Source organism: Carya illinoinensis, chromosome 2 (genome assembly GCF_018687715.1).
Source record: "Carya illinoinensis cultivar Pawnee chromosome 2, C.illinoinensisPawnee_v1, whole genome shotgun sequence".
NCBI lineage: Eukaryota > Viridiplantae > Streptophyta > Magnoliopsida > Fagales > Juglandaceae > Carya > Carya illinoinensis.
In genome coordinates this window covers 24,814,754-24,935,679 of record NC_056753.1, presented here as the reverse complement: position 1 = coordinate 24,935,679, position 120,926 = coordinate 24,814,754, and the positions used below count along the sequence as shown (strand labels likewise).

The window sequence follows — 120,926 nt, the reverse complement described above, 5'->3', positions numbered from 1 at the left end:
TCGAAAGTTGTGTTCAAATAAAAAATTGTGTTCAGTTTGTAGCATATCAAATCACTAGAGTTTGAGTATTGTAGGATGTTAGAGTCTAGGGTGTCAGGTGAAGTGAAATTCATAAATATTATATTAATTTTTTTTAAAAAATTTGGGGGCTACGTGAGTATTGGGGGGCAATTTTAGTAAAAGTTTTGGAGGCTACTTGAGTTTTTTTTTTTTTGGGGGGGGGGGGGGATTTCATTTATACAAAGAAAAATTATAATTATTTATATAGTATTAGCTCCCTAGTTCTGTCTTTGCTTCTACTCATCATTCATACAGTACACACTTGTTAAAGAAAAAAAAATAAAAAGATAAAAAATAAAAGCATGTATGTTGTGTAAGGATAATGAATAGAATTTTTCCTTTTCTTTCTTGTTACTATTCTTCATGGAATTTACTTCCAAACGTGAGTGGTTTTCTTTTGGCGAAAATTTTAATGATAGGTTTTACTTAATACCAATTACCTCAAATAGTGTTGTAATTATAATTTAAGATATATGCAAGAAAAGATAGAAAATAAAATATCATAAGCTTGGGGTTGATTTGAGGCAACCCGACCTCTAAAAGTTCAAAGATGAAAATTATGCATAAGTTTTTCCCAACTTCAAATGCTTATATTCGGGACAAATGGTTCCCTCCAAATGAAAAATAACATAAAATAGTAAATGGAAATTTTCATAGCTAGAAAAGAAAATAATTAAGATCATATATGACGTATGTCCAATACAGTGAGAGAACACATAACAGGCTGTTGCTTCTAGAATCCCTTCCAAAATGACCGAATCTTGAGCTACCCATAATTCCGTAATCCTAATTCATGAACATTGCGTTGCACACTAGAAATACAATGCTCTTCTTCAAACGATATTGTATCATGTCAGGTTTATAACAATCATTTTCCCTTAAAGAACATTGCCCACAAAGTGTGAGTAAAGTTCTTTCATTTTGCAGAGGGTGGATCACCCATGTGTTGTTTTCCGAAGTTGTCCCTGCCTACTTGATTAGTATTTTTGTTACTGGTCGATTCCCACATCAAACAAGGCATTTGTCGACAATGAGCTTTGGTTCAAGTCATATTTCCCCATCTTTGTCCATTGGTGGGAGCGTAGGAATAGGCTAGATGTTGTTCCCAAGTTTTCTCTTGAGATAAGAGACGTGGAACACCAGGTAAATCTTGGCTTCAAATGGTAGATCCAGACGACATGCAACCAATTTGAGCTTCTAGAAGAGTTGGAAGGGCCCATAAAAACATGAAGATAGCTTTAGATTGAGATGGAAGGCCATCGAGTTTTTCCAATAAGGTTGCAATTGCAAATACACCCAATCCCCCAACGGCAAAGTAGCGCTCAGTTCTCCTCTTATTAGCATAAGTCTTCATCCTTTCTTGAGTTGTATGAAGGTAATCCTCTGATTAGTTCCCTGGTTCTTAAGGTTTGGTCTAACACTGCATTAGGGAGGTGCTTGAGAAACAACTCAACAATTTTGGGGGTGGATACCCATAACAAGCCTCAAAATGTGAGATATTTGTCTATGTATAGAAAGAACTATTATACAACCATTATGCCATTGTTAGCCACTGACTCAATTCCTTTTGTTTTCCTCCAACATATCAACGTAAATTCCCTTCCAGACACCTATTTAGAGCCTTGGCTTGACCATCCGACTATGGATGGTAAGTCGAGCTAAAGTTCAAGTTGGACCCTTGCAAGGTAAATAAGGACTGCTAAAAGTTACTTAAGAAGTTCATATCCCTATCAGACACAATAGTTTTAGGTAAACAATGGAGTTTGTGAAGGAACAAGCAAGGTTTGCAATAAACCCATGGGCAATAGAGTTTTATCACTTGGCACATATAAGAGTGTAACCAGTTTGGTTCAGTCCTACACTGGTTTTGAAAATTTAAGAACGGAACCGAACTGCTTCACTACCAAAATCGAGACTTCTAGTTTTTCTGGTTTCAATCATGTTCGGTTTTTTTAATTTTACGGATGAACAAAATCATACTCTAACAAAACTTTAGCAAGTGATTGACCCATATCTCTCATTTTATGTTATGTTGATTTTATGTTATAAAATTAAAATTTATATATTGTAAAATTAAAATTTATATGTTATATCAAAATTCAAATGTTATATTAAAAATTATAAGATTATTTTATGTTATAACATAATCAAATATTATATTAAGATTTATAAGATTAATTTAATGCTATATCAAATGTTATATTAAGTTTATGTTATAAGATTAATAGATATGAATAATAATAATTTAAAATCTCATGTTATATTAATTAGCAATTTAGCATATAATATATATGATATAATATAAAAAATCATATAAAGATATTTTTATATATAATATAAAAAATTATATATATATATTTCCTGGTTCGGTTTGGTTTAAACCGGTAAATATATATATATATATATATATTTAATGCTATTTACTGGACTGATTCTCAATCGATTTTGCTAAATAGGAATTGGACCGGTTCACCAGTTTCCCAATTTTTTTTAACAATCCTAGGCATAGATCACACTCTTTCATTGATTTTTGATATCTTTTTTCATGCACACATAGAAAAAGTCTTTTTTTGCTCACAAATTTTTTTTTTTTTAAAAAAAAAAAAACCCTACATGGCCAGTTCCGGGGTCTCCATGTATAAACTGCAATGCCTTTTGTTTAAAAGCTGAATTTGATACTATTACTAGTATACTCTTTTTTAGGATCAGGTTGTTGAAAAGGGAGTGCATGCATGCAGGTTGCCTGCAATACCTTTTGTTTAAAAGATTTTTAGTAAGCACAAATGATAAAGGGGTCAGTTGGTTAAGTGGGCATGATGGGCTGGGCGCTGCTTCAAGGAGGCCTGTGAGTCCTAAACTGATTCATGGGAGGGCTGGGTTGGTTTCTAAACTGATGAGCCCTATCTTGCAGAGGGAGCTCGTTTGCCCTTACGACCTTAATCACGGGCTGCTACCCCATGGGCCTTAGACATGTCTCTGGTCGTCTGCCCCTTGGCCTTAGATAGGCCTCTTCACGCAAAAGGGCAGGTCATATGTCTAGAGCCCTCGAGCTCTGGCTTGCTCAAGGCTTGCTTAGGCACCTTCATAGAGATCTTCAAGGGTCGCTGATGAGCCTTCTAATTTGGGTAGGGAGCACCCGGAGCTTTTGCTACAACCTATGAATGACTCCGGAAGGGCTGTGAAGGACATTGCCAGCTATTCCTAGGCCACCGTTAACTCACGACCATCACAAAGTGGGTTGATGGCCTCTGTATACCCTAGTGTTTAGAGCATATTTTGGTCACAGCTAGCAAGCTTTGTGGCATAGGGGTGTCGTCCACACCTAGCCCAACCACGGGGGCAGCTCCTGAAGCTCTTTATCTTCTATTAAGTCTCTCGGAGACCTTATCCAAGGTTCTATGCACTAAGGTGGAAGAGTTAGTTGACTCTTCTCTGGACTAGGGGTCATCAGATGTAGGGTCCCCTTATGGGTCTGATTTACAGCTAGTGTGCAAGGAGCTAGGGGTTGACACTTTGTTAACTGATCCAGATGAATCCGAGGATGTGCGTAGCCCCCTTTAGTCATTGCCACCAACATATTCATAGGCTGATTTGCATCCGAATTAGGTACTCCAGAAGGTCAACGATATGCGTCATTGCTTGGGTATGTCATGTGAGGGTTTTGAGGAACAGATGCAAGTTGGTCAGCCTTCTCTTGCTAGATCAATAGTTAAGAAGGACATGGCACTTAAGAGATTGGCCTGTTCCATAAACTATGATGCAAGGAAGAGTAGTGCGAGTAGGGGGTGACATAAGGATAGGGTGAATCTCGGCAACCTATGAAGCCAAAGATTCTAGCATGGAATGTTTGTAGCTTGAATGACCCAAAGAAGTGCCCCACTGTAAAGAACTTATTACGAGAATAGAATGCAGATGTTATTTGTTTTCAGGAAATAAAACTAAAGTTTATTGATAGGCACATCATCAAAAGCTTGTGGAATTGCTTGTATGCAGGATGGACCATGCTTGCTTCTAAGGGTGCTTTAGGGGGTATTCTGGTGATGCGGAATAAGAGAGCAATTAACTTTGTGGAGGAATGCATTGGGGAATATTCAATAGCTTTTTCTTTCTTGAATGTGGACGATCGTTTTTTATGGGGGCTTTGCAGGTGTTTACAGGCCTAATGATGATAGTAGTAGAAAACTTCTCTAGGATGAAATAGTTGGCCTTTGCAGTTGGTGGGATATTCTATGGTGTATTGGGAGTGATTTCAACATCACTCGGTTTCCAAGTGAGTGGTCAGGGGTTTATAGCACGGGTTCAGCCATGGTTGATTTTTCCACCCTCTTGTTTAATTTAGACTTGGTGGATCTCCCTTTGGCAGGGGGAGACTTTACTTGGTCAAACGGAAAGGCATGGTCGAGGTTGGACAGATTCGTTGTTTCTTCTTCTTGGGAGGCTCATTTTCCCACTTTATGCCGAAAACTGCTCCCCTGGCTTTGCTCGGATCATTTTTCCCTTTTGCTAGATTGTGGGGGCCTTCATGAGGGACTGTAATATTTAAGTTTGAGAACATGTGGTTGAAGGTGGATGAATTCGTTGAGAAAGTTAGCGCGTGGTGGGCCTCATATTTGCTCACAAGCACCCTAGTTTTGTTCTAGCTGGAAAACTAAAAACTTTGAAGAATGATCTAAAAAAATGGAATTTGGAAGCCTTTGGGAACATCAATGACCAACAGAACAAACTTTTTATAGAGCTGCAGCAACTTGATGAGAAAGAGGTGGAAAGGGTATTGTCGGTTGATGATAGGGCAAGAAAAATGACTATTGTCGCTGAGTTGGAAAAAATCAATCTTATGGAAAAGATCTCGTGGAGGCAAAAATCACGGACTCTTTGGTTGAAGGAAGGGGATAGGAGTAAAAAGTTCTTTCATAGAGTTGTAAACTCTCACCGAAGGAACAATGCCATAGGGTCCTTCATGAGGAGGGTAGGGTTTTATTGAGTAGATATGTTATTAAGGAGCATATTGTCCATTTTTATTATATGCTTTTGACAAAGTAGTACCACTAAAGACCCAAGATAGACAGACTAGTCTTTGATTCCATTGACCAGACAAGCGTGCCTTGGTTAGAGAGGCCTCTTGACGAAGACGAGATGCTTGGTGTGCTAAAAGGTATGAACAAAGATAAAGCTCCAAGGCCAGATGGCTTTCCAATGGCTTTTTTTTTTTTCACGCTTTTTGGGACATTGTTAAGGAGGATCTAATGATATTTGGAGCCAATCGATCCTAATGGCAAAGGCTACTCGATCCAAACAGCAACAGGAAAACTTATAAAGGCAAGTGGATTTTCACAAGGAAAACATACAAGAAATCAGGAAAAGATTGAATCAAATGGCACAAATGATGCGTACACTGGTGGGGATCCAAACACATATTGTTAACATAGATCAAGAGTGGAAGGTTCATGACACCAAGAGAATCACCACCAGAGGAATATGCTTGGAATTTCCTCACTTCGACGGGGAGAACATAGCAGGATGGATCTTCAAGGAAAACCAGTATTTTGAGTACCACCAGACTCCTCCTCCACTGCGTCTACTCATGGCATCATATCACTTAGATGTGAAGCTTTTGTGTGGTATCAGAACGAAGTAGAGAATGCATTGTTCAACAGCTGGGATACCTTCATCCAAGCCCTCCAAGTCTGCTTTGGCCCTATAACATATGACAACCCCATGGAGGCACTCACTCGGCTAAAACAGACATCCACGATATCGAGTAACAAGGCCTAATTCGAATCTCTCTCTAACAAATTGAGGGGCCTCTCTGAGCACCACAAGCTGAGCTGTTTTCTTAATATATTGAAAAATAGAATTTGTCTTCCAATTCGCATGCTCAACACCATCAATCTCAATGCAACTTTCTATCTTGTTAAATTCTAGGAAGAGTACTTGCTGAGTACTAGAAAAACCTTCAAATTGAATAGAGGCAAGTCGACCATGAGTGCACAATAGACCTACATGGTGACCCAGGGGGAAGGATCTAACAAAGGACATAAAAATTTTGTGCTACAAAAGAAGATCGCATCCTTGCAAATGGATGAGAAAAGGAAGAAAGGATTGTGTTACCACTGTGATGAGAAGTGGAAGCCAGCCCATGTTTGTAAATCCCTAAAGACCTACTTGCTACAAGGAATTGAGGATAAGTTAGAAGATAAGGGTGAATAAATCTTTTATGATTCTACTGAACCTAAAGACACTCACACCAACCAAGATCAGATAGATCTCAAAACCTCAATTCATGCAATGTTGGGCACCCCTTAAACCAATATACCATGAGATTGTTAGGGCATATAAGGGCAAACCTATGGTGATTTTAGTGGATTTTAGCAATACCTACAAATTTTTGGATCCTTCCATAATGTCTCAATACCAGCTTTCAATGGATCCTGCCAGCAAGCTGGATTTTAAGGTAGCCAACAAATAGGTCATCAGAAGTGAGGGTCGTTGTAATGAAGTCACTCTACGTATCAAAGGTAACTCGTTCACTACCTCGTTTTTTTTTTTTTTTAGAGAAAATCTAGTTAGCACACATTTTTTTTAACACACCCAACACATCGTTGATGTGGAAGCCATCTATGTTAACTATGCTAAAATATGATTGGTCCTTTTTTTTTTTTTTAAGTTATAATGTGTTTCACTATAAGTGGTGTGTTGCATACGAAGCTTCTTTGTAGTGAAACTCCATTTTTAAGCCTAGCACTTAGAGGTTGTGGGTGTTAGGAGTGCAGTGGCTTAAAACCTTGGGCCTTCTAGTTTGGGACTTTAATAAGTTTCTTATAGAATTTGAGCATGAGGGTAAACAAGTGAGGTTAAATCTATGGTGACATCAGTAGGCCAGGGAAGGGGAATATTCCTCCAAGTGGAGGTAGTCCAGAAGAAAAATCCCATAGAGGTGCCACCAAAAGACCTTCAACATGTGTTAAATAGGTTTCAGGGGGTATTTGAAGAACCTATGGGTCTACCACCCCTTAGAACCCATGACCACAAAATTGGGTTAAAAGAAGGAACTTCTCCTATCTCCACAAGACCACAAGACCGAGATTGAAAACATAGTGAAGGAGTTACTAACCTGTGGAGTTATTAGGCTTAGCTTAAGTCCTTTTCAGCCCCAGTGTTGTTAGTAAGAAAGGTGGATGGGAGTTGGTGCCTTTGTGTTGACTATAGGGCTCTTAATAAGGAGACAATTAGGGACAAGTCTCCATCCATTGATTGATGAACTTCTTGATGGGTTACAAAGGGTTGAGGTATTTTCTAAGTTGGACCTAAGATCTGGATACCACAAAATTCGGATTACGCTTGGGGACATAAGCAAAAAAGCTTTTCGCATCCATGAAGAGCATTACGAGTTCCTAGAATGCCCTTTAGCCTAACTAATGTCCCTTCCACCTTTCAAAGACTAATGAACGACGTGTTTAAGCCTTTTCTTAAGAAGTTTGTCCTTGTTTTTTTTTATGACATACTTGTGTACAATCGAGGTTGGGAGGAACATTTATCTCACCTCCAGCAGGTATTACAAATGTTGCAGGACAATACCCTGTATGCTAAAATGACCAAGTGAAAGATTGGGGGTGAGGGAAATGGACCATTTGGGTCATGTGAGATCAGTTGAATGGGTCATAGTTGACGGGACCAAAATCAAGTCCGGCCAATACCTTCTAATATCAAGGCTTTGAGGGGTTTCCTAAGCCTTATGATGTACACAACTATGGGTTAATAGCAACTCCCTTGACTACCCTATGAAAAAAAAAAAAAAAAAAAAACTCTTTCTAGTGGATTGATACAACAACAAAAGCTTTTCAAGCTCTTAAGAGAGCAGTCACCAATTCTCCAGTCCTCAAAATGCTTGATTTTTCTCTACCATTCACCATAGATTACAACACAAGTGGGATAGGTGTGGATGCAGTCCTTATGAAAAATTTCAAGCCCATAGCTTATCTAAGTAAGGCTCTAGAAGGGAAAGAACTCCTACTCTCTACTTATGAAAATGAGCTTTTAGCTCTGGTCACAATTATCCAGAGGTGAAGCCCTATTTGTTGGGGCAAACTTTCATTGTGAAGACATATTAGCAAGCACTAAAGTTTTTACTAGAACAAAAGATAGGCAAAAAATCCCAACAAAAGTGGATAACTAAACTAATGGAATACAATTTCTATATCCTATAAAAAGGCAAAAGAGAACAAGGTGGCAGATGCTTTGTCTCAAAAGGAAGAAATGAGTACAAAGACTTAATCTATGATTACATTCCCTACCCCTAAATGTATTGATGAGCTAAAATACAATAATAGTACTTCTAGGACTCCGTTGGGATAGTGAGTTTAGATGAGATGGTTTATAAATAGTAGTGAGATTGTTGAGTTGAGATAAGATGAAATGGTTTTTGAAAATTTTGTGTGTTTGGAATTGGAAGTGAGATGAGATTGTTTTAACTTTTTGGAGACTTGATAGATGTGGGTCCTACCAAACATTGCATAGTATTTATAATGATTTTGTTTATTTATAAATAAGTAATAGTAATTAATATTAATTACCTAAAATTTTATTTTTATAATATATTTCATAATAATATTATAAGATGACATTATTTTTAAGAAATATCTTATAAAAATATTTTTTTATTTAAAATTTAAGTAATTAAAATATTATTAAAAAAATATGCTTAAAAGATGTGGGTCCCTTATTTTACCCCACAAGCGAGAAGGGGTTGAACTTCAGTTGGTGTTTTTTGCGAGAGAAAAAGCAAAAACTTTTGTGGTGTCAAAAATACATGTGGGTGAAACAGTAATGAAATCAGTTGAAATTGAAATCAAAATAACCCTCTTGACCGTTTGGATACAAGACCATTTCTCCGTACGAAACAAGTTCAAACCAAACCGCATTTATCCTAGTAGCTATTGTTTGATCTGTTACAATCTAGGGCTAGTGCTAGTCGAGAGTGGCGAATGATGTTACGACTGATGGACGTACAGCCAACCTCTGCAGTGGAGGTTGTTGTGGTCTGTACGTGAATTGGGTACTCGTGTTGTTCTTGGGCTCGTGATGCCAATGCCTGTACTGGGTGTGTTGTCGGGGCTCATGCCAATGCTTTGTGTTTCTATTATTTTTGTTATTGTTTGTAGTGTAGTTTTATGTAGTTTTATTAGCAATATTGTAGTAATAGGCTTTTGGACATAGTGTCCGTAACAGTATTGTCCCATACTTTGCCTTCTTAGGAGGATGGAGGGGCCTTTCCACTTTGTTTATACAGAGTACTCTCTCTCTCTCTCTCTCTCTGGAGATTTTTAAAAGTTAAGACAACGTCCGCTGCTTTGTGTGAGGGGATGCTCCAGAGCAGATGCATAGGTTAGCTTATAGTTTGGATTTTTCTATATTGATAAGTTACAATTATAACTTCAATATGATGAATGAATTCACCATTTCAAAAAAAAAAAAAAAAGGTACTCCCAAGAGTCTTATACAAGTTTATAAATTTTTTTTTTGTGATATATTTTTATGAATTAAATATTATTTTAATATTTTCAAAAACTTTTAAAGAGAAAAATTCTCAATTCTTTTAATCATTTAAAAAAATATATAAGATTTGCATATCTTAAAATTACAAACATTTTTCTCAAATCAAAATCCTGCCATTATTGAAGTTTTGGCACCCATTCACTCAAATAACAGAAGGTATATAAAATATATAAATATATTCTATTATAATAAATAGTTATCAAACTGTTACAATAATTTTTTTTTTAATTTTTCTGTTAATTTTTTGTTAACTTTTATTTATTTATTACATTAGGAGAAGAGAAAGATGGATTCATGCCAGGATTAAAGTTGAAAAGAAATTACTGTTCATTTAAGCTAGCTAGTATGAGGGGATGGCCGATTGATTATAATGGATATCATGGATGCTATCATGGATGTCATGATCCAACAAATTAATCATATAGATCGTCTCATTTTTCACATGCCTTTTGCATTGGGATATACTTCTTTCTTTAAAGGAACGACCACATTCAGAGAACTAAGAAGATTAGAGCATTGAGAACCAAATTTTCTGGCTCGGAGCCTCAGAGTACTTATAATTAGATTAGAGCATTCATGTTATATATTCATCTTTAAATATAATATAAGTCTCTTAGATCATTTTTTATTTATAGAGGTTCACTTTCTGGATCTTAATTTGTAAACATAATGATTAAGAGAAAGTGATGTGCTTTTACTTTTAAAGTCAATGGGTATCTCTCTTTTATATATTTTGTTAAGAAATAATAGAAAAGGGTAGAGAATAATTTGATCTCGTTGTCCATAATTTGTATTGATTTATTATATTTTGAATTTTTTGCATTTATATTCTTTATTTTTCTATTGATCATACACAAGTATTAAATTCATATCATATAAGAGCATTTACTATATTTGGATAACATTGCAACATAGACTTCACAAGAAGGTGATTCAAATTGGTGCATTAATTAGTTCTTTTTTTTTTTTAAATCATATTATTTTTATTAAAGATTTTATTTCATCCAATTAGACAAACGTGCTTCACATGTTACTCCAATATGGTGTGTGTATATATATATACTAGTAGAGAAAATGTCCATTGGATGTTTGCCTAGTGGGGGCATAATTTATATGCTAATTATATAAATATAACAAGATAATAGTTTTTAAAATTAAAAAAATGTGTTAAAAGAAATTAATATAATGAGAAAAGCAAATATTGACACAACAAAGATATAATATCAATAATTAATCTTAATTCAAGTGCATATATATGAATATGAAAAAATTGAATAATATTTTTTTAAATGAGATAGAAAAGAACATACTAGGAATTAGAGGAGAAACATAAGTACAATGCGAATACAAGAAATTGATAACAATCAGATTGATGAAAAATAAAGCAAAAGCAACAAATCTATAAAAAAAGAAAGTACATAAGAAAAAATATTTTAACAATAATAAAAAATGATATAGATAAATTCAATATTTATAAAATACAAAACTTCTATATAAGCTATTGCAAATCGATTACACGGTCAAGAGTCTGAGAACTCTCAAGATTTCCATGCAGGCCATTCTCATGCAAATATAATAAAGTAATGTTACTCATCGTCCTAATTTTCATCATCATCTCATCATCTTATGATTTGACATTATATGATTGAAGAATATTTATTATATTTCATTTAATGCTACATCATAAGATGATGAAAGAATGATGAGAATTAGAATAATGAATAAAGTTTTTTAATATAATAATATTATCATACCAGCTGGCATAAACTAATGTTTAAAATTTTGTTATATTTTTTTTATATAAAAAAATATTGACTGTATAGACAAATGAAAATATTAGAGGAACAATATTATTGTCTAACATTTTTGTATGCCACAATTATTTGTATTTTAAAAAAATTTTTAAAGTATTTTTTTTTTTTTAATCTTCTTCTGCATTTCAATTTAGCCCATTTATGAATTTTTTTTCCCCATTTTCCCCTACCTCACAGCCAAACCCAAGCAATGCATCATTTTTTATATTTTTCCATAGAACATCACTAAATGGAAAATTTTTTATAAATATTTTTATTAAATTTGCAATAATTATTAATGTATAAATTAAAATAATTAAAATTTTACAAATGAACTATGTGCTAATAGCTAAGTAATGATTTTTTTTTAAAACATTATCATCAAAGTTCCAATAATTATTAATGTATGAATTAAAACAATAATGAAAATTTTTTATAAAAAATATTATTAAATTTGCAATAATGATTAATGTATAAATTAAAGCAAATGAAATTTTACAGTATTTTTAATTTTATTTTTTATATTTTAAATTCTTAATATAATTTTTTGTAAAATTCATATATTAAGTAAAAAAATTTAAATAAATTATGTGCTAACAACTAAATAAACAAATGCAAATATTAGAGGAAAAATATTTCCGCCTAACATTTTTGTATGCCCTAATTATTTGTAATAACATCTAATGTTCAAAAATTTTTTTGAACTATTTTTTTTTTTTTTTTTGTATTTTCTTCTATATTTCAATTTACTAAATATCCTCAAGTAGAGCAGTAAATTCAACTACCACCTTGTTAATTAGTTTATTTAATATTAGTAAATATGATTGATTACTTTATTTAATCTTAACGTAAGAGTGATTGATAGGGTGCAGTAGAGTTATGACACTTAACATGAAAAAAACTTATGATATAAAAAGAATTAATTCATTGTTAATCCATTGCCCCACAACAAACTTTAATTTATTATTGTACTTCAGCATATTTAATCATACAGATGTAGAAACAAACTTTATGATTCTTAGAAAGATAATAACATGATATTTATCATCCATATATTCTCAAATTTGTATGAGATTTTTAAAATATAAGCACTGATAAATTTAAATGGCGTATTTTCAAATCAGCTCGCTAATTACATATAATGAGTTTCATAATTTTCTTATGAAAATGTATAGCTCATCACATGTTCATTTAGATGAGAAATTCAATTCATGATTTATATAATATATGTTGATCAGTCCAAGGGTCCTAGTTAACGCACGCGCAAATGCCCATTTCAAGATTCTAAAAAAAGAAAGAGAATTCAGGATAAAGATGTAAAACAAGGTGAGTTTTGCTAATCTCTAGACTGGTCAGGCTGTATATATATTATATAATATATATAATTGAGAAGAGACAACTAATTTGTTCATTTATAGAATGGTTTATTTAGTAGGAATTATATATATGAGAACAAATTGTTTCCCTTATCTATACTTACATATATATAGATATCCCATAAAGCGTAACCCTTCACTACCCGCACCCTAACAATATATTTCCCCCCTTCTCTCTCTCTCTCTCTCTCTCTCTCTCTCTCTCTCTCTCTCTCTCTCTCTCTCTCTCTCTCTCTCTTCCTAGACTGTCACCACCAGCAAGCCCATTGTAATCTGCCAGTCACAGCCTCGCCACGGCCATGATCTCCTTGCTCTCATCCACACCCCTCGCTGCCGAGACACTCCACCGTGTGCCAAACTTACCCAACAAGCCACTGTCTTCGACGGAGACCACTCGACGTTTCTTCTTTAGTACTTCTTCGCTGTCATTCAATTGCGCCATCCCTAGGCCAAGCCTCCGTTGCATTTATTTCCGTCGGTGAGCAATTCTCCTTCATGCCAATCTCTCCTTCTATGTTCGCTCATCTCTCCCACTACCAAACCCTTCCTCCTCCCCAAGCCTGAGGCCCGTAGCCCCTTTCTCTTCCCTCACACGGACGACCTCTCTCTTTACATCTCTTTTCTCTCTTTCCTCCCTCAGATCTGCCATCGACAACCGCTCGCCATCACCCACGTGCACACCGGACCTCCATCCCTTGGCCATATCCTCATTCCCCAGCCAACGCTGACTTTTCTCTCTCCCTCACGTGCCCTCTCTCTCACGGTCTCAACCACCCCGCCACTACCATGCTTCTCAAAGGTCAGATTTTTATTTTTTCAAAAATTTCGGAAGATTTGTGCGTGGCATGTATCATGATGGATTTGAGTGTTTTTGGTTGGTGTCTTTGTAGATCTGGACAGATTCCTTAAATCTAGTTATTTGATGGCGATGGATTTTGGTGTTCCAACCACGGCTGGGTTGATGTTCATATTTGGTGGGAAGTACACATGTATTACACACTGTTTTTTAATTTGGTTTGGTTTGTATATATGCGTATGATTTTTTTTTTTTTTTTTAACTCAAGTTGTGAAAATTTCAACAAGTTACAAATTGTATTTGGGTATGATTTTCTCTTATGCATATGCATATAATCTGTTTGGTTTTTTTTTAGCTGCATCTATATACCCATGATGTGATTATAGAGTAAGAAATTCACTCATGCAATACTGAGAGAATGGAGGAAGAAGAAACATACCAAGAATGTCGAGATTCACAAGGAGATTCAGGAGGAGGAACAATTCGAAAACATTTTTTTTTTGCAAGCAAGCAAGAGTAGACAGAAATAGAATAAAATGGAAGGAAAATATTAAGAGATTGACAGAGAAAGTGATAAGATTCAAATGCAAAATGACAATGATAGGAAGGCGATGAAAGAAAACAATAAATAAAAGTGACCGAATTTGAATACAAAATCAGAGATAAAAGTGGAAAGAAATCGGCAGCTCAGAAATATAAAATGAAGGAATGACAATTTCGTAAAAAGACAAAATTAATAATTAGTAAAAAAAGAATAGAAACACTAAAGACGTAATTTAAGAATATAACTAAGGGCAAAATAGGAAATAAAAAGTTAGAAAAAAAATACTATAAATAATAGATTGGCACTTTATATATAAGTATAGATTTGTGATTTTCATACCCATATCTATCTATCTATTATCTGTTTATCTATCTTTTGTCTATCCAGTTTCTTATTTCGTATAACGTGGACCAATGAGAAATGGCCCTACAATTTTTTGTCTATCCAGTCTCTTATACGGAGCTGAGCTTGTTTCGAAATAAATTTTATCCTAAAATTTTTATATCATTCAATTCTATCTCATTTTCAAATATAATTAAAATTTTCAAAATTTTAAATTAATCATTTAAATTATTTATTAAAATTTTTCTAAATTTTTAAATAAAAAATAAAAATAATTCAATTTTTTCAATTCTTTAAATAAAAAAATATTATAAAATAATATTTTAATTTTATAATATTTTTTTATTCAACATTTTTCTCTCTTCTCTACACTTTTCATAAATCTAAAAAATATTTAATTCAAATTATCTTATTATTATTTACAAACTGTCTTACTATCATTATCGTTTTTCAAATAAAGTTTTATTATGTACAAGTAAAGTCGTATACTAATCTGTGTGTTAATATTTATACTTAAAATTTAAATTAATATTATTTTTAATAAAATTTATTTTTTAATTAATTATATTAGATTGATAGAGTTATTAATCACCAATAAAGGTTGTAACTATTTTTCCAAATATGAATTCGGGTCGTCCTTAGGCCTATTTGGTCGTGCAGTGTACAGCGTTTCACTTCCACTCACTGTCTGTCGACCACAAAGCGCCAGCACTTCGAACCATTGAGAACGCAATTTGATTCTACGGGTCCACGTTTACTTTTCTGGGTTCATGTTCTGAACTCCAGGCAGTCTCTTGAACTAGCTGTGTTATTTTCTGTGTTTTTGTTCTTGTTGTAGTTGCAATGGCTCTCTCTGCATTCTCATTTCCTGCCCATGTGAACTGGGCAACTGCTTCTGATGCTCAAAAGTCTTCTTCCTTCTCATCTCACTTTTTAACCTGGGGGGGAACAAATCTGCTGTGCCCATCTCAGCACAAGCTCAACCAGGTATGAATTTATGTTTGTATATTGTTTTTCGGTAAAGCATACTCACTACGTATATGACAGAATACCCATGCTGCCGAACTGAGTTCGGAAAAATGGGTCTTGTTCATTTTGTGAAATAGTTGAGTCTTTCTTCTTGTTCTTCTTCTTTTAAGGTTGGTCAAACTGTAGTAATGTTTTGTGGGTAAGGTTATGATCTAGAAGAGCTCCCCATTCGATTTGATTTTGCTAATTTTTTTTTCCAAGTTTTCAAAACAATATAAACTTGCTGAATGAAACCTTAATTTATTTATTTTTATTTTTTATTTTTTCACTCGGTACAGGTCAGGAAAAGATCAGGTGGGGCGTGTGCCTCACTATCGGAGATGGGGGATTATCATTCACAGAGACCGACGACGCCTCTCTTGGACACCATAAATTATCCAATCCACATGAAGAATCTATCAATAAAGGTATAACTTAAGCATACGTCTTGTCGTCTTCTATAATTTCGTTTCAAGAGGAACTTCATATGCTAGTACATAGTTTTTCTCTCCAAATCTTCACACGGAAGCCATGATGCAGGAGCTGAAACAACTTGCAGATGAAATCCGGTCCGATGTCATCTTTAATGTTTCCAAAACTGGAGGCCACCTAGGCTCGAGCCTGGGTGTTGTTGAGCTCACTGTGGCTCTCCATTACGTCTTTAACGCCCCTCAAGATAAGATATTATGGGATGTTGGTCATCAGGTCCTAATCTCACTTCCCTGGTGTTTTCCTTTTGTTGTATAGCGCTTGTTTCTTGTGAAATTAGTCCTACTAGCAAAACATAAAAATATGAATATGGTAATTGTTCTCAATCTGAATGTATTTTCTATTGGTTTTCAGTCTTACCCACACAAGATCCTGACTGGGAGAAGAGATAAGATGCACACTATAAGGCAGACAAATGGGTTATCAGGTTTCACAAAGCGCTCGGAGAGTGAATTTGATTGCTTTGGCACGGGTCACAGCTCTACCACCATCTCAGCAGGACTTGGTAATTCTCTGCTCTGCTCCAATCAAGCTCTAGAAACTTCTTGTAACAATTGCATTTACTGCATAAGAGATCCATGATATTATGTGACAACAATTCTATGATTCTTCAAAAAGAAGGAAGGTGGCTTTGTTCAATGGTACTTAGTGATATGCTGATTGATTTACACACCTTCATCGTACACATTCAAACAATGCACATTCTCCCCAGAACATGCTAACTTTAGTCATAATATCAAGCTAACCGTTCCTTGAAAATACAATTCAATTGATTGTCAACTAACCGTTCCTTGAAAATACAATTCAATTGATTGTCAATGGCTTATTAATCTCTCAATCTCAGTTGAATTTCATGAAGCATAAAGTGTTGATTCTCTTTGTTGTTTAACCCTTGGATGTCATTGGGCAAACAGGCATGGCTGTAGGGAGGGATCTAAAGGGAAGGAAGAATAATGTAGTTGCTGTTATAGGTGATGGTGCCATGACTGCAGGGCAAGCTTATGAAGCCATGAACAACGCTGGGTACCTTGATTCTGACATGATTGTTATCCTCAATGACAATAAACAGGTTTCATTACCTACGGCTACTCTAGATGGGCCCATACCACCTGTAGGAGCTTTGAGCAGTGCTCTCAGTAGGTTGCAATCTAACAGGCCCCTTAGAGAATTAAGAGAGGTTGCCAAGGTATGCAACAGTAAACACGAGCAATAAGAAGAAAATATCAATTCTAAAATCTGACCGAAATTGAGATTCCTTCATTCTGACTGAGATTGTTGCAGGGAGTTGCAAAACAAATTGGCGGTCCAATGCATGAACTGGCTGCTAAAGTTGATGAATATGCTCGTGGGATGATCAGTGGTTCTGGATCAACTCTGTTTGAAGAGCTTGGATTATATTATATAGGTCCTGTTGATGGCCACAACATTGATGATCTCACTGCCATTCTCAAAGAGGTCAAAAGTACCAAAACAACAGGTCCAGTTCTGATTCACGTTGTCACTGAGAAAGGCCGGGGATACCCATATGCAGAGAAAGCAGCAGATAAGTATCATGGTAAATACAGAACAAAAATCGACATGTTGCGAGTGAAAAACTATGAATTGTTTTTTTTTTGGGGGGGGGTGTAAGTGTGAGGATCTTGGTATTTTTCATGGGAATTATGTCTTATAATATTATTCTATTAGATTCTCTTTACACTTGGGGATTTTCTTAGCACACGAATTCTCAAATTTGTGAATTTTATTTCTTACCTGTTATAAAAAAAGTCTTCACAAACAGAATGAGAGATATAAAGGGACTTTTAAAACACGGCTGTTTATGCCAAATAATATGCAAAGCAAAATTGAAGTCCTTTAAAAGCCATGTAAAAGATCTGTCATGAATATAGTCAGATGAGTGAGTTATGATTAATTTTTCTTGCTTAGTGATTAAATATGCTACATTTCTCTTTACAGGAGTGGCTAAATTTGATCCAGCAACTGGAAAGCAATTCAAAGCCAAGGCTCTTACACAGTCTTACACAACATACTTTGCAGAAGCTTTGATTGCAGAAGCAGAAGTGGACAAAGATATTGTTGCAATCCATGCTGCAATGGGAGGCGGAACGGGCATGAATCTTTTCCTTCGTCGTTTCCCAACAAGATGCTTTGATGTTGGGATAGCCGAACAGCATGCTGTTACTTTTGCTGCAGGTCTGGCCTGTGAGGGTCTTAAACCATTCTGTGCAATTTACTCATCTTTCATGCAGAGGGCTTATGACCAGGCAAGCCTGGACACTTAAACTTTCTCCTTACATTGCTCAGTTGAGAACTTGATATGATAATATTTAAGAATTGTAAACTTGGAATGTCATGTCAAACTTCGGATTAGATAGTAAAAACTTCATGCTGTGGAATCCTATACAGGTTGTACATGATGTGGATCTGCAGAAGTTGCCAGTGAGATTTGCAATGGACAGAGCTGGACTGGTTGGAGCGGATGGTCCCACACATTGTGGGTCTTTTGATGTAACTTTCATGGCCTGCCTCCCCAACATGGTGGTCATGGCTCCTTCTGACGAGGCAGAGCTGTTTCACATGGTTGCGACTGCTGCAGCAATAGATGACCGGCCTAGTTGTTTTCGCTACCCAAGAGGGAATGGGATTGGTGTTCAGCTACCGCCAGGGAATAAAGGCATTCCTATTGAGGTACTTTCAACTGAGTCTTTTGCTGTCTCGATAGTGAAGAAATACCTCAATGCACATTTAAACAGATTTGAAACGTTGGCACTTTTATAATAGGTTGGAAAAGGCAAAACACTGATAGAAGGGGAGAGAGTGGCCCTCTTGGGCTATGGAACAGCAGTTCAGAGCTGTTTGGCTGCGGCATCTTTAGTGCAATCCCATGGCTTAAGGCTAACAGTTGCAGACGCACGCTTTTGCAAGCCATTGGATCGTGCCCTTATACGCAGCCTTGCAAAATCACACGAGGTCTTGATTACAGTTGAAGAAGGATCAATTGGAGGATTTGGATCTCATGTTGCTCAGTTCATGGCCCTTGATGGCCTTCTTGACGGAAAACTAAAGGTATGAATTTAAACAATTTTGTAGAACTCTGCCATGATTAAAACTGGATAGGAACACCAAAGTTATGATATTTCTATTGGCTCACTAGTGATGGACTGAGTTTCTGATAACGGAATTTGTGCCCTAAATAAAACCTTTGCAGTGGAGACCTCTGGTACTGCCTGATCGGTACATCGACCATGGATCCCCTGCTGACCAATTGGCTGAAGCTGGTCTCACACCGTCTCATATTGCAGCAACAGTATTCAACATACTTGGACAAACAAGAGAGGCTCTGGAGATCATGTCATAAGAAAACTTGTGAGGGGATCCAGCAGCTCGCTTTTCCAACAATGTACAAATTAAAGCAACCCCAATTTATCATTCTTTGTAAAATAGTATTGTCATCATATAAATGTAAGTTAGCCAAGCCAATACATAGAACAGAATCGAATATCTTTAAAGAAAACAGGGTTTAAATTTTTACGCGTCTCATGCACATAATCAAATGACGTGTTGAAAGGCTCTTGATGTTGACATGAAGTAACGATTTACTAACATAATAAGGGGGAAAGAAGTGATTTGATCACTTTCAAAAGTTGGAGTTAAAAACTTTGAAAGTACATATTGAAAGCACATTAACTGATATTGGCTGTAATGTGCGCCTGAAATTGGAGCAAATAACAAACTTCGTAGGCCTTAATACTACTATGGCTACTTCAGAACTTTCCGTATCTTGGTGATGGCTGAAGCACTGGTGATCAACCAACAAAATTTGAAGCCATACAGACCAGTAAGTTCTATTTTGTGAACTAATGCATTGCTCCTCAAAACAGCAAAATTCATGGTTCTCTGAAACAAAGTTTCCATACCGACATCCCTCTAAACCATCAAAGAAATAAACAGAAGCAAATTGCAGCAGCATGGATCTAGGAATCTTTTCTTGCTTGTGTATCATGATTTCTCCAAGGATTGAGAGCTTCTCTGATTGCCTGAGATTCTGGTGAAGTCTCCCAAGCCCGTTTCTCTGACTCCAGAACAGTCACTTTGTCATCTGTACAATAATAAAACAATGAGGCATAGAACTTATAGAAGTCAATGACTTAAGTGGGTCAGGTGCTCTTTACATAAGGGTTCATGGAAGGAAAAATTAGATGATACGAAACAATATATGAGAATGGTAATGATAAGACTAATGCTAGCTAGCTTTTCTGAGAAAAGGCAGTTGGGCACAGTCAGAAAATTTTAGTCGATTGGCTAAGATAAACCTTTTCATGAGTGTGAACTAGTGCGACGTCCTATCCAGTTTCTTTTTCTTCAGCCAATGAGACCATCTAGCTTAACGTCCAGACCTAAGTTCAGTGGAAATGATTCTTGTTTTCACTTCATAATAGTATCACAAGAAGCTCTACTAATTATTCAAATCTTTGGATTTGTATTATACAACCAAAATCTAACCTACACTCGGTAAAATTACATTCAAACTCTAATTCGGTAAGATTCAAAATACTAATTAGCGAAACAGGCGAGGTCTGCACTGATGCCAGCATGTGTTGGGAATCAATTATGATCTATTGATTTAGCAACGTCATCCATCCCATACAAGTGTTATAAAAACTAAGTTATCAACATACGATGAATGCTAGCAATTAAACTACTCTAAATTTGGAAATAAAGCACAACGTCCCTACAGGTGCTCATATTTACCGTACCATTCTAGTCAAAGGGTCAAGTACCCAGGAAATATTTCATTATTCCTCTCATCAAAACCATATTTCTTAAGAATTGGGTGCAAGAATATTTTTGGATGTAATTCAATGGATACATAAGGGGAAATTAAGCAGATTTGCTTGATCAAGCAGGATATAGACTGAATAATATACATCTGCAGCCAACTTTCACACGATCCTTTCAAATTCATACAAAATTCGCGTCTCAAGAAAAAAAAAAGTTGATAGTTCCATTACGCATGAAGAAACACCCATTATCAGAAAGCTTAGGTACCATTTGGTTAGCATTAAAAAAAGAAATTGCTTCTCAAAAAACTATACACCTATAAAAAGATCACTGATAAACCTCACCCCCTTTTCTCCCTTTTACCGTGAATCAATAGTCAAGGCAATAAATATTAAAAAGATTGCTTAGCATAATAATTTGTTCCAAATTTGAACAAATCCCATTTAAATTCATACAATAAAGTTCATAGACGAGAAAGAAAACAAAAGGGTAAAATTTCAAACGATGGATGAGCCAAAAAGGAGGGTTCTCACACAGAAGCCAGTTTTGATCATAAAAAACTCCATGGAAGCTCCGACCAAAGCTGAGACTACCGAAATCTTCAAGTACCAATCCAGAAACTTCATTTCACTGCATACAAGGAAAACAAATTATTTTTGAAACTCTGAATTAGCACAACCCCTCCGGAGTTCTGCTCGTAAATCTATAAAACGTAGAGGAGAAAAATTTGAAAAAAATCAAACCTTTCGGTGCGAATCGGGAGGGAGTTGCAGCTGCCAATGGAGATCGCTGCGAAATGTGTAGAGGTAAGAAATTTAGGAACACTTGCGCCTTCGTAGTCTGTACTGTGGATTGTGCGTCGTAGTTCGTAAAAGGTGCCTAGATACGTCACGTCGTTTTTATAAGAAAAAAAGGAAGTATGAGCTACATACAAGTGGACGTCGTTTAGAATTGTGCGAATTGTCCCATTAAAATAATGAGCATTGCCATTCATCATTCTCGTTTAACATACATCACACTTATTTTTATTTTTTTATATTTTATTCTTCTTAAACTAATTTATTTTTCTACTCATCATTCATATATTATATATTTATTAATAGATAAAAAATTATAATATATGATACGAAAATGATGAGTAAAATTTTTTTAAAATAATACATTTGCATGTACATATGTAATCTTGATCAAGTTGGGTGTGATTAAATTCCATTTGTCAATAATTGCATCTTGGCACTGTCAAATTGGCTAAACTTATGATTGAGATTCTCTTTTCATTTTTTATTCATATTAAATGATGTACTTTTAAAGGAAAAAAAAAACACACACACACAACTGAAATAAAATCCAATCTTCTCTGTTCTCTGATCTGAAGTAGAGGTGGGTTTGGCAATATCAAATAGTGATTAAATAGTTTGAGTTAAAATATTTTATTAAATTAAAAAAATTGAATAAAAATATTATAAAATTAATAAATTGTTTGAATAATTTTTTTAAAGTTTAAAAAAAATTTATTAATTTATTAATTTTGTTTTTTAAGTTTGTAAAAGTAGTAATTATTATATGAAAAAAATTAATATTTAAAATTAAAAAATATTATATATTTGAGTGACGCTTAAACAAAAATTATAAGAAATTTTAAAAATTTTTCTCTCTATCTCATTTACCAAACGTAACCATATAATGATCACTGAAAAACAGACTTTGCAATATATGATGAGCCTACCTATTTAACCATGTATGATTAGTAAAGCCATAACACTTGAGAGGAAGGACCAATGAGTGGGATCTGGATCCTCTTTTGTTAGGTTGTTTCATAATGAAGTTTTAGTTAGAGTTCATTCTTCCCTCTCTACTATCTGTAGATCACAACCACCCTCTCAATACATTTTTTTTTTTTTTCACTTTTTTCCTTTGACCGTATCATTTTTGGACTCATATCTAAAATACGGTTTGGATAATGAGTTAAAATGAGATGAATTAAAATAAAAGTTAGATTAAATATTATTAAAATATAATTTTTTAATATTATTATTATTTTAAAACTTAAAAAATTAAATTATTTATTATATTTTATATAAAACGACATTGCATGTGCCAACCTCATACGACAATGCCCACAACATATATCTTAGGGGTGGGCAGCGGGGCCCCGTTACCCGCTGCCCTGCCCCGTTCGGCCCGCCCCCGCATAGGGCGGGGCGGGCCATCCGCACCGTCAAGGCCGGGGCGGGGCCCCCCGGCCCGGAAGTGATAACCCCATGCGAGGCGGGGGACGGGGACGGACCCTCCCCGGTCCGTTTTTCCCCCGCCCCGCCCCGCATCATATATAATATATATAATATATATTATATATTATATTATATATATATATATGTTTAAGTATAAATATATATGTTTAAATATAAATAATATATATTATATATATATATGTATATATATATATACATTGCCAAAACGGCGTCGTTTCACTTAAGTGGCACCCCTTACCCGTAACACCCCCCCCCCCCCGGTTCGAAACCCAGAATTCAGAAACACTTCTTCAAACCCTTCTCCGGTTCTCCCGACTCCCTCCCCTCCCCTCCCCTCCCCTCCGAAACCCCCAATCCCCTCCCCTCCGAGCCAAAGTCGCCGTGCCGCACGCCGTCCCTCCTCCCTCTGCCACGCACGCCGTCCCTCCTCCCTCTGCCACGCCGGACGCACACCGGACGCACGGTATTATTTTCTTAATTTTTCTCCGTTAAATTATATATATATATATATATATTTTTGAGTTTTGATCGGAGATTGGAGGAAGGATGGGGTTGAATCGGAGATGGAGGATGGGATTTGTGGATTGTGTGCTGTGGATTCGTTGATTTGTCAAATTGTGTGATTGTTTCGGATTTCAACGATTTTTTTCACTTCGGATTGCCCATTTTTTTTGTAAATTTCATTGAAATCATAACCCCTAAATTGATTTAGGGGTTTCAATCATGAAACTCCTAAATCAATTTAGGGGTTAGGGTTTCGGATTGGGACCCTAAATTAAATTAGGGTTCCAATCCGAAACCCTAATTTTTCAATCTAAATCATATTATGGACCCTAATTTTGATTTAGGGGTTTCAACCTAAATCAATTTAGGGTTTCGGATTGGGGTTCCAATCCCCAATCCGAAACCCTAATTTTTTTTTAGGGGTTTCAACCTAAATCAATTTAGGGTTTTGGATTGGGGTTCCAATCCCCAATCCGAAACCCTAATTTTTGTTTAGGGGTTTCAATGATTGAAACCCCTAAATCAATTTAGGGGGACCCTAATTTTGATTTAGGGGTTTCAACCTAAATCAATTTAGGGTTTCGGATTGGGGTTCCAATCCCCAATCCGAAACCCTAATTTTTTTTTATGGGTTTCATGGATTGAAACCCTTAAAAAAAAAACCCTAAACTTGTTTGAGATAATAATCATATACATATATATATTTATATACATATATAAATTATTTATATACATATATATAAATTTATGGAGTTGTGAAACTTGTTTGAGATAGTAATCATCATGGACTTTTTGGCTATATCAGGGTTTTTGGCATCTTTCTTGTCATTGGCTAGGGTTTTTGCTCTTGAAAGTATGAAATGGGATTTTTGGCAAATTTGCACTTTTTGATCTTTTTTATTTTTCATATTTTTTAAACATCTTTCAAGATTTTAAAAATTTTAAAAATATACCAATATACTAATATTAATGTCAGTAACTATTAAGAAAATAATTTTATAAAATTAAATATATGAAAAGTAAAAATGAGAGAACAAAATTATGAAGCATATTATCATTTTTTTTTGTTTTATTTAAAAGTTTTAAATAATTATAACTATTAGATAATTAAAATTCAAAAAAACTCAATTTGAAAATAGTATAAAATCAAATATGGCCTTCATGAATGTCTTTTTTTATTCAATCATTTAAGTACATATCATTTAATTGAATGATATCATTGGGTGATTTTTGACAATGATATATTTTGGGTGATTAAAATTATGATAATTTTTTTTATTCAATCATTTAAGTACATATTCAATCATTTAAGTACATGTCATTTTGCCTATTAAAAAATGTCTATTAAAGTGGCCTATTAAAATAATGCCTATTAAAAATATGAAGCATCTCTCTTCGACTCTGATTGTGTGTAGTTTTTATGTATGTAGTTTTTAATAATGCCTATTAAAAGTTATGTATGTAGTTTTTGCTGATTGTGTTGGATTGCACTTTGAATTTTTTTTTTTTTTTTTGTTGGAAAATCAGGAATGTCTTCGGATTTCAGTGATAGCTCGCCTTCCCCAGCCAACACCCCTACCCCAGAAACTAACCCTACTCCTACCCCTATAACGAGTACACCTTGCCCTGCTCCGAAGCCCACACAGGGCAAGAAACCTGTATCTATAGTTTGGTAACACTTTACCAAACTAGAGGGTGGGGACCCCAACAACCCACAAGCTAAATGTAATCACTGTGGGAAAATGTATGGATGTCACTATAGGAAACATGGTACATCCCAGCTGAAGGTACATCCCAGCTGAAGGTCCATCTAGAGGAACAATGCAAGAAGAGTCCAATTTTAAAATCCTTAGTAGAGAAGGGCCAATCTAGACTAGATTTTAAAATGGCTGATGGGAGTAGTGGGGCCGGGGGGCCAACATTAAAGGGGTATACGAAGTATAACCTCGATGAGTGTAGAAGAAAGTTAGCTCGTATGATTATCATGGACGAGCTGTCTTTTCAGTTTGTGGAGGGTAAAGGGTTCCAAGAATTTGTCCAAGAGTTGGAACCCAGATTTGTACTTCCTTCTCGTCACACCGTGGCAAAGGATATTAAGAAGATGTACCTTCGTGATAAAGATGTTTTGAGGGGCCAACTCGCGGGTTTGGTAGTTTGCCTCACTACCGATACTTGGACTTCTATCCAAAATATGAATTACATGTCGTTGACTGTGCATTTTGTTGATGCTGATTGGGTTCTGCACAAAAAGATTATTAAATTTTGTCAAATAACTGATCATAAGGGTGAGACGATTGGGAAGGCATTGGAGGCCACAATAAAGGAGTGGGGGTTGGAAAAGGTTTTGTCTGTGTCAGTTGATAATGCGTCGTCTAATGATGTCGCATTGGGATATCTAAAGAATTATCTTAATGATGCAAATAAGACATTCTTGGGTGGTGAATACTTGCATGTTAGATGTACTGCACATATTTTGAATTTAATTGTGACTGAGGGGTTGAAAGATGTTGATGACTCGGTTGCACGAGTTAGAATGGCTGTGAAATGGGTGAGGTCTTCTCCTTCTAGATTGGAGAAATTCAAAGTTGCTGCAAAGGCTGCGGGCATAACATCGAAGAAGGGTCTTTGTACTGATGTTCCTACCAGATGGAACTCAACCTTCTTGATGTTGGAGGCGGCCCAGGAATATAAGGCAGCCTTTCAATTATTGGGTGATGAAGACATCCAATATGTCAAATACTTTGATGAGCACGGGGGATCACGAAAGCCTAATGATGATGATTGGGTGGTAGTTTCTACTTTCGTTGATTTTCTTGGATTATTTTATGATGTCACGTTGAATATATCTGGTTCTTTGTACCCTACATCCCATGGGTTTTGTCAACAAATATGTAGGGTAAAAGAAGAATTAGAAGATATGCGTAGGGGTTCCAATGAAAGGATGAGGGGGATGGTAGTGACCATGATGCTAAAATATGACAAGTATTGGGGAGATTTGACTAGAATGAATATTTTCTTATATGTGGCTGTTATTCTTGATCCCCGTTTGAAAGTTTCAGGCTTGTTATATGGGTTGGAACTTGTTCACGATCAGGTATGGACTGACATTATTGGTGAATTGGCCCGAGATACCCTGAAAAAATTGTATGACGAGTTTATGGCAATTAAGGGTGGTACTACATCGAAGACACATACACCGACCCCAACTCCTTCCACAGACACTGTGACCGGGCCTCCTACAAAGAAGCGCAGAATGCCGTGGACTAAGACCCTCGCACAGAATCCCACACTAGTCCAGCAATCTACGGAGGTCGTTTCTGAGTTAGACAACTATTTGTCAGTGGATATGGTCCAAGATGATGATGATCATTTCGATATATTAGGATGGTGGAAGAATGTCTCAAAGAAATATCCCATCATTTCTGAGATTGTCCGCTGTATTTTGGCCATCCCTATTAGCACCGTTGCCTCAGAGTCAGCCTTTAGTACCGGAGGTCGTATATTGGATCCTTTCCGTAGTTCATTGCCTCCTACAACTGTAGAGGCATTGATATGCACACAGAGTTGGACGATAGGAAAGGATATTCATGTTTCGGATATTTTAGATTTTAAGGAGACCGATGAGGGTGGTGATCAGTCTGGATTTGGACCACCTGGTAATTATTTTTTATTTTATTATTTTAATTTTTTTATATTCATTTCCATTTCATTGTTATTAATTTTAATATTAATTTTTGTAGTAACACATGAGACGTCTAGCACCTCTGCAACATAAAAATGTGCTCAAGCCCGGGCCGCTCCAACTGTCACACCCCTTGACTCAAAGACAAGCCACAGCTGACAAACCTCTTTAGAATGATCAATTTTTATTGATTTGTAAAAATTTTGTATTCAATAATTTGTAATGTTGATACAATGTCATTTGGACACTTTTATGTTTGTAATTTTGTAATTGTTTAGCCTTTCAATTTTGTAATAGTTTAGTTATTATTATTAGCTTATTACGTATTAGACTCTTAGACATAACACTTTTTTTTTTCTTTTAATCTGGGTTTTAAATTTTTTTTCCTTTTTTACTTATAATTTTATGGGCTGAAAAATCAAAATGGCCTACAAGGTATTTTTGGGCCAAAAATACATACTTGTGAGCCATTTTGGCCCATTGCTGAGATTTCTGGGCCCAAAATGACCCAGAAATTGCTTCTGGGCCCAAGGCCCAGAAGGGGGATGCGGGGGGCCGGACGGCTTGCCCCCCACACCCGTACCCCGTCATGCGGGACGGGGTACCCCGCCCCCGCACACCGGAGGTGGGGGACGGGGAGGATTTTCCCCATCCGCCCCATGCGGGGGAGGGGGGCGGGCGGGGGCTACCCCGCACCGTATGGTGCGGGTAGCACCCCTAATATATCTATCTCTTTACCATTCTTTTCAATTTTTATTTGACTCTCCACAATAGAAATTAATCAAAATGCATAATTTATATAAATTATACTCACAATATTATAAAACACTATGTTTAGATTTTGTTTGGATAATGAGATGAGATATGAATAGTAATTAAATGTTTGAGTTAATAAATTTCATGAGATTTTGAGAAATGAGAGATAAAATATTAAATAAAAATATTATAAAATTAAAATATTATTATAATATACTTTTTTCATATTTTTATTTTTAATAATAGAATAATATATCGTCATTGTTTTTTAAAATGTAGTGGTAGGTACAGTTTTAAAATATGTAAATTTTGCAGACTTTCTTTAAAAAAATGTGTTATATACACTTAAAAAATAAATTTTTCATATAAATATCATATTTATTTATTTTTTTAAAAAATGATACGTGAGACTTATTGACTTTTGAATTAAAAATATTATTTTTTTTAAATTCAAATAAATCAAATAGAATAAAATTCAAATAAATTTGAAATTAATAATATTTTATAAAATAGATTTATCTATATGATTCTTGTCATAAATTAATATTATTATAAGTAGTACACTTGGGATGAAAAAACAAGAGTCCTGTTATAAACTATCTTGAATTGTATGACCACATTTATCTAGTCGTCAAATGCATAGTGCATAGTGCTAGCATAGTACTGGCATAGTAAATGGCCGACATATGCACAGTGTATAGTGTCAGCATAGTACTAGCATAGTAAGCTAGCATAGTTCCCTTTGTAAACCTATATATATCGCTGTATCCTTTAAGTAATTCATAAGTTTGATAAGAGATTAATAAGAGAAATCCTCTCTCTCGTTCTCTCTCTGTCTAAAGGCTCTCTATTTTCAACAATTTATAACACGTTATCAGCACGATTGCGATTTTTTTTCTACCACGTTATCTGCAACCTTCTCCTCTCAAATCTGCTCAGCCTTCTCTAACAAAGCTGATGCAGTCTTCTGGTGATTCTCTTGGATAGATCTCATCAACTCCAGAGGCGCGGTCAGAGAGAGAGAGTGGAGACCTGGCTTGCAGCTTGTTGAGCACCATAAAAGCTTTGGCGTCTACTTTCTTTTTGGGCCTTCTGTACTAACTATCAACAACCTCCATGGAAAGCAAGCACAGTAACAGCAAAGCAAAGAATGTTGTTCTCGAAGACGATGGTAACCACCGCCGACGGCTGTGGCAGATGCTATGTTTCAGAATTGCCGTGGCATATCATGCTAGAAATCTTGCTCAAGCTCCACATCAAAGGCAGATCTGGTGCGCCGAGCTGTCGAGTCGGCGGCAGCACCTGATCCGGACATCCGGCGGAGCCTCTGAGATGGGATCCTTGGGATTTGAATCTTACTCTGTCTCATCGTTATTCCATGGCCATCGCAGCCCAGCATCCGAGCTCTTAACAATTGGTTAAAATTAAATCTTATCCCAGTTGAAAGCAGCTTAAAGGAGGACAACGGCCCCGCCAAAACGATGTGGGAAATTCATGAAGAGATTTGAGCGATCGTTGCCTTTGTAGATCATTTGCATGGTGTTTTCTGGGCTTACCAAAGGGGCATAGGTATTACGATACACCTAGAGTAGCTTTTGGGTAAATCCAATAGCTCTAAGTCCAGCTGGGAGATTAAAAATTGGGTAGATGAGCTAGAAGAAGAGTCCTAGCCATTGGATCAAGCACATCGATGCACGATCAACTACCTGCAAAAAGATCATCTCATAAATTAGATGCAGCTGGAGATATCTGAGGACATCCGGCTGAGTTCCCCAGACGATGGGTCCAACAATATGGACTCGGATTTTCACGTTCTTGGCGTGATTCTTGGGTTTTGACACCAGAGGGTTGTCGGCAACATTTGAAAAAAAAAAAAAAAAAAAGTCAGCAAAAGGGGCGTTTGTTGATGAAAATAAAATAAAAAATGATAAAAGTTAAAAATGGGTGGGTGGAAGAAGACGCCCATTATAACTCCTCTTTTCTTATATTATTATATTTTTTTATTTTATATTATTATATCTTGAAAAAGTATAGATATAAAAAGAAAAGTTTGATTTATTTAGTGCGGTGGATACCTACGCATGCAACTTAGTGTTGTGAGGTGAGTGTTGCTATAAAGTTTTCCTACTCAGTTTTGCAAGTTGCTAGCAAAGGACAGGCAGCCTGGTAAATCATGTGGAGTGGGGTCCAGATACCATCAAGCCAATTTAAAATCCTTTTCGGTGGAGTTCAAAGTAAACCTATATGACAGAGTTCGAACATGATTCAGTGGGCATTTTTACTTCAAGTAAGTTTTTCAATATATTATTTGAAATCTTTAAAGTAAATATTGGTGAATTAAAATTTTCATAATTTACATATCAATTATATCTGTGAATAATTTTATTCACATAGTTTAGATACAAGTTTTATTTATTCTTTTTGTACTTGTTATGAATTATTGATGATATAATTTATCTTAGAATGGAAATGGAGCATCTCTGAAGGATCGCTCTAAATCAATAATTTTATTGAGTACCTCATAGTTTAAATGAGTAATACGTGTACCAAAAACTCATTATGATTTATGCACCTGAAGTTGCATAATTGAAATTGTGGAAAGAATATATATTTAAATGAACGTCCCGAATATGCTCCTGAAGTAGCAATATCGAGTATGCTCCTGCAATATGAAATGCAAACGTTCCCAATATATTCTAAATTTAAATCTGGTCTTTCAGTGACTGGACAAAATAATGAGTTTTTTTAATAAGAATCATTATTCACGTCTTACTAGATCTACATCATTCTCTGAAGTGAATAATAATGAATTTATATCATTTTATTCCCTGAAGTGAAAAGAATAATGCGTTTCATTCAAAGAAACTAAGAGATTGGACGTGATAATGAATATCTTTTCGGGCCAGAAGCTTGTATTGGAAAAGCTGTAAGCTTTCTCTTTGAGATGATATTATACAAATTATTAAATCAAATATTATGATGTATTAAAAGGTGATATGATTCAAAATATTTATATCTTTTCATGGTTATCTTGATCATCCAAAATCAATTACGATAAGTCGAATGATTTTCATATGGACGTCCGTAAAAGAACCAGAAGATTCTTTTACTATAAAGTCTTACCACCAGAAGTGGAAAGAAAAATTTGCTTGAAGCAAATAAGATGAAATTATTCAACGTTATCTTGATTATTATATGTGAACCAGAAGTTCAGATAATAATTAAATTTTGAATGCAATAAGATAAAAATGTCTCATATTCTAGCTGCTAAAATCCCAGCGAGGATTGAAGTCCCTGTAGGACAATTAAGAAATTCAGCAGTCTAAAAACATGTATAAAGGCATGTGAGACTTATCGATACAAAAAATAGAGTATCTCAAAAGAGAAATGCACAAATAATTTGGTGCTCCTGAAGAGGCCATACCCATAAAACAAGCAATAAAGTCCATCCAAATTTTTTGTATAAAATTCTCCTATATAAACTCTTGAAGAGTGCCTCCTGAAGAGGTTTTTCATGAAAATGTCTTCCCTTGAAGAGGGACAGGTACCTGAAAATAACGAGATCTCGTTACATTTAATGAATAATGGAGAAATTATGGATAGAAATAAAATCGTTGTCGACAACGTATTTCCATATGAGATGGTAATTGACATTACCAGAAGTAATGGAGAAAGTGAATCAAGAACCGTCGAAGAATACGACGTAAAATATTGGCCAAATTTGAAAGAAACAATTCATGCAGAATTGATTCACTAGTAAAATATGATGCATCGGGACTTATAGTCCAAATACCTAAAATAGGTGATGCTTGTTGAATGTTAGTGGGTATTTATGGAAAGAAAATAAAAATGTGATATATAAATCAAGAGTCAGTTTCTCAATTCCTGCAGAATTGATATCACTAAGTAAAATGTGATAAATATGGACTTGAATTCTAAACACCTAAAGAGGTGATTTTTGTTAAATATCAGTGGATATTTATATACATGATATAAAAAGCCTGAAACTTTTAATATGAAAATGTGATATAGAAACCACAAGTTAGTTTCTCGAAGAAACAATATTGATATGATTTTAAAGTGGTTGAAATCATATTGAGATTTTTATTAGCTTGAAAGTTACCGAGAGTTTGGATATGCATGATTAACTGCATATTTATATGGATCATTGGATCATGATATATATATGAAAATCCCTGAAGGATAGAAAATGTCTGAAGCTTCTAATATGAATATATCTGGAAATATGTATTCTATCAAGTTTCAAAGATTCTTATATGATCTAAAGCAATCCAAACGCAAATGGAAACAAGCTATTATTGCAGTTTATATATATGATTTAAATGTCATTAAGGCTCCAGAAGAGCTCATGAAAACTGCACATATTTGAAATATAAATCTGAAACCCTTGCGGCTTCAAGGGGAATATGGATGATGTTATTAATCATGAAATACCATCTTTTAATACAATTAGTATTTCAGATTCATATTATGGGTTTGATATGAAGTGTGCATTATTAAAGAAGAAATAAAAGGGAGCACACAGAACATCTACCAAAAGATAGAAACACAAATATGAATATTTGTGAAATATTATTATCTTGAAGCAAGAATTACAAAAATTTGAGACACTTTGCCTCATTCTTCAAACGCTTTTGTTCTTCAAGAATCTGCATAGCATTCCTATCTAAAGGGGTGGGCAATCGAAAAGAAGATTTAAGCAAGGATTTTAAATTCCTATTCTCTTTCTTTATTGATTCTATCTTCATGTTGGATTCCAGAAGAAGTCGTTGAAGTATAGCAATATTCTCGTGGAGATCGTCAACTCCACAAGTTCTGGATTGCAGTCGCTGAGAAAATGCGACAATGGATGATGAGTATCGGGTACTGAGACTTACAAGCTCATAGATAGCTTCATTATCTGCCCTACGAGTCAGATCATTATATTGCATGATAGCACCTGTGGTAGAAGCAGGAACAGCTGATGAATGAGGTGCCGAATACCTCATATATTGACCCTGAGAAGATTGCTGAGCCATTGCAGAGAGAGATTGCAGGATAACAATGCAGAAAGAAATTACAGAGTAAAAATGCAGTATGATTACAGAAAAGTGAAGAAGATGAGATGTGAATGAAGATGAGCTGAATATCTCTTTTATTGAGAAAATCATGATACAACATCTCTCGTGAAGCAAGAGAAAAGAGATGGAATATAGCTTCATAGCTCTGTGGCGCCTGACAGCACGCCTGACAGCTGCGGTGCCTGACAGCACGCCTGACACCTACAGAGGAGTTGAAAATCCGCGGTGATTGTCTGATCTTAAAAGGCTGGCCACCGTTTTTATTAAAAAATGAGGTTAGCGGTTTAATGTTGATGAATTCTCCACTAACTGTGTTATTTACAAGAACTCCAGAAGAGTACAACTCCAGAAGAGTAGTGATGAGCAGAAAGATCCAGTTGAGATTATTTTATCAACATGGATTCCATAGTTAGTTGGATGTACAAATGCGAGTTATTTTTCAGATACACACAAGAAGATCATTGCAATTCATGAGAAGAAAGTTGAAATTGATATCAAGAAGGTACGGTCAAGTAAAAATCTGGCAGATTTATTCACTAAAGCATTACGAACTTCAACATTTAAGAAGATTATGCAGAACATTGGAATGCGGAGGTTTGAAGACCTGTTATCATGCACTTTTCAGGGGAAGTAATGTCTTGAAGACTTGTGCTGATTGTACTCTTTTTCCTTCGCTAAGGTTTTATCTCACTGGGTCTTCCTTTGCAAGGTTTTAATGAGGCAATCCTAAAGCACTCGGCGATACACATGAATACTGTACTCTTTTTCCTTCGCCATTGGTTTTTTCCCACAGGGTTTTTTCTTGGCAAGGTTTTAACGAGGCATATTCTTTAAATATGGTCATCCAAAAGGAAAATGTTATAAACTATCTTGAATTGTATGACCACATTTATCTAGTCGTCAAATGCATAGTGCATAGTGCTAGCATAGTACTGGCATAGTAAATGGCCGACATATGCACAGTATATAGTGTCAGCATAGCACTAGCATAGTAAACTAGCATAATTCCCTTTGTACTCCTATATATATCGCCGTATCCTTTAAGGAATTCATAAGTTTGATAAGAGATTAATAAGAGAAATCCTCTCTCTCGTTCTCTCTCTATCTAAAGGCTCTCTATTTTTAATAATTTATAACAAGTCCAATATTATTATGTTATTAGTACGGCAAACTACTCTTATTTTATTATTATTATTTAATAATCGAGACCCAAAACGTAAAGAGGAAGAAGGTTGACACGTTGCGGCTGGAGATAGCGAGTAGGTAGGTGGTAAAAAAAAAACGAAGGGGAGAGTGAGGCCAAACAGTAGCAATGGGCAGTGACAGCTGCAAGTGGGCACAATGCTGCAAATATACGATAACTTCGTGATGGTCTTCAGACACAGCTTCAGATCATCTTCCACGCGACCCCGACCCGACCGGACCCTCATCCCATTTCTTTCCCAGTCTCATCTTTTCTCATCAGTCATCCAAATTAGAAATAATTACTTGGAATGAAACTTCTTCCCAACTCTTTCCCTATTAATTCCACCTCCAAGTTTGTGACTTTTTAACTTACTAGTCCGTTTTCAAATTCTGTGGGGGTGGGGGGTTTGAACAATAATGCAAGCAGCTGAAGCTGTCTCCACTGCAGTTGCAGAAACTTCTCCTCAGGTTGCTTCTTGTAGTCTTCTCTTCCTTGTCTCTCTTTTTACATTGGAAGTGGCTATGTATATGGGTGTGCATGTGTAATTTTTGCTTTGGGAGCATTAATGGTGGCGTGGAGCTTCTAGGAGCTCATGGTGTCATGGGGTGATCTGTGTCTCTTTTTAATTGGTCTTAAGAATTGGAGATCCATATTTACAGCTCTTGTGAGCGTATGCAAGTTTTTAGATTTTTGGTTTGAGATTGAAAAACCTCCAATCTCATCTTTCAGATTACCCGTTAAGAGATTCTGGCTTCTATAATGCGGGGGTTCAATAGATATTATCCGGCAAGCCAGAACAATCTTAGAGCTTTACAGGAAATAGCGAGGAAATCTCATGATCCTAGATAGATCCAAATTTTTTTATTTGATTCTTAACAAAAATCTGTGATCCTAGACTATGTGAAATGCCCTTCAAGGCCATGCTTTGGTGTTCGAAAACACTTGAAGTTAGGTTGCAAATTTAAGAAAGTAGTTTAAACAGGCCCTTTATTCTCACCCAGTGGGCTATAGTGGCACTTTTAATTTAGAATCTGAACTCACCCAACACTTTATTACTATATTATGACTAAATGTTATTTTATTTTGATAAGGATAAAGCTAAAGCAAATCAAGATATAGATAAACTCTAGTTTATGAAAAACTGTTGTTTATATTTATCTTCTGTAATTATCTCAATCTTATTGTACTTATCTAGTGTAACTGATGTAGTCTATAAATACAACAGTGCCTCCCACAAATCTGTCATGGGAGATTTCCTCAACTTTGTGTAAAACTTATCTCTTGTCTTCGTATCAGAGCCAGGTTCTCATGATGGTGTCTTTCCTTTTTGTTATATTGCAAAACAACCTGACAAATGAAAACTGGTTTAAGAGGAACCGGAGACACTAGGGGCAGCAAAGTATACCAATTACCCATGACCATGAACCGTTACACAAAATAGATGTGCCCAGTTTGGTAGGATTTTCCATCATAATCCACTTTCCAAACATGAACTGGTATGATCTATATGCGTGTGAAAATTTTTCTGGATGCTTACAGAGAAAATGACGTGGAGTCTTTTAATTCATTTGTTTCTTACATGCAGATTGATATTGAAATAAACAAAGGAGTTTCAGATCCAGGACCAAGTGGGAGGCGTCCAGATATTTCACTTCAAATACCCCCTAAGCCCATAGTTTTCGGTAATAGCCAAAGTGGAAAGGGTTTACTTCAGTCTCAAGGTTCCTCTAAAGGTACTTCATCACCAGGAGGCTTCTTGCGGGGTTTAAGCTTCAAGAAGAAGGGAACTGGAGCTGATGGCGAGAGGAGTTTCCTCCTCAATTCAGAACCAAAGGCAACTCCTGAAAGTCCTATTATGGTCAACCTCAAGTCTGCATTTTCGAAAAGATGTACCTCTCTTCCTGTAACACCTGCATCAAACTTATCACCTTCTGTTTCCACACCTGCTTCAGCAAGGGCATTTAATGAACGGCAAAATGCACGTGTGAGTTATCGTTCATTATGCAATTCTTTCTGATTGATGAGCTCTCAAGATCAAGTTTTATGCACATCTGGAGCTATAAAAGGAAGATCAATGTAGAGAACGGATCTTGCTTGGCCACACAATGGTTGATAAATTAACAAAATGGCAAGACTACACTACCATCATACTGATGTGTTCCCTGGGTGTTTTTAGATATAAATTTACCAAAACAATTGGAGATTCTTTTGCGACAGGGTTGAAACATACTTCTTTATGCTCTTCACTATTTTTAAGGGTAGCTGCTTCTAATTTTAAGGTCAATTTTTTGTTTTTGGAGACGGCATAGCTATACAGTTGTTGATGTATAAGTGCGTTATTGTCGATTTTGTGCAGAAAGCAGCTGCTGAAGCTATGGTTTCAAGGTCTCTATCTGTGCCTGGCCAAAACATTGTCATTGTAAGATCGGTATCATTCGCTATCCATAATGAGCATGTCCCAACAGATCCTGGTGATGGTATGTTGTAAAAGATGTACTCTATTCACGCGGTTACTTATTTATGCTGTGCAACTCATAGACTCACAGACAGTATGACTTCAGACGTCATTCAGTGTTAGAGTCAAATCATCTACTTGGTTTTGGTTTTCAGATGTCAGTTTTTTGAATGAGCATTGCGGTTCCATGTTTTATGTTATGAAAAGCTGTGTATTCCACAGGATTTTTATGCACACGTGTGCTTGAGCTTAACATTCGGCTTTTAATGTGCATTAATTCTACAATTTCACTGGTCAGTACTTCAGTTATGTTTGAGCAACAAAAGATGACCAAATATTTCTAAGCAACAATAGAATTTTTTATGTTTATAGTTGCCTGATTATTGTCCCTTTTACATTATTTAACTTTTCTAAGTCCATTCTTGGTCACATACAGATCAAACAACTTGCGTTCCTGTGGAAGGTCATGATGAAGAAATTCCTGAAGAGGAAGCAGTGTGCAGAATCTGTCTTGATGTATGTGAAGAAGGAAACACACTTAAAATGGAATGCAGTTGCAAAGGTGCGCTCAGACTTGTGCATGAAGAATGTGCAGTTAAGTGGTTTAGCACTAAAGGAAACAAGACTTGTGAAGTATGTGGGCAAGATGTTCAGAATTTACCCGTCACTTTGCTTCGTGTGCCTACATCCCTTCAAAGGAATTCTAGGCAGGAGCATGGCCAACAGAATTTGCATTCACAAACGATAAGGTATTATTCTCGAGTTGTTTTTAGAGAGAGAGAGTTTCCCTGCTGGGCAACTAATATTTTCTTTGGCATAAATCTGGCCTCCCTTTATTTTTCTGCTAAATTTTTATGTTTAACTTAATTCTTGATTTTGGCAGTGCCTGGCAGGATTTTGTAGTGCTTGTCTTGATCAGCACAATATGCTATTTCTTCTTTCTTGAGCAGCTACTGGTAGGTCATTATGCTAGGAGATTAAACATAGACCCAAAATAATGGTGATTTTTTTTGTGGGTAAGAATAAAACTTTATTGATAACAAATAGGCGTAGCCCAAGTACACAGTTAGTATACACAGAATACACCTAGCAACCACAATGCACTAGAGATGGATACATGTAAATTATGAAAAACTAGCCCCATTACAATCAATGACAGAAGCCCATTACAAAATATTGTTGTTTCCATTGGCTTCTGCATCATTTGGATGATGTGAATATGATCCAATCTAATTTAGGTCAAATGTAATGCCCAAAAACTTTGTTTCTGGCACCAAACTCTACAAGGCAGGGTGCATGTTCTGCCCTGAGATTTGACACACGTAGTTCATTATGCCTATTTTAAGATATCTGTTTACTTGATAAAGAAACATAATCAGCTCCAAAATTTGTCTGGCCTTTCTTTTTTGGGTGGGGGGGATTCAGACAAAATCAGCATCCATGAAGATGTACAAAGATTGTAAAAAGGAATAGAAGTGGTTCTAGTCACCATTATTATTATTTTTTTCCATGATATATTCTGTCATAATAGGCTCAGTAATTTTAATCCTGTGCCTTATCTTGTAGATTCATGATTTGAAGACTCAAGCTATCGTGATTGCAGCACCATTTGCTTTTACCCTGGGCCTTTTATCATCTATTTTTGCGGTCATCCTTGGTACAGTTCACCACAGAAGTCATAAATTACTAGTTTCTTTTTGAGCTATTGTTTTCTTAGTATCTGCTTCTATTGACTTGCAGCAATCAAGGAGTATATATGGACTTACACGGCCCTCGAGTTTGCACTTGTGGCCATCATCGTCCACCTTTTCTACACTTTGGTGAGCAACGCTTACCAATTGAGATTTCAGCCATGATATGCGGTTTAATTTATTATCTTTTTGAATGTGCTTCATGATGTTCTCCTTTATTCTTTCCTCGTCTTGGGAGTACCAAACTTCTTGTGAATTTGCATATAAAGAAAAAACTTGTGTTACCCTAGTTGGAAAAACTATGAAAGGGTGGTGGTTCTAGAAAACCCTTAGCAAGATATCAAATCCCCCATATAATTCTGATTTGAAGTTTAATCCGGTGAATATAAGGCTGGTGATCATTCTGTACAATCCCACTGCTAGCTTTTTCTTTCCAAAATTCAGGCCGTCAATGGGGCCAAAGCAAATATATGATTGCCTGCTACTGCTCCAGTTATGCTACCTCTACTTCTAAACTTAAGGAAGGTGAAATAAACTGTTTTATATGGTTGTTGAAAATATCTCTAAGATGCAAATGTGCTGCAAAGGAAGAGTCAAAAGCTTGTTTGGATGATATGACAACATAAGAAAATGGGATTGACTCAGATGTTATATCATCCCTTTTCAGCGTGAATTTTTTTTATCATTTGCTTGCGACAGCAACACTCCCTGAATAATTTTTCATTTTATCTTTAAATGAATAAATTCTAATACGTACAAAAGTTAATGATAGATAAGAGTAAAGATGGTCCATTTTTTCTTGGTGACTAAACCTCTAAATTTTGTTGCAGCTCCATTTGAAGGCCATTTATGCGATCCTGGTTGCTTCAGTTTTAGGTTTTGGCATATCCATGAGTCTCAATTCCTTGTATATTCAGTACTTTTCGTGGCGAGCTCAGGTTGCTCCCAACGCCCCGGTATGATGAGAAAAACAGTTGGAAGACAAGACACTCTGCATCTTTTCTGCTGCTTGCTAGCTTCTACCAAACCAGCGGTGTACGAGTTCCTTTTTGTTAAACCGTTTTACTCAAGATATACCCAAACCCACGATTGTCTTATTATTTTAGAATTATCCAGCATGTGCCTGCGAAAATCACTTTTTTTTTTTTCCTTAGAATTCGAAAAATGCTATTTTTATTCAGAAATTGCCATCCCAAGCAGAGTCCACGCGTTGATGAAGCATATTTTAAGCGGTTACATACAAAGGTAGTTGAAATATGCAATGCAAAATGCAATTACAAACCCAAACTCAACTCTACTGGCGTGGGATGATGATATTTCCAGCATAGTGTTCAAGAGAAATAAAATGCTTATCGTAATTCCAATACCCAATATTCGGTGAAAGAAGCAGTACTTCTCCATTTCCGAGTATTATTAATTTGCATTAGAAATTCTTATACAACGAACACACCCTAAAAGAAACCAAATGAGATAAGAGACAAAGGTAAAATAAATAGATTACATGAGGCCCAGAGTTGGAAGCATTCATAATGCTATGTACATATCATTGTGTGATGTAGAGATCAATAGGCACCTACCAACGTCGCCCAAACGCATAAGAGAATCAGAAGGAAAATCAAAGGAACAAATGAATCTTATTTTTGTTTAGTCACAGGAAGGAACTGATTGTCGTCCTTTCTGATCCATATCGTAGAACGTGTTCTTTTAACCTTATCTGCAAAGAGGCGATGCCTGCTAACAGGAAATGAAGTGTGTTAGGAAAAAAATAAATTAATAATCACATGAATATCATAATCAATGAAATAATACGATTTTACCATCCATTACTTGCATTCTTCAGCCAGTAGAGAAGAGTTGCAGAATTTTGGTTCTTAATAGAGGATGCTAGAAATTATTTAGAAACCACAAGTTCATGGCTAAACCATTTTTTTACCTTCGATAAAAACAGTCATTTATAGGAATCATTTAATTTATACATAATATAGGCAATGGCCTTAACAAAAATAGAGCCAACCTTTCATACTCCAACCTCTGAGTGACTATACCATTCAATAACAACTCTGAACTGTAAACTGCTGCCCCTGCAAATATAAAGCAATGTTTCCGATCTTAGTGAAGTTTGTGCATTAAATGGCTTATTTAGAGACTAATAATGCGAATTTGGTGCTTACCTTTTTCAAGAAAAGGTGCACAGATTGCATAATCTTCTTCACAAGATAGAACCAAAAAATCCTCTGGAATATAATCCTCTTTCAGAGTAGATCTGCCAGTTCTCTCCACCGCCTGAGGAGCATTTGACACGAAACCATTAACAAAACAATGATTTAAGAAAATAAAATATATCTTATGCATCTGTGGATCCATTTAAAGTTGATGCAAGCACTGACAATTAGCTGCTCAAGTTAAAAAGGAGAAAATTGAAAAGATATACAGTATCTATATCTACGGGCAAGAGCTATTTAATTTCAGAAAAGGGAAAGAAAAAAAGAAAGAACCCCATTTTGAAGATGAAACTATTCGATATCTTAATAATCAGCAAATGAACTAGTAGAATCTTTCCAGTCATGACCATTGAAGTGATCAAACCAAGTACAACACATTACTGGTATTATAGTAAGACAAACATATGAATCATATTTAAGCTGCAAAACTCCGTACCTGGCCCTGAACAGCTTTAACCAAATTTGAAATGATTTCTTTCCCAGGCTTTGTATTTGGGGTAATCAAAACTCTTCGACCCTATGGAGATGTTACCAATCAAGAATGGAGAAAAATGAATCAGTAGCCAATGCATCTTGTTAAACCAGCATAAACGGGAAAAAAATACCTTCAGAAGTGGATGCTGGGATGCACGTGCCAATGAAACTGGCATGCTAAAGGCAAATTCCTTTTCCTTCTTGGCATCTCTCAATATGTAGTTTTTCTCATCAATGAAACAGCTAGCTTGTCCACAGCTCTCAAGCCATAAATGTGTCACTACTGGTTTTCCAGAAGCAATAGCCTCCAACATATTCCTTGTTCGCACAAATTGATCTGCTATGAAGTGTGTGGCATCCATAATAGAAGATGCAATGGAAACTCCTAGTCGAGCCAGAATCTGTGAAACAAGGACACCGGACAATATATAGTTTAAATCAGTTTGCGTGTTGCTAACAAGGAGATTGATGAAATCATGAACTACCTTCTTCTGCTGCTTCATTATATCCTCATCCAAGTGGTGGCTGTACAAGACTCGAACAGCACTCATATCTCTCCTCTTCCTTGAATCTTTTGAGACAGAAGCAGGTTCAGGCCCTGCAGCACTTAAGCTACGGATTTCTTTCAGAAGGCTCAGTCTTGATAGGTTCCGCTTGCATGACAGTTTGAAGTATTCATCACCCATACAAACAGGTGATGCAGCATTCTCAGATGTCTTACAGTTAACTGGGATAGGAGTAGTACATGCTGAAGCAGATGGTTTACATTTGTCTCTTGGTGATTCTTCCAATCTAGCATTTGGCTTTCCAGTACATAGGTGGCAACTTGCATCAGTATCTCTATCAAAGCGCTTATCGGCCTTTGCCCCAATTAGATCTTTAGATGTAATCTTATCATCCATATCACCAGACTTACCGTAGATAGAGGCATTGCCTGATCGTGTTTTCCTCTTCATGTTTGAATTAAAAGGGCTTTTAGCATCACCCCTTGTCCTTTTGCACTTGGATATAGATTTCCCCATGTATTTTGGCTGAGCAGATGGTTGAAGTGCACCATCTAAGTTATCATGTCCATTTTCCTGACCTGACAAATTTCGATGAGATCTTCTCCTGGGATGGTTCAATGCATCAATTTTAGAATCATTGTTATTAGCTATCAACTTTGGAGCCAATTGCTCATGTTGACTTGTTTTTGTGCTGTTAATTTCTCCAGATTTATTAAAACCTGTCATAGAAGATTTTTCCTTCACCACTTTCGAAGGCAGGATAGCTAGACTACTATTGCTTTTCTCTACTAGGGTACATACCTCCATCAGAGAGTTCATCTCTTCCCTATGGTCACTGGATACATTCTCAGGCTTTTTCAATTGATTTACACTCAATGACTGTCTAGTTCGATGAGCAACAGGTGTACAAGTACCAGGGAAACTAACTCCATTGGCTGTATGAAACTCTTCAGCAATCGAGTTTCTCCTTGATTTTGTTCTGCCTAGTTCAGTTCCACTCTGCTTCCTGATATTATCAAAATGTTTCTCCAACGAAATTGACAATTCTTTACTTAATTTGGCAATCATGCTCTTAGATTTCTTTTGTGAAGCAACCCCTACATCAGTAAGGCTTACCCTCTTACGACAAGAGGTTTTCTTTGAATGAATTACACTATCTGTTCCTACAAGAGAACCTCTGCAAGGATCCTTTGCATCTTTCTCAATGCCTTGATGGGCATCATTAGCATCATGGTTAGCAATGCCCCCGATGGCCTCACCATGGAACAAGGCTTCCATAGCTTCAGCAGCCATTTGTGTATCAAAAGCTGCATCTAGCATTTCTGGCACACCTGTCTTGCGGAAATTAGTATCCATCTGTTCTCCACAGGGATTGTCATTAGACTGTTCGTCCAACTCACTAACAAGATTTTTTTTCAACTTCATTTCTTGCACTGTATCTTCATTCACTTTTGGTCTATGGGACATTAATTTAGAATCCGAATGAGCTAAACTCATTCTTTTATTATTGAAATCTAAATGTTCTTCATGGCCTCTATAATCATCTAGTCTGCTTCCTTTAGGCTTCTGGGGTTGCGTAAAAGATCTTCTCCCCTGGCCTCCAGTATCAAAGAATTTTTCTTTCATTCTGCAGAAGATATCTCCCCCACCTTCATCCTCACGGCTATCATCCCAGTCAAAAATCCCTGCTTCTCCAAGCATGTTTCTATCATTGGCTTTCTTGGCAAAACTTTGTGGCCCCCTTGCAATTGGGACAGAATTTGATTTTCCCTTAGTTTTCTTTCTATGGTCAGCTTGTTCAAAGTCCCTGAAATTGTCTTTCAGGAACCTGTCCACAAAATCAAGTGCATTGGCCTGCGAAAACTCTGCAGGTTCTTGAGAGTTCACATAACTTAATCCTGCCAATCCATCATCACAAGAAGGCAACTGAGGTAACCCTTCTCGTTCAACATCATTGCTGTTATGAGGAAGTCCTCTGTAATCATCATGTGAATCCTCAGTGAAAAGTTTTCTAGCGGTTCTACTACCAACCCTACACATCTTTTCATCATTTAATCCCTTTATTTTTCTGTAGCATTGTCCAACATCATGCTCCTGAGCTACTTCGTCCCCAACATCCCAAGACTGATTCTTACTTGTGACATAAAATGATCCCTTGTTGATTCCCTCTAAAGCCATGTGAATTCCCAGAGCAGATGCCCGAAATGATGCTACACGAACTGAAGTAAACCCTGACCGTAGAGGTCCTGAGAGAAATAGGGAAATGAATAAGAAACCAAGCACTGGATTGACACTGCAGCTCTAATCAGATATCTATTTATCAGATCAAATAGAACATATTCCAAACTTCCCTAGAGTGGCATGAGAAGACACTCCATCTACAATTGTTGGCATAAGAAAATGATAAAAGGGTAGATTCCAACTTTGAAAAATCAAGTTGTTTCAAGTTTGAAAAAAGGGAGAATAGTGGTCTCAATAAATCAGCCTTCTTCACAACCAGCTGAAATGACGACAATGGTAAATCAAAGTTAAAAGTAACATGAAGACCAGCAGTACAAAAAACATGACAAGCAAACAGCAGTAAACTAATCCGGCAACCAAAAAAATAAAACTCAGAAGCACAATTATTGTTATTGATGGCATAATGCCGATTTCTTTTGCAGCAATGCATAGCTTGATTACTTGTGAAACAAAAAAGGAAATTAACATATGCGTAAAAGATGATCATGATATTCCACTTATCCGAAAAAAAGAGAGAAGATAATGACAAAATGATTAATGAGACTTGAAACAAAATTTCTTCCAAATTTGATAATCTTAAGGCATCAAATTCTGAGACATTGAAAGCAGTAAGAAACACATGATTAACAAACACCAAAAACTGGCAATCCATTTGGATGTGATGACGTCACCTGAAACAATCAATCTTGCCAGCCATTTATTTAAAGTAGCAAAAACTGCTCTTTCTAGGATTCTTGAATAAATATAAAAGTTTTTTCATATGCAGTGCAGTTTGCAGAAAAAAATACGTACCAGCTTTTGGTTTGTGGCTGCCTTCAACCACATGTGTTGCAGTTGGAAGATGGGTTTCTGATACACAATGAAACACAAATGTTTTTTTTTTTTGGTCACAACAAAAGAAATTAATTTTCAAGTCTAGTAATAACTACATCACACAATTTGGAAGAGGCAAAGGAAAGTTTTACTTGAACTGCAGTGCTTTTGCACGTTAATATGATGATGAAAAAACATACACACGTGCAAAATATATAATCATACCAAAACTTTATTTGATGAATATCATATAATCCTATAATCATACCAAAAGGGATCTTCAGGAAAATTATCAAAAGAAGGTATTCCAAAAATTGACTTAGAACCAGTCAACCGCTCGCCCATACTTGTCAAATTTTCTAGTGAAGACTCACCTGTACCATGATCTTTATATGGTAAAGGATCAAGTCGCTCCACAAATCCCTTGTTACTATTATCGTGAAGAGAAGGGTAAATCTTCTCACTGTCCACTGACTGACCATTGCAGCTTCTTACTGATTCATCATCAGACTGCTCGTCATCATCACCAAAAACTTCAGTTTCTTCTGTTCCTTCACCTTCAATATCACTCGCAACTTGAGTATTGAAATCATCTAATATCAGGGTGCCCATATCTTCAATACAATCTGGATCATCCAACACTTGGGTTTCTCCACCAATATTCAATACTTGGGTTTCCCCCGCTAGATTCACTTCTTGGGTTTCAAATGCATCTTCAAGGGGAACAGTATCATCAAAAGGCAAAGTGCTTTGGAGATATTTTAACTCATCAGCATCCTCAGCTTCGAGCTTTTCATCTACTTTTCCATACAAAAAGGTTATCACTAACAATGATTTCCTTTCTAATTACAAATAATGAAGTTTTCATATTTATAAACACTGGAATAGAGGAAAAAAAAAGAGACCAGGACAGGATATAATACCTCAATAGTAATCATATCATATTATAGATATCAAAACTCGAGTCTTTGAAACTTTATAGGCATTGAGTCATTATAAGAAGACTAAGAAAAATACTAAAGGAACACCGTATGTAGGTAACTTGGAAAAACAATCATCAGTAAAAAAAGGAAACCATTGCCGTGTCACCTTGGTATTATTTTCTCTGATTAATCATAACCGGCTTGAAAATTTTCATAATAATAACTGTAGTCTGATAAGCCAATTGCTTTCCCAGATTATTCTTTCATATAATTTGATAAAATATTTAATTTTAACTATTTATAAAAATCAACCTAACACAAGTAACAGAAATAGAGATTAAAAACGAGTACCAGAAAATGAAGGAGGTGAAAATTGGCTGTCAAGGACCTGGGTCTGGAGATCGGGAGTGTTGACGTTTGGCTCCGTCTTGATTGGTTTAATTTCACCATCATTCTTCCCAAGAGAAACCATTTCTGAATCATTTAATTCACCTGAAAAACAAAAGCCAAATCTTGTTAAAACCCAAACAAAGAAACGAACCTTGTTTTTACGTTTTCCATAATACGCCGTAATGACGATAATAAAAATTAGAGTTGAAAAAACACTAAGTTCGGGAGTTACTGAAGATCATCGAGAACAAGGGAGATCAACAGAAAAAACGAGAGTGAAGATCGAATGGGAAAACTACTCGAGAGAGAGAGAGAGAGAGAGTTGCTAGGGCTTAGAAGTGGAGGGAAACAAGGGGAGTGTTTTGGAGGGAAAATCGCCTCCATCTGTGCTGAGATTTGTGGGGGAATGACCACTAAATTTTAGTATTATTTATAATAAATGTAGAAATACAACAACAAATAGGGCATTTGGTCTAGTGGTATGATTCTCGCTTTGGGTGCGAGAGGTCCCGAGTTCGATTCTCGGAATGCCCCTTTTATTTTTTATTTTTTTAACTGACTAGTTGTCCCTTTCATTGAAACAAGATATTTGTTAGCTTTTGTTTAAAACCTTTGATCGATTCTCTTAAAAGTTTTTTTTAAGCCTAACTGACTTTGTATTCATTTGACAAACATTGAAGGATTAAATTATTAGCTATTAGTTTAAAACCTTTGAAGAGATGATGGCAAAAAAAAAAATTGCAAGAAAAAGACAACAGTTTGGGGGCATTCCGAGAATTGAACTCGGGACCTCTCGCACCCTAAGCGAGAATCATACCACTAGACCAAATGCCCATTTGGGTACACTGAAGGAATTATTATTTATTTATTTATTTTTTGTTACACTTGCTAATACGACCCAAAGAGAAGAAAAAAACACAAAATTGGAAACACATAAACTCCGATTGTTTATTAAAATTGCACTCTGGTTGTTTATTAAAATTGCCGGCATGTGTTTTTAAGATCATATCCCCCCTAAGTTCATTCTCATTCAAACCCCCCCTTTGAAGGTAAAGGAGAGGTCAGTCTTTGGGTAGGATGTTTACTATGGCATTTGCCCAATCGAATGCATTGTACAACAGATGTACTTACTATGGTAGTACGTGGATTACGATCGCAGAAGGCTTGGATCTTGCCGCTTCAATTTAAAGAGCAGTAATGAACTAGCATTACCAAAAGATCGAGTTCCCAGAAGCCCCTTAGACTAGCATCTCTTCTATATCCAAAAATCCCAAAAAATAGAATAAGCTTTCATGGGCAATTTCGTTGCATTCAATCAGATTTTGCTAGCTATTATAGTCTTAGGGGGAGAATGGAGCAATCCCACTCTAGTCCGTTCAAATTTTCTAATTAATTCCACTTCAGAAATGAGGACTTGGTTATTGAATTCGAAGTTTCAATAATGATAGACAAATCCTAATCGGATCAGGTTCAGGAGAGCAAGTTGCCATGGGAGACAAGGAAGTCCCACACCACCAGAGGCGTTTGCGTTTTAACAGTTCTTTCTTTCTTTTTTTGGGGGGTGAGAGCTCAAATCTATCCCTTCTTTTTTCCTGAGCCAAAACTTAAAATGAGCAAAGACAATGCAAAAGGTGTCTTTCTGAGTCAAATCAATCCACTCTGTGTTGCAAACATGCTAGCTCGCTGATTGAGTTGTTAGGATGGTGTTCAAAAGCAGCAAGAACATAAATATGACTTCTAAGATTGCTGGTCTGGCGCTTTCATATATTTACAGACTCACATTTACCAGGAGGACTGACTACAGCTTATGGACAATTCCAAAAAACGGTTCATTTTTCGTTGGAACCTTTGATAACTAGAACTCCTTATTTAGAGGAGAACGGAGTTCATTTGCGAGAACACCTTGAGATTCCTCAGGAAAGGTTATGCCATGTCTCCTTGTCATCAATATTTTTGTCAAACCTAATGACTTCCAAAAACGAATGTAACATTATGCTGGACGGCCAGATGGCTTGGAGGACAATCAAAAACATCTTGAGACCAAAGCACGTAAGGCATTTAACAGAGAGAAGTTGTCGATAAAAGTAAAAATTTTAAGGAAAAACCGTGCTTGCAGACTCAATATCTCAGTCATGAGACCAAGGTCAAGTTTTCCCCGATTGTTATTGGGGGGAAAAAACACTTTCCCAATGGAATTGTCGTGTCTATTCTAACAGAGCTTATGCTCCAGCATCGACTTCCCCCATATCTAGTTTCCGGCAATAGATAATGTGTATGAGTGTGCTCCTGTTAGGCTGACCATTCAACTTAGGGAGCAAGAGTGGCACAATGAGCTTAGTGCTAATGCATCAGCCTGTCAGAGAGATTTTACTGAAAGCAGATGGACAAGAAGTGTAGGAAGATCACAATGCCAATGTCGATTATTTGCGAGCGGTACATGTCTGAAATCCAATTATACAGACCAATAATATGCAGCTTTTATATTGGAATTATAATAATACAGAATAAATGTACAGCATAAATTCTTCTTAAAGAAGGTCATAGCACACATTTTATGATGCTTGAAGGCACACTTACCCATCTAACTGGCATGCAACAAAGCAATGCAGAATATCCTTGTTCACCAAGTTAAAGGAGAAAGCAAGCCGCACGCATGAATATCCTTGAAGCATTTAACAGGCCAACATGAAGCGAAGAATCCAAGAAAAAAATGTTAAAAATGAGCAGCATATGAAAATAGAATCAGCCACGTAAGAAGTAGACACACAAACCTCTAGTAATTGGCCATAACTTTTCTAAATAGCTCCTTTGGTGCTGCAAGTGAACAATAAAACAAGATGCCAAAAAAGGGAATATCAACTAATAGCTATAAGGTAGAGACGGATGGAAAAAGTCAGGCTGAATATTTACAATCAACTTACCGGGCAACCCAGTGAACCTCTCAAACTGCTCATATGCCTGTCCTATGAACATTTCCAACCCTGAAACAATATTGGCTCCAGATTCTTCTGCTTCCCTCAAAAGTCTAGTCATTTTGGGGGTGTAAACAGCATCAAAAACTAATGAGTATGATCTCAGAGCATGCTGCAAAGACAGAAAGCCAATTATTCTCTAGCTTCTGAATTCAATTACAAATTTATAGCATACAATTCTTGGAATCTTTCTGCCAAGTACTAATAAACTCCACAGATACAAAATGACATAGCATGGTGCAACTGGTCTAGTGTATCCCACGGAATAAATCAACTCAATTTCCCTTGATCAGATTTAGTTTGTTCATGAGGACATTTCAGATTGTTTCAGGCAGCTTTGGCTGCCATTAAACTAGGGTCTTTCTTCTTTTCTTTTCTCCACTAACTAGTTCGTGAGCAGGTTACTTTCAGTTTCAATGTTACTGTTATACCTCAAAACTTCAGGACTGAACGGACCCAAGACAATCCAAATCTTAACAAGAATTGAATTTATGAATTTAGTTACAAATAATTGACATGCTGGTTTCAAAGTAGGAAAATGAGAACCAGATAACTAGAGAATAGTCAGGGCCTTGAACATTGAGAACATAATTAGCCAACTTCTGAGCCAGTGCATCAGATAAAACAACCTCAGCATATATCCTTACCCTAATTATGACCATAAACTCACTCCCAAAAAAAATATGACCTTAAAACTGATTGGTGCTTTGCCTCCGTACAGTTATATGAGGAGCCTGGTCAATAATATGGGCTTTTTTAGAATTCCCGAAAAGAAGATTTGAAAAAACTACCCCACCTGAATTCAAACCCAACGTTTAACCTCATGTCGGTGGATTTTTTTTCTTTAAATTATTATAGTAGGAAATGTATATATAATTGAACAATATTGCTGGCAATCCATCCCTTCTTCCAAAAACAAGGATGTTATCATCTAATATGTATAAAGTAATTTACTTATAAAAAATATGTATAAAGTAATTTACTTATAAAAAAATATGTATAAAGTAATTCAAGCATTCATCATTATCTTTTTTCTCTTTCTTTTTTGTAAATATTCAAAATAACCCCAAACCACCAAGCATCAAAAGTTATTATTTTCGTTTCTCCACACCATAGTTCCATTCTAAATTCAAATTGAAACAAGTGGCCCCAGTCAGTTGCTGGTTGCAAAACCATAGTGACCCAAACTGAGTTTGACCAATGAATACGATCTTGTGCACAAACTCCTGAAGGGTCAGGTACACCATCCCTTTTATGGTCTTCATCTCCGCATGACCAAACAGATGCAGTTCTTCAGGTGAAAGAACAGGATATGTTACAGTTGCAATATAACCACAACTGCATTCTTCTAATGAAACAGTAGATATTCTTAATATCTTTTGATAGGGTTATCAAGACAAAATCAGCATAAAAAACCTTATTCAAGGAATGGATGATCATGCATGACAGAAACAGCATGGCAGAGAGGCAGACCTTAGGAATGGGCGTTTCATCAACTTTTGGTTGCATTCCAATGGATGTTGAGTTTGCAAGAATCATACCATCCTCTGGGTGGAAATTATCTAGATCGGCAAGAGATAAAGCATCTCCTCCAATGGTATCGGCAAGTTCTCTGGCTCGATCTTGATGTCAAATAAATGGATAAATCAGAAATCACCATTGAAATCATTACACACCTCAGCAATGTTATTCTGGAGGTTGGGAGGAAAGGGTCATGTTGCTAACATGTTATCAATCAGAAGCACACAAGAATAATGGTATGCAGGCATACTTGCTGTTTAGCATTCATTTAGGATGCCAGGGCCATAGAACGGAAGGAACATTTTAAAGCACAAAAACAAGTTAATGAAAAATTATTGTACTGCAATAAAGCATTTCTGGTATGCATTTCCTTTTTTCATTTTTCCTGCTACAAGGAAAGTTCCAATCATTTTTTTTTTTTATAAGTAAAAATAAAAGTGAGGGGTGCAACACGAGGACTTCCTAGGAGGTCACCCATCCTAGTACTACTCTTGCCCAAGCACGCTTAACTTCGGAGTTCTGATGGGATCAGAAAAGTTCCAATCATTATAGTAACATTTCCTTCCACGATGTCATCTTCAAACTTCTTTTGTTGTTTTATCATGAAGGAAAAACTATGCTGTTAAATTCCTCATTTATGTTTGAAGGCAAACCATGGTGAAAACATATAAAAGACCATGCTATAGAAAATCATATTTGTAATGAATGCCAGATGCAGTCTCAAGCCATTGTAGAGAGCACTAAGGAGCCAATAGGACAGATTTTCCACCAAAAGGTTTTTGGATGGAAAAGAAACAGAGATGTGAAAGTGTTCATAATGCTAATTATAGGATCAGATAACAAGGTTAATATAAAGCCATGAATATGACACTAAGCACTTAAAAAACCAATCTAAGGCTAGAACTTACCATAAGTGCGATTGGCAATCACAACCCTGGCTCCCTTTTCTTTTGCCCCATAAGCAAGCGCCTTGCCAGCTCCTCCAGCACCAATGACCACAAACAACTTACCAGCTAAGGGTGAATCAGCAGTATTGCTACCATTATGAGAACCTAAAATGAAAAGCACAGCATCCAGAGCACCTTGACGTTAAACCAGAGGAGGAGACAGAAGATGAGCTTATGTGACTGTGAATATACACATATTCGTTTGCACAAAAAACAAGATAGATACCTCGCAGTCCATCTTCAATAGCAGAAATTGCACCAACATAATCAGTATTGTAACCAACTAACTTCCCATCGGTGGGTCTCCTTATAATGCAATTCACAGCTCCTATTGACTGTCAAATGTACTTAAGATGTGAACAACATATGTACTATTGCTTAAAGAAAAAAGAAAACAACAGATAAAGCTAAGGCATCCACAAATACTCTATTAAATTCAGTGCTGCCAGAGATTGTAGGCTTGGAAGTCGGACAAGCCCTGCAGGATGAATATTTTAATACCTTTGCAACTGGATCGACCTCATCACAGCACTTTAGAGCGGCCTCCTTGTGAGGGATTGTACAACTGTGTTTAGAAAGAAGCTACCTTATGTCATGCTTCAAGTATAGAATCACAATTTATTCTAAGTATTCAGGCAGATTCATGTACCGATTTTCCAATATATACAAATAAGAGTAATGTTACATACAGTCACTTTTGCGCACTCTCTGCACACCATTAATATGATTGGCTGCATCAAATTTTTTTTAATACACAACCAATCGCATCAATGGAGTGCAGAAAAGAGTACGTAAAAGTGACTGCACATAGAATTTTTGTACAAATAATAAAACCATTGGATAAAATTTTAACCACAACAATCATACAAAATCCCTGTCACTCTAAAATGCAAACCAACCCTCCCACAACTCGTGGCCACCAGAATCTCAAAAAATTGTGATCTTGAGGAATGCAGACCAATAACACATCATAATTAAAATGCAACAAGAGGCTGTAGATCAACTCAAAGACTACTTAAAGAGGAATGAACCTAAATCCAGCAAAATCTGTGGATGAGTAGGTTTGAAGAAAATTTGCAATGTCATCCACCAAGAGAGGAATAAAAACTCCATTGAAACAAACTGACTTGAATGCTTCATTGTATAAAATAGGTGATTTGCTGTGGTGAACAGGCTTCCCAATTATGCCAAACACTTTTGTATCTGGTCCTATCTGTCTGAGGTTGTATAGATGTAAAAGATCCTTCATTGTTGGTTGACCAGGGGCAGAAACTATTCCCAACTCAATGGTACCAAACGTGAGATACCCACCAAATTTTGGGCATAGTATCCGCGACATAAAACCTCTCTCACCCATAACAATTCCTATAATTGGAACCTGAAAATTCCATAATTAAATAAATCAAAAGAGCTTTAAATATGTGAAGAATCTAGGAAGAGATAATGATAAGAAGTTCGGCCATTTCTAGTCAAAACAAGTAGCATATGATCAGTTCAATAGAAAGAAAGAAAAAGGTCAGAAGGGGATAATTAGCTTCAATGTTTACACTAGTCATACTGACAAACGAATTACTTCCGGAGTAGGATGGAACAAGCCTTATAATATGAACAGAGATTTCCCTAAGAACCAGGTCAACCATAATAAGAGCCACTGAGTCATTTATTGTAAACTTGTCGTAGGCTTAGACTAAAACTAGCCTAGTCCTGGTCGGGCAGAGACCAGGGATGCACAGATCACAATCCTTTTTGTTACAGTTTGGGAATCATACATCCCTTGTGTTTGGACCAGCCACTGCATAAAAAACCCAAGAATAGCGGAACTAAAACAATGGAAATATGCATGGGGAGCTTGCCTTAGACCACAGATTTCCCTGTTAGTTTACGAACATGTGTAGACACAAGGAATAAACAAAACCATGTGGCTGAGATCTAAAAAGGGTTTTTTACAGGATACATATTAGTTTTTTAGTTAAGGACAGATAGTGGAACCATTTATAGTGAGCAAAAAGAATCCAAATGAAAATGGAAAAAAATTATGGACTAAAGTTATCGTTTAAGAAGAATTGCCATAATATATATGCTACTTACTTGAGAATGCACAGTTAATTGGAAAATGCGTGCCACATCAGCAATCTCCAATGCCGTTGTTGCAATCTTCACTATGTCAGCACCAGTTGCTTGTATTCTTGCCACAAGGTTGCCAAGATCCTCCGCAGATGGAGTGTCATGATAATTGTGAGAAGATACAATGACTTTGAAATGTTCAGGCTTCCTTCCATAAATGGAATCATTGAACTCACAGGCAACCTTCAAAAAGAAATAACGGACGTGAAGATTATTTGAATTTTATAATCCTAGTAGAAATTCCAAAATTAAAGTAGGATAGAGGAACTCTAATATTAAATATCTCATATATAGCCCTGGTCATAGGTACCTGTTTAGAACAGAGCATCATGAGAAATTATCCGACAAGTTTATTGATAATTTGGTTCCTTACTTTGAGTTCATAATATAACATCCAGTACTCAGCATAAGTTTCTCACAAAAAATATACTAGTAGGAGTTCAAAAGCAAGACAATATCAGTTAAAACATTCAAACTTTCTGTTCAAGATCAAAAGTTAACATGTCACCCTCATTTAGAACACCCTAACCTTACACAATTTTTTCTTTTTGTCACTGAGAAATTCATCAAACGAAGGGTGCAAAATCTGTTATAAAAAGTACATTCTGTATTTAAAGAAAAAGAAATAAGAACTTAAGAAACAGACCAGTGTTAGAACAGTCAAATATGACAGAAGTGCAATGAAGTTTGCAGTACATAATGTAATGAAGCTCATCATACAAATTTTCATCGGAATGGAATGCAGACAGATTACTTTGGAAGCGACAAACTCATAAACATTAAAATGAAGGTAAAAATTTCAAAGAAATCTTCAAGAAGTGTCATGCTTGGGTTCTATGCGAACCATCTCAAGCCTTCAACCACCTAAGCTTTCCAAACACAGCACAAAACCTTTGAATTCTGTTTTAACCATAATAAATATTAGCTTAAATCACATACGCTAACTCCTTGCTAAAATAATCACACCACCATTTGAATTTTTTTGATTTGCATTTCAATGGGGAAGCAACCTGGAGCTCAACATCAATGTAATCAGCTCCAAACTCCATGGCTAATCGAAGGGCATCCAATCGCTTCTTTTCATCACCATCATACTGACCACCTTCCCATTTTGGTCTAGAAAAATACATAAAATCAGAAAGGTCTATGCTGGAGACCGTTAAGGTTACGTAACAAGATCAAATTATATTGTCTCCGGATCATGCACAATCATTCCAACAAAATGAAACCGAGATTTTTAAAGAAAAACTGCATATCTCAGACTATCCAGACTAAGTTTATATTGTATGGATTTTGACATGCAAAAATAACGCATAAAGAGATCAATCTTAAAAGAATTCCCAGTCATAAACCTGTAAGTGAATAGAGTGGGCAACGGAGACGCTTTAATAATAGTTTTGAGATCATCAGAAGGATTGAAGCTCTTCAAACTATCCAATCGGATCTCTACAAGGTCAGCACCACCTTGTTTCGCCTTGTTCATATTAATCACCATCTTATCCACGGATTCCGCCATTATAGGAGCACAGACTAGAGTTGGATTATTCCTCCCTCCACTTCCCATTTGCAGGGCAGCAGAAGAAGCAAGCTGAAATTAAATTAAATATAAACGACCAAAAGAAATTGATGAAAAATTCAGACATCAATATTAAATCGTTTTTATAAGCACATTGAAGATCATTTTGGTTGCTGGGAATCGAGGGAAAGCAAAAATGCCCTCTTAAATATGAAAAGAAGTAACAAACAGGGGAAGGACTATCCAACCAATTAATTAATCGTAATCAAGCAGCATTCAAAATTCAGCTCTTTGTTCAGTTGTAGAGAAAACAAGTGAAAAACTTGGAACCTCGTAAAAACCAAACAGGAAAGGAAACAAAAGGCGAATGAACGAATCCGAAAAAAATTAAATAGTAATAAAAGAATCAGTTTAGCTGCTCAGAAAAATTTGCAATCGGAAATGAAAATATGCAGACGCCGGAAATGGACGAGTTGAGAATTCGGACTTTTTTTTTCCGGCGCGTTTTCTTAGCAGCCAAAAGGGAAAGGAAAAGGAAATACAGAGTGAACAAATGGAGGAGGAGGAGGAGTTACAGTAAGTGGTACCAGAACGTTGCTAGACTCCATTGTTTTCTCGAGTTTGACTGGCGCAAAATGCACAACACTCTTCCTTCGTTCGTGCGGTTTGGTTTGGTTTGGTGAGTGAATGTATGTTTGTATGAGTGGAGGTTGGTGGGGGAAGTGGCTATCGGACCTTACGTTTTGGTTTGCGTGTTAAGTTGGCATTTTCCTGTGCATGAACTTGGGCTTTTGTATCGATTTGACTATCCATAGGACCCCACCCCGTATTGCAGTTTTGGATTTCATTCTTTTCCAATCAGTTTTAGGCTTACCTCCACTTTATGATGTTGTACTGGCTCAACATTGACACGTATATTCTTTTTCAACAAATTCAAATAGAATTTTTCAAGCATAGGCTCCTTAAGGAATATATACATATATATATATATAATTCATTACAAATTCATGGATTTTAAAATTCTATTTTTCAAGCATCTTCTATAACTTTTGTTTTGACAAACAACAAAATATCTATAAATAAATCGCAAAAATCCCACCAGCAAGATTACAAAGAAGGAATATGTGTGTGTATATAACTCACTATTTTATGAGCATAATTGTAAAAATATTATACAAATATTGATATTTTAAGAATTTGACATGATATTTCCACTCATTAAAATCATATACTAATACGAATTTTCATTTTAAATATAAGGCTATGAATTTGTACACGTTATCATTATTTTTAAATGAGATATTAAATTATAAATTTCTTTGACAGGGTCTCAAATTTCTAAGAATAATAGATGATATTGTAATCAAATCGAGTTCGAGTTAAGTAGTGCCTAGCCAAACTTGACTCGATTATTAAAAAATCAAATGTTCAAACTCAACTTGAATAAGATATTTTCATGTTCAAACTCAACTAGAGACCGATTAAAAACTAAGTGGAGGTAGCGCTAGACTAGACTAGTTTATCATTTTTTTTAAAGAAAAATAGAGTTTAATAAATAAAAAATAAAGAAAAATAAAATAATATATTAGAATATTTTACTCACAATTGTACAGTTAGATAAATATTTTTTTTTTTATTGCAGTAACAATATTTTACAAAATAGAATTAAATGTCAAAAGAATATATGACTATTTGGTTGATCTTATACAACTCTAATCAATTATACTTTTATAAAATAACAATATTTTTATAATATTTTATAATTATGCTCATAAAATAATGAATTATATTTACACATGTATATATTCCTTAAGTGAGCCGATATATGCTTGAAAAATAAAATTAAAAACTGAGTTTGAATCTCCAACGTTTGTTTAAAAAACAATATACGTGTCAATATTGAGTTATTAGAATAGGAAGGGCTAGATAGAGCAATAGCAAATCCTCAATGGAGAGATCTATTCTCTGAGGTGTGGGTGGAGATTATGGTGGCAAGAACCTCTGACCACAAGCCTATCTTAGTACATCTAAACACACGGATCTATGGGAATGAGCCTCTGAAGAGAACAGGGTTTAAATACGAGGCCAGCTGGGCTCTAGATGAGGACTGTGGGGGGTTCTTGAGTGAAATTTGGAGGGGGAAGGAGGGGGAGCCTAAGAGGATTATAAACCTACTGAATCAGAGCAGAAGAGTCCTGCAAAGCTGGAGCAAGCACATGAGACAGAGGGAGAGGAAAGAAATGGAAGAAAAAACTAAACAATTAAAAGCCTTTCAAGCTGAAGAATGCAGTAGCAATGTGGAGGAACTCAGGAAGGTAACCTCAGAGATGAATGTACTGCTAGAAAAAGAAGACCTCAGGTGGAAGCAACGAGCAAAAAGGAATTGGTACAAGCAGGGGGATAGAAATACCAAGTATTTCCATGCGTGTGCAAATCAAAGAAGGAAAAGAAACTGCATAAAAGAAGTGGAGGATGAGAATTGCAAAATGGTGAAAGGACACAAGGAGGTGGAGGCAGTTTTCAGAAACTATTTTGAGACTTTATTTCAATCCTCTCAGCCTGGAGTAGAGGAGATTGACAAATGCTTGCTAGGCATGAGTGGCAGAGTCACTAATGAGATGAATGACAGGCTGAAGAAGAAGTTTACAGAGATGGAAGTGACAGAAGCAGTGAAGCAAATGGCCCCTTTAAAGGCCCCAGGACCTGATGGTTTTGGGCCTTGTTTTTATCAAAATCACTGGGGCATTGTGTCAAGTGAAGTATGCAGAGCTGCGCTGGAAGTCCTAAATGGTAATGATATAGATCCAAACCTCAATTACACCAACATAGTCCTGATCCCAAAAACAAACTCACCCAGGAAAGTAACCGAGTATAGGCCTATAAGTTTATGCAACGTCATGTACAAAATTGTTTCTAAAGCCATTTCCAACAGATTTAAGCATGTCTTAGCTGAGATAATATCACCTACTCAAAGTGCCTTCCTGCCTGGTAGATTAATAAATGACAACATCATGGTGGCATACGAGTTGTTGCACTCTATGAGAAAGAGGAAGAAGGGGAAAGTGGGGAGTATGGCTTTAAAATTAGACATGTCGAAGGCATATGATCGAGTGGAATGGGGTTTCTTAGAGGCAGTGATGTTAAAATTGGGCTTTTGTGAAAAATGGGTTGAGTTGGTGATGAAATGTGTTAAAACTGTTTCTTATTCAGTCTTAATAAATGGGGTGCCTGGTTGTAAATTCTGGCCACAAAGGGGGTTGAGACAAGGGGACCCCCTATCACCATATCTGTTCCTTGTGTGTGCTGAAGGGTTAAGTAGCCTACTTGACTACTATGAGAAGAGAGCCTTCACAAAAGGGGTCCAAGTTGCTTGAAGGGGAACTAGCATAAATCATCTACTCTTTGCGGATGATTGTATTTTATTTGGAAGAGCAAAGATTGAGGAGTGGAGGAAGATTCAAGAAGTTCTGCAGGTTTATGAAAGAGCGTCAGGGCAATTCCTCAATAAAGAAAAAACTTCTGTCTTCTTCAGTAGCAACACCAAGTATGCTGATAAGCAGGCTATTCAAGAAGCTGGCCAATCCTATGTGTGTGGAACATATGAGAAGTACTTGGGTCTCCCTGCTATGGTGGGGAGATCAAAGTTTAATACTTTTAGAAGCATAAAAGAGAGGATTTGGAAGAAAATGCTTAATTGGAAGAACACTTTTTTATCACAGGCTGGAAAAGAAGTGTTAATCAAGGCTGTTCTCCAAGCAATTCCTACCTACACTATGGGAGTGTTCAAGTTACCCAACAGATTATGCAAGGACATTAATGTGATGTTCTCAAAATTCTGGTGGGGGAAGCAGAAGGAAGGGAAGGGAATTGTGTGGAGGAAGTGGGAAGGTTTGAGTGTGCAGAAAAGGAATGGGGGAATGGGGTTCAGAGACATAGAGAGCTTTAATACAGCCCTCCTTGCTAAACAAGGATGGAGGTTGATCAAATACCCATCCTCCTTGGCAGCAGTGATGTATAGAGAGAAATACTTCAAAAACAGAAGCTTCTTGGAAGCAAAACTGGGAGCTCAACCCTCTTTAGTGTGGAGGAGTATCTGGTATGCCAGGAATCTACTGAAAGAAGGTTTGAGATGGAGAGTGGGGGATGGGAAGGACATTAAAATATGGGGGTCAAAATGGTTACCAAAACCAATATCTTATGCTGTCCAATCCCCAGAAAACCAGATGATGAAAGACTCTAAAGTAGATGAACTTATTAACACTCAGGAAGGGGAATGGGATGAATTTAAAATTCGAAGTCTCTTTATAGAAGATGAAGCCGAGCTCATTCTAAGTATCCCTCTAAGCAGAGGCAACATGAAGGATAAGTTGATATGGGGTCCTTCCAAAAGAGGTGTTTTTTCAGTTCGTAGTGCTTATTTCCTGGACCTTGAGATAAAAGAGAGAAACAAAGGTGAAGGCTCCATTGAGAAGAAGACAGATGAGAGATGGAGGAGCATATGGGATCTTGAGGTACCAAATGCTACAAAACTGTTTCTCTGGAAAGCTGCTAGTAACCTGTTACCAACAAAAGAAAACCTATATAAAAGGAGGGTGACAGAGGATATGGGGTGTCCTATTTGTGGAGCAGAAGTGGAGTCCATAATGCATGTGCTGTGGGAGTGCCCTGCAGCAAATGATATATGGGGACAGAATGAAAGTGGGGTTAAGAAATGGGATAGATCCGAGAAGGATTTCTTGAGCATGTGGGGAAAGCTTATGAATAGAGTGCCAAAGAACCTATTGGAGGAAGTGGCTGTGTTGTTTAGAAAGGTATGGTTGAGGAGGAATGATTGGTTATTCGTGGGAAGAAAAGCCTGCCCAAGAAAAGAGATAATATCCACGAGGGCAGCTCTACAAGAGTTCAAAGACTTACAGGGCAATAATTCTAAGCAGGTAGCAGTTCAATCAGGTTTGACAGGAAGTTTGCAGTGGGAAAAACCTGCTCCAGACTATGTTAAGGTGAATTGGAATGCATCTATAGAGATTAAACAGAACAGAATGGGGATAGGGATCATGATCCGAGATGAACATGGGGAGGCCTTGGTTGCAGTGTGTGATAGGAGAGAAAATGTGATGGATGCAGCTGTGGCAGAATGTGTAGCACTAAGGAAGGCAGTGGAACTTTGCATAGCATTAAATATTCGGAAAGCAATTTTCGAAGGTGATGCAAAAGTAGTGGTGAAGGCTGTGCAGGAAGCTGAGGAAGACCTGCCATTGTTCAGTCCTATTGTTGAAGACATTAGAGTTTATTTTAGGAACAACCCTGAGTGGAGTATACAATTTGTATCTAGGAAAAAGAACACAGTAGCACATACTTTAGCAAAAAAAGCTCTAACTATAGAGGAAGAAACTGTATGGATTGAGGATGTCCCGGTTTGTATAGAGGGATGTCTAAAGAATGACAAAGTTGTAAGAAGAGAAAATGAATGAAAAGTACTGAGGTATTATTTCAAAAAAAAAAAAGAATAGGAGATGTCCTATTAATGATAAACTGGAGGTAAGCCGAACCCTTCAAATCATCTCATACGAATCAATTGTCCAAAAATTTTTTTCAACAAACTTGTGTTAAAGTTAACAGAGAGAATACAAAAATTAAAAGAGACAATACAAGTGGTGAGGGTAAGGAACCTGACAAAAATTTCTAGAACTTACAGTGCATACAATTAAAAATAAAAATAAACAAACAATGGAACCAACAAATTGGATCTGGTCCCTTGTTCCTTAGCCATGCCAAGGAAGGAACCTCTTTAATAGCGGTTATAAAATCCAATTGGTGGATTTACTGAATGTGGTTGTCATCTACATCCATGAAAGAGGCATTGCTAATGTATGTTCCGAAGTCATTAATTTGACGAAGATCTTCACATCTTTTCTCTTAGATTCTCGGTTAGGAAAAGTTAAAATATAGCATAATAGCTAGAATCAAACGATCTGGGTCATTGGTAGCGTATTGAATAGACACACGGCAGAGTAGATATCTGAGCTATATGCACTGACAAAGGCGAGGCAGAGGGACCAATATCCGAAGGATTTGGAGCTGAGGAGTCCAATTGTATTGTGTGTGTGCCATGTGGTGGTCAAAGACCGAAAAATGCGCCGAAGCGTAAAAAACTCGCACAACTTGGGTGACATGTGTGGGTCACGCAACCCGCACTCGACAGTCATTTGGCAACTCCTCCCCTGGGGTTTTGAAGATCAACAGCTCATGGACACAATAGTGAGGTGTGTGTGGTAGACCAAAGGCCATGGATCAAACATTCCTGATCTAGTGGAATTTTAAAAAAAAAAAAAAATTGATGAAACAAACTAGAAAAAGCTACCATGTAGCGACCAGGGAGGAGGAGAGGGAGGAGATCCCTTCCCTCCCATGAAGGTTTATGGTGGAGGTTTTGGTTATTGTTGGATGGGGCTATGGGTTAGAGAGGCAAAGGAAAAAGTTTGTATTCCTTTTGAGTTAATAATTAACATTGTCAAAACAAAAATAATTTTATGTTGAGAAGTACTATAGAGATAAAGAGATTCCACAAAAATAATCTTACAAACTAACATGTCTACTTTATTATAATAATATTTTTATGATAAAGTAAGTCTAACGTACCATATCAAGACACGTTAATTTGTAAAATATGTTTGTGATTGTAGCACTTTTCTTAACTAAATAAAAGTAAAGAACTTCAGGTTGCATTTATGGATTCTTAATTGCTTTATGGATTCTTAATTGTTGTATGTCTAACGTACCACATTAAGACACGTTAATCTGTAAAATATGTTTGTGATTGTAGCACTTTTCTTAACTAAATAAAAGTAAAGAACTTCAGGTTGCATTTATGTATTCTTAATTGCTTTATGAATTCTTAATTGTTGACGTACCACATCAAGACACGTTAATTTGTAAAATATGTATGAGAGAGAGAGAGAGAGAGAGAGAGAGAGAGGTTGAAATTGAGAATTAAGGTTTCTTCAAAGTTCTTACCTAAATATTAAGAACCTAAATATTAAAGCCTCTTATAGAGGAATCCTAAAATATTTATTCCTCCTTTAATATTATCCAAAATATTTATATGAATCACAATAAACCTTATACAATCCACTTCATATGGCCCTCTTCCACTTTATTGCCTTAAAATTGGATGGTAACTTTATGAGATCTTATATCTAGAATTGAACTCAAAAGTAATTCGAGCATGAAACTCAATAGTGATTGGTTTGAACATCATGGCTTAGACAAGTAAATATTATGTGAGAAAATGTAACCATGCTCAAATCTCTTTTATTTGCAACAAATTTTCACAGTTTGCATTTCCTAGTCGGATTCATTTTTGGGTTACCGTCATCTAAAGTATGGATCACATAGGTATTGGATTTCATAAAGATAATAACGATAATGATACTGAGGATATAATAGATAGTTAAAGATCGACTTCTTCCTCTTATTATGGAATTAATAAAGGATTTTTAGCTTTTGTGAGATCCTTTTTGTCGGTATACTTCGACAACCTAATTAGCACACAGTTCACATGGGATGGGCAGACAAACATCATTCAGAAATGAATTGGACCAACTTCAAGGCCATTTTAATGTTTTACTTGCATGCAAATCCAGACTCCAATTTCCTTGCATCTGCCAAAATATAATTTTTACATACAGCAAAAGCAAAACATGAAAATGTCCTGAAGAGTTTGGCTAGATTGCTTAATATATAACAATGCTCGATCAACAAATAACTGGAAAGCAGGTGATAACTTAGATATAGGGTAATAAAATTCTCAACTACATATCGTCTAATTGAGCCGTTGTAGAATCAATTGATATCAGCAGGAAATGACAGCAAGAACTGTACAAGGAAATTCTACATTTATACTCCAGCTTCGGAAAACTTTAACTTATCCACTTCCTCTGAGCTATCAGCCGGAGCCTTCTCGGATGAGTTGAGATCCACTTCTTCTGGGCTCTCGGCCAGAGCCTTCTTGGATGAGTTGAGAACCACTTCTTCTGAGCTATCGGCTGGAGCCTTCTCGGATGAGTCCTCAACTTTTTCACTTTCTGCAGGTGATGAACACACAGGCAAATCCACGTTCGCTGAAACATTGTCTGGCAGAGTTTTATGAACCGGCGAAGCATCCATTTCATCGACTGTGTCAGTTACTACTAAGCTGCCAATTGGACCCTTCTCAGACAAGCCCTCGTTATTTTCACCCTCTGCTGCTGCGATACTTTGAGGCAGACCCAAATCTTTTGAAACATTTTCTGGCACAGTTTTATCAACCGGCGAAGCATCCATTTCATCAACCGTATCAGGTTTAGAATCATTTGTTTCCTCGGTTGCTACTAAACTGCCAATTGGACCCTTCTCAGACAAGCCCTCGTAATTTTCACCCTCTTCTGCTGCGATACTTTGAGGCAGGCCCAAATCTTTTGAAACATTTTCTGGCACGGTTTTATCAACCAGCGAAGCATCCATTTCATCAACCATATCAGGTTTAGAATCATTTGTTTCCTCGGTTGCTACTAAGCTGCCAATTGGACCCTTCTCAGACAAGCCCTCGTTATTTTCTGGCACGGTTGTATCAACCCGCGAAGCATCCATTTCATCAACCATGTCAGGTTTAGAATCATTTGTTTCCTCGGTTGCTACTAAGCTGCCAATTGGACCCTTCTCCGACAAGCCCTCGTTAATTTCACCCTCTGCTGCTGCGATACTTTGAGTGAGATCCAAAATTTTTGGAACATTTTCGAGCACGGTTGTATCAACTGGCGAAGCATCCATTTCCCCAACCGTATCAGGTTTAGAATCATTTTTTTCCTCGGTTGCTACTAAGCTGCCAATTGGACCCTTCTCAGATAAGCCCTCGTTAATTTCACCCTCTGCTGCTGAGATACTTTGAGGCAGATCCAAATTTCTTGAAACATTTTCGGGCACAAGCCTACAGACCACAGCTTCAGACACTTTTGATTCCTCCACTCCCACTGAGCGGGAAAATGGAGCTCTTTCTGAGTTCTCAACATTTTCTTTCTCAGGCACCATGGAAGATGAAAGCAGATGAATGTCTTCTGACATATTTTCCCCTTGCATAATCTCACAAACCTGAGCTTCAGATCCGTTTGTTTCCTCCTGTGGCACCGAGCTGGCAACTGGAGCCATATCAGAGCAGTCCTCAACCTTTTCTTCCTCATTCACTTTGGAAAATGAAGCCAGATTATTGTCTTCAGATATATTTTCACCCTGCACAATCCCAGGAACCTGAGATAAATTCATCCGATCATTTGATTCCTCCACTGCTACTAAGCTGTCAACTGGACCCTTCTCAGATAAGCCCTCAATATTTCCAACTTCTGTTGCAGAGGGACTATGAGGCAGATCCATGTTTTCTGAAGCTTTTCCTGGCACAATGCCACAAACATGAGAAACCATAATTTGATCATCCATTTCGGCTTTTGATTCCTCCAGGGCTGCTGAACTACCAATTGAACACATATTGGAGTCCTCAACCTTTTTCTCCTCCAGGGCTGCTGAGCTACTAACTGAACACATATTGGAGTCCTCAACCTTTTTCTCCTCCGCCATGGATGATGAAGGCAGATCAATGTCTTCTGATATATTTTCTTGTGGCAAAGTCCCACAAACCTGACACGTACATATTAGTCACTAGTCAGCACAAATCAGTGAGTGACAAAAAGGACCCGAGCCTCAGCTCAAGATGTGAGTGTAGTCATGGATGGGTGCAGTAACTAACAACAACAAATACCAAGACTATCACAGAGAAGAATCATTAAAAAAAATCACGTAAAAGCCACTTTTGAAGCTAGAATACTGTAAGGCATTTTATCATAAATGGACAATTGTAACTCAATAGAATACTTGTAAATTTAAGAGACAGTTCGTACAAAAAAAAAAATAGGGTGTTGATTGTTTCTCAGAAAGGAAAAACATTACCAAATGCATAAAAACTGGAAGTAATACATAGTAAAATTACTGTAAGCATGATTTTCACTCTCTAAAACGGTCTAGTCCTCCACTATGATAGAAGTTAATGCTTTTTGTGGTCTGAGTTGGATTCGATAGAATAACTTTAATCCAGTAATTTAGACAGCCCTACCGGTTTTCAAGATCAAGGTTCAAAGTAGGGAAAATTTTTCAAGGATTTTTGGTTTTGATTTATATAAATATCCCACAAAATCCCACAAACCTGAGATGCACCATCTCCACCACACATCTCAGCTTCAGGACAAAATGATTCTTCCAGGCTGCTAACTGGACCCTTCTCAGTCAAACCCTCAGTTTCCTCTTTCTCTGTTCTTAAAGAAGATGAAGGCAAATCCATGTTTTCTGACACAGTATTTTCTGGAACAATCAGACAAGCCTGCGATGCCTCCATTTGATCACCCATTTCAGCTTCAGAACCATGAGTTTCCTCCAGTGGAACTGAGCTAGTAACTGGATCCTTGTCAAAGCTGATCTTTTTGTCCTCTTCCTCCAAGGAAACAGAAGGCAGAACCACATGTTCTGATATACTTGAAAGTAGAAGCCCACTGTGCTCAGAAACGTCTATTTGTTGAGCCTCTTCAGCTTCCAACCCTTTTGATACATTCACTGCTTCTGAGCTGCCACCAGGACCCATCTCCAATAAACCATCAACATTTTCACTCTCAGTTGCTGATGGACATATAGGCAAATCCACACTTTCTAAGACATTACCTGCCACAAGTTCATGATCCAAAAAATCATCTGTTTGATCATCCCTTTCAGGTTTAGAACCAACTGATTGCTCCATTGCCATTATGCTACCAACTGGACCCTTCTCAGATGAGCTCTCAATATTTCTACCCTCTGTGGCTGAGGAACATTGAGGCAGATCCATGTCTTCTAAAATGCTCACCGGTGCAGTCCCACAAACCAGAGGAACATTCATTTGATCATCCATTGTAGGTTTAGATCGTTTTGAATCCTCCACGGCAAATGAGCTGCCAAGTGGACTCATATACGTGTCAACCTCCTTTCCCTCGGTCACCAATAATGATGAAGGCATTTCACTGTTTCCTGATACGTTTCTTTCTGGAAAAATCTCACAAACCTGAGATGTACATATTGATCACAACAAATCTATCAAGTGGCAAAAACATACTCGAGCCTTTGCTCAGGAGGCGAGTGGATCACGGATGAGATATTAATATTTTATGTACAGTAAAGATATTGCAAGGCATATAATGTTTATTAAAATCAATGTTCTTTGCTCTATTTATTCATTTGCAAATGAAATATATTTGTTAGTAAATATGTACAAAGAGTAGCAATCATATTAGAGAAGATATTGAACTTTCTCTAACATACATACTTATGTATGTGTGGGCATAATTGTGTGTTGTGCGTGCGTGGATGTGTTTTGGTGAGTGTGTGGGAGCGTGCACACACACTATCACCTTGTCTTAAAAATCGAAGAAGCGTTTTGATAAATTTCTCTAATCTTAATGTCAATCCAGAAGTCCATTGGCTTTCAAAATCGACATATGATTAGACAGTTTTTTAAAGGGACTCAAAACTGTTATATTGCTAAATTTGGCAGTCACACTAACCTGAGATGCATCAGTTGCATCACTCATCTCAGCTTCAGGACATTCTGAATCCTCCAGTAGTACTAAGGTGCTAATTGGATCCTGCTCAGACAAACCCTCAGTTAGGTCCACTTCCATATTGCAAATCCCAACACAGTCAGCCCCAGAACTTTGAATTTCTGGCGGCAATGGAACATCATTAGCATTAGCAGATGCAACCACTGAGTGCACAGTCTCCAACCTAACTTCCCCTTCATCTTCACCAACACCACATGGAACACCTGTTTGGCCCTTGTCAGAGGGAGTCTGATCTGATTTTGGAGTACCATAACCTGATGCAGTGCCAACTGGTTCCTGAATATCTCCAGCATTAATATCTTTTTGGGGAAGTTCCAAGCCCTCTACAATAGCTTCACCAGAGCATTCAGTAGCTTTAGCTTCAACAGAAGGCAAGTTGAATTTATCAGAAACACTCACATTAAAATTATTAACGTCAGAATATTCTCGAATTAAAGGAAGTAGTGTGGAACCTTGAAGACTTTTAATGTCTAGAGAAGAAGATTTGGGAGACACTTCTGGAGAAGGGTCTACACTGTTTTCAAAATTACCCTTGGTTACACCAGGATGCTCCACCACACTGGAATGATCACCAATATCATCAGCTATTATGGGACTCGTGGTACACTCAATGCTTCTGACATCACAAGGAGAAGATTCTTCAACAGCACTCTCAGTTTTGTTCCCAGAACCAATCTCAGTCTCAACCACATCAGCAGCCACTACTAGGCGTGAGTTATCTGGAGTTTCCAAAATAGGTGAGGTGCCTCTAAGATGATCACCAACATCATCAGATTTTCCTAGAACTCCAAGACCTTCAGGGAAGTTAATATCATCAGAAGATCTCACAGGCACCTGAACAAAATGTTTTGTTTCATTTCCAGAACCACACTCAGCCACATTAGGAGACTTCACCACGTCTGAATGATCTGGATTTGTTGGAACAGCTGAGGTAGTTCCAGGATTCTCACTGGCATCATCGGTCCTCGTAGAAATCATGGGACATACTTGGCCACTAATATCAAGGGGAGATGAATTTGGGGACTTTCGTAAAGAAGACTCAGATTTATTTCCCAAATTATGATCAAATTCAATAGCAGGCTCCACTTCACCTGGCCTCACCAAAAATGAACCTACCTGGTCCCCAGAGACCCCTGTACTAAATCTAGCAAGATCACCATCCAGACAGGCAGGATCAACATCTTTCTGGCCAGAACTGAGAGAGTCTGTACATATCGTCTCCATTTTACTTGGCATGTTTGGCTTTTCATTAGAAAGCAGTTGGGTAGTTCCAGGATTATCATCAGCAACTTCAGTCTCTGTGGAAATTGTGGGATATACAATGCCACTAACAACATCAAGGTGAGATGACTTTGGAGACTCTTTTGCAGAAGACCCTGTTTTTTCAGTGGAATCATTATCAAAAGCAACAGGAGACTCCACCTCAACTGGACATATCGAAGATGAATACACCTGATCGCTAGAGGCCCCAGTGCTAAATCCAGGAAGATCACTATCCTGAGGTGTTCTCAGGCAAGCATCAACATTCTTTTGGCCAGCATTGAGAGGAGCCGCACAAATGCCCTCTGTTTTATTTGGCAAAGTTGAGTTTTCATTAGAAAGCTGTCCTGAATCTTCCACCTCACCAATGGAGCCAGAAGCATAATTGTTCTGAGGTTGGTCTCCATTGATCATGGGAACAAGGCTCTCACTCACAACAGAGGCCCTGTCATCTTCGACTTTCCCCTCAGCTTTAGTCTCCAATTGCTCTTCAACAAAAGCTGGAGGTGTTTTTTCCATGGTTGGCAAAGCTGAACATGCTTTATCCTCCGACCTCTCAATTTTGGTTACCTCCACTGAGGTTTTACTTGATACAGCTAATTTTGGGGGATCCCTCCCTTCACTTCCAAATGACTCGACAATTCGAGTTTTTGGAGAGCAAGTTCCTGAAAAAACCTCCTTCATCACACGAGCAACATCATTCACATTAGCAGTCTGAATTCGACCTAAAGCAGACGTCTTATCTGAAGTCCCAGAACCACTTTCAAGCTTTGCTGATGAGCTGGTTGGCTGCTTATTTTGGGTAGCATTGGCTGATCGCTCTTTTCTTTTTGGATCATGAACAGTTAAACCTCCAGGTGAATGGACTTCACATGCTGGAGCTTGAATAACAACGCTTGGTTCCTGCACATCAGTTCCCTGCTTACCTCTCAGGGAAATGGCTTTGGTCCCCATCGAATCCCCAGATCTATTCTGTGATTGCAGACTTGATTTTTGATCCTGACCAAGCAAACCATCAGGAACAGCAGGTGCTGCTATAGAATGTTTCTTTCCTCTGCGCCGGGTTGCCTCTACTCTGGCTGGAGTCTTACGACCTTGCCTTTTGATTTGTATAGGTTCAGAAGGGCAAGGAGGGATAGATTGAGAGGCTGGGGCAACATAAGCATAAGAAGCAGTTGACTCAGGATTAGGAGCAATCTTGGCAGCAACATTAGGCACTGTCACACTGAGGCCTTCCATGGAAGGAGAGCTAGAGAATGAATCAGCTGGAAGAGCAAAAACTGGAGCTGCAGCATTCGAAGCAGACACCACCGGATGGCTTTTATCCTCTGAACTATAGCTTTTTATCGTCTCAACAACAGTATTACTTGATACAGTTACACTTGCAACAACCCCACCTGGGCTATTCAAAAGCTCACTAAGTTTCGGTTTTGACAAAACATTTTCAGACAAAACCTCAACTGCCACAGGTTGCTTCTCACACATACCAGTATTTTGAGTTTTCCCTGAGGCATTCCCTGCACAAATTTGACATCCTTCAGTTTCTCAAGCCAATAAGTCATCCTTCACCATATGTGATGTAACAATTTCATCAACTTTTAAAGATGCATAGTACTTACCTGGCAATCTGGCAGCATTTTCTTGCATTGTTGATGAACCTGTTATCTGCTTGGCTTGGGCAACATTATCCAGCTGTTCAATTAATTTTTTATCCTGACCAGAAACACCGTCAGGTGGATGACATGTTTGCTCCTGGACAACAGTTGTCATTTCATGAGCATTATTCTCTTTCTTAATAAGCTCTGAATAACCAGATTTATCCTGTGAATGTGCATTTGGTTTTGAATCCTGGCCAGCCAACACACCTGAAACTGCAGGTGAAACCATTGCTGGTTTCCTCCCCCTACGCCGAGGCACTCCACCTCCACTTGGAGTCTTTTGGCTTTGAGCTCTAATTTGCAAGGGTACAGAAGGACAAGGTGGGGTGGATTGAGAAACCAAAGAAGCAGAAGGCAAAGGGGGGATTGCCTGAGAATTCAAAGCAATCCCCACATCAGAATGCTGATCAGTTCCAGTAGAACATGTTAAGGCAGCAGAACTGGGTAAAGAATCTGAAGTATGGTCAGATATATTTCCACTCATGGCAATGGCTTGACTCCCAGATGGATTTAGGGCTTGAATTTGTGATTGCTCATTTAGTCGTGGATCAGGACCAACTAAAGCATCAGGCACAGCAGGTGTTACCAGCCCCGGTTTCTTTCCCCTACGCCGGGGGGCTTCAACTCCACTTTGAGTTTTCCGACCTTGTCCTTTTGCTTGAATGGATACAGAAGGGGCAGCAACAGTTGGTTCAGAGCCAGGAGTAACAGGAGGTAAAACAGTGGCAGGCTGAGAGCTTGGTGTAATCCCTACACCAATATGATGCATGGTTCCACTTGTACCCTCCCCTATAGTAGAACCAGGTAACAAATCAGAACCTGATGTTGAATTTGTCATTTCGACAGGTCCAGTAGGTGCTAAAGGAGCCATGGCAGCTGGTGACTTATCCAATGTTGTTCTTTTCGGCCTTCCTCGGCCCCGTTTTGAAGGCAGTGTTACCTCTTTGCTCTGCTGCAAAATCAGAGGCTCCCCTGATGGTGGTGGGGGGGCCAGTGGGGGGGGCAGTGGGGTTGGAGCATGAGGTTCAAAGCTAACAACAGCCCCCACAGACCTACTAGAATTTGTTGCAAACTTTGTCTGCATCCCTTCTTCGTTTGGTTTGGGAGATTCAGGGGAGTCAACCTTACAAATCTTCTCAAATTCCTCTTCAGTCCATTGCTCTTCATAAGAACGCACCTACAAAAATACCAATTTCAGAAAAATGAAAATTCCCAATCCATTCAAAGGGAGTCAAGGGACACAATAGTCTATATATACATGTACTTATTAGCATATAGCAGGAAACTACAGTAAGCACATGCTCAAATTATGCTTATCAAACATGATCGACAAACCTCTCTAGCCCGTTTGCCCCGTCCATAGTGTTGAGTATCAAGGCCTCCAAGATACCCACTCTTCCGCTTTACCCCGACGTTAGATACTACCCCAGCCTTTGGCACTTCATATATCTTCATTGCTTCACAAAATTCTTTCAAGTCGTCATCTGTAACAAGGCGAGCAGGCGGGAGGAGAGGTAAAGGATCAGAAGCATCCATCCCATGTCCACATACCAATTTCTTCCATGTCGCCTGCAGAGATTTGAAGTTCTTGTAAGTCACTTCATTAAACAAGCAGCAATTCAATTATTCAAGGATATTTAAACAGCCAAAAATCAACAACCGAGACAGCCTTAGTACATATGCATGCATGCATACCATCTCTTGCTCCCGCCTTTGTTTGTCAACTGATTCAAATACATCAATCTCTGATTCACTGCCAACATAGGATAGTCATGAATTGTAGGCTATAAAGTTAAGATTTCAATAATGCAGGGAAGGGAGGTTCTCAGGAATGGAAGACATAGTGACAATTTAAACAAAACCAAAATGTAAGGCTATTATAATCTCAAAAGCTGGAAAAGAAAGTCGGGGCATTATGCAAAAGCACAGTGATGGAGAACAATGACATAAATACAGCAAAACAGATTATTATTAAGTCCATCAAAATTTGAGGCCAATGCAATAATCCTTTCCGGTTGCAAAATTACCTAACCGTTTTGATGTGCTACAAATTTCTATGATGGAACATGGTGGCTTGTGACTTAACAGTGTATAAGCCGTAACACGGTAGATGGCCAAATACCCTGGGTTATGCCAAAATCAGTGGTAGATTTACTCACATGTTGGACTAAACTTCATGCTCTCAAGTGGCAGCAGCATGCAAGATGATTACTTTGTGCATTATGTAGTGCATTTGGTTAGAAAGGAAAGAGAGGTGTTTTAATAATAGGGAACGCAATGTTGAAGAACTCTGGAAAATTTTTATGTGTTCCTTGTTTAGTTGGTTTTCAGCTATTGTACTTAATGGAGGGGCTGTCCATGAGTTTTTGTCCTCGTTTTTCTAGTATCAGATTGTATTAGGCGTTTCTTTTGTATACATCCTGTGTACATGGGCTTCGCCTATTGCTTTTGATGAATAAAACTTTTACTTTAAAAAAATAAAAATAAAAATTCAAGAATTGTTGATAGCGTTTGGTCCTTTTATTAGGTAACCGAATAATGGGAAATATGCACTCATCTATTCACATTAACTCCCTGACTTGTTGTTTTTAACCATGGTGGACATGTTCCACAATAATGCTAAGACACAAATAACGGCTTCTGCAGTCTCATAAATATCCAGGCATTTGAATTGAGTGCAGACAGAACTATTGCATAACTACAAATTAAGATAAACCTGCGGGCTATGATATCATTTAGGGCATCATCATCTAGTACGGGTGCAGCTTCCTCTTTCTTACACTCCCGCAGGAGGGACTCCAAGTACTCTCTCCGATCTTCAGCACTGTGATAAAGAATTTGTCATGGAAACTACAGAACTCGTTGGAAATATATGATGCAAATTTCAGCTAAACAAATATCCTAATTAACCTTGTATTATTGTCAAAGAAACCAGCGGTAATGCTTTGATTAGCAACTCCCAGTTTGTGCTCAGCTGCAGCTCTGACTTGTTCTTCAACAGTTTGGACCTTGTCACAAAAAATGTGATCTTTCAATACAAAAAAAAATCTATTTGTAAGCCTCTTTATTGATACACCCAAAACACTGCTGATGTGGAAGGCTTCCACATTAGCTATCATAAAAAATATTGGCGCTTTGACCTTTTTAAAATTGTAATAGGGCACACAGCAAGTGGTGTGTTTACACACTGGCTTGTATGTAGCAAAACTCCTCAATATAATTTAGGAAAAACATAACATATACTACAAGGAACTTGAAAAACCATGTATCTAAATGTTGAATACTTTAGTTAATTTTAGTTCCACATTTATGTAGTCCAATTATCCAAAAACCAAATTGAAAAGGAAAATTATTAACACAGCAGAACAACTAGGAGAGGTGGAAAGGACCACAAACTAGAAGCCCAATTGTTAAGCAGAAAAACACCATTTTTTAATCGGTAAATAAGATCTTATTCGTCATAAGAATAGGCAAGAGCCCAAGTACACGGGGACATATACACGAGCGTCTGCTATTAATGATGTTCTATTGAAAACAGAAAAACAACTCTCTCACTGATGATTCTTCCCAGTGACTCTCACTAGCAAAACCAACTCATTCTCTAAGTCATTCTCCTTTGGCGTCGTTGGCTGGGAGTTTGTATTCACATATAAAGTTACCATCAAGTTGAAGGTATTCGATTATTTGGCAGGGGAAACAATTTTAGCATTGTGTATTAACGAGTGGACCATGGAGCGAATTCACTCGTTGCCAAAGCCTCAGAGGGGAAGCTAGCGTGTTTTGGTTACCATCAACCATGAATGCCCTTATCCTAATACAAGAGAAGAGTCTATGAAGTCTGCTAGAGTAGGAGACAGAGTCTTTATTGCCTTAAGTTGTTCCAACAAATGGGGCAGGTATTTGGCTGTCACATATTACGGAAGCAGTGGCCGGACTGGCTTCATCGCCATACCAGATGGAAGAGCTACAAGGGATGGAGAGAATTGGTGAGGCACCGAAAAAGGTAGCAGTCTTTTTCAACTTGTTCCTAGGCTCTATGTCAAGGTATTGAGTTGCCATGGAAGCTTCATGGTGGGTTGATGTGATACTCCATATTGACTGATAAGTGTAGGTGGCGTACATCCCAAATTGCTTGGAAATGAGAATTTCTTACTCTTTATAATGGTTACAATAGGGCTCCAATTGTACCATCAAATAGTCCTTTTGGAGTGTAGGCCCATATGTGGCTCGGGCCTCCCTTGGGGTGTTACAGTTGACACTTTCAGCAGTAGGGTCTCGAAAAGGGCTATGATAGCAACTCTATTCAGGGTGACTGGACAATAGATGTATGCCAATGCTCTGCTGGGGCACATGATGGCAACAGTCGTATGCCATGGCTGGGAAACATTTTTAGAAGATTTCCTAGACTTGACTCAAACCACTTTCCCATCCTACTGGATTGCAAGCATTTTTAGAAGGGCAAAAGGTACTTCAATCTGAAAAACGTTGACTAAAATCTTAGGGGCTTTGTGGAGATGGCAAAAGTGGTAGTTTCATACCATTTTCAAGGTACACAAAGTGATGTCCTGAACCACCAACTCAAAGCTTTAAAAGCCGAGATGAAAGTTTGGAAAGAGCAAGTGTTAGGTAATGTGGAGACAAAAGAAGCTTTTTCTAGATTAACTTAGTACTCTTGAAGCTATTGAAGAGGGAAGGGCATTAGAGGCTGATGAAAGCCCAAAGAATTCACTAGAAATAAGGAAGGGGGCTTGCCCTTCTAGAGGACATTTGTTAGACATGTGCCCTATGGTTGAGGGATAGTGACAGGGGTACAAAGTTCTTAAATGCTGGCCAATTAACATAGACAAACCAAATCCATAGACATCTTGCGTGTGAATGGAATAGATCTAGCCAATCACCAAGAGATAGTAATCACATAGCACAGTTCTACAAGAGATTAACCCCTAGGGGTTGGCTCAAGTGGGTAAAGGCCTTGGTCTTGGTAGTATGGTCCCTCAGGTCTAAGGTTAAAATACTCTTAGGTGCAAACAATTTCTAGGCGCCATTGAATTGGAGGAAATTTCCTTGAATTACCCAATGTGCACTTGCCAAACTCCTAGTTGAGGGCCAGTGCACCCCTGGGATTAGTTGGGACTTTGCTCTCGGATACCTGGTGCCAATCAAAAAAATAAAAGGTTCAAGAGATTGCACAAAAAACTAGAGACATTAATTTTATGGCTTGGCTTCTTTTTTTACCTATCAAAAAGTTATATGGCTTGGCTTCCAAAGCATTGGGAGGCAAGGAGACCAGTCCGTTGGAAAGGCCCTTTAAAAAAGTAAAGCTAGGGAGATAGGAAAATAAATGAATGGGGACAAAGCTCAAGGCCCATATGGCTACTCCATGTCTATTTTGCAAGCTTGTCCAGCGTTGGTGAAGAAAGACCTAACGAGGGTTTTTGTGATTTGAAGCAATCTCAAGTTTTAGGGTCGGTTTGGCTAATGTTTGGGAAGTGAGATGAGATGAGAACATCTCATCTCATCTCAAGACTTAACATAATTTCCTTCCCAAACACCACTCAAATACAAAACATTTTTCAATTTCTCTAATCATTCTTAGTTTTACCCACCCCTGGGTAGCCCAAGAGGTAAGGCAAACTTGTGTGCATGAGCCCCATGTCACAGGTTCGATTCCCCCTAGGATTAAACTGCGATTTAAGTGGGAGGCCATGGCGGTGGGTTGTTGTACTAGTCTCCCAAGGGGTTTAGATTCCATGGGTGAGTTATAAGGGCTCTGCCATGGGGTGGTTTTCCCGTCATCAAAAAAGAAAAATTCAAATATACAACTTTTTCATCTAATCATTACAACTTTCACAAACTTCCAACCAAAACACAAAAACAATAAAACTTTTTCAAATTTCAAAACAAAAATAATATTAAAAAATTATATTAAAAAAATATAACTTTATAATATTTTTATTAAACTTTTTCTCTCTCATTTCCCAAAACCCAATAAAACATCTTAACTCAAACAATTTCACTATTATTCACAAACAATTTCACTATTATTTACAGAATTCTCATTTCATCTCATTACCTAAACATGCCTTGTTAAGAGTTACTATTAGTTGGTAATGTGGAGATGTTGACAACATGGCCTATAGGCCTGCTAGGTGGGCGTATTTAGCTTGCCCGATCCATCCATCCACACCCGCATGGTACCAGGCTGCGAGCAGACCCTCATATTAAAATAAAGGGCAGGGAGCAAGTAGGGTACCCACCCGCCTGGATTTTCACCTACACCCACCTGATACCAGCATATAAAGAAGAAAAAATAAACTAGTTCTCTCTTTCTACTCGCCCGCATTTTTTCAACCACCTCTCTCCCCTCTCTCTCTAACCCAACAAACCTTATTCTTCTCTTTTGCTTCATCCCTTCCTCCTTTTCTTCTTCATCTCTTCCTCTTCTTTTTTTTTTTTTTTTTTAATTCTCCAAGAACCACAACCACGCCAGTCGTGGGTGGATCAGATGTTATTTTTTGTGTGTTCTTTGTATATTTCATTGGATCTATGTTTTTAATGAATATATGTATTGTGGTGGTATATGTGGATTGTAAGCTTGGATATGTTGATTTGGAGATCAATGTAGTTTGGAGGATTAACTAACAGTGAGCTTGAAAATCTGCTTGCACAGCAATCAAACGGGGCCACCCATATATGCAAGACTAGGCCAGGGCAACAGGGAAAAAAGGGGGGCAGCACTCAGGCTAAGGGGGGAGACCTGGCTGCCCACCCGCATAGGGCGGGTAGCAAAGTTGAATCAAGGCCTACAATTGGAGCTAACTTATAAGGCAAAGTTGATATAGATTATGGAGACATTTGATTGGTAGGGTGCAAGAGACTGTATTTGTATATGGGAGGTAGAGTGATCATGATAAAGACTACCCTTCAAATCTGCCCACGTACTTCATCCTTATTCCCCCTGATCGGAGGTGTTGCCAACCACATTAAGAAGCTATAAAAGAATTCCTTATGAGGCAAAGGGGAGGCAGCAATATTTCACATAATGAATTGGCCCAAAGTGTGCTGCCCAATCTCTGAAGGAAGATTGGCTATCCAAAGATTGGTTACTCTGAAGGAAGATTGGCTATCCAAAGATAGGTTACAAACACTTTACCAAGCATACTGATTTTATTCAAACGAGCTTTTAAACTGTTAAAGAGTACTTTTCAAGCTTTCATACTCGAAACAAAATGACCACCAAGTCATTTTACAATGCATTAGTCCCCCTACGACAACAATGCTTTTCATGGAAGACCATTTGGAGGAGCAACTCCTAGATAGTGACATTCTTTGTTTGGACAATGACACTCAGAAAGATCAAGAAGAGGTTGGCAAAATGGAAAAGGATGTACATGCCAAAAGAGGGAAGAATCACATTAATCAAGAGCACCCTTTCTAGTCTTCCCACATTTTTTTTATCTCTGTTTCCCTTGCCTGCAGGTGTGGCTAATCGAATTGAGAAGCTTTTTCAAGCCTTCTTGTGGGGAGGAATTGGAGAGGAGGATAAGTTCCATTTGGTTAAGTGGAATAAGGTATGCTCTCCAATTTCAAGTGGAGGGTTGGGATTTTGAAATATGAGGATCTTTAATAAGGCACTTCTTGGGAAAGGCTATAGCATTACCATCAGAAAGGGGATTCTTTGTGGAGAGCTATTATTGAATCAAAGTATGGGAGCTCGTGGGGTTTGGTGTTCTAATAACGTGGGGTGCGCATGGCATAGGTTCGTGGAAGAATATTATAAATGGATGGGACTTGGGAGGTATTTGCTCATTTTATTAGCTTCACCATTGGAGCGGGATATAGGGTCAGATTTTGGCATGATACTTGGTTTGGTAATTCTGCCCTCAAGATTGTGTTTTCTTCTCTTTTTTGGATGGCTCTTGATCAGGAGGCATTGGTCTCGGATATTTTGAACAGCTCTAGTGGATCCTCACATTGAAATGTTCATTTTCTTGGAGCTGCCCATGATAGGGAAATTGGAGTCATTTCCAAATTTTCAAGTTTAATGTATGCTTCGAACATTGGTAGCATTGAGGAGGATAGGATGCTTTGGATGAATACAGGGGATGGGAAGTTCATTGTGCGATCTTTGTACAAGGCTTTGTCATGTCAAAATCATATTTCATTTCCCTGGAAGCGCATTTGGAGAAGTAAGGTGCCGCCTAAATTGCTCTCTCTGGTTGGATTGCATCTCTTGGGAAAATATTGACTATGGACAACTTGAGAAAGTGTGGACTCATTGTAATGGATTGGTGCTACATGTGTGACTGGTGAATCTGTGGATCGTCTTTTACTTCACTGTAAGCTGGCAAGGATGTTATGGGCTACAATCTTTGATAGAACGGGACTTGCATGGGTGATGCCTACAAGACTGGTGGACTTGTTTGCTTGTTGGAAACGGCTTCAGGGCAATTCCCAAATTGCTATGTATGGAGAATTATTCCTTGCATGTCTCATGTGGTGTATTTAGCCTGAAAGGAATGAGTGGAGCTTTGAAGATAGTGAACGCTCCCTGGATGAGCTTAGAAGTTCCTTTTTCCATACTTTATTTCTTTGGTCTTCTGCCAGTGTATTTAACAGAGCCAGCTTACATGACTTTTTTGTATCACTTTCTAGCTCCTAACTTGTAACTGGGTGTTCTCTGTTGTATGTTTCATGTGTACTTGGGCTATGCCTATTTACTTGTTTCCATAAAATTTTATTTTACTTTTTATTTTAAAAAAGAAAAAGAAAAAAAAAAACTAAGAGGAATGTTATGGCATGGGGACTCCATAGATCATCTCTTACTCCACTATTAAGTAGCATCAACATTATTGCAAGCTGCCATTGATCTCTTTGGATTGAGATGGGTAATGCCTAAAAAGGTAGTAGATCTATTAGCATCTTGGAAGGGGTGTTTTGATATTCAGCGTAATCAGACATTGAAAATGATCTTAGCTTGCTTGATGTGGTATATACAGAGGGAAAGAAATGACAAAAGCTTTGAAGATAAGTGAAGGACCATCAAAGACGTAAACATCTTCAATGGATTCTATCAATGGATAGCAGCCAACCTATCTCTCTCTAGTTTTACTTTCAAGGACTCCCATGCTCTTCTCTCTCCCTCCTCTCATTATGTATACCCGTATACTTCAATTATATTACTCTCATTTTTTAACTTGAATAAAACTTTAGCTTATTAAGAAAAAGAACAACCAAGAATTAGTAGAAACTTGTGAGGCCTATGGAGTTCAAGATTAAGAGTCTTATGGCCACAATTGATTGGGCCACAAAATATTAACCAGTTTTACCCAGCATCTTAACGGGCAACTATGTTGCAATATTCCAAGTGACAAACGTTGAAGTTTGCCTTAGACAGATCTGCTCTACTGCTTTAAAGCATGTATAAAATAAATGCCAAAGAGAAAAGGGGAAAAGTAAAAGAAAAAAAGAAGAAAAAAGGCCAAAGATATGCCACAAGGAGATTACAAACAAGTTTGGAATGGCTAATGGATTTCGAAATCAGTATCATTATCAAAATTTAAGCATACTTAAGCCAATGCAATTAGTTAAGAATAGAAGTTTGGGCAATTAAGAGTAGAAAGTTCAAGATATTAGATAATTTGAGCAGAAGAAACGTTCAAAATATTGGCAATGAAGCAATCAACAAGCATACATGAGAACAAAATCGATATTTGTCAAGAAAAATTCTCCGCCTTGGCCAAGTTAATGCAGAGAATAAAGCAGCACAGCATTACTCATTAAGATTAGGAATAGAAGTACAACCATGTGGCATCACCAGTATCTGAGAGAGCTCATCAACAATTTTTACAATACTATCGACGAGTTGTGCCAAATATTGTGTACTACCAATATAATATAAACCACAAACCTCTAAAACAATGAGCATACTTATAATCCAAATGGTTATGTGATGACAAAATCGAAAGCAAAATTACTTACAGTTTCAAATCGAAGAACAAGAACCTCTCTCTTCTGGCCAATTCTATGGGCCCTTGCCTGCGCTTGCAGATCAACCTGGTAATATGCCAAAAACACAAATAAATGAATAAATAACCAGCTTTAAATCCCCCACTACACAATCATCCAGACAAACAAATCAAGGAACAGAAATGTGCATAGTGCCTGTGGATTCCAGTCGGTGTCGAATATGATCACAGTATCAGCAGCTTGAAGATTCACTCCAACACCACCAGCTCGAATGCTAAAATCCCGGATCAAAATGTCAGTTTCAGCCTAAGCATGCATAAACTACTCATGCACACACAGCAAGTACATCATATCTTGTAAAATTTCTTATTTCATTTTTGGTTACAAGGTGCATCATAGCTTGTAAAACTTCTTATTTCCTACAGCCCTGCCACACACAGTAAAGAAGCACAAACTAGAAAGATGAAGTGCCTAGAATTTATCGGACATCAATAACAACCTGAGCAGAAAAATAAAAAAGGGTGAATCTTGTCGGTTGAACATATCTATAAGGGCACCGCGATCACCCCCAGATGTATGCCCATCCAATCGAAGGTACCGATATTGTTTCAAATTAAGATATTCCTCCATGACATCAAGCAGCCTAGTCATTGTGGAAAAGAAAAGAACCTGCAACATTTTGAGTTCACGTCAAAGCTATAAAAAGCATTGATTTCTAGCATGTTAACCACCTTCCTAACTAATAAACTCAGAATCATGTTAAAGAAAAGATAGGTACTTGACTTCCTATATATAAAAAGACGGTACTGGAATAGATAAATCAGCCCAAGCTTGCATATGGACTGTTTTAAGAATGCTTCACTCAGGATTGCCACCAGAAAATTTACTGGTGAAGGAAGGAGGCAAAAACAAATGGGAAATAAATATATTTTAATCAACAACTCGTTCACTGTTCTCAAATCTCATCTAATTATCAAATTGAAAAAGTAATAAGGATGGTCAACTAATATATGTAGTAGCGTACAAGTAGGAACATGAAGCATGCAAATCAACTTGTTTAAGATAATACTATAATTTAAAAGCATATGTTCCAAGTAAAAAAAAAAAAAAAATCAAATAAAAAAATCTAAGTGCCTAATGCTGGGGCAAGAAACGCAATTGGCAACATGACTTAAAGGAACCATGAAACTTCTTAAAAATAAAAAATGTAAATGCTCCTGAATACTGGGATGTGTGTGTTTAAAATTGCCATAGGGAACTATTAAAACATATATAGTCAGAAACATATTTAAGAATACCATACCCGATGATCTGTTGCTTTAAGTTTGGGTAGTAACCGGTCAAGCATCTCAAGCTTCCCACACAGTCTAATAATCGGTGGCAGATAATGCTTAGGTATTAAAGTATCAACCTAAAAACCACAATCTAACATTAGGGTCAAATCAATATGGGCAAACAATACAGACAGAAATACAAGGGCTTAAAATTTCAGTTGGCCTCTGGAGAGATTAATGGATATGTAAAGGGCATGCCTCCTCTGCGTGAAGCTGGCTAAGATATGGATGATTGCATATATTGCGGAGCTCCATAACGGAGTTGTGGACAGTTCGAGCCTGAGAAAATTGAGCCTTCAACATTAGAGTACATAATGGCAGTCATCTGAAAGAATTAATCTATAAAAGTTGCTGAGTTGAAAAAGAGAAGAAAAAGGACAGCAGTAGATAGCAAACATAATGAACTACAAAGAAAACCTTTGAAGCTCCAATAGAACCAAGATTTTCTTCAACTCTCTTCATCAAAAGCTTCTGATATGCAGAGGCCTCACATCTAATAAGTCTCTCAATCTTTTCAGGCAGCTGATTTTCAACCTACCAAAACAAAAATTCAGCACGCAAGAATACTAAGATATTAGAATCACTTCCATAACCACCATAACCAAAATGGCTGTATAAATCAGTTTTTAACAGCAATGTCATCACAACATCAATAACTTCACTATATTTACAAAAAAAAAAAAATGGGTAAAATAAGACTATCAGTATCCAATCTGACTCTGCAATATAAGAACAGAATACACTGAACCACTAGTACCACAGCATTCTTATGGACATATAAGGATGTGTCGCAGACATGGAAAACGTTAACTTCAATATTCTATGAAATATACAACTACATCATAAATCAGGACCACTAGAGCCATGACACAGTGCCCTGCTTCATTAACAAGATTCAACTCCAATGCATCAACAAATAGTTAGAAAACCTCCCAACAGCTCAATGTGATTGCTGAGTGTGCTATATAATATTAAGTACCTTGTGTTTCAGCCTCCGAAGTACAAATGGCCGAAGTACTTGGTGAAGTCGGTTTATGATCAAAAGATTCTCCTCCTCAGACAGTAAGGCCTTGTCACATTGCATGCATCATCAACCATTAGAGTTCCAGAAGTTAATACAATAGAATTTGAGAGAGAGAGAGAGAGAGAGGAAAGAGGGGGGGAGAGATAGAGAGAGAGTCAATGTCTTAAGAACAAGCTTAATGCCTTACTTCATCAGGCGAATTGTCACCATTACTCTGAAACGGTTTGTTGAACCATTGAGAAAAATCCTCCGATGAATTAAAAATATTAGGCAACAAGAAATTAAGTAGTGCCCACAATTCCTCAAGATTGTTCTGCAAACAGAGAGAGACAGAGACATAGAGAGAGCGATAACAAATTAGTCAGCAAACCCTATAAATTATGACGTTTAAAAAAAAACCAACAGCAGCAGCAGCAAAGCAAGAGACACACCAAGCTCACACACATGAGATTATATTAAAGCAGACTAAGAATGGAAAGGAATAGCCCCTGACCTGTAGTGGAGTTCCAGTTAACAGCAATCGGTGAGAGCTCTGATAGTGCTTCAAGTCAGCATTCAATTTACAAGAAGCATTCTTTATGCGGTGACCCTCATCAATTATAATATAATGCCAATGTATTTTACTTAGTTTTGGTCTGTCATGCTTATTCATCAGATACTCATATGTTGTCAAAAGGACATTGAATTTCCGATGAACAATTTTTTCCCTGCAAATACAAAGGAACATATGAGCCCATAAACACCACATAAATGGTCAGATAAAATTTCGAAAAAAATACCCAAAAGGGCAAACACTATTTTGCGTTCACAAGTCATTACTTAAATAGGCTACGCCGCTCCTCAGGAGGCCCAGCATAGACGATTTTGAGTACACCAGGGGCCCAGAAGTTGATTTCTGACTCCCATCCAGGTAGAACTGAAGACGGAACGACCACAAGAAAAGGCCCTCTATCGTTTTTGGTCTCCATGAGGTAACATATTAGAGAAATAACCTACGAACCGACAATTGAAATTGTTAATACATATACAAACATGAGGCGTAATAACTACCTAAAAAATAGACTACTGCCAGACTATTACAGCTTCAAAACCAGAGCATACCTGAACGGTTTTACCAAGGCCCATTTCATCAGCAAGAATTCCGTTCAAATGGTTGTTGTAAAGTGAAACCAACCACCTCAGTCCATTCATTTGATACCTGAAGGCAAAAAACTGTAGTCATAAAGAACTCAAACCCAAAAAAATAAACAATAAAGAGCAAACGTGCATGCGCACATCAACAGCAAAGAGCCACCCCAAAAAACATTAAACAAGGAAAAGCCAAGCTAAGATACATAAATAGAATTAGAGAGTGCACATTTAGAGAGTGCACATTTAACTTACTCCCTCAATTTTCCTCCCAGAAGGGAAGATGGCTGCTCGGCAATGTTCTCTTTTATACTGCAGCAATCAACCAAGATAGTCAGATTTTTGGCAAAAGTATATTACAAATTATTAACCAAGAAAATTGACAGCTAGATAAGCGGCCTTGAGGATTCCAGATTTCACAAGGAAAGATCAAATTCAAACCATATGGCAAAAGCACAAAACTTTCTGAAGACAAAAGGGAAAATGAAAAGGAGAATGAAGGCTGACTTATAGCCACTGCTGAAGGACTATTACAAGTTGAAATAATCCAATATTCAGCAGCAAGTAAGGTGACAGCAAAAGCCAAGTATACGATAAAAAGGCAACATAATACCTATGAGCCATCAAATAGTACTTCTCATTGCTTTCCATATAATGCTGTAAAACAAATACACAATAACAATATCAGTAAAAACTAATATAAATTCTATTAAGTTCACAAAGAACAAACTTGCCTTTGCTTGATCACTTTCATCTTCATTTTCAAAAATACTTTCACTCTCAACAACACTTGCAGTTCCTATCTCATCCATATCCTGCTCAAAGCTTCCTGACACAGACTTAGCCTCCTGCAGCTTGGATCCAAGCTTTTGAAGATACTTCTCTGTCTCCTTGAGAAGTTGCTTAACACGATCTGATTTGGCATCCTAACACAAGCCTTGACGATGTTATGCAAGACGAATAAAATAATCCTGCTGCCTTAACATCCATAAAAAATCTAGCAAGAGTAATCAAACCTGCACCATTCGCAGATACCCCTCCACATCATTGATCTTCAATAAGTTAATCTTTTCACGCTGGATTCTATCAATCTTTTCCCGATGAATGCGTTCCTTTCTTTTATGGAACTCCTTCGCATACTTATTAAAACCTTTCCAGCGTTCTCTCCTAATTTTGAATACATCATCGAGTCTTTCCCTAAAGTTCAGGTTATCAAGTGGGTCAACAAGTGTACACATTGCGCTAAAAAAGCACCGTGATTAAGAAACGCATGAAGAAACCAACAGTTGCATCATAAGATAAAATGTGCAAACCAAATAGCCTCGACTGAAGAGACAAAATGCATACTTGTGAACTTCAATCTCACTGAAGAACTCTTTCTGCCTCTCACGAATTCTCTTTTGTCGCTCTTCCTTCATTTTCTGCTCAAACTTTTCAATTTGTTTTATCCTCCTACCATGTTTATGTTTCTTACACGATTTCAAGCGATCCATTTCAGTTGTAATTGGTTTAAAGAAATCATTCAGAAAATCCCTGAATGCAGCAAAATAAATTTAGTATCAACATAATAAAGAAAATAAATCATTTTTGTAAGCAACTTAAGAAAGCTCCATTACCTCCTGAGACGGCGTTGAAGATCCAGCAGTTGCAGTTTTTTCAGTTCTATAACACTCTTGGTTTTTGCAGATATATCTTCAGATGAGCTCACATTTTCCTGCACCATAAATAACAAGGGCCAAATGCAAAGTCAAGTATTTTTACAATGATTGCCGTACTAACAAAGCATATTTTCAATGCATTCTGCTTAGCAACATATATATACATATACATATGTAAATGTATATGTTGTAATTGGTATATAAGAGAAAATAGGTCAAGTACATGGGATATACAAGAGCAACACCTAAGCATGATTGTCTAGGGATACAAGAAAGTCATGAATATTCTGGTCATTAAAATCTATTGCAATTGACCAAGTATTAAAGAACAATGTTCTAAGCTCGTCCATTGACCGCCTGCAATCTTCAAAACTTCTTTCATTCCTCTCCATCCAAAGGCACCACCATAGATAAACCGGGGCCATCATCCAAATTGCTGCAATTTGTGAAAAACCATGAAGCCCTCTCCAATTTGGTAGAAAATCAACCGCTCTTCTCGGCATCACTGAAGCTAACTCCACTCTAGGGAATAAGTCATTCCATAGAGTCATGGCAATTTCACAATGAAGTAATAAATGGTCAACAGGCTCCCCACTCTTTTTGCGCACACAAACCAATCCATAACAATGATTCGGCAATTTTAGGTTGCAATGCCTAGGGGTTGGCTCAAGTGGTAAAGGCCTTGGTCTTGGTAGTACGCTCCCTCCAAGGTCCAAGGTTTGAATCCCAATGGGTGCAAACAATCTCTAGGGGATATTGGAATGGGGGATTTTCACCTTGAATTACCCGCGGTGCACTTGTAGGAAACTCTTTGCCGATGGCCTATGCACCCCCCGGATTAGTCAGGACACTATTCTCGAACAACCAGTGCCAAAAAAAAAAATTTGTCTATTGCGTTTTTGTGCACTATTTGAATTAGGAAAAAAACATTGTCGCCTAGATGAATATTTTCCGTCCTTAACAAGATTCAAATTGCGGTCCCCCCTCCAACAAAAGCCCTTCCTTTTTATATACGTAATAAAATTTCATTAAAAAGCGCAAAAGGCACAACCCAAGCAAGCATTAAGTATACAAGAGAGACATCTATATAGACTAAGAAAAAGAAAAAAAGAAAGTCACAAAATTCAGCCTATTAAAGTCTACAGAATCCGTGCAAAGGATAGTAGTATTGTGAAATAAAGTTTTGTATTCCTACAGTGTCAGTTCACGGTCATCAAAATCTCTATCATTGTTTCCTCCAATACACCATATGAAGCAAGCAGGAACTATATTCCACACTGCTTCAATTTGTGAGATGCCACCTAACAATCTCCTAGGGTAAGAAAGGTTCACTCTTCTTCTAGAGGTGACACAAGCCAAACCAAACCAACTGAAGAAGTCACTCCACAAAGCACTAACAACATCGCAATGGAGTAAAGATGATCAACAGACTCCTCACTCCTCTTACACATAGAACCAATCAATCAAAACGATGTGTTTTTTCTTTAGATTATACATGGTGAAAATCTTTCCTAGAGAGGTTGTCCAAGCAAAAAACACAGCTCTCGAAGGGACCATAGTCTACCACATGCTCATCAAAGGAAAGAGGTTGTTACTTTGAGGAACAAGAACATTATAGAAAGAGTGAACATTAAAAAACCCTTTCTTGGAAAATAACATATAGATCTGATGAAAAAATTAGACTAAGGACTGGCTATTATTTCACAAAGGCTAACCCTTCAAGCCGGTAAAAACTCTTTTAATCAGGTAGTTCAAGGCTACCATTGCATCAAACATTGCCTAAAAGCCTGAAACCCAACAATGCCAAAATGCCTCTTCAAAGATATTAAAAAGCCCAGTCCTTTAACACTATGAACCCAAGTTGATAAAATTGAAGATCTTGTTCCATTGATCTACAGATCAATTATTTGGCACTAATTTCAACAGCTGTCTCAGACCTATCAAAAAAAAAATTATTTGGCACTAATATCAATAAAATCTTGTTTAACAATCAAAAAAATTACTTTGCACTAATACTAATAAATAAATAATCAACACAATCAATACCATTCCAAAGACGGGAAAATAACAGAGGCATCTTCAGAGAAGTAACCAGAATTCTTACTTATTAAAGAAAATGAAGTAACCAGAAAAGTTAACATCATCTTTACCCATGCTTATTGATGCACAAGCACCAATGTACAAGTTTTATAACAAACCTTTAATTTGTGAAAACAAGTGGCAATTCTTTGCTTTGCCTTTTGCTGTTTTAGTGCCCAACTTTGCTCAACTAGGAGTTTCTTTTTCTGCTGACCCATAATCCATTTTTCTGACATGGTGTACTTCGGAGAAGATGGCATATCAGCAGATACCGACCGATCTTCCTCATCTTGTTCTGCAGGGAAAAAATACCATTTTTTTATAGGTAAAAAATACCAAATTTTAGCATGCCATCAACAGGAATTGTTTTGTGGACCGATTTATAGCCATGGTTCTTACTTTTTGACATCACAATGGCATCCTTTATTTGAATTGCAGTTTGATGATCGTTGTCAACTCCTGAAACAGATTTCAAATGCTCTTTTAGTGAAAAAGAAGATGAATGATTATCCGCACATTGATTCTACGAACCATTACAAGTACCAAGGTTTTGAAAATGACTAGGATTACCATCTTTTCTTTCTGGCATGGATTCATACTGAGAAGGGGCCAGTAAGGGACCTCTAGAAACTTCATTATGAATGCCAATTCCAGTCCAGCTACTTATCTCTGGGTTCATATGCTTATTGATGCCCATTGTAGAAGCAGCTTGGTTAGCTCTTCCAACTTGCTGATGGCCAATCTCAACATCTTCCACAGGATTACTAACAGCAAATGCCCTACTCATATTGAAAGAATCTGGGTGCTGTGATCCCATGCTTAGATATGCCTGTGAAGCTGCTATTTCCTGACTATGTGTTACAGCCTCAGGTTTTCTCGCAACTATAACATGTTTCTTTTCCTCTGCAAGTACAGAAATGTCAGAAGTTGGACCATTTTTGTCCTCTGACACTTTTAGACTCTCACCTTCTTTTGGGAAGGAGTCAGCCTCCATGAGTCTTCCAGTAGATGAGGCAACTGGAGGGATTATATCAGTTTCCCTTGCAGTGTTGAGCCTTACAAACGGCATCATAACATCAGGATTGCTACTTGGCTCATTCAAGGACTGAGCTTTCCCTTTATGGTCAATCAGCTCCTTGCAAGGTCCATCTGTATTGCCACCTGAATTCTTCCAAGTCAATGAGTGAAGACCAATCAAGAAAAATTAATAAATATTAGTTACCTTCTTTGGGGAAGAAATTTCCAAGTGCAATTTCAAGATGCAGCTTCTTTGGCAACAAACCATTTCTGCAAATATAAAACCACTGCTTATAACAACCTAACTTTGAAACTGGAGAGTTTCTATAAGGAAAAGCAATAGCAAATGCTAAAGAAATGCTACCAACCTAAATGCTAAAAAGACAAGGCACTGGGCTCTAAGCTGTTTCAACTGTTGTTCTCTGAAAGGCATGCCAGAAGCCATAGAAGCATGAGGAAGTGGAGCTTTCCCTGTATCTCTAGTAGCCCCACCCCTAAGCATACTCATTTCTGAAACACTGTTTTGCCTGCCACTCTATTGACAAAAACATTAAGTTATGCTGGCAAGTTGGTGCACATACAAAGCTTTTATTGTGGAGTTAGATATGATGATACATGAGAGAAATTTTTTTTATTTTTTATTTTTGGATAAGTAAATGAGGGAAAATTTCAAATAATATCTACATCAATAAGATCACAACACAAAAACCAAGCATAAAGAAAAGAGTGAGCCCACTAGGAATTAAAAATGACCCCAAGTAAGATTGACTTGTGTGCACTAAAAATATGTTGAGCAAAAAGACATCAACTGTAATAATCTTCTAGAAACAAGTATTATTTCGATGAGATCTCCCTTCAATCCCTTTTCCTGCTCCCTCCATCCTATAATGGGAGTCTTGATTTAAAACACCAACAAGTTTAATAGAAAAGAGTCAGTGCACTACTTTACCAAAATACCTACAGAAGATGAAGAAGGTTTGACCTTTTTGAAGTGTGTTTCAACATCCACAAAAGGAAAATAAGACACATTTTAGGCTGGAGAGCGTATACTCTTCTTTCTTCCTACACCATTTCTTATCACCGAAGACACTTTTTTTATCAGCAAATAAAGATTTTATTGATGAGGAATAGGCATAGCCCAAGTACACAGGAAACACTTACAGAAAAAATAAATTGCACAACTTAGACTGCAGTAAAAGAGGGGGCCTAATATTATCACACATTGCAGCAAGAGGAAGCTAAAGTAGTAACCAATCCCTAATAAATGAAACAATAGGAACACTTTGGGGCTATTACGAAAATTAAGACCTAAAAGATTATTATGTGGATCAATCCAATATGTACCTCATTCCCTCACAAACCAAAGAATATAAAATAGGACAAATCACCATAGTTCAATTCAAATCTATGAATCGTATAAACATAAAAGTAAACATGTATCTTGAAAATTTGTACTTCCCATTCCCAGCACTATACAAGCATATTCGTGGAAAAAGTAATTAGAAAATAATGAAACTTTAACGTAATAGTATTTGGTCATCCATTTCACAAGCAAGCTAGAACACTAAATGCATAAAGATTGAACAAGAGAAAATGAGGATAGACAAATTTGAAATCAAATTCCACATCAATAGAAGTCTATGTGAAATTAGTAAAAAGACAAAGGGAAGGAGTAAGGCTGGGAGGCAGGTCACCCAGACCCAACCAGCCTGCCCAGTGGACTGAGAGGGCAGAATATAATTTGTTATTTGGTTAAGCGGGCAGGTGGCAAGCACACTTAACCCTCATATAAGTTCTTAAAAAGAACCACCAGCCAGCCGACATGCATTTCTCCTCTCTTCTTCTTATTCCAGGCCGAGAGAGACCCATGACAGTCGGTGGTCATGAGTCTCTTGAATTCCAGCCCAAGAGACCCACAGCCATGGGTCTCGTGAGTTCCAGAGTCGGAGGTTTGGATCTATGGTTGTTTGTTGTTTGGATTTTGGATGCCACACACAGAGACAGATGGTCGCTTCAAAGGTGGTCTTGTTTGGATGGAGTTTATTGGCGGGGTGCCAAATGGAGTTTTGGGTAATCTGCCTGCCTGTTCAGCAGGTACAGGCGGACAGGAGGTCAGCGGGGCTGGGGTTTTCATTTTCCACCTCATCCAGGTAGGGGAGGGTGCTAACCACCTGTTTCCAGGAAAGGGGAGAAAAACATTTGAACAGGTTTTCCATCCATTTCAAACACAATTCAGCACTACAATACAGACAAATAACTCTGAACTAGCTTTTGATAAGATCTTAGAACTATCTTCCCATCCATTTCACATTTAAAATACGCATAAGACAATATAGCAATGCTATCTTCGTGACCGCAAAAACTTCCGAATTTAGGAAAATGAAAAATTCTACAGAACTAACATACAAAACATATTAGAGACAACTTTAGAAGACTATATAATTCACTCAATAATCCAAATTGCTCCTACAGTCAACTTATTTCATTTCCCTTTTTTTTTTTAAATTCACTGAGAACGAGAGAAAATGTGAACATAAAAGAGGAGCACCTCATGAATTTTTTTTATAAGTTATCAATGATCTTATTAGAAATTGATAAGGCATAGGAGCACCTCATTGTGACGATTTTGCTAAATTCAAAATACACCAAATTTGAGGAATACATATGGATTAACCAATATGCATGCTTTGCATACCAGCCACCTAACATCACAGTTACAACAACATGAACAGACAGATTTTATCCCTTATTTTTGTCATGCAAGAGGGGCAGTTGCTAAATGAAGAGTAAAACCATCAGTCGCAGTTCAAGAAAAAGCTCCCACCAAACAGTTTATGAGTTGTTTCGGTACTAAAAAATTCTCGGCCTTCTAGGAAAATTTTTCAGTTTCCATCCAAGCACTTTTGAGCACCAAAGAAGTTTTCATATCTCAAAGAAAATTTATGTATTTGAAGTTCACATCCAAAATCTATTAGTCTTTAAGCAAAGAAACTGCCAGAGAGGACAAAATCCATGAAAGAAAGAAATATAGATAATTCTTCTTCTACACCATAATCATGAATAGAAAGTAGGTGCCTGAACAACCTTGTTCGCATCGGCTGATATGTTTGAACTTCCTACTCCAGGCCCCAAAGAACCACTGAATTGCATTGGACTTGAGAATCCTGGGTCTACTGCCGGATAAGAGCTAGAGGCAACAGGCATCCCTCCCTGAACCTTTCCAAAAGCACCTGTGAAATTCCAGCAATACTTCATAAGAGATATCATTACTCAGTCCCAAAACAAATTTAGACCAAAATCTTCATCTCCTAAATGACCAATTTTCAATCCCAAATATTGGGGGTAAACCAAAAGAAACTATAGTACTCCAGAATAGACTTTCTGACATAATTTATTCAAGACCAACACAAGCAATCCAATATCATTAGAATTAGATTATTTAGCATGCTGGTTACATGATCCTGAATAAATTTGAAACATTTCCAGATTTTCAGTTATAAAACTTAGATGTATAATTTTTCAACGAATTTAAATCCATGAAATTGACACAAGATATTTGCATCTCCTTACTTGTTCCAAGAGACGGAGTTGTTGACTGCTGTGTCGGAATCTCTGCTGTCATATTACCAGGAGCAACATTAGAAGAAAACCGCATTGAATTGCTTATATTTGCTGACTCCATCTGCTTTTCTATCATATGCTGGCCCTCTTGCTTGGCTCTAAGCGTTGGTCTCATGCTACCAGACAAAGATGCAAAATGTTCCATTTGGCCACTACTTGGAACCACATTAAAGTTGGTATTCTCACCCCCTTTAACTGAAAGACTCGCAGGTGGTTCAACCTTGTTCATCTTCCCTTTCCTTGGATTGACAACAGCGTTTCGAGTATCAAGTTTGTTATCAATATTCTGTTCCACTTGTAATGATGTATCTCCCCTCTTCCTCTTTGTGGTGACTTTTTTACCATCTCTCTGCTGCCTTTCTTGTGATTTTGAGTTGGCAGACCTAGAATCCAAACTAGATGGACTTTCATGATCAAAAGACTGACTATTCCGATGAGCCACAGATCCTTGATAATAATCATGTCCTGCACTGCTTGGGCCAACAGGTGGCCTGTTTGAAGTAAATGGGTCAACTTTAGACATCTCATTTTCGGCCAAGCCCACTTTTGAATCTTTTGCAACCCCGCCGCTTTGTGATGACCCTAAATAAAATTGTTCCCATTTATAAACAGTTAATCCTAAAAGATGCACCCCGGTGTGAGCAATTTTAACATCAATACCAGTTTGAATACAAGACTTTTACCAGCAAATTGAGCAGATGTTGAATCACCCATTTGATTACCACTGGTCAAAGGAAGGCGTGATAGCTTCAAAGCTTCAATGTCAAGGCCATGTTGATCAATAACAGTCTCCATGGCCCTAGAAAAAAAAGAAAAAAAAAAAAGTGGAGTTGGAAGAAAGAAAATGAACCGCATCGAATCAATCAAGATTAAGCACTTGGGTTAACAAGTTCCAATCTCCACCTGCTACCATACAAATGCCAAAAACAACGATTATAACAAAGTTAACAGGGACTGGGGGGGAAACTCTCATCAAGTTGCACATTCCATGCCAGATTTTTTTTCTTTGATGGAGTTCTATGTTAGATTACAAAGCCCCATGTGTGCAATTATTGGTGGAGAAATTCTATCTCTACACATACACTTACAAAAGCATTCCCACACACTAACATGGCACTGATATGCTATTTTTATTACGAAAAAACAAATAAATGTCAGACAAAGCCCCTCTATTTTCAGCTCAAAAGTTCTGTGCCTTCAGAACTCCTCATCCATGCCCATCCCTCTCTATTTTCCATCTACCCACAGCCCCAGTCCATGTCTCTGGTAAGCATTCCCCTTCATTTTTCTCACTCATTTGCCATCTTTTTTCTTGCTTTCGCTCACCATATCTATGCTATGCCATGAAAAAGTTATGGGTATGCTCTGTTCTTGTTTTCTTGTTTTAAAATGGGTTCTAGAACTCCTCATTGCATGTTCGTAGTTGCTTTGTTCTTGTTGGGATGCCTCAGCCAGGTATCATAAAGGGATATTGTAACTTGATCCTCATGGATTGGTTATTATTGTGATTACATTTATCAGTTTTTTAGTAGCCATTTATTGTAACATCAGATTTATGTTTGTTTCTCAAAGTAGAAACTAGTTCAAAAAAGAGTTGCAAAGTTAACTAACTACTTTTTATCAGAGCTCATATGTAGTCGCATATCTGAAAAACTTGGTCTATATAACTTGATTTAAATATTTGGTTGTCTACCATGTTCAGGGGGATCTTAATTTCTTAAGAGCCTCAAGAAACTAGCTTAACAGATCTCAAGTGATGTCCACAACACAAGCTTTTTAAAAGATCTGAAAATATACAGTCAGAGCAGTAGTGCTACAGAAAATTATTCTCATGAGCTAGTTGCTAGTTTTGCGGCAGTCAATAATTCCATAGCAGATCAAAATAGTTTTTTCTGCTCCTTCTTCTTTAATTCTTTCTTAGCAGGAATAGATTGGCCCGTCTTTTACAATTTTTTGCAGTTCCAAAAAGACAACTTGAGGCAGAAGAAATAAAACAAAATTATGGATGGATTGAAACTCTTTACCTTGATATTACTTGATATGGCATTGAATGTTCCTTGCCACTCGATTTCATATGTTGCAATATCTGAAAGGCTCAATGATAGCAAATATAAATGCCCATAAAATTATGGCAGCAAAAGTAATGAAAGCAATTGAGAAAGTTTATTTAAGAGAAACCTAACGCACCACATAAAGTTTTGTAGCCAATTTTGCAGGTTCATCTTTAGATTCTTGAATAAGTTTCTGAAGAAACTTGGCAGCCTCCATCTCGACATTATGTGAAGCTGCCATCTCACTAGAACTACAATGCAACAGCAACAAATCACACAAAATATTAAATTAAAACAATAACCAGGCTGGTTTGTGATGTGAAATTCAAAGCACCCTGTAACATGATTATTTAGGATGCCATCTATTATGATAGCTGTAACATGCTAAAACAATGCAGAATATTATATGTTGAAAACAATTAAGACTATTTCAGTGTATTAGTTTTTGAATAAACAGTTAGACAAGCCTAAAACAGGCAACATTATCACAAACTCATGCGTTTCATATAAAAGGATGTGTGTTAGCAAACTAAGTAATACATTATGGTAAAGTGAACAAAATTACTTCTTCACCACGTGTAACAAAAAACTGAATATATATATATATATATATATATATATATATTCATTTGTTATAAGTAATAAGAGAATTTTATTGACATGTAAATAGGCATAGCCCAAGTACACAAGAAGTATACAACAGAAAACACCTAAATACAAGCTAGGAACTAGAATAGGCTAAAAGCAAATCATGAAGATTATCACCATTTAATACAAGAGCCTTTGCCCAAATACACAAAGTACTAAAGAAAAACTCTCTAAGTTCTCCCATCAAGCATTCTCTATCTTCAAAGCACCGACTATTCCTTTCCAACCATAAGCACCATTCAAACATGAAGGGATCATCTTCCATATGGCAACAATGCAATGACTCCCCTTAAACCATGCCAACATGCAAAAAGATCCACCACTTGCTTAGGCATCACCCAAGCAAAACCCGTCCTGCCAAACATCTCATCCCACAAAGTCATAGCCACCTCAGAATGAAAAAGAAAAAATAGATGGTCAATAGATTCACCATCTTTCTTACACATGAAACACCAATCCACAACAAATAATCCACGCTTTTTCAAGTAATCCGTGTTCAAAATTTTTCCAAGGGACGCCTACCATTAGAAAAATGCAACCTTAATAGGCACCTTAGATCTCCAAATGCACTTCCAAGGGAATTTATTGACACAATGACAAGTCAACGCCTTATAAAAGGAGCTAACCGACAATCTGGAATTTCCTGCATGAATCCACAGAAAACTATCCTCCCTTCTCTGAACAATCTTGATATCATATAATCTTCCAAAAAAATCAGATACGACATTCACTTCCCAATCATGCACATCTCTAATAAAATTGGCATTCCATTGGAGATTTTTTTTTTTTTGATAGGTAATAAGAGATTTTATTTCAAGTAGGTAGGCATAGCCCAAGTACACAGGAAGTATACAAGAGAACACACCTAAATACAAGCTAAAGCAAAACAGAACTAAGATAAAGCATTACAAATATTCCTGTCCCTTACAAGATTATTCACCCAAAAATTTAAAGTGCTAAAGAAAAAATCCCTAAATTCCCTCATAGTGGGTTCACAATCTTCAAAACACCTTCGATTTCTCCCTAGCCATAAACACCAAAGAGCAATACTACATACAGTCGTGGAATTGCAAACGCCGCGCAATCGCTTTGAAAAAAAGTGGGGTCCACGATTAAAAAGTTAGTTTTTTTTTTCATGTGGGTCCCATATTAATTCATTTTTTTCAAAGCGACTGCACGCCGCTTGCACAACCACGACTGCAAATATCATTTCTCAACACCAAAACAAACACGAAGGAATCATCCTCCACTCAGCTACACTGCCTCTGCATCCCACTGCACCTTGCCAGCTAGCCAAGAAGTCCACCACATGTAAAGGCATCACCCAAGCAATGCCTACCCTTGCAAACAACTCATTCCACAAGACCGTTACCATCTCACAATGAAGAAACAGGCGGTTAACAGATTCGCCATCTTTTTTACACATAAAGTACCAATCCATCACATATAAACCCCTTTTCCTCAAATTATCAGTAGTTAAAATTTTCTCAAGCAACACCAACCAGCAGAAAAATGCAACTTTACCGGGCACTCTAGCTCTCCAAATGCATTTCCAGGGGTATGTTATATTACCATGACCATTTAACACCTTGTAAAACGATTTCACAGAGAATCTGGACTTATGATCATGTACCCACTGCATCCTATCCTCCCTGTTCTGATCAATCTTCGTATCATATAGCTTTACAAAGAAATCAGCAGCCTCATTCACTTCCCAGTCCTGTAAATCTCTAGTAAATTCCACATTCCAATTTAACATATTATTAGAAAACATATATAAGTCAGCCACTACAGCCCCTTTGTTTCTAGCAATCCTGAAAAGGCTAGGATGTTTAAATTTAAGAGCTAAATCTCCACACCAAATGAGCCACTGCAGCCCCATTGGAGATTTTTGTTTAAAAAAATAACGGAATCAGCCACTGCAGCATTTTGATCTCTAACAATCCTAAAGAGGGAGGGATAAACATTCTTAAGAGCCAAATCCCCACACCATATATCATGCCAAAAATTAATCCTTGTCCCATGATCCATCACCTACCTTGTATTTAAAATGATTGACAAATCCCCCCAACCCATCCAAATAGACTTCCACAAACCCACCCCATACACTCCTCTAACTTCATTAGAACAGCAACTCCCTCACATCCTCCCATATTTAACATCAAAAATATTCCTCCATAACACATCCCTTTTAAGGTGATACCTCCATAGCCATTTCCCAAGAAGAGCTTTCTTGAAAAGCCAAAGTTTGAACCCCAATCATCCACCAGAAACCAAATGAGCAAAAATTGTTCCGAATAACCAAGTGAAACTTTCTTTCCTCGCATTAACTCCCCACAAAAAATTCCGAAAAATCCTCTCAATTCTATTGGCCCCCTGCAGGCAAATGAAAAACAGAAAGGAAATACGTTGGAAGATTAGAGAACATACTCCTTATCAAAATCTTCACCCTTTAGACAAATATATCCTTTTCCACCAACCTCCTCTCAATCTTCTCAATCACACCATCCCAAATCATCAAAGATTTGTGAGAAACGCCCAAAGGAAGACCAAGATATCTCAAAGGTAATGAGGAAAATTTGGAGAGAGTCTTGTTGTCGGAGGAGATTTCTTGGTGTCAAAAATCCAGGGCCCTTTTGTTGAAAGAATGAGATAAGTGTACGAAGTTCTTTCATAAAGTGGCCAATTCACATCGGCGCAGTAACGCTATTGAGGTTCTACATTCAGGTTCTCAGGTGCTATCCTCTCCTTCTGAGTTAGAAAATCACATTGTGGATTATTATGAGTCTCTTCTCACAGAATCAGCTGATTGGAGGCCAAAGTTGGATGGCTTATCTTTTGAGGCTATTGATTCTCAGAACGCGTGTCTTGGAGAGACCTTTTGAGGAAGATGAGATCTACAAAGTCATCTATGGTATGGCCAAGGATAAAGCGCCAGGACCGGACGGTTTTTCAATGGGTTTCTTTTATACATGTTGGGACATTGTAAAAAAGGATGTTATGCAGGTCTTTAAGGAATTTCACACTTTTCAAAAGTTTGAAAAATCCCTTAATGCAATGTTTATTGCTCTCATTCCCAAGAAACACGAGGCTTCGATCATAGAGGATTTTCACCCGATAAGCTTGGTTAGTGGCATTTACAAAATTATTTCGAAGGTGCTAGCCAACCGGTTAAGTCCTGTATTGGATCATATTATTTCCAAGCCTCATAATGCATTCATTCGTGAGAGACAAATTCTTGACTCAGTACTTATTGCAAATGAGTGTTTGGATCATAGATTGAGAGAGGGAAGATCAGGGATTCTTTGCAAGCTCGACATAGAAAAGGTATATGATCATGTGAACTGGGAATTCCTCCTATATCCACTTAGGAGGTGCAGTTTTGGTGATAGATGGATTTCTTGGATGCGTCATTGTATTTCTACCGCCCAGTTTTCAGTTCTAGTCAATGGTACACCTGCTGGTTTTTCTTATAGCTCTCAGGGGTTTGCGGCAAGGAGATCCTTTATCTCCTCTCCTATTTGCTATAGTTATGGAGGCCCTTAGCCAGATGGTACAGGCTGCGGTGAGTGGAGGGCTTATATCTGGTTTTCAGGTTGGTCACGGTTCTAGTGGCTCAATTATCGTCTCACACCTTTTATTCACAGACGATACTCTATTGTTTTGTGAAGCGGATATTAGCCAGATTCAAACTATATGAGCATTGTTAATTTGATTTGACGCAATGTCGGGGCTTAAGGTGAATCTTGGCAAGTCCGAGTTGGTTCCGGTGGGTGTGGTTTCGAACATACTCAATTTAGCAAGCATACTGGATTGCAAGGTGTCTTCCTTGCCTTTGAAGTATCTGGGTCTCCCGTTGGGAGCAACTTTTAAAGCTAGAGCTATTTGGGATGGGGTGGTGGAGAAGATAGAAAAAAGATTGGCTAGTTGGAAACGGGTGTATTTATCGAAAGGGGGTCGCCTCACACTTATTAAGAGCACTCTTACTAATCTTCCCACGTATTTTTTATCTTTGTTTCCTTTGCCGGTAAGGGTGGGGAACAGGATTGAAAAACTTTTCAGGGCGTTTCTATGGGGCAGCTTGGGGGAGGAGAAGAAATTCCACTTGGTTAGATGGAAGACAGTTTGTGATCCAATGGCTCATGGGGGGCTGGGAGTGTGTGACTTGAAAACTTTTAATAAAACTTTACCAGGCAAATGGCTATGGAGATATCATTTGGAGAGGGGGCCATTGTAGAAGGAAGTTATCGATGCTAGACATGGAGCTGCTTGGGGTAGTTGGTGCTCCAACGAAGTGAGAGGGGGGCATGGAGTGGGATTATGGAAGTTTATAAGGAGGGGGTGGTCTTGCTTTGAAAAACATATTCGTTTTGTATCAAGAGAGGGAAACCGAATTAGTTTTGGGCAGGATGTGTGGTGTGGAGAGCATGCCTTGGAAAGAGCCTTTCCAGTTCTCTATCATATTGCTGCTAATAAGGAGGCTTCAGTAGCGGATATGCGACTACTCTCTCATGATTCTCATTAGTGGAATATTATTTTTATTAGGGATTTCCACGATTGGGAAGTACCTATTGTTGCAGATTTTTTCAGCCTCTTATACTCCATGGGGCCTCTTGTGACATAGCAGGATCAATTGAAGTGAAAGTCTGATAACCACAAGAAATGTACTGTTAGGGGGTACTATCAAATTTTGACAACACAAGATCACCCTAAGTTCCCTTGGAAGAACATTTGGAGGACATGTGTGCCTTCCAAAGTTGCCTTCCTTGTATGGAACGCCGCTGTTGGGAAGATCTTGACCATGGACAATCTGAGGAAGAGGGGTTGTGTAGTTATGGATTGGTGTTATTTATGTAAAAAAAATGGAGAATCTGTGGACCACCTCTTATTGCATTGTGAGGTAACAAGAGAGTTGTGGGATGAGATCTTTCACAGGGTTGAAGTTGCTTGGGTTATGCCCGCGAGGGTGGTGGATTTGTTGGGTCGTTGGAGGAAGATACAAGTTTGTCATCAAGTAACAGTTGTATGGAAGATGATCCCGTTATGTATCATGTGGTGCATTTGGTTGGAAAGGAATGCGCGCTGCTTTAAGACAAGGAACGCACTAAGGTGGAGTTAAAGAACTTTTTTCTACACACTAATGCTTTGGTTTTCTGCTAATATAATAAACCGCTCTTTAATTTATCGCTCTTAGAATGTATTTAGGTGTGCTATGTATACTTCCTGTATACGCAGGCCATAATGAGGATACCTTACAACCCAATATATTACCCAAATCCAAAAATTCAATACAAAACCCACTGGAACTATTTCAGACTTACATAAGTTAATTCTAAGACCAAAAACAGCTGCAAAACATAACAAGAGGACTCTCAAAGAACGGAGATGATCCTGATTAGTCTCACTAAAAATTAAAGACTTGTCAGCCAAAAGATGTGACTTTTATGCTTCCCAAAGACTCATCTCCCACTAAAAATCCCAACAAGAAACTCTCATCCACCACCACTTCACTCATTCTGCTCAAAGCATCCATAACAAGAACAAAAATAAAAGGAGACAAAGGATCCCTTTGTCTCAAAACCACATGAACTATTGAAGAAACCAACCGAGGAACCATTCACCAAAATAGAGAATTTAACCATCGAAATAAAATGCTTGATCTATAAACACCACTTCTCTCCAAAACCATATCTCCCGAGTAAGTACAAGAGAAACTCCCAATTAAGATGATCATGTGCCTTTTCCATAACCACTTTTCTCGAAACCCGAATCAATAATGTCTTCCCCTCACAAATGCATTCTGAGATTTCAAAATAATCTTTTCCATCACCACGCTCATGAAGTTAGCTAACACCCTGGAAATGATCTTGTACACCCCATTGACCAAACTAATAGGCTGAAAATCCCTCATTTCCACAGCCCCCACTTTTTTAGGAATAAGTGCAATAAATGTAGCATTAAGACTTTTCTAAAATTTCATAAATGAATGAAATTCAAGAAAAACCTTCATAGCATCCTCTCGCATAATATCCCAACAAGCTTGAAAAAAAAAGCCATAGAAAACCATCTGGGCCCAGAGCTTTATCCCTTGCCATTCCTCTAACCACATCAAGTACTTCCTCTTCTTCAAAAGCTCTCTCCAACCACTTTGCACCAAACTGGTCAACGGACTCAAAAACCAGCCCAATCAACTTAGGTCTCTAAGAGTATTCCTCCCGAAAAAGTTTCTCATAAAAATTCACAATATGTTCCTTAATAGTCAAATGATCCGAGAGAATACAATCACCTACATGAAGAACCTCAATAGCATTATTTCTTCTATGAGAGTTCGCCATTTGGTGAAAAACTTTGTACACTTGTCTCCTTCCTTCAACCAAAGAGCCCGGGATTTCTGCCCCCAAGAAATTACCTCCATATGAGTGATCTTCTCTAAATCAGCAACCACCCCTCTTTTTCACTCCATATCCTCACCTGAAATTTCCCCCAACAACTCCTTATCCTCCAAAAACTGCAGCAACTGTTCCAAGAGATGCCTCCTCTGATTTTCCACGTCCCATTGCTTCAAGTCTTGCTTTAAAGCTCTTGAGTTTTCCAGCCAAAAAAAAACTCAGTGTACCAGAAAAATGGTACAAAGACCACCAAATCCTCACCCTATCCACAAATCCATCATCCTCCAGCCACATATTTTCAAATATAAAGTACCTACGCCCTCCAGTAATGCCCCCACAGTCCAAAATAATAGGATAATGATCAGTACAAATCCTCGGAAGCCTCTTCTGACATAAATCAGGAAAATGTGCTTCCCAAGAAGAAGAAACCAAAAACTGTCCAGCCTACACCATGCCCTCCCATTAGACCATGTAAAATCCTCACCCGCCATAGGTAAATCAATAAGACCCAGCTCAAAAATGAGATCTGATAAGACTGTAATTGCAGGATAAATGTGAGAATCCCCCACTCGATCACTAGGAAACCGAGTAATGTTGAAATCCCCACCAAAACACCAAGGAAGATCCCACCAACAGCAAAAACCTGGCATTTCATCCCACACCATGGCCATAAACACCTGCAAATGCCCATTCAAAACCGTCATCCACATTCTTAAAATAACAAGCCACCACATATTCTCCCACATAATGTTCTATCAATTCCACAACCCTCCTATGCCACATAACAATGATGCCTCCCAAAGCCCCGTTTAAAACTATCGGAACCTACTTGACATAATGACAGCTCCACAAAATATTGACAATAGTTTGATTAAATAACTTCAATTTGGTTTCCTGAAAGCAAATTACATCAGCCCTCAACTTACAGATTAAATTCTTCACCCGGAGACGTTTTCGAAAATCATTTAGCCCCCAAACATTCCAAGAAATGATCTTTGGTTTCATAGATGATAGTTGGCATCCCACTCCTTACCTTTACCTCTATACGCACTCCCTTCCCTTACATTATAGTTAATGGAACACAATAATCTCTTCAATTCCCTCTCCTTTTTTTGAAGAAGACCATAACAATGATGGTTGACTAGCCTCAATAGCTATAAGTAAAGCTCTAAATTGTTCCTCAAATCCATCACATGAGATCTCCACACAATCCTTAATTTCATCCACCTTTCTCAACACTCGATCAAAGGAAAAATTAGTACATTCAATGCCTCAAGCAATTGAACATAAAGGATCAGTAACAGATTCCTCCTCAAATTCAATTATCTCACCAAATTCTCGAACTCATATCCTTCCCCTCCACTGAGAACCATCTGCAAATTTGAGTTGTAAACTGGGTACAAAGTACCCCAGAAACATTCTTCTCAACAAACCCAAGGGCAAACACCCTCAGCCCCACAATCACCCTCTTCCACTACCAGCCCCCCTACAACTTGCCCTATATCACCATAACACTATTGTGACAAAGAAAAAGAGGAAATCAACCCCTCTCTGCTCTCCTTATAGTGAGATGCGTCCTTCCTAGCCAAGGAAACTAGAGAAGGTGTCACCAACCCCATCACCAAAGAAGACCCTGATGGTGGATTATCCCCAGAAGAGTCGCCTGCCACCATCGCCCTTTTTGTGTCGACAACATAGCAATTGGAGCCGTCGTTTGTTTGGGCTGAGCCAACACACTTTGCAGGCACTTGGGTCTCAGCAGCCCTTGTTGATTCTTAACCCACCACTTCACAGGCCTATTGATGTTGCCTTTGTCCAGCTCATATCCGTCCTAATCGTTAAAAACCTTAAGCCCAGTAGACTCCCCTGTCACCTTATTAGGCTCCTTATGACCCAAAGACTCATAACCCAAGCCCAACCCCCCCCCCCCCCAAAAAAAAATTCTACCTTCTTCAACAAAGCTTCAACTTGTCCTTCCAGCCAATAATCTTTGCTTGAACATCCCATAATGACGCCTCTACTTCTCCGAACTTCTGCATCACCTTGAAAGGCCAGCCATCGAGACCGCCATCTTTACAATTATGTCGAGACACACCTTTTAGGTTGTCCTTACTATTTCTTCCTTCCAAAACAAAACCATCCTTCCAATAATCACCATTATCACCATTCTGGGGTGAACCAGTCGACCCTGTCACCGACTTCATCAACACTGACAAGTACAAAACTTCACGAGAAGAAGCAACCCTATGCTTGAAGTGCCCCTTGATCACTTCTTTCCCATTGTAGTCCGGTGTAGCACCACCACTATTAAAACCATCTCTCTCATTTTCCTTACAAAACCAGACCATCCACTCCCTTTCCAACCTTCTGGGATCACATTAATGCACTCTAGGTTCTGGTACCATACTCAACCAATTTCACAAAACTTCCATACGAGTTGTGGCAGCATTGAACCAAGAAAACTCTCTCCCTGCCTTTTAGTATGACAAGATCCCATGTTGCAAGAAGATCTCAAACACTCCAACACCATAGCCATCAAGTTCACCATCCCTCTACTAAGATAATGAGACTTCGTCATCTTACTACTTTTCTCAAAAATACAAAAAGATTGCCACCTTTCCTGAGAAAAACAAACATCTTTGCTTCTACCCATAGTCTACGCTCCATCTTCAACTTGCTAAGAATTAGTACCAAGCCCCAAAGAGAAAATTTTAACTTGAAAGAAACGAAGGAAAACAAACAAAGACTTGTAGGATTAAGGATTCATCCTAGTGAGAAGCACCAGAAATAGGAAGACGAAGAGTCATGAGAGGAGAGAGAAGCTAATAAATTAAAAGGAGTAAAATGAATGTGCTTATGAAAACTGAATATGTAAATATATGAAAGTGCAGTAAATCATAAAAAACTTACTAGTAGTAGATAAAGGATATGATACATCCTTTTTTTTTAAGTAATAAGAGATTTTATTAAAGCAAATAAATACGTATAGTCCAAGTACTCAGAGAGTATACAAGCAAAAACACCAAAAGGCTAAATACAAGCTAGAGACTAGGAGCTAGGAAATGCCAAAAGAAAATCATTAAGATTATCCCCATTCAATTCAAGAACTTTCGTCCAAAGATAGATTTCGAAAGAAAAACTCTCTAAATTCCTCCAATGAGAATTCTCTATCATCAAAACAATGCTCATTCCTTTCTAGCCACAGGCACCACATCAAACATAAAGAAATCATCTTCCAAATATCAACAATGCAATGACTAACTATAAATCCTTTCCAACAAGCCAAGAGATCCACCACTGTCTTGGGCATCACCCAAGCAATACCCGAACTGCTGAAAATCTCGTCCCAAAAAGTCTTTGCAACCTCACAATGCAAAAACAAGTGATCAACTGATTCACCATCCTTCTTGCACAAATAAAACCAGTCTAAGCAAATTATACCACGCTGTCTCAAAAATAACAAGCAAGTGACCCCAATATTTGGACCTTTTTTGTCTTTTTTAACTTCATATTTGGCCCACTTAAATAAATAAATAAAATTGTGTGGGCTTTCAAATTTCAATTTTTTCAAAAATTACAATCTAAACTAAATGATTCACTTTTGATTATAACAAAAAATAAAACTAACTAAAAACAAGTAACATACTAACATGCTTTCAAAAATTAAAAATTTAAAAAAATAAATAAATAAATAAGTCCTATTGTTACAGGTACTCCCATCATCCATTATCCACATCCAACTAATCACTACAATAAACATCCACACCCTAATTCCTGTTAACACTAGTAATACAATTGCATGAGGCTGTTAAAAGATATGAGAAATGGATCGGTAGAGGTCTCTTCCCATTGTGTTACTAGAGGCTAAGAAACCCAAAACTCAGAGAATCCTCCCACAAATAGCCAACGATGCATTGGGATATGGGGGTAAACATATAAGTAAATCACCAGTACAAATACAAGTGTTGATGTCTGTTCTAATAGTTTTTTACAGGATACCATCAAGTACCTTAAAATCTATTCGGTGGCGTAGCTCACGTCCAGGATATGTGCATAGTCCGAAGTATGTGTCAACACCATGATCAGTAACCTGTGCACATTTCGCATAAAGAAGTTAATGGATCATATCACTGCAAGTCTGAAACATAAAAAGATACATGCATGACTTGGACAGTATATAAAATCACAAGCTATTTCGTTATCCCATTTATCATAGACTTTATGACTCAAAATATAATTTTCAGACTGACCTCTTGATATATAAAAGCCGACAATGACTGGAACTACTTAAAATAGAATCAGACAAGTGTTGGAGGATCAATTATTCTAAAAACTTAAACTAAAAAGCACAACTCCTACAATACATATCAAGCTAACACAAATGGGCACCACCTTGCCTTTATATGTGCAGCCAGAATCTGCACATGGAGCCCAGAAACAGAAACAAAAGCAAACAAGTTTCCTAAAACTCAAAACAGATGTTTCATAGACAAGCTATTTCGTTATCCCATTTATCATAGACTTTATAACTCAAAATATATCTGCTGGAAAACGAAAAAATAAAAAATCGCTGGATATACAGGCAGACTATGTGAAACTCAACGTAGATATACAGGCAGTAGGCACAATAAAAGCGGTCAGGTAAGATCAATATCAAACTCAAAATGGTTTTGAATTCCATGGATTCTTAACATTATGAAAAGTCATAAAAATTAAATAAAATAAAGAAAGAAAAAATAATCTTCAACCAGGCAGCTCTTAGTGGCATGGAAGCAACCAACATGGAACTAGAAAAGTCTCTTTCTTCCATTAACGTTCTGTTCCATTTTGAGGCTAATTAGTTTACGCAAAAAACCAGAAAGCCAGCCTCGCAAACATGCACTGATATCCCACCGAGATATCATTTACATGAGAGATGTTTGAGTAGGTGAAATAATTCTTAGCTGATCACTTTTATGGCCAAAAGCAGATAGAAATTATATGTTTGGTCATGTTTCAAATTCAAGGAGGCCGCAGGAGACACAGAGCCGTCTCCCTTTTCTGTCACACCGAACAGAGGCTTTGATTTGAAAAGAAAAACGAAAGAAAATCCAAATATGAGCGATTATCAGACAAGGTTGAGAGATCCCTAAACCATCGGAAAACCTAACCCTTAGATTTCAATCAGCTGTAGAGAAAGAACGGAAGCGCACATGTTATTATCTCCAGTGGAAAGAAATAAGAGAGGCAAATACAACGAAGGGAGAAGAGAGAGAGAGGACTTACCTGAAGAGTGCTTCTGCCCAATTGTAAACCCTCGCTAAGAAATATGGCTTCTAATCGCATCGGAGTGACCGACTGATCGCCAAAAAGAAAAAAAGGCAGACTCCCAGTACGATTCAATGGCTCACACGTGCATACGTCATACTTGCTTTAAACTTTAAAGTTTAAAGCCCGTTGGTTCACACTACCTCGTCTAAATATTAAATATTATTTAAATATAATTATATTTCATTTTTATTTTTATTTAATTATTATAATTTTTTAAACTTAAAATAAAACAAAAAATAATTTAATTTTTAAAATTTAAATAAAAATTATATTAAAAAATTATATTCTAATAATATTTTAATTTTATAATATTTTTATTCAATTTTTTCTCTCTTTTTTTTAAAAAATTTATAAAATATTTTAACTCCAACCATTTCATTATTATTCACAAAGCTCTAACCATTTTATCACCATTCATAAATAGTTTTATTATTATTCACAAATTTTTTATCTCATATCAACATTCAAACATAAGTCACTTTGAATCTTTGATACACACTCTTGGGAGATACCTGGTTGGAATGTTTTGAGAATTTTATGATTTAAAAAAAAAAAAATTAGAGATGATTTCATGGAATTTTATAAAAGTAATTAGATCTATTAAAAATATACATAGATTGAGAAATTTCGTTTAGAGATATTTTTATTATGATTTAAGAGCATACAAGTAGAATAATCTATTGAATTCTTACTTTTAGATGTTGAGTTGAGTTGAAATGAAAATTTAAAGTTGAATAAAATATTATTTTTTAATATTATTATTATTTTAAGATCTAAAAAAATTAAATTATTTATTATATTTTATATTAAAATTTAAAAAAATTATAATAATTAGATGAAATGAATTTGGTATCCAAACTAGCCCGGCATTTTCAATAAATTTTGTATCTTTTTATTTATAATATATTATAAAAATTAACTTTTTCTATTTTACTCAACGATTTTTAGTCTCATATATCACTTTTTATTTATTTTCTATATTATTTAATTAATTTCGGTTTGTCATACGCATAAATCATTATTTTACACTGTCCAAAAAGATTATGTCGTATGAGCTTCTAGTGTTTTTTTTTTTAAAAAGATTTAAAAGATTTGGCAAGTAAGATGAGATACAAAATTTTCATATCATTTCAGGTTTGGTTTGGCTACTGAAATTAAATATAAAATTTTCATTTCATCTCATTTTATATTTACAATTTTTTCAAATTTTCACATAAAATATAATAAACAATTCAACTTTTTCAAATTCCAATTCAACTTTTTCAAATTTTAAAACAATAATAATATTAAAAAATAATATTTTAAACTTTTATCTAAAACCAAAAATTCTCATTTCACTTACCAAACCAAACTAAACCCAATCTCATCATTACAACTTTTTCAAATTCTCATACAAAATATAATAAATAATTCAACTTTTTTAAATCACAAAACAATAATAATATTAAAAAATAATATTTTAAACTTTCGTCTAAAACTAAAAATTCTCAACTCATTATCCAAACCTAGCTACATCCAATAATTCTCTTTTCACAAGAGATAAAACTTTCATTAGGTCTTCTCACATTTTCATTTATGAGTTTTGCTACTCATCATCTATATACACCACACCTTTTTTTTTAATTATTTATGAACTTTTTAAGTTTTCCTACTCATCATCCATACACCGCACATTTTGTAAGAAAAAAATTAAAAATTAAAAAATTATGTGTGATGTGGGGATGATTAATAGAATTTTTCTTTCATTTATCTATATCATATAGTTGTGCTTGCTTCATTGTTACAAGTTTAAGTCCAAGGCCAAGTTATTTTTCAGCAACATAAATTATACTTGCATTTATAAAGTACATAAGCGATGTACCTTTTTTTTGAAAAAATTGAATTAATATGAGACTCACATGAAAAAAATTATTTTTTCGATAGTAGATCCCACTATTTTTTAAAATGAGTACGCAGCACTTGCACAACCTATGATTATATCTAGTATTATTCTTTCAAGCAATGCTAAAAGGACATATTGTGGATGAGTCTTACCATCAACAATCATTTAAGGGCTAGTTTGGGAATACGAGTGTTCTCAAATATTTTCAAATACTTCATTTTCAAACATCACACAAATATAAAATATTTTTTAATTTTAAATTTTTAACTTTTTCATCTAATCATTATTTAATCACTACAACTTTTCCAAATTCTAAAATAAAACACACAAAAAAATACAATTTTTTCAAATTTCAAAACAAACATTATATTAAAAAATTATATTCAAACAATTTTAAACTTTATAATATTTTTATTTAATTTTTTATTTCTTATTTCCCAAAATCCAATCAAACATATTTTTTCTCAAACAATTTCATTACTATTTACATATATATTTTTATATTCTAAGGCTACGTTTAGATGTTGAGCTGAATTGAGTTTTTTATGAATAATAGTGAGTTGAGTATATGAAGTAAGTTATGTGAGACCCTTCTAAAATGAGTTTAAATGTATTTAGATGTTAAGATGAGTTTAGTATTATTTATGAAAATTTGAAAAAGGTTGTGGGTTCCACATATAAATATATGTTGAGTTAAGAAAAATTATGGGTCTCGCGTGTAAGGAGATTGTGTAAGGAGGTTTTGAGTTGAGGCGAGTTTAATAATTTGAGAGTTGAATGTTTGGATGTTAGACTCAATTTTAAATTAGATTAAATTGAATTGATCTCAACTGAATCTTACAACCAAACGGGTCAGTGTCTAAATGAGTCCTTAGACCATGTTTGGGAATTGAGATGAGTTGAGAACATCCTATCTCATATCAAAATTTCTCATAATTTTATTCTCAAATATCACACAAATATAAAACAGTTATCAATTTCAAATTTTTAACACTTTTATCTAATTATTATCTAATTATTATCTAATTATTATAATTTTTTCAGACTTCCAAACAAAATACAAAAAATAATACAACTTTTTCAAATTTAAAAAAAATTATATTCTACAGCCTTTTAAGTTTATAATATTTTTATTTAACTTTTTATCTCTCCTTTTTCAAAATCAAATAAAAAATTTTAACTCAAATTATATCACTATTATTCACATATCATTTCATAATTATTTATATAATTCTTATCTTATATCATTACCCAAGCATGCCCTTTATTATGGGAGTCTCTTGCCTTGGCTAAGTTCTTCATTTTTTAATCAAATTTCTTTATCTTTTTAATTAATAGAAGTGAGATTTCTAGACAACTAAATGAGAAGATGGAGAATGAATATAGTGAAACAGAGAATCATAAATAGTAATTTTAAATATAATCATAAATTGTTCAAGAGCCATACACTTATTTTAAAAAATAGTGGAGTCTATTGTTAAAAAATTAATTTTTTATATAGATCTCATATTTATTCATTTTTTTTCAAAATGAATATGTGATACTTGCGTACTGTATAACTACAAATATCATTTATAGATCATAAAATGGAAGAGAAAACATGAAAATTTGTCCACAAGTTAAACATATTCTTTAAATTATTTATAAGCCTTGCTTTCGACCTTTTTAAGAATGGATTTTACGTTCATCATTTGGCTCGTTCGGATTTTGGTATTCAACTTTTGCCCATTTTGGTATTCAACTTTTGCCCTTGTTGATTCCTCACCCTTGAATCAATATTTGGACTAGTGACTTTTTCCATAAATTTGACACTGAAATTATTTATATATTTTATTTTGCCCTAAACTCTATGTGAATTTTACACCTGTGACTACTTTTGGCATTCCCTTGTGCTTAAGTTTTCTCCAATTGGCACTATTTTTTACATTCCCTTGTGCTTAAGTTTTCTCCAATTGACACTCAAGCATGATTGAGCCTACTAGTTGCCTTATACAAGCAAGTTAGGTGTCGAATGTGGTGAGCTTGCCGCTTGCACAAGCCTTTTGGTCAATAAAAGCCAACTTTGCGCTCGTCAATGGCCATACACACCAACAGATCACAGGTTCCATGCTTGCTAGTGAACTTCCATCATTCGGCAACGAGTGAGCTATGTGCTCGCCCTCGGTTTATTGTTGCTCCTCCCGTTGTCTTGCCGCTTCACACCTATCCTGGATGAATTGGTTAATCACCTCTGGTGAGGGAACAGATTTACGTGTGGTTCTCTTGGCCCTCACCATGATGACTGCAATTTTTCAAAAGCGTTACCATTAAAAAAACTTAAATAGGTATGCCACATAAATAGACAGTTTTATCATAAATAAAAAATTGCATTCACCCAATAATTAAAGTTGTAATAATGATTCCATTTATAACATACGACTGTTGATCTCTTGGGTTTCTGCATTTCCCCACAATATGTTTACCAAAGGTACTATCTTGGATCTTAATATTTGATCCTTCAAATCTAGAATTTGTACTAGCGTTTCTTCATAATTAGGTTTGGTTAAAGTTGGAGATGTGCACTGCGTTACCACTTAGAATGCTTAAATAGATATACCATATAAATAGACATTTCTGAGGGTCGGGCTCCGCTCCAACAGAGTTAGAATGTCCAACTCTAACTAAAGTTGGAGGCCAAGTTGAGCTTCGACTCTGAATCAAAACGAATTTTGACTTTGATCAAAGTTGTCAAATTTGAAGTCGGAACGTGAGAGCCACAAAAAGAGAGAGAGAGAGAGAGAGAGTTAAATTCCACCAAATATTCATCCAAAATCTCAAACAAAGCAACCAAACCCACCAAACATTCACGGATCAACAACCAAACCCACAATCTTAACAAAAAAAAAATTATAGTAACATTAATTATCAAAGCTTATGTTGGTGCAACAAAGCACGAGATTGTGCTGCTTTGTGCTCGAGGGAACAGTTGAAAAGCATAGCCATGATAGCAAAGACAGACGCTTTAAGTTTGGGGGCAAAGAAAAATGGGTTTTACCGAGAGGGAGAGTCTGATTGCGGGTTGAGAACTCGAGACTTTAATATGGAGCCATGAAGGAGCGAGTGGTGGAGGAAGTGAAGAGAGAGGCAAGCCACAGTCAAAATAAGAATCATTTTAGGGTTTTGAAAATGGTTTTTGCTGGCTGAAGGGAAAAAGATAAATATATATGGGGTAGAAAATGGTACTGTTTTATAAAAACAAAAAGTTTAATAAAATCAGTATATAAGGGGGCTCGAATAGGAGACTGATTGTTTGCAAAATACTCTCTCAACCATTAGGTCACTCAGATGGATAACACTTATATTACAATTTTAAATATATTTAGTTTACATATCGGAGTAAGAGTTCAGACGTCGGAGTCAATGCCGACTTTGACTCCGACTCCAAACTCCAATTTTTTTGACTTCATTGAAGCTAGAGCAGAAGTCAGCCGTAGTCAAAGCTGGTAGAGGTTTTGCACACCCCTAAGTTTTGTCATAAACAAAAAACCACATTCATCCAATAACTAAAGTTGTAATAATGACTCCATTTATAACATACGACCATTGATCTTTTGGGTTTCTGGATTTCCCTACAATACCTTCACCAAGAGTATTGTCTTGGATCTTAACATTTGATCCTTCCAATTTAGAATTTGTACCGACATTTCTTCATACGTAGATTTGGCTAAAGTTGAATCTCGTTGAGGTGAACCATTCGAGGTTTCTGCTTTTTGAAACTCTTCCTCAAGGTAGAGACGTAGAATACATCGTGCACATCTCCAAATTTAGCTAGTAGTGCAACTCAATAGGCCATCAGACCTATCTTTTCCACCACTTGGTAAAGTCTGACATACCTTAGACTCAACTTCTCATTCTTCCCAAACCATCTTATGCTCTTCATGATTGATACCTTGATGTACACCCAATATCATTCCTTAAAGTTCAAGTCTATTCTTTGCATGTTAGTATAACTCTTTTGTTGACTTTGTGCTGCCACCATATTTTTTCGTATGATCTTGACTTGGTCCTTCATTTCTTAGATTAGCTCTAGCCCGATGAGCTTGCTTTCTCCAACTTCATCCCAGTATAAGGGTAACCTACACTTTCTCCTGTAAAGGGCCTCATGTGATGCCATTTGTGTAGTCGTATGATAGCTATAGTTGTAGGTGAACTCAATGAGAAGTATATGATTCTCCCATGTACACCTGAGTTCTAGAGCACACGCTCTCAACACATCCTTTAGAGTCTGGATGGTTTGTTTCGATTGATCATCCGTTTATGGGTGATAGGTACTACTAAATTTTAATGCGGTGCCCATAGCTGCTTGTTAGACTTTTCCATAAATGGGAAGTGAATCTTGAGTGCCGATTTGACACTACAATCTTACGCATCCTGTGGAATCTTACTATCGTTCTAACACATAATCGGGTCAACTTCCCTAGAGTATCCGCGTTGGTAACCATAAGGAAAAGGGAACTCTTTGTTAACCTAGTCACAATCACCCACACTTAGTTCTTTCCACTTGGAGTCATTGGCAACCCAAATACAAAGTTCATTGCTATATCATCCCATTTACGTTTTAAGATGGGTAGGAGCTACAGATTCTCGGTGGCTAGTTGGTGAAAGTTCGAAGCTAACTTACAAACTTCATGTTTATCAATTACTACAATACAATGATAAGTACTCAAATTGAGAATAGATCCACATACTATTCCTCGGGCTGCACTAATTCATCTTCCTCATAACCAACCTCATTTTATATATTTGCATCAAAACCTCTGATTTCGAGGAGCCAAATCGTAGTGGGGTCACCACGGTGAGATTTCGAAAAAACTTAAGTAAACTATAACTCAAGTTTAGCAACTAATAATGCAAGTAATGGCAATGAATATAATGAAATGGACTTTAAAATATAAAATTAAATAGAAGGAAGATCATACATACTAAGATGTTAGCCTTTGGGCAAATAAAGTAATATAAACCACAAAAAAGTTACTGAGCATCAAATGCCCAAATCATCACATAATAAATTAATATTGGACCCCAGATGCACAACATGCACATAGTCATTAACTAACATTGTTAGCATTGTTGTAGAGAAGAACCTACCTTAACTGTGAGTTCTCATTGAGCGATTGTTGATGGTCTTATCTTTCTTTGGTTCAATGAAGACTCTAGCATCTGAGTGCATAAATGTGTGAGCTTAGTTGCCGAGTTAGGGCTTCTTGTTTTGGTGATCAAAATAGGAGATATATATATATATATATTATGGATTTTCAAAAATCTCAAGGTGAGATGAAGACTGAAGACAAGGTGCTTTTTACACGAAAGTACTTGCCTCTCACAGGCTATACAATTCTCGATGTAGGTTGGCTGATAAATTGGCAAAAATCCACTTTCTAGGTATATGTCGGATGAAAGGAGTGACAATGATGGAAATAATGTGTCTTGTGCATCTTCGACGTTCAAAGAAGGGAATGAGAAGTTCAGTCTACTACTTGTGAATGTCACCCACGTGGCGGAAAGCTCACGCGCATGGTGGGGCATATTTGAGTCCATGATCCTCCTTTCCCACGTGTGTTTCTTGTAGAAACGTTGCCGTTTGAGTATGCTTTTGTGTCAGGTTACTTGCTAGTCTTTGAGAATTCCTGAATTTATGTCAGTCACACTCTACTCATTTTGAACTTTGCATCTTAGCCCATACATTTTTTTTGGGAAGGTAGGGGGACTCGTAGTACATGTTTCAAACTCTAGGTTACTTGGCCCTTTTTTTTTTTTTGGGGGGGGGGGGGGTTACTTATCCTTTACTTGCTCAATAGTCTTTGCTTACTTTCGGACTTGCTCGCCTTGCATATCACCCATCTAACCTTTACTCGCCTGGTATTTATTTCGCATATCCCATGGTCACTTTGCCCAAAAGTGAACCTTGCTTGCTTGTTACTCATTTCAAGGACCATTGCCTGCCCAAGGCCGTGCTTGCTCAATTTTGGTTAGCTTGAAGCTTTCGAGTGTACTGTTCGCAAGGTGTTCTTACCTTTGAAAGGCACAATCCTCACATATGTTCCTTTATTTATATAATTTTATTGTAAACTTTAGTCAATTTAACCCTATAACTTGGCAAACTTTTGTCTCCAGCAGAAGCCTTATCAATTGTTCGACTTTTGTCTCATTTTCTATCTTTACTTGTTGAAAGTTATAGATATATTAACAAGTTGGGTTTACGGTACGAGTAATGCCAAATATAAATTCTAGATGCATAAATCTCGTGCATATTAATTTATTTTTTATTTTTATACTTTTTCATAACATGGTCCACTTTTATTTACTTGTAAACTTGGAGCAAAGCATAACTCTTACTCTTATTATATGAATAATTCTACTTAGATATGAATAATTCCACGCTATACTTATTATATATATGGCTTGTTACATTTTACATCCAACAACGAATAAGGCTATGTTTGTATAATAAAAATATTTTATCTTATCTTATTATTATAATTTTTTTCAAATTTACATATAAAATATAATAAATAATTTAATTTTTTTAAATTTTAAAATAATAATAATATTTAAAAATAATATTTTATTTAACTTTTAACTTTCATATAAAATCATCTCACTTCACTATCTAAACCGTACTTAAGTACGACATTGTGACGTTACAAAGCAAAAGAAATGAAAGTAATCAAGAATGTTAGTTTATATTCTTGTTTGGTTACAAGACCTACTTTATCAAACGGCCACGGTTCCTTCTAATTTCACTCTAGATTTAAATTATTCTTCTTTAGTATTCCCGCCGAGTCACACAGTCACTTTAAACACACTCGCATCGCATTTGACCGATCCCTAAAGCCGTATTAAGGCCATATCCAAAGCCTTTTGCACTCTCCATTTTTTCACTCCGTCTCTCTCTCTCTCTCTCTCTCTCTCTCTCTCTCTGTGATCTCTCTTCCACTCTCATCTGAGTCCTCTCTCAAACTCTCCCCCAAATAGAAACCCAGGTCCCCAGTGAAGCCTTCCCCGCCACAATGAACCACTTCCACGTATACCATGACATTGGCCACGGCAAATACTCGGTAACCTTACTCGAATTAGTTCCGTGTTTCAAATCTTAGAACAGACTTAATTCGGTTTACTTTCCATCAACTGATGAGATTTTCAATTTCGCTAGTTCGATTTACTTAAATAAGAAGCTAATTTCGCATTTTTTTGACTCGTAGACCGTGTACAACGGGAGGAAGAAGCAGACCATCGAGTACTTCGCGATTAAGAGCGTTGATAAGTAGCAGAAGACCAAGGTTCTTCAAGAAGTAAGTCAGCCAATGAAATTCTCGTCGTTTCGTTCTTTTCCAAACGATACGTGTTTCTGTTGCTGGTTACTTTATTCCACATTTTGTTTGAATTTGCTGATATAACGGAAATACATAAATGTAGCAAGTGCCTTAAAATAGGTCAATGCTGTGTGGTGGTAGTTGGCTGCTTTATTGTACTAGTTTTGAAATCTTTTCATATGGACTCTTGCGGATTCAAGTTACCTCGGTCTTCATTTTAGCTCTAAGAACTTTGAACTTCGAGTTTCCTATGGGCCTATTTGACTCGCAAATCATTATTAGCTATCACGACAAAAATATCGAATAATGCTATATTTTAAATAAGTTTAACTGGGGGTGTTTTGTTAGGGTTAATTATTCAGAGTGCCTTCCATCTAATTTTTTTTTTTTTTTTTTTTTTTTCCATTCACGTGGCACGGAATGCAGGTTAGGATTCTCCACTGTATGGATCACCCGAATGTGCTCAAGTTTTATTCCTGGTAAGACTTGTTTGAATATAGAATCACATAATCTATCAGCCACTTGGACTAGATGATTGCCTTCTTAAATTTCAGTTTTGTTCCTCTTTTTGGAATTGAAATATACTTGGACTAGATGATTGCCTTCTTAAATTTCAGTTTTGTTCCTCTTTTTGGAATTGAAATATGAATTATCCTATCTGAATTTGTTCTCTGCGGCCGCCGTCCCCCGCACCCCCCAACAACAAAAAAAACAAAAATAACAATATCAGGTATGAAGCTTCTGCTAACTTGTGGTTGGTTTTGGAGGAGATCCGATGGCCTTATTACGGCAGGTAATGCATTTCTTTGACAAACATGTTTGGTACATTTTCTGAGCAGGAACGGACTTGGAAGTTTTATGGTCTTTTAATTTTATTGATAAAATTGTGGATGATCCAACTGTTGCAACTGTTTAAATAGGCAGTATGTACAAGGACTCGACCTTGGATGTCAGCCAAATGCAGATACAGCAATCGAGCATAACAATTTACAAATTTAAAATGTGATAAAAATATGTAGGCCTGTTCATCTTGGCCAGGTTTTTTCCTGGCCTGGTCCGAATCCGGAGAATCCGGTACCTGCATAGAAAAACCTGGTACCCATTTTTCCCCCCTCCCCTCTCTCTCTCTCTCTCTGAATTTGAATGTTTTGATGCTATTGATTTTAAATTAAATTCAGATGATAGATGACCTCATTTTCAACAAATAAGCGAAAGCATATACAAGAAAAACTATAAATAACACTTTATTTTCCTAATTGATTGATCCAACACTTTATTGCAATAAAAGTTCTGAATTTGATATATTTTCAAGAGTTCTTAGGATGAGAAAAATATAGATAATAATTATTTGATGAGATTTTTGCTGTAGACCACTTCAAGAGTTCTTACGTTAAAAAAGGAGAAGAAGAATCTCTATTCAAACCTGGCACGGTAACTATAGAGTATTAATCAATTAACAAGATGTCAATAAATCTTTAATGAGTCCATTGCATCAATGGACCACAACTTTCAATTTTCTAGGAAATTGCAATTATTTGGGGCCTTGTAAATGGATTATCATGCTCTAGCTATTTGTTTTTCTACTTAATTGTGGAACTACTAATTTATTTATCAAAAAAAAGAAAAAGAAAGGAACAACTAATTTAGTCCATAAAACTACAAAATTTCCACCCATTTCTCTAATTTAGAAATGCATCTTATTTATAATAAGATACATATCTAATTTGAAAGCAAAAGTTGAACTTTTGTTATAAAAAGAAAAAAAACAAGTACAGTCCAGAACCCAGATTTCTGGGTTTCGACTTGGGTCATAACGGGCTAATCCGGACCGGAACTTGGCCCAAGTTTGAAACCCGGGTACCCGGTCTGAACCTGGGTGAACAGTGCTAAAATATGGATGCAGACTTTGGACATAGTTGTTGTTACCTAACAAGCTTAACGGGTATAATTACAAGTGTCCACAATATCCTTATGGATGTGTACCAGCTGCAAATTTTTGTATTGTAGTGTTATATCAGCTCCTTTGGGTAGTTATCCTTGTTATATTAGTTACTTTGCAAGCAGACAATATTTAGGTAACAATATTCGTTACCTAAATATTATCTTAAAAAAATATTAGATATTTATAAGAAAGACTGCAAATCAGGCTGCTTACCACTTTCTGTGCTTTACAAATCAGTAGGACATTGGGTGTTGATATGTATCTTTTTTCACTGAAAACCTTTTCAACCTCAACAACTTGAAGTGCTTAATGTTGCACCGTGTCACTGCCTCAACGTTTCTTGGTCTTTATTTGACTTTACCACCTTCAAGTTGATTCAGAGGCCATATATCGTTACTCTCTGCTTGTAAAGCATGAGAAATTGAAAGTTATGCCTTGGCAAAAAGACCTGGATTTCAATTATTATTATGTACCATTTCAAAGTAATGGATTAATATGGTAACATGGAATTAAGAATATGCAACCAGGAAATGTATTGTCTGAGTTGTGCGTAGAATTACATCACTATTGTGACTGAGCTGCAGGATAGTCAACTACCTGAAGATTCAATTCATGATCTTGCCCGGACCTTGTCAAAGCCTTGCTGTATGCTCATTAGCCTTGATTTTCCTTTTCCTTGGTAAAGATAGTACTTGCTGAATTATTAAATAATGATCTGTAAATGATATCTGTTAGGTTTTACATTCCAAGGGAATTATTTATTGTGATTTGAAGCCGTCAAACATCCTATTGGATGAAAATGGACGTACAAAGGTGCTTTTGCATTTTTTCCCTTGTATGGATAGACTATTGCAACTAGTTATGATCTATGAAATGATTATTTAATATTTTATCCCTTATGCAATGCAGCTGTGTGATTTTGGGCTGGCTAGAAAATTGAGTGATATATCAAAAACTCCTTCGTCCTCGGTATGTTTATTCCAACCATTCCAGTAATTGATCTTATACATATTTTGGTTGAATGGATTTGTTAATCACTTTTTGAAGTTGTTCATTTACTTTTCCCCCCTTAACACACAAGTTACTATTGCAGTTTTACTTTTCTGTACTTGTTTAGCTGCCCCAAGCAAAACGCGGAACACCATTCTACATGGCTCCTGAGCTGTTTGATGATGAGGGTGTCCATTCTTATGCATCTGATTTCTGGGCCCTGGGTTGTGTACTATATGAGTGTTACACAGGAAGGCCCCCCTTTGTGGAAAAGGAATTTACTCAACTAGTAAAATCCATCCTCTCAGACCCCACTCCGCCTCTCCCTGGTAATCCAAGCCGTCCTTTTGTCAATCTAATCAATTCCTTGCTTGTAAAAGATCCAGCTGAAAGAATTCAATGGACCGAGCTTTGTGGACATGATTTTTGGAGAACTAAAATTACTCTGGTGCCTCTACCTCCTCAGCTTGCTTTTGACAATATGATAGAACTATCTACCAAACCATGTCTTTTAGAACGTAATGGTGATAAATCTCTTCAAAACAAAATCCCTCCTAAGCATCATGTAAAAGATGTGAAAGGGGCTCTGAAGCAGGATAATAATTCCATTTTAGAATCAAGAGGGCGTGAGACGCCAGTCAAGGGTATGTCAAGGGGAGGCAGAACTCAAATCAAAGTTTCTGGCAGAGTAGTTGATGAGAAGCAGAAAGATCCTCCTAAGACTACTAGAGGTTTTAATCTTTTAAGACTTTCAAGAATTGCAAAGTCAAACTTACAGAGGGAGAATGAAAAGGAAAAATATAGAAGGCCCTTGCCTAATAGCTCTGAGAATGACACAGAAATCAAAATTGAGAACACTGACATGGAACTTGATTTTAATGAGAACACTGAAGATGAGGCACAGGATGAATAGTACTTCTTCTACACCAGGGGACAAGTTTTCAAGTCAAGATCACTATCAGGGAAAAATGGAGGAGATTGAGAATAAAACACCCCCATTTGGTTCTCCACCTGTTGTTAATACGCCTGCTGCAGATGAGCCAAAAACACCGGATGGGGACTCATCTGCAGAGCATATTGAAGAGGCTGTTCCTCCTTCCAGTGTCAGTCCTCAACTTAAACTTCAGAGAATTGGGGAAGGGTCAGGTTCAGTACTCGACTCTGATTCTACAAAAGCATCTAATAATATTTCCCAGGTTCTTTGGCATCCTTCTGATCTCTCAGTTAGACCAGTAATGCCAAGTAGAAAAGATAATAAACTAACAGAGGTGATTCCTTCACTTCCCTTTGAGGCCCTTCAAGCATCTGATTTTGCGAGGATGCCTAAAGAAAAGGTGAATGCCCTGACAACAGGATTATAGCCATTGTTAGCGGGAACACTAGTGTTGGGGAGAAGCAAAATGTCATTAGATATCTCGAGACATTGAGCAGTAATGCTGATGCATCCAATATCTTGACCAATGGGCCAATAATGCTCCTTGTTAAAATGCTCCGACAATCCAAGGCTTCTGCTTTGCGTGTTCAACTTGCTTCACTAGTAGGCTTGCTGATACGGCATTTAACTTTTATTGAAGATGATTTGGCAAACTCTGGAATTTTAGGTTCACTTGCTGATGGCCTTAGAGACAAGCAGGAAAAAGTGAGAAGGCTTTCTATGGCTGCTTTAGGTGAGTTTCTGTTCTATATATCAACGCAAAATGATCATTCTAGAAATAACAATCCACCAGAATCTCCATCGAAGGACACCAAGTCTACATCTGGCTGGCAGGTTAGCTTCCTACTTTCTTCCTAACCTTCATGTTTGGGCGACTAGCTAGGTTAATTCAACTTTTCCATTCTTCAAGTAAAAAATTATTAAAATATTAGCCAATGATCCACAACTAATTTGCTCAGAGAACATTTATTATATAGGATTGCATCGAGTCCTTGTTGCACCCTTACTATACTCTTCCACATCATCTCATTATAGGTATTTCACATCCCTTCGAGTAGGTTTTGAATACGTTGATTTCACTGGTGTCGTCAATTTTACGAAAAGGTGAAGATGATGTGACTCAACCGTGTGCATTGAGGACAACTGAGAACATTTCCAGTCAGGGAAGGCAATGGGCAGCTCGTTTCACCAGCCAGGATGTGATCAGTAATCTGAGCTATATGCATATCGGGGTGCAGGGAAACAGGAGAGCATTAGACTGTCGGCAGGATCATGTTTGGTCCGCTTGGTTCATTTCAGTCCGGCTAACATTGAGTTAGTTACAGAGAGACTATCCTTTAAGGACATCGTGTCTGGCCTTCTTAAGGGCACTCCACGTGAGCAGCAAATCAGCTTAAACCTTTTAAACATGGCCATGCTGGAAGCCATATGTACACTAATATTGGCCGGTATCTTCTACCTCTTGTGGAAGATAGGAACCTTTTTCCAGGCCTTGTGTCTCTCATTGAGCAGGGAAGCGAAGTTTTGAAGGGAAAGACACTTATATTCGTGGCTTTCCTCTGTAAGAATGGTAGGAAATGGCTGCCACATTTCTTGTGTAATGCTAAGTTACTTTCTGCGGTCGACAGGCTAGCAAAAGATAAGGGAAACTTTGTGCGTCAGTGTTTAGATGCATTTGTTAACGTTGTGGCAGCCACCATACCAGGTTTACTAGATACCATAACTTTAGATATTCAGCAAATGATTGGTGGAACGCGCCATGGGCATATCTCTGCCTTTAGCAGTAGAGCTGCTCCAAAGACTAATGTTCATATGTTTCCTATTGTTCTTCATCTACTTGGGAGCTCGTCTTTTGAGCGCAAAGTGGTGGACCATCAGCTGCTGCAGCAGTTGACAAATTTAAGTAAACTAGTGGAGTCCCCATTTCAGGTATGTGGGTGCAGCCAATACTTTGTGATTTTTATCTTTTTATTATGTCTATTTTTAATGTTTTGACAACATAGCCTCATTGCT

At 37.1% G+C, this 120,926-nt stretch overlaps 7 protein-coding genes, 1 long non-coding RNA gene, 2 other non-coding genes and 1 pseudogene across 18 annotated transcripts; 5 read left to right on the top strand and 6 right to left on the bottom strand.

Annotated features, from left to right (window-relative positions):
* The first annotated feature begins 15,100 nt into the window (after nt 1-15,100).
* LOC122300470 (probable 1-deoxy-D-xylulose-5-phosphate synthase, chloroplastic) lies at nt 15,101-19,491 on the top strand. Its single transcript, XM_043111156.1, has 10 exons — nt 15,101-15,450; nt 15,771-15,899; nt 16,012-16,176; nt 16,315-16,465; nt 16,875-17,146; nt 17,242-17,515; nt 17,917-18,224; nt 18,367-18,648; nt 18,742-19,026; nt 19,169-19,491. Exons 1-10 carry the CDS (start codon nt 15,307-15,309, stop codon nt 19,316-19,318), a joined length of 2,160 nt encoding a protein of 719 aa, XP_042967090.1. The 5' UTR covers nt 15,101-15,306; the 3' UTR covers nt 19,319-19,491.
* On the bottom strand, nt 15,895-17,338 carry LOC122300472. The gene is made up of 2 exons (XR_006240028.1): nt 17,202-17,338; nt 15,895-16,523 (listed from the first exon to the last, which is right to left on the bottom strand). It is a non-coding gene; the product is annotated as an uncharacterized LOC122300472 (long non-coding RNA).
* Nucleotides 19,492-19,568: 77 nt separating the features above from the next.
* On the bottom strand, nt 19,569-21,658 carry LOC122300471. Its single transcript, XM_043111157.1, has 3 exons — nt 21,486-21,658; nt 21,278-21,372; nt 19,569-20,059 (listed from the first exon to the last, which is right to left on the bottom strand). Exons 2-3 carry the CDS (start codon nt 21,366-21,368, stop codon nt 19,935-19,937), a joined length of 216 nt encoding a protein of 71 aa, XP_042967091.1. The 5' UTR covers nt 21,369-21,372; nt 21,486-21,658; the 3' UTR covers nt 19,569-19,934.
* Nucleotides 21,659-34,334: 12,676 nt separating this feature from the next.
* On the top strand, nt 34,335-39,545 carry LOC122300469. 2 transcript variants are annotated; one of them, XM_043111154.1, is made up of 8 exons: nt 34,335-34,670; nt 35,789-36,187; nt 36,560-36,680; nt 37,095-37,407; nt 37,542-37,614; nt 38,225-38,315; nt 38,399-38,478; nt 39,180-39,545. In XM_043111154.1, exons 1-8 carry the CDS (start codon nt 34,620-34,622, stop codon nt 39,309-39,311), a joined length of 1,260 nt encoding a protein of 419 aa, XP_042967088.1. In that variant the 5' UTR covers nt 34,335-34,619; the 3' UTR covers nt 39,312-39,545. The 2 variants fall into 2 exon arrangements, with proteins under 2 accessions (XP_042967088.1, XP_042967089.1); XM_043111155.1 differs by lacking the exon at nt 34,335-34,670 and having other exon boundaries at nt 35,783-36,187.
* A 177-nt stretch (nt 39,546-39,722) lies between these two features.
* Nucleotides 39,723-46,291, bottom strand: LOC122300468. Of its 3 annotated transcripts, none has more exons than XM_043111151.1 (10): nt 46,151-46,291; nt 45,880-46,020; nt 44,980-45,405; nt 44,585-44,641; nt 41,531-43,797; nt 41,177-41,446; nt 41,008-41,088; nt 40,521-40,632; nt 40,364-40,430; nt 39,723-40,080 (listed from the first exon to the last, which is right to left on the bottom strand). In XM_043111151.1, the coding sequence occupies exons 1-10, from the start codon at nt 46,158-46,160 to the stop codon at nt 39,984-39,986; spliced, it is 3,528 nt and encodes a 1,175-aa protein (XP_042967085.1). In that variant the 5' UTR covers nt 46,161-46,291; the 3' UTR covers nt 39,723-39,983. The 3 variants fall into 3 exon arrangements, with proteins under 3 accessions (XP_042967085.1, XP_042967086.1, XP_042967087.1); XM_043111152.1 differs by having other exon boundaries at nt 44,980-45,402; XM_043111153.1 differs by lacking the exon at nt 44,585-44,641.
* Nucleotides 46,292-46,380: 89 nt separating this feature from the next.
* Nucleotides 46,381-46,452, top strand: TRNAP-UGG. The gene has a single exon. It is a non-coding gene; the product is annotated as a tRNA-Pro (tRNA).
* A 228-nt stretch (nt 46,453-46,680) lies between these two features.
* Nucleotides 46,681-46,752, bottom strand: TRNAP-AGG. Its single transcript has one exon. It is a non-coding gene; the product is annotated as a tRNA-Pro (tRNA).
* Nucleotides 46,753-48,310: 1,558 nt separating this feature from the next.
* LOC122300467 (bifunctional 3-dehydroquinate dehydratase/shikimate dehydrogenase, chloroplastic-like) lies at nt 48,311-55,745 on the bottom strand. Of its 3 annotated transcripts, XR_006240027.1 has the most exons (13): nt 55,574-55,734; nt 54,835-55,070; nt 54,493-54,598; nt 53,447-53,665; nt 52,390-52,736; nt 51,860-51,923; nt 51,585-51,693; nt 51,320-51,463; nt 50,364-50,512; nt 48,840-49,002; nt 48,690-48,732; nt 48,496-48,580; nt 48,311-48,359 (listed from the first exon to the last, which is right to left on the bottom strand). XR_006240027.1 is itself a non-coding variant. In XM_043111150.1 (12 exons), the coding sequence occupies exons 1-11, from the start codon at nt 55,604-55,606 to the stop codon at nt 48,692-48,694; spliced, it is 1,599 nt and encodes a 532-aa protein (XP_042967084.1). In that variant the 5' UTR covers nt 55,607-55,745; the 3' UTR covers nt 48,311-48,580; nt 48,690-48,691. The 3 variants fall into 3 exon arrangements, 2 of the variants coding, with proteins under 2 accessions (XP_042967084.1, XP_042967083.1); XM_043111150.1 differs by having other exon boundaries at nt 48,311-48,580; nt 55,586-55,745; XM_043111149.1 differs by having other exon boundaries at nt 48,311-48,580.
* Nucleotides 55,746-62,625: 6,880 nt separating this feature from the next.
* Nucleotides 62,626-105,916, bottom strand: LOC122300466. 4 transcript variants are annotated; one of them, XM_043111147.1, is made up of 39 exons: nt 105,769-105,915; nt 104,513-104,593; nt 93,603-93,717; nt 93,440-93,501; nt 92,099-92,214; nt 91,365-91,997; nt 90,879-91,024; nt 88,163-88,329; nt 88,000-88,064; nt 87,744-87,938; nt 87,348-87,680; nt 87,177-87,236; nt 86,897-87,072; nt 84,657-84,754; nt 84,388-84,573; nt 84,057-84,237; nt 83,775-83,966; nt 83,654-83,697; nt 83,296-83,352; nt 83,014-83,110; nt 82,732-82,904; nt 82,406-82,619; nt 82,100-82,225; nt 81,868-81,957; nt 81,306-81,422; nt 81,087-81,167; nt 80,858-80,965; nt 80,054-80,223; nt 79,750-79,828; nt 79,567-79,641; nt 72,496-72,593; nt 72,302-72,409; nt 71,281-71,338; nt 70,921-71,154; nt 69,547-70,762; nt 67,120-69,444; nt 66,611-67,026; nt 65,227-66,111; nt 62,626-64,664 (listed from the first exon to the last, which is right to left on the bottom strand). In XM_043111147.1, the coding sequence occupies exons 3-39, from the start codon at nt 93,705-93,707 to the stop codon at nt 62,895-62,897; spliced, it is 11,256 nt and encodes a 3,751-aa protein (XP_042967081.1). In that variant the 5' UTR covers nt 93,708-93,717; nt 104,513-104,593; nt 105,769-105,915; the 3' UTR covers nt 62,626-62,894. The 4 variants fall into 4 exon arrangements, with proteins under 4 accessions (XP_042967081.1, XP_042967079.1, XP_042967080.1 ...); XM_043111145.1 differs by having other exon boundaries at nt 87,348-87,938; XM_043111146.1 differs by having other exon boundaries at nt 66,611-67,020; nt 87,348-87,938.
* LOC122301820 lies at nt 97,839-98,412 on the top strand. The gene is made up of 2 exons (XM_043113194.1): nt 97,839-98,222; nt 98,308-98,412. The coding sequence occupies exons 1-2, from the start codon at nt 97,839-97,841 to the stop codon at nt 98,410-98,412; spliced, it is 489 nt and encodes a 162-aa protein (XP_042969128.1).
* Nucleotides 105,917-114,558: 8,642 nt separating the features above from the next.
* Nucleotides 114,559-120,926, top strand: part of LOC122300465 — an 8,314-nt pseudogene continuing 1,946 nt past the window's right edge.

Bases quoted from the DNA above. Each gene is read 5' to 3' on its own strand.
- LOC122301820 (XM_043113194.1), top strand. From the start codon at position 97,839: ATGTCGGGGCTTAAGGTGAATCTTGGCAAGTCCGAGTTGGTTCCGGTG. The intron at 98,223-98,307 runs GTTAGATGGAAG...AAACTTTACCAG, and splicing joins AGGAGAAGAAATTCCACTTG to GCAAATGGCTATGGAGATAT.
- LOC122300466 (XM_043111145.1), bottom strand. From the start codon at position 93,707: ATGGCAGCTTCACATAATGTCGAGATGGAGGCTGCCAAGTTTCTTCAG. The intron at 82,620-82,731 runs GTAATGACTTGT...TTGTATTTGCAG, and splicing joins GAGCGGCGTAGCCTATTTAA to GGAAAAAATTGTTCATCGGA. The intron at 79,642-79,749 runs GCACTATGCACA...GCATATTACCAG, and splicing joins ACACCGACTGGAATCCACAG to GTTGATCTGCAAGCGCAGGC.
- LOC122300467 (XM_043111149.1), bottom strand. From the start codon at position 55,606: ATGGAGTCTAGCAACGTTCTGGTACCACTTACT. The intron at 53,666-54,492 runs GTTGCTTCCCCA...TTCTTTTTGAAG, and splicing joins ACATTGATGTTGAGCTCCAG to GTTGCCTGTGAGTTCAATGA. The intron at 51,924-52,389 runs GTTCATTCCTCT...TTCTAAACACAG, and splicing joins ACAGATTTTGCTGGATTTAG to TTGTACAATCCCTCACAAGG.
- LOC122300469 (XM_043111154.1), top strand. From the start codon at position 34,620: ATGCAAGCAGCTGAAGCTGTCTCCACTGCAGTTGCAGAAACTTCTCCT. The intron at 36,681-37,094 runs GTATGTTGTAAA...GGTCACATACAG, and splicing joins CCCAACAGATCCTGGTGATG to ATCAAACAACTTGCGTTCCT. The intron at 38,316-38,398 runs GTACAGTTCACC...ATTGACTTGCAG, and splicing joins TATTTTTGCGGTCATCCTTG to CAATCAAGGAGTATATATGG.
- LOC122300468 (XM_043111151.1), bottom strand. The intron at 40,633-41,007 runs GTACGGAGTTTT...AATGCTCCTCAG, and splicing joins TTAAAGCTGTTCAGGGCCAG to GCGGTGGAGAGAACTGGCAG. The intron at 40,081-40,363 runs GTTGGCTCTATT...TCCTGTTAGCAG, and splicing joins CAGAGGTTGGAGTATGAAAG to GCATCGCCTCTTTGCAGATA.
- LOC122300470 (XM_043111156.1), top strand. From the start codon at position 15,307: ATGGCTCTCTCTGCATTCTCATTTCCTGCCCATGTGAACTGGGCAACT. The intron at 15,451-15,770 runs GTATGAATTTAT...CACTCGGTACAG, and splicing joins CTCAGCACAAGCTCAACCAG to GTCAGGAAAAGATCAGGTGG. The intron at 17,516-17,916 runs GTAAATACAGAA...TTCTCTTTACAG, and splicing joins AGCAGCAGATAAGTATCATG to GAGTGGCTAAATTTGATCCA.
- LOC122300471 (XM_043111157.1), bottom strand. From the start codon at position 21,368: ATGAAGTTTCTGGATTGGTACTTGAAGATTTCGGTAGTCTCAGCTTTG. The intron at 20,060-21,277 runs GTGTGAGAACCC...ATTATTGTACAG, and splicing joins TATGATCAAAACTGGCTTCT to ATGACAAAGTGACTGTTCTG.